The sequence below is a fragment of the Rhinolophus hipposideros genome (assembly GCF_964194185.1).
Source record: "Rhinolophus hipposideros genome assembly, chromosome: 14".
NCBI lineage: Eukaryota > Metazoa > Chordata > Mammalia > Chiroptera > Rhinolophidae > Rhinolophus > Rhinolophus hipposideros.
Window position 1 is genome coordinate 16398545 of NC_138060.1, and position 144179 is coordinate 16542723.

Genomic DNA, 144179 nt, shown 5'->3' on the forward strand with positions numbered 1-144179 from the left:
GCCCAGGTATGGAGTTTACATCCTATGTCCGACCTAGGGCCCAGCTGGAGGGCTTAGCTGAGGTTACTGCCTCAAATGCTGAATATGCTGCTCTCCGTGGGAGAGGTCAGCTGTAGGATGAAGGGAAAGAGCCCACCTCCTGGCTCTTGGGGTCTCTGGTCCGTCCTGAGATTCCCCTGCATCTCCAAAGCCACAGATGCGGCCTTGTCTCCACTCTGCTCCCTTCCCTCTTCCCCTGCTTGCCAATTTGCCCACCTTCGAGTAATCCTTGTATGTGTCTCTTAGCTGTTCTGTGTGATGAGCAGAGTCCTTTGATGGGTTGTAGACGTTCACTTTGTGGTAAGCTATAGAGGAGAACTCAAGAAGCCCACCCCGCTGTCGCCATTCTGTATTAGCTTTTTTTTTAATAGTTTCTTTTCATCTTCTAAATACTACATAAGTGTGCAAAAGTAATTTGATGTCAAAGTGAACTTTCATTTTTCTTTTCTTTTTCTTTTTATTTCATTGGGGACTATTGGGGAACAGTGTGTTTCTCCAGGGCCCCTCAGCTCCAAGTAGTTGTCCTTCAATCTAGTAGTGGAGGGCGCAGCTCAGCTCTAAGTCCAGTTGATGTTTTCAATCTTTAGTTGCATGGGGCGCAGTCCACAATCCCATTGTTTGAACCAGCAACCTTATTGTTGACAGCTCAGCTCTAACTAGCTGAACCATCCGGCCACCCCTCCGAAAGCTCAGCGGCAGCTTGTGGTCTTCAATCTAGTTGTGGAGGGCGCAGCTCACTGGCCCACATGGGAATCGAACCGGCAATACTATCATTGTTAAGAGCTCACGCTCTAACGAACTGAGGCATCTGGCCGCCCATGTATTAGTTTTATCATAATAAGAATATTTCAAGACAACACTGCGTTTTGATGTATAGATTGCCCTGTGATTATTTTCACTTTTTTTCCTATTTGTCTGAATAATAATCTGTCTCCTCAAGCGGACAGAAGCTCTTGGAGTAGAGGCACAATGCCTCCTATCTCATGTGCATAGTTGCCTTTCGTTCAGGTTCTCAGTGTTTATCAGTTTCTGGGTGGACACATTTGCTGCCCAGTCTGCTTTCGCCGAGCAATTGAAGATAAATAGAATCTGAGAGACCAAAAGTTGGGATTAACGTGTAAGGTCATTGAAAATATTGATTGCCAAATTTCACCTCAGAAGTCTATATAATCTTCTGTAACCCCCTTTCCCAATAAGGCCCATAAGATTTGAGACGGGTGTTCATTCCTGACAGATTCCTGCTAACTCTGGACGTGGCAGATCACTTTCCTTCAAGTGAGGCTGATGATTCCAACAAAGGACCTGGGAGCAGACTGAGTTTGCAATGGGTACCAGTTCATTTTCAGAAGTAGAGGATTGGGGTGCACTATTGAATAATGAATAATTTCATAATGGAATACTACGGATCAAAACCAAGTATGGATTCAAAAATATCATGTTGAGCTTTTAGAAAAATATGGTGAGCAAAACAGATAGGTCTTTATTTCATGGAACTCACCCCTTTGATGTAGAGAAAAATCCTCTCAACAAACATATAACTTAGTGGCATTTTTTCCAATTCCATGATGCCTCATTGTTGATAGGTACTGGCTACAGAAATAGATGCCTTCAAGCTTAAAGACACCTCATTTTCTATCTTGCTGCATCCCTCATTCATTCCCTCATTCATTTAATCAGACAGACAAAATTCAGAATCATCTGCAGGCACCTTCAATATAACCATTAAGGCATTGGGGGAATATAGGAAGTGCCATCTCTCACGAAAATCATGACCCAGTAGACATCAGGCTTCTGATCAGCGATGCGTATCACCTGGGTTCCAGAGTTTTTCCTGTCCTATTAGTCCTCAATTTCAAATGGCTAAATTACTTTTTCTTTTGCAATCTTTTAAATAAAAACTGGAGCATAGTTTAGAACACATGGATTTTGAATGTACCAAATGTTAGTATGTAGGATTCTTCCCCATCTCCAAATAACTGAGAAATAAGGCAATAAGATTTCCTTCTGTATATGAAACTTTAAATCAAAGCAGCAAACATCCCCATTTTCTGACCGATGGGGGCTGACCTTGATGGCCACAGCTGGCCTTCTCCAGGTAACGCCCCTGCAGTTGTCATGAGTTAAGTGCTGACAATAGAAATTGCACCATACAGTACCAATTAAAGAATTCAGGAAAGTTAAGAAAACTTAAAAGGCCCAGAAGTGAAAATACATGTATTATTAGGTGAATGAAAAAATTTCCTGGAGATATTGTTTAGAAATACATTTCCTTGGTGACCTCCAGTAACTTTCTCTGCTTTGGTAATATTTAAAAAGAAGTGGACTCTGGCAGAAGGTCTTACATCATTTTTCCTGCCGAGGTGCATTCTAAGACAGGCATTTTTTAGTAAATGTCCTTGCATGCAATAATTGCTTCTCTAGCATTGCAGTATAACGCTGCCATTTTCTTTCATCTAAGTCATATATGTTTCAGCATCTGACCACTCAAGCCATTATAATAAGAGACAGAAAAAGAAATTACTTTGGCCAGTTTCCTGAGATGCTAGAATAGATGCTGTCAATTACAGCCACAGGTTAGGAGAAATCTTTTGAAAGGGCAGGGGGATCGGTCCCTGAAACCTTATCTGTTTTATTGCAACGTGATGGAATATGAACACGATCACATGTTGTGTTTTCATCCACTGATTGACTAGGTCTTTGGTCCTAAGTGATAATGACAAATACAAATACTCAATGACTTACCAACAGGAGAAATAGGGATTTCTTGTCGGGAATCTTACAGGAAGCCCCAAAATGCAATTTGAACCTTGAAAAAGGAATTCAAGCAAAATAGAAATTCCCCATGATGCTCATGGGCCCAGTGATCATAGCTTTACATCTCCATTCAAAGTACCTCTTTCTCTGTACAAGATGAGCAGCTGGCTTATCTACCAAGGTCCTGACTTCACTGAGATTGTGCTTTATCCTCATGCATGGCCTCACGGATTTCCCTATTTTCACAAATATAAATTGTCTAGGAATTATTTGGTGTTTCAATAGGAGATTTACTCCACCGGTATGCTGTGTCCCTAAATGACAAGGTGATTTTCTTTAAAAAGTCAAGTAATGGGTCAGCTCAACAAATAGATCACTTCGGACTGACGTCTGATCCTCGTTTATTTAAATTTTGCACAATCAACAAGGGACATTTCTTTCATTGCTAAATATCTTTCAAGGGCTTAAATTCTATACTAGGTGATGTTCTAGGCCCTGGACTTTTGATGGTGAAAAGGACAGATAAACTTCCTTCTCTCATGGTGTGTATGTTGGGGGAGATCCACAATAAATGAATTAACAAAAAGAAATATGGAGGCAGAGTGGGAGAGTGCTAGAGAGAGGGAGGGAGACAGAAGGGGGAGAAGGTGAAGGCTGAGAAGAAGAGAGGAAGGAAGGAAAAAAAGGATGGAAGGAGGGAGGAAGAGGAGGAAAGAAGGAAGGAAGGAAGGAAGGAAGGAAGGAAGGAGCAGTAAGTACTGAAGAAAACAAACAAAAAGTAGAATATATATATGTAAACCATGACATTTAAATACATCACAACTCTAGTTCAGAGGAACATGCAAATTAGAGCCATATAATTTTAAAGGTCAGACAGAGACCTTTGATAGCCCAGTAGGTCTGAGTTATTTCATTGGTGGGCCGTGGCTATATTGGTCTCTTCAGTGTTGCTAAAATAATATAACATGGAAACAAGACCCCCCCCCCCCACAATAGTAAGGACACTGAGTGGTCATTATGCCTGCCTTCTTTTAGAGTCATAATTTATATTACCATATGAAAGATTCTGGAAAGTCCTGCAATACCTATTCTGTTAAGAAATTCCCTACACTTATTTGGATACGGAAACTTGTTTCCTGTCCCACTTATTAACCTCCCACCTGACTTGTTGTTCTGCTGGTCATCCCATGGGCAGGATGGCTAGTGGAAGAGGCATCATTAAACAGAAAGCTCAGCCTTACTGGAGAGTAGCCAAAAAACAATGAAAAAGCAGTGTCCACATCCTAGGAATTTGTTTATTTATTTAAAATTTATTTTTTACTTTTAACAAGGTTCCATTTATTTAAAAACAAAACCAACCAACAAACAAAAAAACCTGAAGGTATGGAAAATGAATACACACATGAAAGTATTTTCTCAGGGAAGTACTCAGCTAAGCTAGGTATTAATAAGCACAAGGTGGTTATAAAGAACAATTGCTTGTAGATACCTTTTAAATGAGCATTTTACATAATAAGTTACTTTATTATATACTGAAGTAATGCTTCTCAAGGGGCAGCACCATTTCTGGGCTGAGGGAGTGGAAACAAATCATCTTAGGGGCTTTCAAAATGCAGCACTATCCACCCCTGGAAAAACATTCTGATACACCCCCCCCCTTTTTTTTTAAGCATCCTACAGACCTTCAATTCTAATAAAGTAAATATCAGTCTTTAATATGCCACATAAACAAAAAATTCTTTGGGACCCCCCTTTTTTTCAGAGTAAAGGGGTCTTGAAACCCCACACTGAGAAAACCCGTGTAGTTTCTCCTTAGCCATATATGGTCAGTTTCTGGCTCTGACCTCATAAAGCACCAGTGTGAGGGAATGACCCAAAGCTGCTATATAGGGCCCTGGCTGGGCTGAGCTTTCTGTCCGTTATAGCCCAGGAAGCTGATTTGTGGTGACCTGTTGGACTTGGACCTTTTACCGTGGTATTGTTTATTAGCACAGTTTGTAATATTGACAGTTAATACATACCATCAGAGTAGTTACTGTAGTTATTACTGTTTAATAGCACAGTAATATTGTTGATAGTATACTTAGTCATCGCAGTCAGTATACTTATTATTACTTACTAGCTCACTTGGAGGGCACAGTATCATCAGTGAGCTAGTTACCGAGTCACCATGTCACGTGACTTTAGAGACATCCCTGTCGACCAGGAGCCCGTCAGTGCCCATTACGAACTCCAGGAAATCATCGGAGAGGGCTCCTATGGCCAGGTCGTGCTCGGCAAGCACATCCTCACAAAGACGATGGTGGCTGTGAAAGTCCTGGAGCAACGGGTGGCCGACAGAACGCACCTATCTCTCCGGGAAGAAGTCCTCTGCATGGCAGACTTGCACCATCCGAACATCGTCGAGCTATTCCACGTGGTCGCCTCGCCGGAATACCTCTTCATAGTCATGGAGCTGGTGCCCGGAGGGAACATCCTGGACTACATCGAGGAGCATGGCCGCATGTCGGAGGACACAGCCCGTGGAGTGTTCAGGCAGCTCGTGTCAGCGGTGCACTACTGCCATGGCAAGGGGGTTGCTCACAGGGACCTGAAGCCGGAAAACGTGCTGATAGACGCCCACCTGAACGTCAAACTTATAGACTTTGGGCTAGGCGCGTCTTTCAACGTGGGTGAACTCAGCACGTTTTGCGGCACCCTCCCTTATATGGCCCCAGAAGTGTTCCTGGGCAAACCGTACGATGGCTGTGCTGCGGACATCTGGAGCCTGGGAGTGCTACTTTATGAAATGCTTACAGACACCCTGCCTTTCAAGGGAAAGAAGTGGGAAAAGATGAAGAAGAAGGTACTCAGAGGGCGGTATGTTACACCTCGTTATCTATCCATTGAGGTGCAACGCTTAATCAGAAAACTGCTGACTGTCATCCCTCAGCAGAGAGAAAACCTGACGACCATCATGCCAGATCCGTGGCTCAACATGGGTGAAGAAGAACTAAAACCCTACGTCCAGCCACCCAGTGAGGCCCTAGACCCCTGGGTCATACAACAGATGGAGAAGCTGGGCATTCACAGGGAACACATCTACGCCACATGGTCAAGTAAAACCTACAATAATAATACCATCGCCACATACCGCATGCTACAGACCCACAAACCAAAACACCATCCTCCTGAGTTCCAGAGCCGCAGTCCCTCCCCAGCCCAGAAGGTTCAATCACAGTGCTCCATTTTCCATCAGGCAGAACAGCAGCCTATGCGTGAGCCAGGGGAGAAGGCCCAAGAGTGTGCAGGTCTTAGAGCCATCCTGAAGTACAGTACCACCGTTTTGAAATCTAGCACAAACACCTCCCCTTCCAACATGGGATCAAAGACCGCCACCTCAGAGGCCAACTGGGGCTCCAGGAACACCTCTCTTGAGCCCTCCATTCGCAAGCACTGCTGGGGCTCCAGGACCATCACTGCGGAACCCTCCCCTCGCAAGCACAGCCCAGGCCCCAGGAACACCGCTGCCGAGCACAGCCCGGGCCCCAGGAACACCTCCGCCAAGCACAGCCCAGGCCCCAGGAACACCGCCGCCGAGCACAGCCCAGGCCCCAGGAACACCGCTGCCGAGCACAGCCCGGGCCCCAGGAACACCTCCGCCAAGCACAGCCCAGGCCCCAGGAACACCGCCGCCGAGCACAGCCCAGACCCGAGGAACACCACCGCCAAGCACGGCCAGGGCCCCAGGAACACCGCCGCCGAGCACGGCCCAGGCCCGAGGAACACCGCTCCGGAGCACGGCCCAGACCCGAGGAACACCACCGCCGAGCAAGGCCCAGACCCGAGGAACACCACCGCCGAGCACGGCCCAGACCCGAGGAACACCGCCCGGGAGCTCGGCCCAGACCCGAGGAACACCACCGCCGAGCTCGGCCCAGACCCGAGGAACACCGCTCCGGAGCACGGCCCAGACCCGAGGAACACCACCGCCGAGCAAGGCCCAGACCCGAGGAACACCACCGCCGAGCACGGCCCAGACCCGAGGAACACCGCCCGGGAGCTCGGCCCAGACCCGAGGAACACCACCGCCGAGCACGGCCCAGACCCGAGGAACACCACCGCCGAGCACGGCCCAGACCCGAGGAACACCACCGCCGAGCACGGCCCAGACCCGAGGAACACCGCCCGGGAGCTCGGCCCAGACCCGAGGAACACCGCCCCGGAGCTCGGCCCAGACCCGAGGAACACCGCCCCGGAGCACGGCCCAGACCCGAGGAACACCACCGCCGAGCAAGGCCCAGACCCGAGGAACACCGCTCCGGAGCACGGCCCAGACCCGAGGAACACCGCTCCGGAGCACGGCCCAGACCCGAGGAACACCGCTCCGGAGCACGGCCCAGACCCGAGGAACACCACCGCCGAGCAAGGCCCAGACCCGAGGAACACCACCGCCGAGCACGGCCCAGACCCGAGGAACACCGCCCGGGAGCTCGGCCCAGACCCGAGGAACACCGCCCCGGAGCTCGGCCCAGACCCGAGGAACACCGCCCCGGAGCACGGCCCAGACCCGAGGAACACCACCGCCGAGCAAGGCCCAGACCCGAGGAACACCGCTCCGGAGCACGGCCCAGACCCGAGGAACACCCCTCCGGAGCACGGCCCAGACCCGAGGAACACCACCGCCGAGCATGGCCCAGACCCGAGGAACACCACCGCCGAGCACGGCCCAGACCCGAGGAACACCGCCCGGGAGCTCGGCCCAGACCCGAGGAACACCGCCCGGGAGCTCGGCCCAGACCCGAGGAACACCCCTCCGGAGCACGGCCCAGACCCGAGGAACACCGCCCCGGAGCACGGCCCAGACCCGAGGAACACCACCGCCGAGCATGGCCCAGACCCGAGGAACACCACCGCCGAGCACGGCCCAGACCCGAGGAACACCGCCCGGGAGCACGGCCCAGACCCGAGGAACACCGCCCGGGAGCTCGGCCCAGACCCGAGGAACACCGCCCCGGAGCTCGGCCCAGACCCGAGGAACACCGCCCCGGAGCACGGCCCAGACCCGAGGAACACCACCGCCGAGCATGGCCCAGACCCGAGGAACACCACCGCCGAGCACGGCCCAGACCCGAGGAACACCGCCCGGGAGCTCGGCCCAGACCCGAGGAACACCACCGCCGAGCATGGCCCAGACCCGAGGAACACCCCTCCGGAGCACGGCCCAGACCCGAGGAACACCACCGCCGAGCATGGCCCAGACCCGAGGAACACCACCGCCGAGCACGGCCCAGACCCGAGGAACACCGCCCGGGAGCTCGGCCCAGACCCGAGGAACACCGCCCGGGAGCTCGGCCCAGACCCGAGGAACACCCCTCCGGAGCACGGCCCAGACCCGAGGAACACCGCCCCGGAGCACGGCCCAGACCCGAGGAACACCACCGCCGAGCATGGCCCAGACCCGAGGAACACCACCGCCGAGCACGGCCCAGACCCGAGGAACACCGCCCGGGAGCACGGCCCAGACCCGAGGAACACCGCCCGGGAGCTCGGCCCAGACCCGAGGAACACCGCCCCGGAGCTCGGCCCAGACCCGAGGAACACCGCCCCGGAGCTCGGCCCAGACCCGAGGAACACCGCCCCGGAGCACGGCCCAGACCCGAGGAACACCACCGCCGAGCAAGGCCCAGACCCGAGGAACACCGCCCCGGAGCACGGCCCAGACCCGAGGAACACCGCTCCGGAGCACGGCCCAGACCCGAGGAACACCACCGCCGAGCAAGGCCCAGACCCGAGGAACACCACCGCCGAGCACGGCCCAGACCCGAGGAACACCGCCCGGGAGCTCGGCCCAGACCCGAGGAACACCGCCCCGGAGCTCGGCCCAGACCCGAGGAACACCGCCCCGGAGCACGGCCCAGACCCGAGGAACACCACCGCCGAGCAAGGCCCAGACCCGAGGAACACCGCTCCGGAGCACGGCCCAGACCCGAGGAACACCCCTCCGGAGCACGGCCCAGACCCGAGGAACACCACCGCCGAGCATGGCCCAGACCCGAGGAACACCACCGCCGAGCACGGCCCAGACCCGAGGAACACCGCCCGGGAGCTCGGCCCAGACCCGAGGAACACCGCCCCGGAGCACGGCCCAGACCCGAGGAACACCGCCCGGGAGCTCGGCCCAGACCCGAGGAACACCCCTCCGGAGCACGGCCCAGACCCGAGGAACACCACCGCCGAGCTCGGCCCAGACCCGAGGAACACCCCTCCGGAGCACGGCCCAGACCCGAGGAACACCGCCCGGGAGCTCGGCCCAGACCCGAGGAACACCGCCCGCGAGCTCGGCCCAGACCCGAGGAACACCCCTCCGGAGCACGGCCCAGACCCGAGGAACACCACCGCCGAGCACGGCCCAGACCCGAGGAACACCACCGCCGAGCACGGCCCAGACCCGAGGAACACCGCCCGGGAGCACGGCCCAGACCCGAGGAACACCACCGCCGAGCACGGCCCAGACCCGAGGAACACCGCCCCGGAGCACGGCCCAGACCCGAGGAACACCCCTCCGGAGCGCGGCCCAGACCCGAGGAACACCGCCCGCGAGCTCGGCCCAGACCCGAGGAACACCCCTCCGGAGCACGGCCCAGACCCGAGGAACACCCCTCCGGAGCACGGCCCAGACCCGAGGAACACCGCCCCGGAGCACGGCCCAGACCCGAGGAACACCGCCCCGGAGCACGGCCCAGACCCGAGGAACACCACCGCCGAGCACGGCCCAGACCCGAGGAACACCGCCCGGGAGCTCAGCCCAGACCCGAGGAACACCGGCCCCGAGTACAGCCCGGGCCCCAGGAACACCGCCCCGGATCACGGGCCGGGCCCCAGGAACAGCGTCCCAGACCACAGACCATTGTCCAGGACTGCCACTGCCGAACTCATTCCTGCTTCCAGCACCACCATCGTTAACCCGGTCTCCCAACGTCACCCTGGGGACTCTGTCTCCAGCCCCAGCATCACCAGCAGCAGTCCAAAACCGGATAACATCAAGCGGGGCCCGCGGCGGTTTTCTAGGAGGTGCTTGAATTTTTTTCGGAAACTTGTTTGTCTTCCACCAAAGAATTGGAACGGCAAAGGCAGTCAGCAGTACTCCATATAGAATTTGGACAGATAAGGTCCTTTCATGGAGGCCAGCCTCCCCTAGAACATGGACCACTTGGGGAAGGGATGCATATAGCAATAAAATCAGGTATCTGTTTAAAGGAGAAAACGAATGGTAAGATGGTAACTCCATCCCTATAATTCATCCTGACTCATCTATGGAAACTGCCAGAGCCCTCTAACCTTCCTTCCTTGCCTCTTCCTGTAGATTCCTAACTGGAATGCTCTCATGGTTAAGAAACAATATTCACACATTACTTCTCAAGTAGCATCCAGAGTTTTGCTTTCAACCAATGAGCTTTGGTTTCACCCAAAATAGCAAAATGGTTGAAATGTTGGACTGCACAGTGACTTCTGGGTCTAAATCTTAGCCTCACTTTTACAAACTCTGTGACCTAAGGAAAGTTATTTCCCTTCCCTTTGCCACAGTTTCCTCACATATAAAATGAGTCAAGAATAGTATTGACTTTACAGATTGTTCAGTGAACGCATCAGTTAGTAAACATTAGTGAGGTTTTTGTTTGGTTTTGTTTTGTTTTTCCCTATTGAAAGAATTGAAAGATTTTTCCATGGAAGACCATTCAGTACTCATTCAGAGTTTGGAGTGTATTAGTATTGTGTAGTCAGTTGTTGTTGATGAAATACTATTTAGAAATCAAGAAAGCATGTGTCCTCTCAAGAAAGCAAAATAGAGCGTTCCATAGTGAGTCAACAGGGACAGGACACCTAAGCTGTGAGCTTATCAGGTGTTCCGGTGCAGGTGATAGTTCTGTATTTGGTTAGGTCCCTTTCGTGGTTGCTAATGAAAATCTCCTTTAGCTGGGTTAGGCCAAAGGAGAACTTCTACCACATGGGACATGGAGTGCTTCATGAAACTCCAGGGCAGGAATGCAGGGACTCACCCACTGCCTAGAGAGCCACTGGAATGCTTGCTTTTTATCTCTTGAACCTCTCAGAGAGCATCTGCTTCATTCTACTCTTCTCTGAAGGCCATCTTTATCTACTCTTTATCTTCAGGTCATAATTTGGTGTCACCCTTTTGTCCAGGTCATACTTCTGTTCACATTCAGAGAGTAACCTCTTATCTCTAAGTTTCATCTCCAAACTCTGGGAAAAATACTCTGGTCTTGTTTGGACCAGAAGTCTGTCCATCCATGAGGCTAATGCTAACGTACATACCAGGGACCCACCTCTGAAGATTGGGTGCCATTCCCTGAGAAAGGGAGAACTGTATGCTGGGTACACCCTTCATAAAGATCCCAATAATTTATTTGTCCTGTTTAAGAATGGTAATTCCTGCCCAAGCTATAAACCACCCCTGCCCCTATAATTCTTATGCAGAAGGTCTAGAGAGAGATGTGTTCTTTAATGTTTAGAAAGGTCTCCAGATGATTCTAATGATTAACAAATTTAAAAAAAAACTTTTTTTGGGGGACACTCACAATATGGTGAGAAAAAGGAAAACAAGACTTATGGAAAGAGATTAAGACTGGACTTTGGAAAAGAGATTAAGCCTAGATGAAGTAAAATCAAGAATTTTTAAGTGTACAGAAGACTCATCCACACATAACACCTGTTAGACTCATCCACGGAAAACAGCTGTTTTTTTTGTCTCCACAAAGAACAGTACAAAAGCATGAGGTTATATATAAGGAAACATTTCTTAATAGGAAAAGAATTTAAAAAAAAATTAGAACTCTGTGTCTCTGGGGCAGTCTCAACGTACCTGAGGGTGCGTACGTACGCCAGCTGACCTTTCAGAATGCCGTTCAGTAGAGTCTGGGATCCTAGGGCCAGGGTCAGAATCAACAGGCTCAGAAACGGAAAACCAGGTTTCAGGTGGGGATCATGTTACCCAGAGAAAGAAGAGCGAGGGAAACAGCTCCCACTAACCTTCTCTGACCCATGTACTGGGGTCAATCAAACTGCACTCTCAGCTCCTTTAAAGGATGGGAGGCATATCTCCGTGGAGGCATTCAGTGGGCAAGGAAGGGGGCACTGGCCCCCTCTCCTCTCAGCTCCCAGTCTTGGCCCCGAACAGGATGATTTTATGGTCCAGGGCCCCTCCTCCAGGCAGATGGGACCTGGTGAGCAATGTGATGTTGTAGTCACCGTACGGACATGGCTTGCCCTTACTAGGTCTTCCGGTGCTTGCAGGAAAAGGGGAAGCAAAGGGTGGAGTCTGGTCTCCATAAGTCATCCAATCAAGCAGGCTATGTCCAGAGTCAAACATGCTGACTCCTACTTCTCTGCTTCTTCATTACCAGAAGCCCATCTGTGCTATGGTCTGAATATTTGTATCCTCCCCACTCATATGTTGCTATCCTAATGCCCAATGTGATGCTATTAGGAGGAGGGGCCTTTGGAAGGTGATTAGGTCATGAAGGCAGATCTCTCAGAAATAAGATTAATTCCCTTATAAATGAGGCCCAAGAAAGTTGCCTGTTCCTACTACATGTGAGGACACAGCAAGAAGTCAGCAGTCTGTGGCCCAGAAGAGGGTTCTCATGAGATCCTGACCATTCTGGCACCCTGATGTCAGACTTCCAGCACCCAGAATCGTAAGAAATGTTTGCTGTTTAAAGCTATCCAGTGTGTGGTACTGTGTTCTAGGAGCCGACAGGAACTAAGACAATCAGCCTCTTAGTTATTACATCAGATGGGATGGGGCTTGTTCCCAGGGCCTATTTCTTACAGGCTTAATGCTGACCTGTCAGCCTTCTTTCTTACTTTTCCAGCTTCTCCAGGCTGGCAGCTGGTGAGTACACTGAGCCAACCTTAGTTTCCAGCCATCCTACTGCCCACCCCCCACCCAACTTCTTCTGGTGGCTGGACAGTGGTAGATACTGGGATTTAAATCTGTGAAAGAAAACGGAGCTAGAAGTTCCACTTAGACCTCAAGTCTTTACCAGAGCTCAACAGTCAAATAGCTGTAAATACAGTGATAGCATCAAGCACGTTCTTGTTCCTTAGGTACATAACAGTCTCCAGAACCTCTGAGGGAGGGCAGTGAGAAGGTGATTGGCAAGGCAGGTTTCCAGCATTCTTGGATCCCAGGGGACTATCCCATTCAAAGCCCAGCAGATTCAGAGTTATTTCTGGACAAATGCATGGGTCTTAACTACTCTTTTCACAGTGTAAATAGACATTTGGCATTGGTTTTCAAGGGAAAACAGAACTTCAAAGAACATGAGCAAATAAACCAGATATTTTGGAGCTGCAGCTTGTGCATTCTCCTGTCTAATCACCGTGGATTGTTGTCTGAACTTCATGAAGGAGCACCATGAGCAAAGGGGAAAGTAATGGTTCCTCAGGTGCCAGCCCAGGTGTCCAGAGGGCCCTAGACCACTGAGGCTTCGACAGGATCTATGACCCTGTGGGCCACACATTGTCCTGCTCACCACACTTCCCCTCCAATGATGCCCCCAGGACCAAGACAGGAGTCTTTTTAAGGGGAACCCAGAACTCTAATGCCTTGAACTGTTTCTCAGAAACACTTTCCATGTTCCGAAAAGTTTGGGAAGTGTTCTGTGCCATGTTCTCCCTCTGCCCTCGGATATTTTCAAATTAGTTTAGCAAATTTAAACCACTGAGAATTCCTACAATAAGATAACCCTTTGGCTTTGTTCAGCTCAGAGAATCTGAAATTTATCTTACCATAGAGCGCTTCTTATTTATTTTTAACATCATTCCTATTAGGATTCTGTGAAGCAAGCATTCTGCCAAACACAGCTTAGAAACACTGGCTCACACCAATGTCCAGTTCAAATGGGAAGAGTCTACCTTGCATGGATCTCCTGTGCCCCTCCCCAACTCTCATGGGACATCTGTGGGCTTCACTATAATACTGGGGGTATAGGTTTTTTACTGTTGTATAAAGTGCTCTTTACTACCAGCTTTTCATGTCAAATTGACCTCATTATTAGGGGTGTTTGATGGTTTTTCAGGTAGTCTAGAGCTGGCTCAGCTCTAAAGTTAGGGCATTTAATCCAGGCCCCAAGAAAATTTTCATAAAACCATACAAATCTAGAAAGTTAAGGCAACACACTTTTGAAATCCATTTGGAACTACTTGCTGCCTTATTTCAGTTAGTTAAAATACCATGTCTAAAGAAAACACATAATTTTCATTGTCAGTATCAAAAAAATGACAGTAATTGTAATTTCACATCCTTGGTTAAGTTTATTCCTAGGTATTTTATTCTTTTTGCTGCAATTGCAAAAGGAATTTTTAAAATTTCTTTTTCTGAGATTTCCTTGGAGGTATATAAGAATGCAATGGAGTTTTGTACATTGATTTTGTAGCAGGCAACTTTACTGTGTTTGCTGATTGTTCCTAATAGCTTTTCGGTGGAGTCTTAGGGTTTTCTGTATGTAGTATCATGTCATATACAAAGAGTGACAGTTTAACTTCTTCATTCCCAATTTGGATGCCTTTTATTTTTCCTCTTGCCAGATTGCTTTGGGGAGGACTTCCAACACTATGTTGAAAAGCAGAGGTGATAGGGGACAGCCCTGCCGTGTTCCTGAATGTAAAGCAAAGGGCTTCAGTTTTTCATTGTTAATTATGCGATTAGCTGAGGGTTTGTCATATATGGCCTTTATTATGTTCAGGTATTTTCCTTCTATACATGTTTTATTAAATGTTTTAATCATAAATGAATGTTGTATCTTGTCAAATGCTTTTTCTGCATCAATTGATATAATAATATGATTTTTGTGCTTTATTTTGTTTCTGTGATGTATCACATTGATGGATTTGTGTATGTTGAACCATCCTTATGCCCCTGGGATGAACCCCACTTGGTCGTGATGAATAATCTTTTTAATGCATTGTTGCATTCTATTTGCTAGAATTTTAGTTAGGATTTTTGCATCTGTATTCATCAGAGATATTGGTCTGTAGTTTTTTTTGTGTGTATTGTCCTTACCAGTTTTTGGTATCAGGGTAATGTTGGCCTCATAAAATGAGTTAGGGAATATTGTCTCTTCTTCAATTTTTTGGAAGAGTTTGAGCAGGATTGGTATTAGATCCTGTTTGAAGGTTTGGTAGAATTCACTAATGAAATCATTTGTTCCCGGACTTTTGCTTTTGGGAAGGTTTTGGATGACTTGTTTCATTTCCCTATGGGTGATTGGTCTGTTTAGATGTTCCAATTTTTCGTGATTCAGCCTAGGAAGTCTGTGTTTCTAAGAACTTGTCCATTTCTTCTAGGTTGCTGAATTTGGTGGCATATAGTCCTTCATAGTATTCTTGCATGATCCTTTGTATTTCTGTGGCGTCCGTGATAACTTCCCCTTTTTCCTTTCTGATTTTGTTTATTAGTGTCTTTTCTCTTTTATCTTAATGAGTCTAGCCAACGGTTTGTCAATTTTATTGATGTTTTCAAAGAACCAGCTCTTTGTCACTAATTTTTTCTATTGTCTTTTTGTTCTCTATTTCATTTAGTTCTGCTCTGATTCTTATTATTTCCTTTCTTCTGCTGACCTTGGGTTTCATTTGTTCTCCTTTTTCTGGTTTTTTAAGTTGTAACGTGTGGTTATTCATCTGGGATTTTTCTTGTTTCTTGAGATAGGCCTGTAATGGTATTAATTTCCTTCTTAAAACTGCTTTTGCTGCATCCTCCAAATTTTGGTAGGATGTACTTTCATTCTCATTTGTTTCTATGTATCTTTTGATCTCTCCTCTTATTTCTTCTTTGACCAGGTCGTTCTTTAAAATATGTTGTTTAACCTCCACATATTTATGGTTTTCCCTGCTTTCTTTTTGCAGTTGATATCCAATTTCAAAGCCTTGTGATCAGAGAATATGCTTGGTGTGACTTCAATCTTCTTAAATTTGCTGAGGCTGATTTTATGTCTCAATATGTGGCCTATCTTTGAGAATGTTCCACATACTCTAGAAAAAAAAATGTATAGTCTGATGTTCTAGGATGAAGTGCTCTATAAATGTCAATTATGTTCTTTTCATCTAATGTGTCATTTTCAGCTGATATTTCTTTATTTTCTTTATTTTCTGTTTGTTTATTTTCTTCTATTTTCTGTTTGCCCCTTATCAGAGGCACTGTTTGCAAAAATCTTCTCCCATTCAGTTGGTTGCCTCATTATTTTGTCAATAGTTTCTTTTGCTGTGCAGAAGCTTTTCAGTTTCATATAATCCCATTCGTTTATTTTAGTTTTTACTCCCATTGCCTTTGGAGTCAAATTCATACAATGCTCTTTGAACCCAAGGTCCATAAGTTTAGTACCTTTGTTTTCTTCAATGCAGTTTATTGTGTCAGGTCTTATGCTTAAGTCTTTGATCCATTTTGAATTAATTTTGGTACATGGTGACAGAGAGCAGTCCAGTTTCATTCTTTTGCACGTAGCTACTCAATTCTGCCAGCACCATTTATTGAAGAGGCTGTCTTTCCTCCATTGTATGTTTTTAGCTTCTTTTTTTTTTTAATTAAATTTATTGGGGTGACAATTGTTAGTAAATTTACATAGATTTCAGGTGTACAATTCTGTATTACATCGTCTATAAATCCCATTGTGTGTTCACCACCCAGAGTCAGTTCTCCTTCCATCACCATATATTTGATCCCCTTTACCCTCATCACCCATCCCCCACCTCCTTACCCTCTGGTAACCACTAAATTATTGTCTGTGTCTATGACTTTTTGTTTCTCATTTGTTTGTCTTGTTCTTTTTGGTTTATATACCACATATCAGTGAAATCATAGGGTTCTCTGCTTTTTCTGTCTGACTTATTTCACTTAGCATTATACTCTCAAGATCCATCCATGTTGTCACAAATGCTCCTATATCATCTTTCCTTAACGCCGAATAGTATTCCATTGTGTATATGTACCACAACTTCTTTATCCATTCATCTATCGAAGGACATTTTGGTTGTTTCCATGTCTTGGCCACCGTAAACAAAGCTGCAATGAACATTGGAGTACACGTGTCTCTATAGAGAAATGCTTTTATATTTTTGGGGTAGATACCCAGAAGAGCGATTGCTGGGTCATATGGTAATTCTATTCGTAATTTCTTGAGGAACCTCCACACTGCCTTCCATAGCGGCTGCACCAGTCTGCATTCCCACCAACAGTATATGAGAGTTCCTTTTTTTCCACAGCCTCTCCAACACTTGTTACTATTTGTCTTGTTGATGAAAGCCATTCTGACTGGGGTGAGGTGATATCTCATTGTGGTTTTCATTTGCATTTCTCTGATGATTAGCGATGTTGAGCATTTTTTCATATGTCTATTTGCCATTTGTATGTCCTCTTTGGAGAAATGTCTCTTCAGGTCCTCTGTCCATTTTTCAATTGGGTTGTTTGTTTTTTTGTTGTTGAGTTTCATGAGTTCCTTGTATAGTTTGGATATTAGTCCCTTGTCAGAGGAACTGTTTGCGAAAATCTTCTCCCATTCAGTTGGTTGCCTCATTATTTTGTCAATAGTTTCTTTTGCTGTGCAGAAGCTTTTCAGTTTCATATAATCCCATTCGTTTATTTTAGTTTTTACTTCCATTGCCTTTGGAGTCAAATTCATAAAATGCTCTTTGAACCCAAGGTCCATAAGTTTAGTACCTATGTTTTCTTCAATGCAGTTTATTGTGTCAGGTCTTATGCTTAGGTCTTTGATCCATTTTGAATTAATTTTGGTACATGGTGACAGAGAGCAGTCCAGTTTCATTATTTTGCACATAGCTAACCAATTCTGCCAGCACCATTTATTGAAGAGGCTGTCTTTCCTCCATTGTATGTTTTTAGCTTCTGTGTCAAAAATTATCTGTCCATATTTATGTGGTTTTATTTCTGGGTTCTCAATTCTATTCCATTGGTCTATGTGTCTGTTTTTCCGCCAATACCAAGCTGTTTTGTTTATCGTAGCCCTGTAGTACAAGCAAAAATCAGGGAGTGTGATACCTCCAGTATTGTTCTTTTTTTTTTAATATTGCTTTGGCTATTCGGGGTCTTTTGTGGTTCCAAACAAATCTGATGATTTTTTGTTCTATTTCTTTAAAAAAATGCCATTGGGATTTTGATGGGGATTGCATTAAATCTGTATATGGCTTTGGGTAATATGGCCATTTTAACTATGTTGATTCTTCCAATCCATGAGCACGGAATGTCTTTCCATTTCTTTGTGTCTTCTTCAATTTCTTTCAAAAATGTCTTATACTTTTCAGCATATAAATCCTTCCCATCCTTGGTTAAGTTTATTCCTAGGTATTTTATTCTTTTTGCTGCAATTGTAAAAGGAATTGTTTTTTCTATCTCTTTTTCTGAGATTTCATTGTTGGTATATGGGAAAGCAATGGACTTTTGTACGTTGATTTTGTAGCCAGCAACTTTACTGTATTCATTGATTGTTTCTAATAGCTTTTTGGTAGAGTCTTTAGGGTTTTCTATATATAGCATCATGTCATCTGCAAAGAGTGACAATTTAACTTCTTCATTCCCGATTTGGATGCCTTTTATTTCTTTCTCTTGCCTGATAGCTCTGGCGAGGACTTCCACACTATGTTGAAAAGCAGAGGTGATAGGGGACAACCTTGTCATGTTCCTGAACGTAGAGCAAAGGGCTTCAGCTTTTCACCATTAATTATGAGATTAGCTGAAGGCTTGTCGTATATGGCCTTTATTATGTTGAGGTATTTTCCTTCTATACCAATTTTAGTAAGTGTTTTAATCATAAATGGATGTTGTATCTTGTCAAATGCTTTTTCTGCATCAATTGATAGAATCATATGATTTTTGTCCTTTATTTTGTTTATGTGATGTATCACATTGATGGATTTGCGAATGTTGAACCATCCTTGTGCCCCGGGGATGAACCCCACTTGGTCGTGGTGAATAATCTTTTTAATGCATTGTTGTATTCGATTTGCTAGAATTTTGTTTAGGATTTTAGCATCTGTATTCATCAGAGATATAGGTCTGTAGTTTTCTTTTTTTGTGTTGTCCTTACCAGGTTTTGGTATCAGGGTAATGTTGGCCTCATAAAATGAGTTAAGGAGTACTGACTCTTCTTCAATTTTTTGGAAGAGTTTGAGCAGGATTGGTATTAGATCCTCTTTGAAGGTTTGGTAGAATTCATTGGTGAAGCCATCTGGTCCCGGACTTTTGCTTCTGGGAAGGTTTTTGATGACTGATTCAATTTCATTACTGGTGTTCGGCCTGTTAAGATTTTCCAGTTCTTCATGATTCAGCCTTGGAAGGCTATATGTTTCTAAGAACTTGTTCATTTCTTCTAAGTTATTAAATTTGGTGGCATATAGTCCTTCATAGTATTCTTGGATAATCCTTTGTATTTCTGTGGTGTCCGTGATAACTTCCCCTTTTTCATTTCTGATTTTGTTAATTAGTGTCTTCTCTCTTTTTATCTTAGTGAGTCTAGCCAAGGGTTTGTCGATTTTGTTAATCTTTTCAAAGAACCAGCTTTTTGTCACGTTAATTTTTTCTATTGTCTTTTTGTTCTCTATTTCATTTAGTTCTGCTCTGATTTTTGTTATTTCCTTTCTTCTGAAAACCTTGGGTTTCGCTTGTTCTTCTTTTTCTAGTTTTTTAAGGTGTAACATGAGGTTATTTATTTGGGATTTTCCTTGTTTCTTGAGATAGGCCTGTAATGATATAAATTTCCCTCTTAAAACTGCTTTCGCGGCATCCCAAAAATTTTGGTAGGATGTGTTTTCATTGTCATTTGTTTCTATGTATCTTTTGAGCTCTCCTCTAATTTCTTCTTTGACCCAGTCGTTCTTTAAAAGTATGTTGTTTAATCTCCATGTATTTGTGTTTTTTCCTGCTTTCTTTTTGCAGTTGATATCCAATTTCAAAGCTTTGTGATCAGAGAATATGCTTGGTATGATTTCAATCTTCTTAAATTTGCTGAGGCTGATTTTGTATCCCAATATATGGTCTATCCTTGAGAATGTTCCATGTACACTAGAAAAGAATGTATAGTCTGATGTTTTAGGATGAAGTGCTCTATATGTGTCAATTATGTCCAATTTATCTAATGTGTCATTTAGGGCTGCGATTTCGTTATTTATCTTCTGTTTGAATGATCTATCCATAGCTGTCAATGATGTATTTAAGTCCCCTAGTATAATTGTGTTTTGGTCAATTTCTCCCTTTAGTTCTGTTAGTAGTTGCTTGGTATATTTTGGTGCTCCCTGATTGCGGGCATAAGTATTGATGACTGTTATGTCTTCTTGTTGTATAGTCCCCTTTACCATTATGAAATGTCCATCTTTGTCTCTTGTTATCTTTTTCACCGTGAAGTCTGTTTCATCTGATATCATTATGGCTACACCTGATTTTCTCTGGGTACCATTTGCTTGGAGTGTCAATTTCCATCCTTTCACTTTGAGTCTATGCTTGTCCTTGTAGCTGAGATGTGTCTCTTGTAGACAGCATATGGTTGGGTTTAGTTTTTTGATCCAATCTGCTACTCTGTGTCTCTTTATTGGTGAGTTCAGTCCATTTACATTTAGGGTGATTATTGATATGTGAGGATTTCCTGTCATTCTGTCTTTAGTTTTCTAGTAAGGCTGTGTCTCCATTGTTTCTTTGCCTTTTTGTTGTTGTCTGTTATTTCTGTGTGGTGGTATTCTATGATGTTTCCCTCTGTTTCTTCTTTTATTACAGTATATATTTCAGATTTGGATGTTTTTTGAGTGGTTACCCTTGAGTTTATGTAAAAGAAAGTTTGATATTTAGATTATTCCAGTTTCTTCAGTACGCTTACTTTCTCTATTCCCATATTCCAGTTCAGGCCTTTACGCTCCCCCTTTTTATGTTTCGGTTGCCACAAGTTGTCCCTGTTGATGGTGGTCTAATAGCCTCCTTTAGTATTTCTTGTAGTGCAGGTCGTGTATTAGAAAATTCCCTCAGCTTCTGGATGTCTGGAAAGGTCTTTATTCCTCCTTCATATCTAAAGGAGATCTTTGCTGGATATATTATTCTTGGCTCATGATTTCTCTCTTTCAATAGTTTGAATATTTGGTTCCATTCCCTCTTAGCTTGTAGAGTTTCTGCTGAAAAATCTGATGATAATCTATGGGCTTTCCTTTGTAGGTTACCGTCTTCTTTTCCCTGGCTGCCTTGAGGATTCTTTCTTTGTTATTGATTTTAGACAGCTTCAATACAATGTGCCTTGGTGAAGGCCTGTTGGGATTGAGGTAATTAGGTGTTCTATTTGCTTCTTGGATTCGAGGATCCAGTTCTTTCCACAAGTTTGGGAAGTTCTCATCGACGATTTGTTTGAATATATTCTCTGTTCCCTTCCCTCTTTCTTCTCCTTCTGGTATGCCCATTATTCTTATATTGCTCTTTCTGATGGAGTCAGAAAGTTGTTGTAGAGTTCTTTCATTTCTTTTAAGTCTCAAGTCTCTTTCTTCTTCCATCTGTGTAAATTCCAGGTTCCTATCTTCGATGTCACTGATTCTTTCCTCCATCTGGTCAACTCTACTACCTAAGCTGGTTTTTTCATTCTTAATTTCTTCTATTGAGTTCTTAATATCCAGAAATTCCATTTGGTTCTTTTTAAAAATTTCAATCTTTCGTAAAATACTCATGTTGTTCTTTGATTGTGTTTCTGAGTTCATTAAATTGCCTTTCTGTGTTTTCTTGCATCTCGTTGAGTTTTTTCAGAACTGCAGTTTTGAAATCTCTGTCATTTTAGTCACATATTTCCATATCTTTAAGTTTTTTTTCTGGAGACTTTTCACTTTCTTTCTGAGCTGTCTTGTTGCCTTGGTTATTCATGGCAATTACTGATTTATTATTTCTCTTCCTAGACATCTATAAGAGTGGCTTCTGCAACAGGTTGATAGGAAGAGGTCTTTCTTTTGTTTTCCAGTACTTGTTGGTAGAATGTTTTATTTTATCTCTGAATGCAGCCGTTTTTTTTCTCTCTCACACAGTAGTGCTATGTTTTCTCTGCACTATTGCAGCTTCTCTCACAATAGGGGGATTCCCTGGGAGACGGGCTTCTCCTTTGTTAATAGTTCGCCTGGGTCATAGGGTGCCACGTATCTGTGGGGATGCGGAGAGCTTTTGTAGTTTCAAAGCGCTTTCCGCATCAGATTCAGAGCACATACATTTCAGCAGTTCTGTTTACTCCTGCAGGGATCCACCCAGATAGGTGGGGCCAGGAGTGGGGTAAGTTGTGAGAGGTGGCCCAGAGCAATGACGGCGACCATCACCACAGCAGGTCCTGCTTCCACAGCTCCCTCCTCTTTGCCGGAACTAGTTGGGCTGTGAGTCTGTGTCTGCAGTCCACAGTTCTCAGAACAGCAAATATTCTGTTCGTTGGAACTGACACTGCTACTGTTCTGCTTCTAGTACAGGGCAGGTGGGGGAGGGGTGAGCTCTGGGAAGGTAGCGAGGGGGCGGCTAGTCTCAGTGCCTAAGGCTTCCGTTCTCCGCTTGGCAGTGAGGGCTTAAACCACCGATTTCAGCCCTCTTCCCTCAGTCTTTTCTCCAAGGTCTCTGCCGTGAGCGTTGGGTTCAGCTGTGTTATATGCTGCCCTCCCAGCCCTGTGGGCCATAAGTGGAGCCCTAGCAGTCCGAGTCCTTCCTTCTCCCGCAGCTGCGGTATTTCTGGGATGCAGCGAGCTCTGAGCACTGAGGTAGGTCTGCATCCTGCGCCCGCGCAGCTCTATCTCCGCACTTCTCCTTTCCCTCCTCCCCCACTCCTGCGATTCTCCCACCTTTAGGTGAATTCAGTAGTGGGCCTCTTCGTCTTGCCTGTCTGCTGTGCAGGGAGTCCTTTGTGGAGTTATTGTTGTTTGATTAGTTGTAAATTCCAGGGAAGCTTTACAGAGGCTCACCTCACGCCGCCATTTTGATGAAGTCCTGAAGATATATTCTAAAGCATGGAAAACATGACTAGGAGCTGGAAAATAGTTGATAATGATAAGAACATTGGAAGAGAAACTTAGCATTCCTATCATCCAACTCAGGATTTCCAAAAAGAGAGTAAGCAGAGGAAAAGGAAGGGAGGAAGTTATCAAAGAAATATTCAAAAGAACTTCCTAGAATTCAAGGACAAGCGTCTCCAAAGTGAAGGGCCACAATGAATGAAGATTCTCATTCCTGTGAAACTTCAGGACAACAGGGCTAAAAAAGGGCAGCTTAACAGCTGAGAGAGAGAGAGAAAGAGAGAGGCTCTCCAAAGACCAAGAATAAAAATGCCATCAGACTTCTAAACTGCAAATTCCGGAGCGGACAGAGGAACATGTCTTCAACATTCCAGTGGAAAATGACTTTCAACATAGAATTCAATATCCAGTCAAATTATTAATCAACTGTGATGTTTAATAAATATACTTTTCAGACATGGAAGGTCTGACAAAATTTACCTCAAGAAGTTAATAGAGAGGTGGCCTGTTAGCTCAGTTGGTTAGAGCACAGTGCTCATAATACCAAGGTTGCTGGTTCGATCCCTACATGGGCCACTGTGAGCAGCGCCCTCCACAACTAGATTGAAACAACTACTTGACTTGGAGCTGATGGATCCTGGAGAAACACACTTAAAATAAATAAAAGTTTTTTTTTTTTTTAAAAGAAGAAGATATGCCCCACCAAAATGAGTGAGAAAACCCAGAAAAAGACTCAGGATTCAGAAAATAGGATTCCAACACAAGAGAGAAGGAAAGGGAATGACAGCTGGAAAACACACAAGCCTGACTGGGGCAGGAGCATGAGGCCTCTGGGGGAATTATCCTGGAATAAATGGAACTGAGAGAAAGGCTAATGACTCTGACTATGTGGAAAGTTGCATGGGTAGAGTTAACAAGGGAGTTACATTAAAGGAAATGTTTATTAAAAAGGTAAATACTAACTATACACAGACACACATCCCCCAAAAAAGTTGTAAAAAGAAAGGAAATACTATCACCTGCTTGCCTTAAGGGTGAATAATGTTTTACGTGATTATAATAATTAATATAAACACTGAATATTGATTTAACTAAAATTATAACATATTAGTAAGGATCCCAATAAGAAACAACTCTCAAATAGGGTGCTTTGAGGAGAATTTCATAAAAGACTTTGTGGGCAGGATGTAAGCAAACTACAAGGGAAGGAGCAATACCAGTGTGGGGGACCATTACTTGCCTCCCCACCTCAGACCTGAGGAGGCAAGGTGGGGCAGCTCTCAGAAACCGGAGAGAGCTAAATGGAGAGGGGGCCTGACAGCAGAGTCAGGGATCAGCCCCCCACAGCAGCCTGACAGGGAGGTAACTGAGGGCACAAATACCTCTGCTCACTCTCCCTCCCCCACCTGCCTGCCTGTTCCCCACATTGGCCCAACCCACCTGGAAGTGGGGAGGCCCAGGGGTGAGAGAGCCATCCATCCCATCATTGTAGTCTGTGCATGTCAGAGTGATTCCGGCACAAATCTTAGTGGGTGGATAGAGGAAGGGAATGTATAGGGAGCACAATTCTCATGTGGCATAAAGAGTAGGAAGTTAGGAGCCAGTGTCTGAACTGGTCAGTCAAGAAAGGCAAGATCAGTATATGATTTAGAAATATGGCCGCAAATGCCAGAAAACAGCTAAAAGAGTTGAAAGAGGGTGTTCTGGGAGAGTGAGAGTGACAAGGGATGTCATAGGACTGCTGTTTTTTCTATACGTCTATTAATACTAAGATGGTTTAAACTTTGTACACGTATAACTTTTGATTAAAGTAAGATATAACATCCAATCTGATCATGAGAAAAACATCAGACAAATCCTAATATAGGAGCATCCTACAAAATACCTAACCAACGCTCTTCAAAACTGTCAATGTAAGGGAAGTCTGAGAAACTGTCACAGTTAAGAGGACCCTGAGATATAGTAACTAAATGTTATGTGTTATTTGGATGGGGTGCTGGAACAGAAAAAGGACATGGAATGAAAACTAAGGAAATCTAAATGAACTTTGAACTCAGTGAATGATAATTTATCAATATTGGTTCATCAGTTCTAACAAATGTACTATATTAATGTAATATATTAATAATAAAGGGGCAGAGTATATGGGAACTCTATTTTCTAAATTTTTCTGTCTAAAATTGTTCTAAAAATAGTCTATTAAAAATAGTAAAGAACTTTACATTAGAAATAACCTCAAAAGACAACAAGAAAAGTTTATGCATTTTATTTTATTTTATTTTATTATTTTATTTTATTTTATTTGCATGATTTGGAGCTTTGGTAGGGTTGGATGTTTTTCCAGGCTTTTTAATGATTTTTGCATTCAAGACATTAAATCCCCGAATTTCAACAACGATCCTAATCATTCATTCATTAAACAAGTATGTATTGAATGTGACTACATGCAGGGTGGTACCCTGTACTCGGCACTTGGGATATAGGGACCTTTTCAAAATATAGTCCTGTCATTGCCCTTAAACCCCTCAGAAGTTTCCAGGTTCTGTTAGGTACGAAGTTCTGCGGGCCAACGCCTGCAGGTCTCTCCAGCTCACCTCACACCATTCCTCTACACCTGCTCTCCAACCACAGTGGCCTGTTTTCGTTCCTTGAAGATGCCATGTTCCCTACTGCCCAACGGCCTTTGCTTATGCTCTTCTCTGCTCAGAACACTCTTCCTCTCTCTGCTCCCGTTTGCCCAGGTAACTCTTGTGCTTGCAACCTCATCTTGGGTATCACTTCTTTAGAGACAATGCATCTACTTGTAATATCTCCTGGTCATGTAGTTATTTGAGTAATGCCAGTGTCCCCATGGAATGTTTGCTTGTAGGTTCTATGACAGCTGGGACGGTGTCTTGTTGGGGACAGGGTCTGTGTTGTTCACACTGGTCCCCAGCTTCTGGCATGATGCCTGATACGGTACAGGGAGTCCATCTGTATTTGTTGAATGAGTGAGTGAATGCATGAATGATAAACAAGACATAGTCCATAGCTTTCCAGTCTAGCGCAGACCCAAACAGGGCGTTAGCTCCTGAAGGAGATAGAGGTGGCCCCCTCCCCCAGTTACTGTCTGGGTTCCAGCTGCCCCTGGACTTGCCGGCGTCAACTCCTGCTCTACCTCCCGGCGACAGTTACATTCATGCGCCCTCAGAGCCACTGGCTTACTTCAGATGCGCAAAAACCCAGGGAGGTGTGCACCCATGTCATTCCCGTGTTGCTGTGGAGAAAATTGACATCCCGAGAGGTTAAGTGCATTGCTCAAAGCCACGTGGTTACTAAAGCCCATATTGAACCTTCTTTTCTTACCTCTTCCTGGACTCTACTTCCCCCAAACTTAGCACCAGCTCTGGGTAACGGAGAGTATTTGCACCTGCGCTGAGGCCTTTGCCCTAGAATGAGGGGCACTGTCGGCGGCCGGGATTGTTTGGGCGCCTCCTACCCGGACCGCGCGCGCCCCCTTGCGGTTACCGTGGAGACTGGGCGCCCGGTGCTTCATTACCTCCTAGAAAAGGAATGCGGAGTCTCGCCGGTGGATGAGTAAATTCCGTGTAGTGGCGGCGGCGTGCACTGCAGTGGCACTTCGGGGTGCGTGTCCGGGGATTTCGAGACGCGGGGTTGGGTCATCCTCCCCAGGTCTTCTGCCCGCCGCTGGCCCTGCCTATGGGTAATCTAAGTGGCTCCAAGGGTTGTTTGGAAAGGCGGCTGTGCTGGTGCGTGCCCAAGGGAAACTCGGGTGTGTGTGTGTGGGGGGGGGGGATGGAGGGGAGTGGAGGTGGCGGGTGGCGGAGTGGTGGGGAGGGTCAGATGAGACTAGGGCCTCATCCCTGAGTGTCGGCTTCCTCACCTGTGAAAAGGACAGGATGGCAACTAGAACCTGTTCCAGCCAAGACGGGGTGGGGGTGTCTATGGGGGGAGTAGTGGTGGTGGTGGGGTGCTAGTATCCAGGTAGCCTTGGGGGTGCTCGGGACAGAGGCTGGGAGCTCTCAGGAGGGTGCCAGTTCTCCGCATACAGCTTCCCCCAAAGCCCTGGGAAACTTGTACCCTCAGCCTGCTGGAAGATTGGGGGGGAGGGGGCACCCTTTACCTTTAAATCTTGATTAGTACATAAAACACTACTTGATCACAATACCAAAAACAAGTTAGAATTTCGACCCACTGCTTCTAATCACTATTTATTAAAATGATCTTTAGTTATTCTTGGCTAAAAATGATTGAGGATACAAATTATTTCCATGATCACTTTATCCTTTCTTGTGTTTCAGGGGATAATTTGACTCCTAACAAAATCCAATCCCGTGTTAAGGATTTTTCTTATCTGATTAGGTTCTGGGTAAACTGGAGAAATATATTTGCATTTTGTCAACAGCTTATTTTAAGGTGACTTAATCTGTTTAATCCCCGGCTTCATTCCCAACAGGGATGAAGATGACAATAGTTTCTTGCCCGCTGAAGTGGTGCCAGGCAGAGGGCCAGATACTGGAGGCAGAGAGGTGAATCAGACAGGAATGGGGAGGGGTGTGAAATTGAGACTGGGCTGTAGGCAATCCTGGCGTTTGTGGGTGAGACCATGTGTTGTATTTGGGGAGTGCTTCGTTCTCTGGGCACCTACAGAGCTGGGCTCACCTGTGGCCTCAGAGGAAGGTGTGGTCCATGGAGGTTGTGTGGGGCCCTCATTTTAGCTCAGCTCCCAATACAGAGGTTCACTTGCTGGAGCCTCACAAATATTCTGAAGGGTCAGGATAAATAGAGGGAATGAGAGGAAAGAATCAATGGAGAAGATCAGAATCAGGATGATGTTGCCAAATGCCAGCTTATTATCTTTATTTCCTAACCAAATTCAACCCTTTGATATATGTGGTCTCCCACCCCCACCGCACATGAATGTTTATGGCCTCCCTAGAGGGTAAATAGGTGGCCTCTCAGTCCCTGGTCCTGAGGTATGTCATTCTAACCATGTTTTAGAGTGGACACTTAGGCCTTTTCTTTCTTGTGTCCTCCATATTTCTTTAGAGAAGTTGGAGCACTCTGTGAACTCTACAGTATGTTTTCAGAGGCTGGCAGTTGCCAGCATGGCAGTGGGCTGTGGGTGGAGGGAAATACAATGGTGGGTGGGTGTGGAGACTCTAAATGCAGCAGGAACTTTGCTCTGGCCTCTCCAGCACTCCTTCCTATGGTGATGTAAGTAAAACCCAGGGCGAAACTCTCCTCTCCCCAGCTCCCTCCTTAAGTTTCTCCCTCTATCATAAGCTCCAAGTACTGATCCTTTCTCTGGAATCGAACTCCAAAACAAAGGAAGAAATGCAAATGGCCACTAAATACATGGTCTACCTCATTAGCGACCAGAAAATCCAATTAAGATGGCAATGAAATATTGAGCAGTTTGGCAATTTTTAATGTATGTAATCCAGCAGTTCCGATTCTAGGAATGTATCCTAAGAAAATAGTTGAATAAATGTATCAAGATAAATGTGTGAGGATATTTTTGAATCACTGATTATAATAGAAGCCCCTCAGCAGGGTTAATAAATTATGGAGCATATCTAGGCCGGAGTGTCATATAGATTAAGGAACCAAGGGAGTAAGCAGCCTCCTGGCTTCCGTGGTGTTTCTCCAACACCCATGTGGTCCTGGCCTCATCTCAGCCCCTGACATTCATGGCCAAACCCCTGACTTCCCCTGCTGTCGGGGACGGGAATGACCCAATGAAGAGTACCAAGAGTGTCCGGGAGGGTGAGGGGAGCCCTAGAAGCAAGCAAAGCATGGAACCAACAGTCCCCTAGCGGAGGAGGAGGCGGCGGCATAGATGAGAGAGGAGGCGATGGAGAAGGGCCAAATGGTACGTAGGACGTAGGACGCAGACGCACAGATACAAGACAAAGCAAAGAGGAGGACTGTGGTGAACAAGTGCGTGACCTTGGCTTCTCCACTTCTGTGAGCCTCAGCTTTCTCTTCCAAACAGAAATACTACTCACTCCACAAGGGTACGTTTGACAAGTGCAGTGGTTCTTGTCAGATGTGAATTTGAATCTCAGGTCTGGCAGGTACCAGCTCTGTGACCTTATGCAATGATAGTTAAAGATAGAGTGTAGCATTGTAGCGTGGATTTCACCATTAGAATCCTCAACAGGCTAGGATACTCTTATGCTTATTCCAGTTTACAGTTTGAGGGAACAGTGACGTGGCGAGAGCGAACCATTTGTCCGAAGTCCAGCCAGGAGTTTTCTAACCACTACATTACCCATTTTCTGCGCTGAAAACTGGGATAATGATAATAGTGACGTGTCCCTGTGTGGTTGGGAGGATTCGGAGAGAGGCCTGGCAAAGAGTAGGTGCTTATTACATTATTATTAAAATTATTATTATTATAATATTCTTTGTTTTCCCGAGTTTTTGAAGGCAGCAGGCATCACTTGCACAAATCCTTTGGATTAAAAAAAAGGCCTCTCAGGTGAGGGGAAAAAAACAAACCTGCAGCTGCCGGCCTCTCAGCGGCTCCTCGGGGCGTGCCCATAGGGACAGGCTTACAGGTGGGGGCGGGGCTAAGAAGAAGGGGCAGGCTGGAGGGGCGGGGCCAGAGCAACGGAGCCGAGGCTGGGGCGGGGTCCGGAGAGAAGGGGCGGGGCGGGCCCGCGGCGCATGCCCGGTGGTGCGGCCCGCCGGCAGCCGCCACAGCCGCCGCTGGCGCCACCGCCCACTCAGGGCTTGCGTGCTCGGGCTGCCGGGGTGCAGAGTAGGGCCGGGCTGGGCGAGCGCACGGCCATGGCCCCTTGGCTGCAGCTCTGCTCCGTCTTCTTCACGGTCAACGCCTGTCTCAACGGCTCGCAGCTGGCCGTGGCGGCGGGTGGCTCCAGCAGAGCGCGGGGCGCCGACACCTGTGGCTGGAGGGTAAGGAGAGGACGGCGAGTTTCTCGCGGTCCCCAAAAGCGCGGCGGGCGCGGGCGCACAGGTGCTCTCGGGCGGCAGCGCCCGCGCCAACTTGACTGCTCTCTGCGGAGTCCGCGGCCGGGCTGGGACCCCCCGGCTGCAGAGCTGTCTCCCTCCCGGGACGCGCGTCCGCCAGCCCCAGCCGGGATGAAAGGGGCCGCCGGACCCCGGCTTTGTGTTGCTAATGAGGCGCGGCCACCGGCCGGAGTCCGGCTCCGGGAGGACGGGCGACAGGGGCGTCCGGCAGCGAGTGGGAGGAGGGCGCCCCACCTTTGTTCGGGGCCTGGGACCTCCTCCGCCTCAGCGCTGCGCGCCCCGGAGCTGGGATCCTCCGAGGTGTCCGGACCGGGCGCGCTTTGGAGCGCGAGTGGGAGCCTTCCCCCAGACCTCTGGTCTGCAGCTCTGCAGGATCTCGGGACGGCCAGGGAGGGGACCCGGAGCGCCGGGGAGGGATGCGCCCTCCGCTCTGGGCCGCTTTGTTCCTTCTGGTCCGGGCTGACTTAACCCACTGGCACCCCGTCCCCAGGCCGGGTGGTTTTGGTCTCGTCGCCTGTGGCAATGTGTTCCCCTCCCCTAACCCTGCCCTCCCCACTTGCTGGGAAATGTTGGTCTCTGGTTCACACCTTCGTCGACGAACGGTATCACGGATGACCTCCCGTCCCCCGCCCCAGCTAGAGTTGAGATTTTTCATCGCCTCAGAGAGGCAAGAGTTTGTCACCGCCGTCAGGTGCCCGCGACGAGACGGGTGCACAGACTCACGCCGTGTGCCTGGAGCCCTTTCTCCGTAACGGAGCGTTCTTTTGACGCGGTCTGGACGGAGGAGCATGGGGTGGGGGGCCGGGTGCGCCAGGACGCTGCCGGCCCGGGTCCCTACCGGGGTGTCTGGGCTTGGGCGACCCCGGGACCTAGAGACTGCGTGCATGTGTCCCATACCTCCCACGGAAGCCACTCAGTGGCCTTCAGCCTTGTGGAGAGGACACGGGCTTCCCCTGGAAAATGGGAGGGAATGGGGACTTCCTACTTGCCCCAGGACTCCTGCTCTGAGGGCTGGGTCCGCGGTAGCTCCTTAGGGAAACGTCGGCCCACCCCTTCTGGAGCGCCCAGAACAGCCTGTGCGCGGGCAAGGCCGAGGACGAGGCTCGCCGGCAGGGGCCCGGGCTGCTGCCCCCAGCGCACTGGCCCCTCGTTCTGAGGCACCGTGTGGAAAACCGGGTGGGAGCCAGGCTGCTCGGATGTCTTCAAACCCAAGCGCTGCAACATAGACAGCTGTAGCCCACTCTCCCACCAACCCCATAGGGAATATAACCTCCTTCCTATTTGAGTAAAGCGTCACATTTTCTCACTCCCATTTCAGTAAAATATCACTATTCTGGTGTTTTTCTTTTTTAAATAGATACCAGGTTTCCCCCAGTTTTTAGATCAAAAAGTTTTCCTTAAGACTCTCTCATGTTGACTTATCTATCCTCCGCAATTTTGTGGGTCTAGACTGATAGGTAAGCCGGCCTTTGAATAACAGCGTCACAGGCATTTATTCTGGGTTTTCCTATGATGCCATAGGTGGGTCAGTCTAATTTGCTGTTTTCCTGCAATTGCCTAGGTGGCTTCATGCGCTAGTGCACAAAGCTTGTGACATTTTAATGCAGTGGGTGTAGTAGTGCCCCAAAGGGGCCAAGCTGGGTGGTTTTGTTCTCCTTGCCTAGGGGAATGTGTTCTCCTCCTCTAAATTTGCACCCACACAGAATTAATGGTGGCTCCCTCGTGGCCTCACTTCCTGCCGACCTCCTCTCTCTCACCACTACTTCTGGCTGGGGGTGGCCTTCTCTTCAGCCTACCTTGGCTCCACCTATCCTTTCCTTGGGTCATCTTCATCCCCTTTTTGAATAAGCATGGAAGCCTCTGGGCCATCTCCAGGCCCTTCCCAACCTCACACATGGCTCCTTCTCTCTTGGACTTGCCTTTGCTGCATCTCATGGAGCCACCAGCTTTCCCCGAACCAGCTTGCCTACCTGCCTTCATAGCTATCCTTTCAGCGTGAGCCCCTGTTGCTCTCATCCTGCTCCCTCTGCCCTTTATGCCGCTGAACCATGCTTTTCCCTGCTCTTGGGAAGCCTTTTCCTCGCCTGAGAATGCCTGCCTTGGCCTAAGACTCAGCTCAGGTGACCCCTCCTCAGGGGAAGCCATTTCCCTTTCATTGCCTTTTCATGCAGGTCCTGGCACTTTGGTTCTCACCAGACTACATCCTCAGTATTTGTTCACGTCTGTGTCTTCAGACTATTTTCTCTAGGCAGGCACTTAACCTTATATTGGTGGCCTCAGGGCCTGGAGCCCTGTAAATCTTGGCTGAACCCAATTAGACCCTGCAGCCATCCTGCTCAATCCTGTATTAAGTGATCGATTTTTAGGAAGTGGGGGAGAGATCCGAGCACCACGCTCCAGTGTCCTCCCCACAGCAGGCGTATGCACATGCTCTTCCTGCCTGTATTCCCTGCCTTTATATGTCAGCCTCCCCTCGCTGCTCCAGCATCACTTGCTACAGGAAGCCTTCCCTGCTCCTACCTCCCTAGGTTAAGTTCTTCCAGAAGTTGCTCTGTCAGAGGACTGGCCAGGAGGTACTCGTGTACAGTGACTTGGGTATTTGATTCATGTCTGAAGCCCCTATCAGACAGTGGGTGTTCAGCCCACAGATGTTATTCTCAGTTCTGAGGTTGCTTCCAGTCTAGGTGGGGCTATGTGAACATAGAAGAATAAGGGTTGATAATGTAGGATGCAAACAGGAGAGGGCTTCCTGTGGGTCCAGGTCAGAACCTGGGAAGGGGACAGCAGGGTGGAGAGTGAGCCCTGAAGGAGGGGCAAGATCTGGGGGCTGGAGAGGCTGAGCCAGGGACCCCCTTGATCTCCAGGAACTGCTTGCCACCGCAGGAATGTGTATTTTCCCAGGACTTGCAAGGTGACTGCAGCCAGCTACGGGACCCTCTCTCTCCAGCTCTGCTAACACCCTTCAGGGCTGCTCTCAGAGGAGCCGGCCTGGTTTAAGTGGTCAGATTTCACAACCTCCCCATTATTAGCGGCGCAATTAAGGGGCTGATACCATCTTGAACACAGCTCAGTGTTTTAGAAATGAGTTGTGGGCACACTTCCTCGACTACTTAAAAAAAAAATCTCTTAGGGCCCTTGCCAGGTAAAGTTGCTCTCTGAATAATAAATAGAGTTTCCCCAAAGAAGAAACAATTTGTAAAACTTCCAGAGGAGAATTTTGTATCCTCATTGACACTAGGTCTTAAGACTTGCTTTTTGATCGCAAAACATATCTGTTTGTGATGGGTAACTTTATGTCAGTCACTTATGCTGAGCTTTCCCCTCCTCTTGTCTTTCTGGTTGTTTGAGAAGCCTATGTATTTATGGAACAAAGAATTAGGAATCTACTCACACAGGATTTTTAGTAGCTTTTCCTGAGGTGGTGGAGGAGAAACATTTCTTGCTTTCCTACCTAAATGGGGTACACCTTCTCTGGTCTGTTATCCCTGAAACACAGTTTCTACCCCCAAAATGTCTGCTCCGTCAGGAATTCAGGAAGTTAGAAAGCTGGCATCATCTTTACAGTGAAGTGCAAGTTTCCCATTTAAGGCAAATACTTCATCTCCAAAGGTAGGAAGGAATAGGGTGGTACTTGGAAAAGAAGAAGTTCCAGCTGGTTAAAATTTAGGTCCCTGATAAAAGTCCAATCCAAGAACTCTCCTTGGCTGTGGGCCCAGGCGTGTTTATTTTATTCTGAATTGGATGCGTTTTCATTCACTTGTAGCTCATGGCTCCCAAGCCTGCATCTGGTCTGCCTGTCTTATGGCCATGTCGTCTGTGTTATACATGCTTTTGTGTCCTTTACAGAATTCTTGGCTAAAAATGACTCAGCCCTGGTTGACACGTTTTTCACAGAGATGTTTTTGTAAGAAGTGCAATGCTTCTTCCAACCTGTTTTGCAGAGTTCATTGGGAATCTTCCTGGCCCAGGTCCATCTCTCTTGAGCAGCCCTCCCTTCTCTCCCCACCTGACCCTGGAGCCCCTGCAGTGCCTGGGGATATTGGCTAGTTATTAACTCAAGGATACAGCTGGGCAAATGTGACCAGCCACTAAGTATGGCTGTGGCACCATTTCCTTCCAAACAAGATTTCTCAATGTGAATCCAAGGGCTTCCAATATCAGAATAGCCTTGGGAGCTTGTGAAAATGCAGACTCAAGGCTTCTGGGACCAGAATGAGAGTCAGGTAGGGCTCGAGCATTGGCATTTTTAACAAGTTCCTCTGCTGTTCTCTCAAGGATGAGAGCCCTTGCTTTAGGAGACGGGCTTCCATGATGGGGAGAAACGGGAAGAGAAGCCACATTGTAAACACTTAAAATCAGAGTTTGACCTCAAATTACTTCACTGGGTTGAGAGTGAAAAGTGGAGACTATGTCAGAGCCCTGGCCAGTGAAAGGGGTCAGGCTGGCTGAGGGGGGCCTGGGGAGCCAGCTGGGCAGGGCACCCCCAGTTTGGATGTGTGCCTCTGGCTTGGGGTTGAAGAGGAGGCCTGGACGGAAGGGGACTTGATGCTTCCACTGGGTTCCTCCCCAGAACAGCTGGGCTTGTCTGGAAAACAGTCTCAGGAAAGAGTAGGGTAGGATCCAAATCATATTCACAGCGGTTCAAACCTTACAGACAGCTTCCCTACAAAGGAAAGAACTGCTAATGCTTTTTTAAGTCTTTATTTTAGGTTGAGTATTTTTCATGCTTCATTTGGCCTAAAATGTATTGGGTCTGGGGGTTTTGTTTTTTTTAGCTTGCAAACCCTCTTTTCCCTCATCGGTCCCTAAACTTGAAACATACTGTGCCCCAGCAGATGTCTGCTGTTGCTGGGGCCCCCCCATCAACAAATAAATGTCCCTTTCCCCCTCACCGCCTCTTGTGTCTGCCTCTGATGGATGGGTTTTCAGGCTTCTGGAAGCTTGGGCCCTCCAGCCCCAATTTGTAAGAGTATGGCCTGAAGGGGGGCTCAGGGTCCCCAGAAGCTTCACAAAAAGGGCACAGTGCCCTTGGAGCAGACCTCTGTCCTGCAGCTGAGACCTTTTCCATTTTGCATCTCCCCCAGGTTTGGAGGGTCTCCTGCCTTTAGCAGGCCAGGAGGGCTGTCTGGGCCCCATCTCCAGGCAGCCTGATTTGCCTGGCCAGTGGGAGGCAATGTCCTCCTGGGCAGTGTTTGTGTTGGCTGCTGGGTTGTTCTGAACGGGTCTGACACACGATTAGGTGACTGATGGCCCCGCAACACATTGTCTCCTCCAGGGCCCGGGGGCCTTTGAAGCTCTTCCCGGTGGGAAGTAAAGAGACTATTTGCTCTATTAAAATGCCTTGGTATTTCCTCTGTTTAACCACAGGCCACTTCCTCTCTGCCACTCTAAACCCGGTAGGGCCACTGGGTGATTGAAAAGACACAAGCCCGCAGTGATTGCATCCTATTGAAACAGATAGTCTTACTGCAGATTAAAGCTGGGACAGGTCTCTTAGAAGAAAGCAAATCTAAGGGGGAATCCTTGAAGTGGCTCCTTATCTTGCTCAAAATTTAGCCTGTTGACATAATTCACACTTGAAGTTCTGAATACACGAATGGGTACTTCTTCTTCTTCTTTTTTTTTTAAAAGAAGAGAAGCCTAAATTGTAACCAGAGTAGTGTGTGTTTTATTTGCATATGGCAGATTAAAACGATTTGATCAACTGAATTTCTCATTGTGTGAGCTGGAAACTTTTCAGTGTCTGGGACAAGCATGATGTCTGTTCAGAAAAAACCATACTCAGCTTATTCTCTACCTGCAGACTTGGTCTGCTTGGTCTCGTGTGCACAGGAGTCCAAGTTAGAATTTGGTAGCTTAAATAATACCCAGAATATCTCCGGGGAGACTGGTCCTCATCCTTTCCCAGCCAGTATCTTAGAAGAAGGTTTAATTAATAACAGCAGGCAGGAAACTGAAAATTGAATAATTAAAAAATTACTTAAGTAACGAAGATTGAAAATTTAAACGCCATCTGTATCTTGTTTTTGTGAAGGGGCCTAAAAAAGGAATAACTAGTTAGTCTCTAATGGAGACTATTATTTTAATATTTATAACTCCATTGTTCAAAGTATTCATGATAAAAACGGCTTCCTTTTTCTTTGGTTCCTTGTTTGAAAATGTTGGGGGAAGGTGGATGTAGCTAATTAAGGCTACAACATTTAAAGGGGGGACTTAATAGGTACCAGCTGTCCTCAACAAATCACTGGGTGGATGACAAAATAAAGATGTGATGTGAACACACATGTAATTCTCTTCTAAAACGGAAGTTGGTCTATAAATTGTCTGATTTAATAGTGTAAATGAAAACTACCTCTACCGTGCACTTTCAAGAAGCATTTGTTTTATAGTTAACCTAACAGTAATATGTCTTATTTGCATAACGCTGGCAACTCAAGAGTTGAAAGGACAGTGGAGGGCAACTATTGCTGGAAGTTGAACAAATTGTAATTTTATTGCACGTTTTTTCATTCCAAACCTGACCTAATAGACATTAATCACGAGGCTTTTCATGAAAATTACTACATTGTAGGAAATCTTGCTTGAACTTTTCAGAAATGCCATATAAAATTGAAGCAGCAACTTTGAAAAGGGAATGGAAATTGATAGTATTAATTAAAATGTTCAGATGGATATTTACATTTCACACATTAAATGAATACTTCAAATGAATCCTTTTGAAATCATAAGGGATTAGGCTTTAAAAAAAACTTTTTTTTAAGATTTAAAAAATACTTTATTCTCTTAAAAACTAGGAGTTTTTCCAACTGTTCTGTTTTGTCAGTTTTGTAGATCCCCCTCCCCCACTGAATGGTAAACCTTTAAAAAATGCTGGCTATGGCCCCAGATTTCTGTTCTGAGATGGACACTTTTACTCAAGAGTGGGAGGGTTGATGGGGCTAGAGGGAGGGTTTCCTTGGAACGAAGAGGTACATTTTCCTGAGACAGGCCATATGGTTTAGAAATTTCTCTGTGATTGTATTCTGTCCAGGTGATTTCTGGTTTCTCCTCTCCTGAATTGGCCCTCCTTTTATCTGAGGAAAGTGCAGTGCAGTCCAGGCCAAATGCAGGAGCAGTGAGCCAGCACCTCATCCCTGATGAGTGACAGTTTCTCACCTCCTTCCTCTGCAGTGGGCCCGTTTGCTCTGGGTGGGGCACAGGCGCTCCCACGGGGAGGATTTATGGTAACTGCTCAATATCTGAAGTTCAAAAAGACTTATTTGGAGGCGGCAAGTGATGGTTTTTTGAGCAGCTTTTCTGTGTCAAGCCATGGTGTCATTCTGTGGTACTGGCCAGCCAGTGTCTGGGGTGCTGCGTGGAGCCCGGCTTTGGAACTCTGGCTTTGTAGTCTGTTCCTCAGTTGGTTCCCAGTAACTTTGCCTGCTTGCCCTGCCTCAGTTTCCCCTGCTTTGGTGGAAGCCCACCTTTCTCTGGGAGGCTTCTCCATACCACCCCTTGGCCTTCCCATGTGAATTTCACCTGTGCCCCTCAAAGTCCGAATTTAGTAAAGTCAGAACGCCTATCATGTTCCCAAATTTAGTGAGAGTGCATTTGCAGTGATGCAGTGGAGAAGCAGAAACCTAATTTGGGTGGTTTAGAGGAAGGGACCGGGATGTCTGAAGAAGGCCGGTCTCACTGAGGGGACATTGAGCAGGGCCTCTCGGTGAGGGGAACCAGGAGGTGGGGTGACAGTTTGGGCAAAAAGAAAGATGTGCGCAAAGCTGGAGGAGGGTGGCTCACTAGAGGGGGTGGGGACAGGAAGGCTGCAGCTGTAGGTGGGTACCAGACACGTAACAGTAAAGTCAGACTGCCCCATCATGCTTCCAAATTGTCTGTCCGTTTGTCTCCCCCACTGCAGTGTCAGCTGTATGAGGCAGGGCTTCTATTTTGTTCCCTGCTGCATCATGCCATCAGTAGCAAGCACCTAGTAGCTTCTCCCTGCACGTTTCTTGAATGACTGAGTGCTCGGCAGGAAATTAAAATGAGGTGATGAGAGCGATGGCTGTACCCGTGGATGATCTCGGGTTGTCCCTCCGAGGAGGTGACACGTAAGTCCAGCAATAGCAGTAAAAAGTTCCTCTAAAGTTCTGTACTTACGTTGTCTTGACATTGGCACATGATGTGGCGTTAGGGGCTGAGAGTAGCATAAAAATATGCTCCACTTATTCACACCACAGATTATTGGCACTGTGTGCCCCATGCCGTCCAACTGCTGGGCTGCAGGATGGGCTCCCAGGGAATGACAAGGCCATGACTGGGGCTGGTATTAGATGGGAATCACACTGTGCGACGTGTCGGTTGCTTGAGGAGGGTATATTTGGATTGTCCGGGTTCCACAGCACTGTGGATGGGCAAAAATGTGGAAGTTACTGCTAAGTGCTCACCAAGCATCCTGGTTTTGGACCTGACGAAACGACGGGAATGAAATGAACCTTCCTCCCTGGCAGCGGCCCTCAGTTGGTGTGACCACTCTGTCCCTCGAACAGACGTACTGGTCTCGTTTTGTTTCATTTCCCTCTGGTTGTGAATGTGTTTCATTTTCTGAAGTTGCTAGACGGTCCATCCAGAATCAAAGATGCTCTTTGATTCTTTCCGGGGCTGTGGGTTTGCTGGCCAGCTGTGGTAATGAGTTTTTGCCCGGCTTTGATTTTCATGCCTTGCCTCCCTGTGGGAGGAACTAGATATTTCTGATCTTACCTCTGCTCATATTCAGATCCAGCCAAGCAATCAGTGACTTCCCGGGCTTTTTTGTGGGAGACTGTGGGAAAAGTCCTGGTTGGCTGGCTATGAATTAATGAAATCCTTAGAAGGCTTCACTAAAGATAGCTCCTGTGGTTTAAAAAAATAGCATTGCCTTTTTAATTTGAGAAAGAGGTCATGGAGTTTTACCGAAATCAAGCGGAGAAAATGTAACATCTGGTTGTGCTGCCTGAAGACAGCTTCAGGGCAGCCAGAGTTGTGGGTTCCCAGTGTCCTGTGTGCCCAAGGTGACTGTCACCAGGTCCCTCCTAAGGCTGCTCATTGTTCTCCTCCCTTGGTTTTGAAGTCCTGGAGAGACAGAAATTCTACCCGACATCTTTTCACTTGAGCAAATTTCCCATCTCCTGAACTTTCTTCCTTTTACTTAAAAGGGCCATGCATTTCTTTTGTTGGAGCCATTCTAAAAAGTTTTTATGTTAGTAGGAATTCTGATAAGAGGGGAAAGAATGATAACCTCAGAAGAGTTTTAGGCAAAGGCATAAAGGGGATTTTTAAAGGGACTTAGGACTTTTTTAAAAGCAGGAAAACATGAATTTCTTACATGTCTGCTGGGTGTGCCTCTCGCCCCTGCCGCCTGGTTAAGTGAGTAAGTCATGCTATCATGGTTTCTTTTTTTTTTTTAAACCTTTATTTATTTTAAGTGTGTTTTTCCAGGACCCATCAGCTCCAAGTCAAGTCGTTGTTTTCAATGTAGTTGTGGAGGGCGCAGCTCACAGTGGCCCATGTGAGGATCGAACCGGCAAACCTTGTTGTTAAGAGCACCGCACTCTAACCAACTGAGCTAACTGACCGTCCTATAATGGTTTTTTAATATTTATTTTTATCCTGGATCTATTCTATATTAAGACTTGATATAATTTTACTGAAAAATATTAGTAATATTTTTGGGCATACATTTTCTGAAACCAAACAGTAAGATGAAGTCGATGTTTTCCATCCCCCACACAGACCATCAGGCAGCCATTCACCTGTACCTGGCGCTTCTCTCCACTGTCTCTCTCGTAGTGTGTGTTCTGAAAAATTTAAACCTATAGCAAAGTTGAAAGAACAATGAAATGAACACCTGTTTCCCCTTGCCGAGCGCCACCGGTTCTTAACATTTTGCCACATGCACCTCTGTTGTCCTCCTAATGTCTGTCCTACGTGCTTTCTTTCTGAATCCCAACCCAGGATTCAGACAAGGATCACTCATTCCTTTTAGGTGCCCTGTCTCTTTAGTCTTCGTTAGTCTAGAATATTTCCTTCAGCGGTTTTATTGGTCCTTTATAGTATACGTATTCTGGAGTGTCCAGGTCACTTGTGTAGACAGCTCCATCATTTGGATTTCTGATTTGTTTCCTCAAGATAAATAGTTTGGCAAGATCCCTTTACAGGTGATATTGTGACCTTGTCGTATTTTGGGTATTGATAGATTAAAAATATAGATGCAGTTTTAAGCAAAATTTGAATTTTCAACTTGAAATTGTTGCACACAGAGACCTTTCTAATGGTTTAACCCAATGGTTGGATTTAACACAAGTTTTGTCTTGTGTTGTCTTTTAAAAAAAAATCACGATGCTTTACATTACGGCTTCCCTTTTCCTTTACTGAGGGTCCAACGGAAGTGCACACAACCTATACCGTGTTTCCCGAAAACAAGACCTAGCCGGACAATCAGCTCTAATGCATCTTTTGGAGCAAAAATTAATATAAGAGTTGGTCTTATTTTACTACAATGTAAGACTTGGTCTTATATAAGGGTATAATATAATATAAGACCAGGTCTTATATTAATTTTTGCTCCAAAAGACGCATTAGAGCTGATTGTCTGGCTAGGTCTTATTTTCGGGAAACACGGTAATACGATCTTTCTTTAAAGACTATTTGAAATCAAGTGTTGCACTCTTGAAATTAGGAGTGCTGTGTGTCAAGAATGCCCAAGGCTTTGCTATTCACTCAGGCTTGTTGCAAACAGTGGTAGATGTCGCCCTGAGCAACTGGAATGAGTTCCTGTTAAAACCTCTATTTGGCTGGGGCAGGTTTACGGCTGAGTGCTTCCTCACACCAAAATTCAGCCATTCCTTTCCTTTGTGCTAAGAAAACATTGAACTTTATTTCCAGTAAAGGCCACTTCACTCAAAACATATCCTCAAAGTCAGTTTCCAGCCTTTAAGTTCTGTGATTGCGTATTGCCTAAATTATTTTATTAGAGTCCTTTACAGACAGTTTCATTAGTTTAACTTGAATTGCTATCTTCTACCTAATTACATGGCCTTTTTTTCTTTTATTTGTCCCTACCCCAGATTTTAGGGCCAAGACATGTAAAGTTAATATTGATTATTTTTCAAAGTAAGTTAAAACGTCAAAAAGCGACACGTTGTTATTCTTACAGGGTACCAGGGAAACGACAGAGACAAAACCTCCATCTTTTATTCATAAGTCCAGGGAGACTGTGAGGGCACAGGCCTGTTCGCCCACGTTTGTTCAGCTTTTAGGACCTGGCCTCCTCCCCTGCTGGCCGTGAAATGTCATGCCGAGATATAATAGTAGGACATTCAGCATCCAGAGAATGGACCACAGAGGTTCAACTTTGCTTTTTCTTTTCTTTTCTGGCACCGAGTCCCTGTCCCCTCTGTGGCCTGACAGTAAAAGGCCCGAAAGCAGTGCTGTGGTACAGCCCAGCCCAGTGGGCCGGGCTCCTGTGCTGGAATGCACGGCCGACACAAAGGCTGGGCCTTGGGAGGGGGTTCGAGTTGCCTTTGCTTCATCTAGTTTGCTCTGGTCACAGGAGAGAAAGTTCTTTTTTCCATGTCCCCCCTTTCTTGGCCTCCCCCCCCCCCTGCCGTTTTGGTGGAAGTGCAGAGTGCCTTTGATTTTAGAAATCACTGGGGGCTAAGCATTTCTTTATAGGGTAGGTGCTATAGAGGCAGAGAGCCGAGGCTGGGAGACCCCTCCGGTTCTGACATTGTCGTTGGAGAAGGAGAAATCAGGCAGAATTTGCTAAACGGGTCTGAAATTGGACTTAGAGCAATAGTTCTCAACTGGGGGTGACTTGGGGAATTTCTGGAGACATTTTTGGTTGTCACAACCAGGAGTGGGAGATGCTACTGCCATTTAGTGGGTAGGGGCCAGGTGTGCTGCTCAACATCCTCCAGTGCACAAGTTGGCCCTCCCCAATGAAGAATTATCTGGCCCATTATGTCAGTGGGGCTGAGGTGAGAATCCCTGACTTAGAGTCTCATTTTAGTATTTGAGTTTCTCAGCTCACGTAGCCTCGTAACACTTTTCAATTTCCTTTCTGTTTAACAGAAGCTGCTGGTTCTGTAAATCTGCACTCAGGATGAATTTCCATTAAAGTCTCCAAGACATATGATTAAACTATTGTGGTGCTCCTAGAAGATATGCCCCGAATGCAACTACTATTTTAAATGCAAAAGACGATTTTTTTTTTGGCCATAATTTGATCAAAGTAGCATAACCTGTGCCTCTGTTTTTGTTACTCACTGATGGTCTGTGGGTAACATTACATTTTTTCAGCATGAAACCCAACACTTCAAATCCCTAAAGCAGTCTCAAATTTATGGTTAATAAAAGCATTTATTGTACTGGATGTCATCTGTTATATCACTCTGGGGCTAGAAACTGGCAAGCAGTGGACAGGAAATATTTTCATTTCAAATCGCTTCAATCTTATGGTCTAGGGGCAAAAGTGTCTGATTTCAGGAAAGCCAAGTTGAATAGCATAGTAATGAATGCATTTTTACTTGATTAAGCAGGCATTCTCTCCCTTTCAAACAATCTTCTCTCTTTGGCTTGGTGGGGCTAAATAAACATGTGATGTTAAATGATAGCATTTCTTGTGTTGGCCATACTTTTCCTTTGATCATCTTAAACTTTTCAGTGTTTTCCAGGAATCCTGAGCAGAGCAGGAGGAAGGGGGGAGGTGGAGAATGGCTAAACTCAAGTGTAGACCCTCTTTGTAATTGTTTACTCGCTGAGCAGAGGAGACTGTCTGAGATGATGCCGATTCTTCTGAATTCCCCTTTAAAACTGGCATTTCGTCCCTTGCCTGTGGGATCGTGAATTGAGGAGGAAAAAACGTTTTTGTTTTTTAAGGCTACAGTATTACTGTAATTTGAGTCCAGATCTCCTACATCAGTCAAGCAAACAGTCAGTGTGAGGGGTGTTCCATCCAGAGGCAACTCGGTGTGGTGATGATGTGCTCAGGACAGGATACCTGCTGCCCAGTGCCTTTGAGCATGTTATCTAAACCCAGTGAGCCTTCGAGGCAGGCAGTTATTTCTGATGTGGTTCCTTTTTTTCCAGATGAGGAATCCATGGCACAAAGAGCCAGGAAGGGATTAGGATGGGAGGCCATGTGACTCACAGGCCTCTCTCTCCTCCAGAAACCAGAGCCCCAGAGTTCTTACCCTGCCCATGCCCCCAGCGGTCGGGCTTGCCCTGCCTTCCGAGCCCCCAGCCTGAGATGGATGTGTGCCATGTGCAACAGAGCAACCCATGGCGGTGGGAAGACTACAAGACTAGATACCAGAGTGTGTTTTGCAGATAATTAAACTACAATTCCACGTTTCCCCCAGAGGTTCCCAAACCTGGCTGAATACCAGAATCACCTGAGGAGCATTCTTAGGTGGGGGGAGATTCCGGGCCTCTCCCCAGACCTGCTTAAGTGGGATTTCCAGGGGAAGGCCAGGAATCAGTTTTTTTAAAAGCTGCCAGATTAGTGGTTGCCAGGGTTTGGGGAGGTAGAGGGAGGGTTTGACTACAAATGGGCAGTGCTAGGGAATTTTTCAGGATGATGGAACTGTTCCTTATGCTGATGGTGATGGTGGATACACGAATGTATATATTTAATTGTACACTTATACGTGTATAAACCCGTGGAGTTGTACACCAAAAGCATCTGTTTTACTATGTGTAAATAAAAAATGCTGCCCCGGTGAAACTGAGCTATCAGTTAGGTGTCAGATGAGGTGACAGATAACACCTGGTGACAGCTGTGAGAGAATGTCACCTGGAATTGTGAAGGCAGGTGGGCAGGTGCTGAGCTCTCCTAGCCCAGTACTGTTCAGTAGAACTTCCTGTGACGATGGATGTGTTTTTGCCTGCACAGTCCAGGTAACTGTTAGTCACTTGTGACTGAAATGTGGCTACTGCAATTGAGGGACTGAATTTGTTTTATTTAAAATTTTTTATTGGGGGATATTGGGGAACAGTGTGTTTTTCCAGGACCCATCAGCTCCGAGTCAAGTCGTTGTCCTTCAGTCTAGCTGTGGAGGGCGCAGCTCAGCTCCAAGTCCAGTCTCCGTTTTCAATCTTAGTTGCAGGGGGCGCCGCTCACCATCCCATGCGGGAATCGAACCGGCAACCTTGTTTGTTGTTCAGAGCTCACACTCTAACCAACTGAGCCATCTGGCCAACCCCGAGAGACTGAATTTTAAACTGTATTCAATCTAAGTTTAAATATCTACATGTGGCTGGAGGCCGCAATGTTGGATAGCTTGTCCTTGGAGGCAGGTATGTTCATATTGGGGGTTTGGCTCGCTGCCAGGTACAAACCAAGCCCCAGTGGTCCTTTATGCTTGAGGGACAATAGTAAGTCATCCCAAGTATTAGGCAAAATGGGAGCATGGACAGGATGTGTGGGTTGGTAAGGAAAGAGAAAAAGGAAGCTTGGAATGAAGACTGATGCGGGGCCTGCCCAGGCAGAGGACAGTCTTGCTGAGCGGAGGAATCTGCTTGTCTTCCCCTCGTGCGGAAGTCAGAGTGCTGACTTTGGCCCAGTTCCTTGCCCAGCTTCCCAACCTCGTTCATCTTAAAAGATGCAGCAGTTAGTTTGGACGCTCTTTAATTGTGCTCTTGTTCCCTTGAGGTGACAGGGTTTGCAGGGAGCTATTGAATGGTGGAGGGGAGTGATGACAGGGTTGGCGGGTATCTGTGGTAGGGCTGAGGGTGCCGTCGGGCCCACCTGCCTTCCTGGGCAGAATAGGATGAAGTACCTGCGTGGGCATAGCCTGCTCCTTGCTGGGGAGTGAGATCCTGTGAAAACGGCAGTTGGGCATAAACCTCCCACTTTGTGCACCGAGCACATGGACCTACATTTTGGCTTGTGTTCAGATACTCTTAAACCTTTCCCAACCCCCATGGATTTACGTTATCTTCAGTAGTGTTACTTTTCCAAATGTATTATAAAAGAGTGAGATTCTGAGAGTGTGGCCTTTTATTATTAGTGCAAACCAAATGGTGACAGAAATAATGTTCCAATTTGTAAACTTACTTGTTCTTAAAATAAATTTGCTAAATGTTTAACAAAATTTCATGAGCTATGGGCTTATAACTAAGGAGGTTTTGTTAATCTGAATCTAAGGGGGGAAGCTTTCAAATTAGTACAGCTGTTCCTTTATTTTTATCTGAAAACTTCACTTTTTGGATCAGGGAAAGAAGGACATTTCTGAATTATAGCGTCTTTAAAGCAGGGTTTCCTTGTGTTGCCTTTACAAATAGGTAACTTCAACCTAATGGAAAACAAACAAACAAACAAAACAAATGAAACACCTTAATGAGCATTAAATGCTGATTCTCCCACTCAGGAACACACAGACACATCTTGCTGTAGAGTTGTAATCACTGTATTTTTTGATGGTTATTTTTTGCTTAAATTTGTTTTCCAAGGATATTTCCATGTATTGACATGTCACTTTTAGTGGCCACATGATATTTTCATGTTGTGTCCCCTTCCGCCACTCCTTTGCCAGCCCTTTCCCCACATTAATGACACATTTGGGATATTGCCAAGTTATTGCTGTTACAAAGCTGCTGTGAAATCATACAGATTGGTTTCCTGCCCGACCCCCACCATTTTGGTTTGTTTCCTTGGCATGTATTCCCCAAAGTGGAGTTACTGGGGCAAAGGTTTGTAGCTCTTACTACATGTTTACCAGCTTGCTTTAAATAATGATGGCTAGTACTGGGAAGAATTGCATTTTGGAAAGAAGGCAAATACGGTTCATAGTTCCTGACTCTGCTATTTGCTACCATTTTCTGTGACCTGGGCAATTTCTTCATCTGTAAAATGAGTTAATAATAGTTTATCTTCCCAGGATTGTTTTGAGACCTAAGTGAGATAATGTCTTTAAAACATTTAACTTTGTTTCTGGCCATGTAGTAGCTAATTAGTGATTAGTGGTCCTCTGTTCTCAGAGGAATAAGTGTGCTCGTTTTCCCACATCCTAAAATAATTAACATTGATAATTTTTATTTCCTCTTTGTTATTTTGGTGGTATCTCATACTTGTTTTATTTTGGGTTTTTTGAGAAAGACTGAATCTTTCCACTTGGTGATTTATCTTCTGAGTAAGTTTTAGTGCTTTTAAGTCTGGTAGTAATAAAGTGAGGTATGGATGAAAGGTTGCTTAGTAGAGAGTTTTAGGGCAGATGTTTAAGTGAATAAATGAGGGTTTTAAAATAAGAGTATTGACTGAGTGGATTTTTTGGATTTAATAGCATATTTTGAAAACAGTTAAATCTAAGTATTATCAGGGGAATTCTTTTTGTACCAGCAATTTGGCTAGCAAACCATCATTATATATATATTTTCCAAGGTTGGTTTTAGATTGATCAGACATTTCCCATAAGTAGAATATGTATTTTTCATGTCTTACTGAAGTTTTTATGAATCTGGATTTTGGGGTAGAAGCCATTATATTAGACTGTCTCGTTTATGTCATTTCCACATGTGAGATGATGGCAGCCCAGGACAGCTGAGGGTGGCTGCGTACAGTGCAGTGACCCTTCCGACTCAGTTTCTTCACCTGTAAAATGGGAAAGTCCGATGAGCGTTATTCTTCAGAATTTAGCAATTATTTTTATTGAGATAATTCAGAGGCTGTAATATTTCTGTCCTACCCACTCCATCTCTTTATTGAGCTGGTCATGTCTATTTCCACCTAGATAGACTCTTGCCTCATATACCTACCGTGTTTCCCCAAAAATAAGACTGGGTCTTATACCGTATTTCCCCGAAAATAAGATTGGTCTTATATTAAGTTTTGCTCCAAAAGACGCCTTAGGGTGTATTTTCAGGGGATGTCTTATTTTTTCATGTACAACAATCTACGTTTATTCAAATACAGTCATGTCATCTTCTTCTGGAACTTCGTCATAACGTACTAAATGCGTCCATCTGACTGACGATCTTAACTGGGGCTTATTTTCGGAGTAGGTCTTATTTTCGAGGAAACACGGTACCTGGCTGTCTGCTTTTGATCCCTCTCGAGAAAAGACACCTGTGGCCATTTTTGCTGATTTCTTTCTAATAAAAATAAGATTTTTGTCCCCCATATAAGTTTTGAATTAAAAAAAAAAACACGTTCATACACAGATTGCTTTAGTTTTCCAAAGTGAGTCCATTAGCTCTGCTGGTCACTGTTGATTTGCCTGTTTGCTTGGAGCTGCTCGGCCTGTCCATCTGCCTCCATCCTCTGTCGCATTTCCTATGCATTTGTTTACCTGGCTACGGGCCCCCTCCCATCTCTTGTTTTTTAACATGATGCTACTGCTAATGATTGCTTTCAACCCATTTAGTCTTCTGGGCCAGGAGCTTTTAGGGCCCAATCAATCACCGAATCCATAAAAAAGGGCACTGCCTCAGACTCCCCAAGAGCTCTGAATTCCATCACGGTGTTGACAGTCCTGGAGGCCTGGACTCCTCTGTCAGCGACTGTCTGGGGAGGAGACGATTCAGGGTATGTGCTGGGTGGTGGTGGGGGCAGGAGAAAGGCAGCCGCAGATAAAACTTGACCAGAGATAGGAAATTGTTTCTTTGGCAGATAATCTGCATGTGGGTAATTGCTGAGCCAAGAGATTAATTTTGTGTTTCCCTCCCACCCCCACGTGTACCATGCTTCTTATTAGGAAAGCTAAAGAGGTTAGAATAGTGTTACACACACACACACACACACACACACGCACTGCCACACCTGACCCAGGGATTGCTCTCACTTCTCCCTCTGGGTTCAGGAGCTGTCATCCCGAGTGATTGTCACCTGCCCAGGTGCAAGTGGTATTGCTTAAGTGGGTCTTGGGTGAAGGTCCCTTGGATATGATTCCAGCATTTATGGAAGAGCCCCGTAAAAGCAGCCCCTTCCTCTCCACAAAGGGGAGTCGGCACCACCCTCAACAGACAAGCGTGAAGGACTTGGACTTACAATACTTGGGTAGGTGGCCCTACAGGGGCTGGGTAGAGAGAGAAGATAAAAGCAGAGACATGCTTTAAGAAGATAAGGTGAAGGCTTGCCTGGTGTGCTGGTGCGCGTCCTTTAATGGGCGGGAGAGGAAAGAATGTCAGGAAGATGGTCACTTCCAGAGGGGTCTGTGACACAGGCCAGAGGCGGAAGAGACAGTGAGAAGCAGGAGAAGAGGTCACCCATTCAGAGGCCAGAGGGCCTGCAGCTTGAGGGCACTGAGAAGGCTGACTTGATGAAGAAGAGCCTTATCTCCAGGGGTCGTGCCCTCAGGATGCTCCGAGCTTCCACCGGAGTGATGACAGGTTGCCCTGGGAAGGCCCTGGGTGGTTTTAAACCAGTGCCTCCACCTGCAGCAGTAGCAGAGCAAACAGTGTCTTAATCCCCCGCATAAAGGAAGCGATGTGCATGGGATGTGCAGCTTCTACCTCGAAATACCCTCACCCCAACAAAGGTGGGTTGTGAACATCTTCCCTGAACCTTCCCCAATACCCCATGATTTGGCAGCCCATCTTCTGTGGCCTGTGGCTCCTGGGGCTCTGCCAAAAGAACACTGGGCGTGACGGCTAGTCCTTTATACTTGCAAGAGCCTTTGAAGTCTCCCGAGTGTCACCAGCTGGTCACTCACTGAATGCATTCATGTGCTTCATGAGCCAGACTGCTGTGCTGAGGCTGGCAGGGGGGAGGGGGTGGGAGGCGTCCTCCTTGGAGGCCACTCCTGCCTGGGAGCTCTGGCCCCTTGTTCTGTCCTGGGTTAGCAGAAGCTTCAACCTTTGCAGAAAGGTCTTGGCTGGGTAAAAACATCTTGAAATGGGCTTCACATTTATGGACATTGAAAAAGGAGATAAATGCCTGGGACAGTTTCTCCTGTTCTGATGTGTCTCCTGCCCCCGTAGGTACAGAAGTGTATAGTTCCAAATAAGTGGATTGAGATGTAACACTGTTTTAATCTGGAAATATGAAGCTGGCCCCTCCCCCAATCATCACTCAAGTAACACATGCGTGTCATGTCCACCTGAATGTAACTTCCAGAGCCCTTCACTCCTGTCTTAGTCACTCTTAAACTCTCCCATGGCCTACAGGCCCTGCACACCACACATCCTGGGGCTGTATGATTAAGGGCTGAATTACAGATACGCGTCAGGGCTTTTGGTTAAAGGGGTTTGTGTGGGGGCGGCGTTTTCAGCAGCATGGGGTGCAGCCTTGCAGTCCTGGCTGACTTCCCACAGGGTTCCTGGTCGCCTCCGGGGAGGAAGACTGTTCACCATGGACACGTCCCTCGAACTCCTGGGAGGCAGAAAGAGGGTGACCCCAGGGTGCTTCCCTGATGGGGTCACCATTTTCAGGGGACGGATGAGGGTGACTTGGACTTCCTCAGGATTTTCCCAGAACAGTGGAGATGAGACAGTTCCCTGCTTTGCAAACAAAACCCTTCCAAAAGGGTACCGCCCCTGCCCCCATCCCAGTGTCAGGTGGCGGAAGGATGCGGTGGCTGACAGTGGAGTTAAACAAACTTGAAGGCAGGTCACATTTTTGACATACCGTGTTCCTCTGCCTACCAGCAGCTGCCCTGTACTTTGAAAGGGGGCTTAGCTGCATATAAACTTTGGTTCGTGATAATGTAAACTATTATTAGGATTATCTTTTTATTCATAATATATGCCTCACTCTCTGTCTCCCGTATTTATGCTCCGTTTGAAACACTCATTTGCTTTAGTACCCAGAGCCAGCATCAACCCCTCTGAAAATGAAGGAGTACTTGATAACAGACTATCTATTTAAATCTCTCTGTGGTTGAAAAGGACTCTGGGAATTAAATCATTGGGTTGAGGAAGCTTCAGATCTCAGCAAAGCTTCCAGGTTAAAACTGGGATGTGATGTTGACAAAACATTTCATTTGAAAAAGAATTTTTTTAAGAAGGAAGTTTTGTCCCAAGGGTAGTTGTTTTCACGCAAAAATTCTTGAATCTTATTGAGCATCTTTGGCTTTCAAAGTCTCTCCCCTCATTTCATCACCACCTGGTGGAACCATTTGCCACTCAGAACATTCTGGAAGTTAGGGGAGGCCCCGATGCTCAGGCTGGCAGCACTGGCCCCTGCAGCCTTCGAGGGAAGGATTCCGAGGGAAGGACTCCGTCCGCCTGCTCACCTGCCCTCTGGTTTGTCAGCAGAGCACAGGTGAGCGTGTGAGCCAAGAAAAACCAATAACCTTTTCAATTTTTAATAAAATGTCTCTCTCACCCATTGTTTCTCCCTCCACTTCTCCCCCAAAGAAAGAATGGACTGAATTTTTAAGCACATCTGGACACTGTTTTTGTAAAGCTCTTACCCTGATTCCCAGAAGGAATGTATTGGCTCCCATTTTTCCAAGCAAAAACTGAAATGACTCCTTTGTTTATAAGTACTGTGCTTGCATATTTTAATAAAACTGTAAAGAAAGAAATCACACTGATTTGAAGGTCCTTGGGTAGGCCAACACATTCTCCTTTATGCCTCTCTTGAAGTCTTTGAGAGGTGATAAATTTTTATGGTTGTTTTGGTGGGGGTGGGGAAGGGAGGACTAAGGGCTCCATATGTCCCTTTAGAAATGACTCTTTCTGCTTTCTTGGTTGTAAGAGTGTTGGGGCAGAGTTGCTCACAGCCCTGGTCTGTCTGTTCTGCTCTTACCAGCATGCAGTGCCCTCTTAGTAGATACAAGCAGATTATAATGTTCCAGATCTGAGCGCCCAAAGATCTGTAATGGAATCATTCTTTCTCTTATCACACAGTGTTTGTTTCCTTCTTAGAGAGGCAAATCTAGAAGTTTATTGTGGCTAAGAAAATGAGGTTAATCTTTCATTGCTATCAACCCACTAGGCTGTTGGCCTGGGGTTCTTCTGTTATGGGGAGAATTTCAAAAGAGTGTCAAACTTTGAAAGATGAGATAAAAAGGCATTTCCTACGGGAAACTTGTTAGGTGACATGGTTCTTTTCAAATTTTCAAACTGGTGATCACAGAAGTTCTTTTTTTATGCGCTTAGAAATTATGTTTAAGAATTGAAGTTGTGCCTTCAGGAGACATGCGTGTAGTGTGGTTAAGTTATGAGGGTTGTAGCTCTGTTTCTACCCAGTAAATGTTCATTAGTGATAAGCATTTAACCAGCGTAATAGAATATGCCTTTCTGCCAGAGCTGTTCTGGGTGTCTGGAAATAAACTCAAGAGGTATAATATTCCTGTAGGCCTCGTCTCCCAGATTAATCACATTTCAGAGATGATCACACTTCAGCTTTATTTATTCCCCTACTTTGGGGGAAGAAGGTTGTTAGCTACAAAGCCAAAACGGATCCATGAAACCTGTCAGAGCTAGGGGTGTTCATCTGTCAAATGCCCACAAGTGTTGAATAACAAAGCAGGGTGGTCTGAAAATTAATATTTGTGTTTGTGCCTTGGGCAAATACTCACCATTTTCCTGAGCTTCGGACAAAAAGGGTTTGTCTGAACTGAAATTTAACTTGATAATTTGAATCCTACCAGTAATGTTCTGGCTTATCTTTTGAACGTTTCTCTTTGAGCTCTGGGAAATGGTTGGTTATTTTGAATGGAAACTATTTGGTTAGGAGTATTTGGTTTAAGAAAATTGACCTGGTCGAGAACTAGTAGTTCACCATTGGTTGCCTCTACATTTTTCAGATAGCATTGTTTCAAAAACTGCCAAAAGGGTCTTACTAATTTAACAGTGGTTCACACTGTCCAGCACTGAGCACAAATTGGGGAACATGGTGCATTGGAGTCGTCGTGTTGGAGATGGAGGGCTGTTCTGGCAGGTCATGAGCTCTGAGTGTAGCTTTGCCTCCAAATCGTGGGGGATGGTACCTGCGCACAAAAGCCTGACCGTGGACCAAAACTCTTTCCAGTTCTAATGTCACTTGTTTTGTTTTTAAGTTTTCAAACATACTAAAAGATTTTTACTTAGATGCTCCTTATAATATGCTTCCTACTTTTATTGGAAACCAGGGGATGGGTTTGAACAGTAGCCAAGGACTTGGGAATTTATATGGAGGAGCTATTTTAAATGATCCATCAATATAATTATTGGCTCAGGGATTTGAATAATCAGAAAGGTGGTTTTCATGTTGAAAATATCCATCTTGACATTCTTTTACATGTAACCTATTTGATGTTCTTTATTTTAATTTACTTCATTCTCCTTTGCCTAGTGGCCTTTCCTGGTCCCTCTTCTTCTACTTTGTCAACCTTACTTTTTCTACCTTCTTTTCCTCCTCACATGCTCTAACTGTGGGTTATCCCACAACCCCCAATTCCTGGTCCTTTGTCCTTTTTTATATTTCCTATTAATTACCCCATCTGTCCTTAAGGTTCTGTAACATGACTCCATGCATGACTTCCTGCTTTTCAAAACTACGTTTTTTTTCAAAAAAGGAGAGAGGGTATTAAAAGATACCCCTTTGTCATTTTTTTTTAAATATACCTCTTAAAACAGAACAGATTCTCCTCCAGTTTTCTCTTTATTGCTGTAAAACCACTGATCTTCCAGGTTCCCGAAATAGGAGCCCTCAAGTTACTTTTGAATATTCGATCATCACCTCTCTATCACATTTGTCATGAAGTCCTGCTATTTTTTTCTCAAAAATGTCTCTCAGACCTGTCCTTTCATCATTTTCTCTCCACTGCCACCTTTGTCACCTCTCCTCTGGACCCCTGTAGTTGCCACTTCTCAGGGCTCTCCTGTTGTTCACCTTCCTAGTTTGTCCTGCACAATGGCTACAATACTGTTTTATTATTGTTACTTTTCTGCTTAAAATTTGTTTTTTTTCCAAATTGTGGTAAAATATGCATAAAAGTTAACATTTTAACCCTTTTAAGCGTTTAGTTCAGTGCCATTAAGTACATTCATTCATGTTGTTTTGCAGCCATCGCCACCATCCATCTCCAGAACTTTTATCTTCCTAAACTGAAACTCTGTCTCCACAAAACAATAACTCCCAATTCTCCCCTCCCCAGGCCCCTGGCAACCCCAATTCCGCTTTCTGTCTATGAATTCAGCTACGCTTATAAAGAGGAATCATATCGTATCTGTCCTTTGGTGCCAATGTCGGAGTTTTAAAGACTGTACTTAGTGATTCTGATCTTGAGGAATTTTGATGAAGAGTTGGTAAAAGCTAACAAAGGGCCTTTGTTTCCGAGTCTTCTTTCTCTCGTGGGTCTTTAGTGAGCCCCACCTGAGAGCATAGCCCTGGTTCAGCCCAAGTCTAGACAGGAAAGTCAAGGTGTGCAGGAGTGATGGGGGAAGATTAGAGAGATGCCGATGGAGACACCCACCTGGGGCCTTCGTGGCCTAATACCAAAAGTTACTGACATTTTTTTGTCATGGAGGGAAGATAAGGGGAAAATTGGAAGTAGATGGTGACCGGGACTCCCCTTCCTCTGCCTCAAATGCCTTCCATCTGTATTAGGGGCAGGGAATCAGGCCCATGTTGAAAGTAAGAGGATGTGTGTAATGAGACCCGAGCTCCAGTCTTTTCCGTTTTGTCAGTGGCACCTCCAGTCTGCAGGCCCTGAGGTCTGACTCATTCCTTTGATTCAACTCTCTGGTCCTTTTGGTTCATCCTTTGAAGCTGCTGTTTTATTGCCTCTTTCTTCTCTCTTCTACCCCCAGCCTAGCGCATTGCTCCCTTGGATCAGAGACCCTTGCCACGAACTCCTGACTGCCTAATCAGGCTGGAGCTCACAGCTGGAAGGACCACTCTGCTCAGGTCTTGCCCAACTCCAAGAGATGCCATATATAAAATTCAGCGCACTTGTCCATCCCAGCCCTGTGGGGCCCGTCCTTTCAGACCAGGTGGGCGACCGAAGGGATGAGGGTACTGGGTCAGTTACTCCAGGAAGCATTTGTTCTGGCTAATAAGGAAGGCTCAAGGAGGAGCAGCACATTACCGTGTGTGGTGTAGTTGTTACAGGTTCTTGTGAGTTGGCATCTGCTTGAAATGGCCTGCCCTGCTTCCCACCTCAGTGCTCGACATGCCTGGGGTCCAGTTAGAGACTGCCTCCTGAGGAGCTTTCTTCTGCTCTTGCCCCTTCTCTGAAATCCTATTCTACTTGGAGCTTAACTGCATAACATAGCACATTTATTCTATAAGGTATAACAATATGGACCCTCACTACATGTCTTTTCACTTCACTTTCCAAAATGAATTGTAAACTCCTGGAGGAGACTTACTCTCAGTCACTCAAAATGGCCTTGCCAGTATAAAGCATATTTCAAACCCTTGAGACATCTGTTGATAAATTGTGGGGCACGCTAGCTGAGGTTTGTCATGAACAAGTGAGGAGGCGAGAACCTCAAAGTACAGTTAAATATTATTTTTAGATCAGGCTGGTTTTTGTTGTTGTTGTTGTTTGTTTTTTAAAGAAGGGTGCAGCTTACAGTGGTGCATGCAGGGATCGAACCGGCAACCTTGGTATTATTAGCACCACGCTCTAACCAACTGAGCTAACCGGCCACCCAGGCTAAGTTTTTGAGGAGAGATCGTTCTTTCTCCTTCAATACCCAGGCAGTATGTGTATTGTGATTCTAGTCACAAAATGGAATTTACAACTTTGGGCAAGTTGTTTTATCTCGCCGGCATGTTCTGTAGAATCTGTCCATACTGGTGTTCCCCCATCCACCCCAACTCTGCAGAGCTGGAGCTCTGAGGTTTCCTGAGGCAGTAACATGATCACCATGCAGGGGGAAGATGTTGTCAGTCTGCTTCCTGCATTTGCCAGAGCTTCCCTTTTCATTTTGCACAATTCTGTGATTCACATGAGACCAGCCAACAAATCATAAAATCCCCTAAATTTGTGTAATTTTTTTAAAACGTAGGATAAGTTATAGTAATTTGGTTACCCTACTGAGCAGCGTTCAGGATACCCATATCAGAGGCAGCCCCCTGAAATATCAGCACATGTGTACTGCGCAGCCAGAAGCCTTCTTGGTACATCTGTCCTGTTGCCTTTTTCATGTGTACAGCCAGCTTTAGAGCAGGTGAAAGGGCCTGCTTTACTACTTCTTAATAATGGAAATGATGGCTAATTAGAGCTGGCTAGACCCTTAGAAAGAATTTGGCCCAAGGATCCTGATTCTCACTTCGTTAGGATCTTTTTGCTATTTAGCCTGTTGGTCCCACATGGTCCCAAGCGGAACTGCATTAGTTGGCAGAGATCTCCCAGAACAAATGTTCTGTGTATGAGGACCTAAATTATGTCAAGTCATAGTCCTTATGTTCCATGCCCTAACGACAGTCTGAAAGAATCTTCAAAATGATGGGGAGGAGGGAAGGCTTGGGAAGGGTTTTCTTTTCATTTTTTAAATTGAGATATAACTGACATATAACATTGTATAGATTTAAGTACAACACATGTACAATGTGTTGATTTGATCCATTTATATATTGCAATATGATTACCACGATAGCTTTAGTTAGCACCTCCATCACGCCACATATTTATGATTTCTTTTTTGTGGTGAGAACATTTAAGATCGAGTCTCAGCAATTTTGAAATAAAGAATCCAGTGTTGTTGACGAGGGAAGATTTTCATTTTCTTCTTTGTATCATACTTAAATCTCCTTTGCCTTGAATTTGTTATATTTATGCAAAATGATGAAGCCCTCTTCAAAAGGGAAGCCTCAAATTTCCCTAGAAACTTGAAAACCCAGTCTTAGTGTTCTCTCTTTGAGAATCACACCCCTCGTGGGCGTTTGGGGAAGTGTCCAACGCCCACCGTGCCCTCTGGCCTTCCCGCCTCAGTGCCCCTGGGAACGTGCCACCTCTGTGCCCCACAAAGCAGGGCTGCTACTCTCACGTTTGGCCTGTCGTCGTCCTACCTCCTCATTCTTAGTTTGAAATCATGTTAGCCAGACCCTTTGGACCTCCCTTGTTTTGTTTTTAAAAATACTTAATCACTGCTTTTAATCTTTTCTGGTAAGTCTCTGTTTCACCCTCACTTCGTGACAACACCTTACAGGCTTCTAATTTATTTCCGCCATATTGCTTTGATTTTGTAAACATTTTTCTACAGGAAGCCTAATGAAGGGAACAGGGTGCAGTGACTTCCTCCTGTTGCCTGGCCTAGAAGGTGACCATTAGTTTGCCTCAGCCCCACTGGAAAGGAGCAGCACCCACTGGGGCCAGTTCATCGGGCAGGAAGTGTGGCCCTACCTGCCGTTCCATTGCCTTATCTGCTGCTGCACATGAATTTGCTTTCTAATTGACTTCTATGCCAGTCATGCCAGCAGTTCTGGGAGAGGGAGCACAGGGGGGCCTTCCTTCCCAGGAGCCCTGCACTGCCTCCTTCACCCACAAGGAACATTTGTCTAAATCTGAAATTGACCAAGACAGTGATAACTTCATTTTTTACATCATTCTTTGCCCTCCTTCTCAGAATGACATTTTAGCTGTTCAAGGAAATTAAAATAAAGCCGAATACTTCTTGGCAAACACAGTTATTTCCTGGCCTGAATCACACAGTGATTTAATTGGTATGTCATTGTGTGTGTGTTTGCATGTATGTGCTTTAATGGGAATTCCATGTGGTATCATTGGGAAATTAGGAAAAAGAGTCTTCTAGATTTATTGCTTATGGTTTAAGGGCAGACTTCTGGCTTCCATCCAAGAAGTGGGGAGACCGAAAGTTGCAGGAATCATTACTGCTTGAATATATCCTTCCGATTGCCTACGATTTTAAAACCAGTTTGGCAAATGGCAAAAATCGGAACTAATAGTGAAATGATTTACCCTTTGAAACTTGTAAGGTTAATCACAATAAACTTGTGGGGTACTTGACATCTTGGAAGTGATGGTATCGTTTCTGTGCTGTCTACCAAAATTTTATTTTTGAAGCTTGAATGAGTTTTGGTATGTCTGGAGTAAAAGTCAAAGCCATAGATTATTTTTCATTTTGGAAAGTTGGAGTTTTAGATTATCCTCCATAGTGGCTCTTGAGCAGATATTCTAAACTGTATCCAAAACCTAACCCAATTTTGTGTGTTGACCACAAACACCATAGACTTCAAAGGCAGTTAGTTGAGCAGAAGTGGGAAAATCAGCTGTTCTCTCCTTCTGGATACTATGAGTATGTTCCTTCCCATTCATGGATGGGAAAAGAAGCAATGAGAATTAGCCACACTGTAGTTTTTTATCTTGATTCCGTGCAACTGACTTGACTGCAGAGATGACAGTTCTCACTGATGATCTGAGAAGTGATAGATGTTTCTCTCTTAATGGGCTAGTGTACTTAATAGCAGAAATAGTTGCCTTTGACGTTGCTACTTTGTAAAGTTCATGAGTCCCAACATCTTGGACAAAATGTTCAATTATGGAGTTGTAACAAATACTAACTGTAAAGTATTACAATCAAGGCATTAGTTCCCAGTTCTATTTAAAACAGATCTTACTTCCAATCACCTCCCTCCACCCTTTGAATTTTGTTTGTAACTGCCAAGTTTCCTTCTACAGACCTGCTGTGAAGCTACCTACTCTTAATATTAGTAAGTCAGGCAGATGAGGGGCTGGATGGATTTCAGGGGTCCAGAACCTTCTAAAATGCTGTGTGCACGTCTGTGTACGTGCTTATATGTCCCAGCCCTCACCAAATTCTCAAAGACATCTGTGTCCCCCAAATAAAAAGCTGAGACTCTCTGTTGGGATAGCTGAGGGGTAAATGAGAGGGTTTTAATGGTTTGGCCCTGGTGGGCATAGTACGGCAGTGATAGGACTGGCGATAGGGGGGTTGCAGCTACGTCACAGCGCACACTACCTCCCACCGTTTTCAGATGTGATCAGTGTTCGAAAGCCTCAGGATATTACTCAAATCTTCAGCATGTCCGTACATCTGGAGGCCATCTTGCACTGCAGTTCATGAGCACACATGAATGGAACACCTGTGCTTCCGAGGGCACTGACCTGGGTTTTACACAGCCTGGGACTCGTGTTGTCTGAGCGCCTTCACCTTTGTTCATTTTCACCTTCGTTCATGGCCCTGGTAAGCAGCGGGTACTCAGTAAATGGGAGTGGCATTTTGTAGGGGAATGACCCTTGGAAGTTGACTTGGAGACTTGCTATTTCTCTCAAGCAACTCAGATTCCCACGATTCCAGGAACAGCAAAACTTGAGAATTGCACCTCAAGTGTTTGGTGGGCTGGAGGAGTGGCCGAGGTGGGGAGCAGGGGAGGAGAGGCCTGTTCACATGCTTGTTAACATTTGAGGCTCTTTGACAAAGGAAGTCTAGTGCCTTGCCCCGGTCAGCCAGCGATTGCCCCCTGGGAGGCCCCGTGTGCACAGGAAGTCAGACACTAATGATGTTACTAAGGGGACAAAGGCGCCCGGCCCCAAGAAGGGCCTAATTGCTGTGTCCGGCTCCCAGGCGGCCAGCCTCAAGCTGGAGGGGGCTGGGCAGGATGCGCTAAGTGTTAACACCTGGAGCCGGAGCTGCTGACTTCCTGGGGCTTTTTTTCCCTTTTTTTCCCCATGTGGCGGCGTGCACACATAGTTTGATACACTTTCGCAAACCCTGGCTATATTTCAGGGGGACATTTTGGGATGGGATGTGGTATCTAAGAGACTAGATAGGAATTGTTCAATCAGGAGGTCACACTGAGCTGGGCCAGGGGCCAAGAGCCTGGAGGCCTGAGCCCCCTCCATCTGGCCCTGGGGCTTGGTGACTGCCACTTCACCTCTGGGTGGGCTGATTCCCTCCCTCCCCAGGAAATCTTCTGGGAAAGGCTGGATCTTGCAGAGAGGCAGACACATATCAGAAGGGTCCCTGTAGCTTTGGCTTGGAACATTTGAGTCAGAATTGGTGGGAGAATGGTCCTGGGGGAAAGACGCATGAGGGTCTTGGTAACTATTTTGAGCCAGCTGGGAGCTTAGGGAGGTAGGACTCTGGCAGGATGAGGAGTGATGGGGGCACTTACCAGCACCAAGAGGGGTTGTATTGTGTATGTGTATATCTGTACCCACACCTGGGAGGGGTCTGTTAGAGAGGTTGCCTCTTATGGAAGCCCAGACGCACCCCCTCATTTCTAAGTGGGGTCTCTAGATTCCTCTTGTCTAAACATGGCTTTGGACCTGGGGCCTGTGTAGCCCTCAGTGGTCTTGGGGAGCTCTGAGAATGCCCCCAAATTATGTAAGAGATGTTTCTGGGGGAACTTGGATAGCAAATGTTTCTCACATGATTCCCCTGTGGGTTCTAGAAACCCTTTCCCCTTCTCAACAATTAAAAGTAGGGCCGTCAACAATTAAAAGTGAAGCCCCTCACCCTTGGCCAGTAGCCCCGGGGGCTGGGCAGCAGGGGCTCATGTCTGGCGGCCATGCAGCCTGAGCCCGGGGTCCCTCCTGTAGGCGGGCAGTGGGAGGCAGCTTTGCACACAGGTGGACTCGCTTGGAGATTTTGCAGCCTGAGAACAAGAGAGTTTAAAAGGGGTGCTTGGAAGCCCATCTCCCTCCTAGAGAAAGGGGGGTTAGCCACAAATAACTTTTGAAAAGGGGTCTAATGTTGACTTGCTGCTTCCCACTGTTATTTTAAGGAGATTTTTCTGTACAAGACCACCGTGTGGACAGAAATAATAGGTTGACAGAAGGAGTCGCCTTGCTTTCTAGCACAGCCTGTGATGTTTCGATTAGCACTAAAACTAAAAGGGCGGCCTTCCATAATTTCCAAATATGCGAAATCCACCTTGAAGGAAGCACATGTGTGGGGCACACTGGGGACCTGCCTGTCTGGAGGAGGTGGGTCCCCATGGCAACATCACAATCCCCCATTTCTGCAGACAGTTGTGCTGCAAAAGCAGAATTCCAGATGTGATACAGTATTTGGAGGCTCTGTCCCCGGGCCTCGGAAACAGTATTTGAAGTCTGCACAAGTCGGTGCATACTCCCTGTGTGGTCCTAAGGCTTTTTATTAGTAATTTTATTTTGATCCGGACATTTCCTCTGAGCTTAGGCATAACAATCATGTTTATAGCTTTAAGTTTTCCTCTATTGTCTAATCACTATTTTGCTCTCACAGGAAAATGCTTTCTTGGGCTCCTGGAGCAAAGTCTTTGTAACTGCCTTGAACAGCTAAGCGAGAGGAGCAAGTAGCTGATTTGCTGGTGGGTGGGGGTGGGTGTTTGGGTGGTTGGTTGTTCTTCTTTTCCTACCTGGTATTTACAGAAAGCTGGTTAATCTGTGTCTGTGAGTTGTCTGTGTGTGCTTTTGAAACTGCAGATGAGTTGACTGTTACCTTTGAGATGCCAGTTCTCGAACATGCGGTTCTCATTTGAGTGGATGGGAGTGGTGTGCGCAGCGGAGAGGAAAGGTCTGGCTCTCCATCCAGAGGCATGTTTTATAGCTTGCTTTTAACGTTTTGAGAATTGGAAAAGTGGAACAATCCTATCTATTTGTGAGTATCAGCCACGAGAGAACACACAACCCAGATCCTTCACAGACTAATTGGACAAAGTACTTGGGCTTTTGCTCTGAAAACCAAGGAGGCTGCAGAGCTTTGTTTTGGTTTTAAACACAGGGGAAAAGTCAGTGCGCGCACACATGCGTGCGAGAGTGTGTGTGTGTGTATCTGGGCTTTAACTGCATGTGCACGTTCCCGTGGCAAAGCAATAAGAAAATCAAAGTCTGGAGCAGGTAAGGACATTTTAAAAAACACCACATCCCATTTAGGCCACTACCATTTAGAAAAGTTGCCATCACGTTGCAATATATAAATGTATCAAACATCATACACATCTTAAACTTACACAACGTTATGTATCAATTAGATCTCAATTTAAAAAAAGAAAAAAGTTGCTGAGAAACAGCTCAAACGTTAATACATCTTTCTCTTCAGCGAATGAATTTCCTTGGTGGGATAAGGGTGGAGGGTGGAACAGTGAAAAGAAGCTTCGATGAAAACTTGAGCTCTCAGTTTGATAAGCAGGACACATGGTAACTTGGCATAGGTTGGCTCCATGTTAGAGCTCAGAAACAATTGTCCCTTCAGCTTTCCTTTGGGGAGCGTGAAATTAGGAACATGTGTGTGCTGATTAGCAGCATGTCAGAGATGAATCATGATTATGGCTTTGGTCTGCTGCACAGGCGATGCTTTGGAACCGTGATTTCCTACCTCCTTGAGCAAATCTCTCTAATTAGCTTAAGATCTCCGGGTCCCTTTCGGGCCGATGTGGTAATTGCTAGTGGAAACCCACTGGCACTCCCCCAGAGCCTGTGTGTTCCCCACTAGACATCCAAGACCTCACCTCCCCATCAGACAGCTGGCTGGCACCCTACGTTTCTGAAGCTGGTTGCACCTAGATGGAAAGTGCGAGAATGGCTCCCGGGAATGTGGAGCAAATATCTTGAATAGATCCAGGCGCAAGCTGGCTTTGTGATTTATTTTCCTTGTGTATTGGGTTTGCCAGCACTCTCCTCGGCTTACATCACCTGGGGCTTCTCTGCCTTTGCTGACTTTTTTTTTTTAAGTTAAAGGTTTGAATTGAAGTAAGTGGGATCTGTCTCCGTTTATGAAACCATCTGAACATGCATGGAGTAAATTGACCCCACAGTCTGCTGCTTGCCCTCACCATGTCCGCAGGTCCTAGACAAAAGCGCCTGTCCCACTGAGCATTTTAAGCCTCGCAGAACTACTGCCTTTTTAATCTCATTGACACTTGGGAAACCCAAGATGGAAGACATGTGATGGAAAATAGAGAGTTGGCCTTAGTTTTAAGTAGTTACTCAGCATACCTGTAAAAAAACCCATCCTCCCAGTTCTTTCTGATGAATGCCCTTATTTGAATTTCACCCAAACTCAGTTCACTAAAACATTACCAGCTTTCTGATAGTTCCTTGATTGATTTGAAAGCAATCTTGTTTAAGTCTTACTGTTTGTCCTGCCTTCCACAGGAAAAGGGGGCACTATAATTACCACAGTCCCTTTTCAAAATGCATTTTTCCAAAATGGCAGTTAAGCTATTTTGGAGCTAGATTGGAAATATGGCCCTGGGAAGTTGATGTCTTCAAATGGCCCAGAATTCCCCAGGGCCCCTCAGGAAATTGGCCGTCTGATGGCCCCTGGTGGTGACTCTGGCTGCTCTGTGTGGGATGCAGCCCATGGCCATCTTTGTGTCCAGGTCTTTCCTTCTTTGCCATATGGGTGGAATCTGGTGTGGGTTTTTGCCTTTTGAATTTTATTCCTTTAAAGCACTTAAGGGGTATCCTTTTTTCCCCCTCCTTCCTGAGTAAAAGATGTTTTCTCCATTATGTTCCCATTTGCGGCTTCCAACCCTGCTTACCATAGAGTGTTCATAGCCGGGCTACAGGCACCTGGGGCTTGCTTCTTAGCTCACATTGGAGCCAATTAAATACTGCCCATCAGTGCAGCAAATGGGGGTGGTTAATGAACTAAGAATGTGACACCCTGAGGCCACAGCGTTGGCGTGATGTGTCGTTTTTAAGTAACAAGCAACAAACAAGTATTCTTAATTGTCAGCTTATTAAATATCAAAATTGGTATAGTAGCTAAAAGCTTGGAATAGATTCCTGAAAAACAGCTTCCAGAGCTGTTGACCTGCTTTGTGAGTTACCTGGTCTGTGTTGTTAGTGTGGGCCTTTAGTCTAACCCCAGAAATCACCCTGTCATACTAAGCTAGGTCCTTCTGGCTTTGTATGTATTACCTGGCTCTGTCATGCATTCATTAATAAAGACAGAAAACTAATGTTAAGGGCTGACTACGTGCCAGGGCTAGGGCTGTGGGGCAAGCTTTGGTGAGTTGTAGGGGGGCTGCCCTGGTCGCTTTGCCTTCTGCCTTCAGTCTCCTTCCATCTGGTCTAACCTGAACACTTATCAGAGATGTGTCTCTGTGTTGCCCAGTTCCTTCCAAGACCGTGAGCAGAATACATTTCTTAGTGGTTGGTGCCTTCTGCCATCTTGCCCTGACCTGTCCATCTGCCTCTTCTCCCATCATACTCCCAACGACTGACTGGATCCTGGAAACAGGTGATACCTGAAGATGCCACTTCCTGTGAGCGAGTGTTCCCCTGTCTGTCTCATGTATCCCCTTGTAGTACAGCTCTCACCTTGTTTATTAGGGCAGGAATCTTCTCAGGAATGGTGACAGAACTATGTCTGGCTGTGAAATCACCATGTCAGTGTGTGTCAGATGCTGTGCAGAGCACTGGATGGATGGATGTCATCTCACGTAGTCCCCACACCAATCCTTTCCCAGAAGTTTTATTCAAAAACTCTATACTTAGTTTAGGGAAGTGAGGTTCAGGAAGGTTTCGAAGCTTTCCCGAGGTCACACAGCTGCAAAGTGGGAGATTTGAGCACGTGTCAACTCCCAAAGCCTATTCTGTTCACCCCTCTCCTGCCCCAGACGAGCCCCGGGCTGGCCCATGGAAACTGTATCTAGGATGGCAAAGTCTCAGGCACAGCTCTGATGCGTCAGTGTTCCGTGTCTGCCCGAAATCAGCGCGGGAGACAAGTGACCAGTTTGCTGTGGGAGCAGAGAGTGACGACACAGGCCCCGCGTGTGATGTCGAGATCCGTGTCATCCATATTGCTGCTGAAATGACGTGTGTGAGCTGTCAATTGCTACTGTAATAAGTTACTACAAATTTAGTGGCTTAAACAGCATACATTTATTATCTTATGATTCTTGAAGTCAGAATTCCAAAATGAGTTTTCTGCGGCTAAAATGAAGGTGTGGCAGGACTGGCTCCTTCTGGAAGCTCTAGGGGAGAATCTATTCCTTGCCTTTTCCAGCTTCTGCCTGCATTCCTTGGCTTATTAGCCCCTCTTCCTCCATCTTCAAAACCAGTAGCATAGCATCTTTAATTTTTTCTTATTTTTTATTTTTTTAAAGATTTTATTGGGGAAGGGGAGCAGGATTTTATTGGGGAGCAGTGTGTACTTCCAGCACTTTTCCCAAGTCAAGTTGTTGTCCTTTCAGTCTTAGTTGTGGAGGGTGTAGCTCAGCTCCAGGTCCAGTTGCCATTGTTAGTTGCAGGGGGCACAGCCCACCATCCCTTGCGGGAGTCGAACCGGCACCTTGTGGTTGAGAGGACAGGCTGCAACCAACTGAGCCATCTGACCACCCAGGAGCTGAGTGGCAGCTCATTTGACTTCATTCTAGTTGTGGAGGGCACAGCTCTTTGGCTGATGTGGGAATCGAACAGGCATCCCTGTTGCCCAGAGCTCGTGCTCTAACCAACTGAGCCACCCATCCGCCCCGGCATAGTACCTTTAAATCAATGTCTGTCTGTCTGTCTGTCTGCCCTCTGCTTCCATTGTCACATCTCCTTCTCCTGACTCTGACCGTCCCGTCTCCCTGTTATAGGAACCCTTGTGATTAGCTTGAGCCCACCTGGATATTCCAGAATAATCTGTCTCAGGATCCTTAAACTTAATCACATTGGCACAGTTCATTTTCCTGTGTAAAGTCACATTCTCAGGTTCTGGAGAGTATGATGTGGCCATGTTTTAGGGAGCTGTTATTCTGTCTACCACAGAGTGTCAAGAAAACAGTAGTGTGTCTGGGCTAGGCTGGGCACTGTTTCTCAGGTGGCTTTTGAGGGCTCTCGCGCATGATTTGGGCCTGAGCCAAGGGTAGCCTGCTGGACCATCTGTCTGATGTGTGCGCTGAGAAGCTATGCGCTCTGTGACTTCCTAGCGTGAAAGGTCTTTGTGGTGCCTGCAAAAGCTGGCACTGGCGATGGTATTTCTTGCTTCCGATGGCTTGGATGGACCAGGCTTGGATGGTCACAGGGTCTTTTGGTCTCTGATTGTCTGTGGGATTAGAATGACCATCTTGCATCCACATAGGCAGACGTGCCGTGCCAGTCACACTGTGGGGACGCCTTGCGGTACTCCCATCAAGTGAGGATACAGGCCGCTGATGTGCCAGGAACCCAGTGTGCTAGGGGGCAGACGAAGGCAGGAGGCCCACAGGAGCAGGGCATTCCGGGAATATGAGAGTGCTTGAGAACGTGCCCAGCTGCAGCGCCGTGCTCAGAGGGCTTGGGGAGAAGGCAGGCAAGGGTGCCATGGCATGAATGGCCCAGGAGACATGGAGCCAGTGGTGGGCTTGGAGCAGAGGAATGAAGGCAGAGTTGCAAATTAGATCATCTTGGTGGCCAAAGCGCCTTGAGGTCAGGACCCAGACATGGTTCCGGGCCAAGTTCAGGGACTGGGTCAAGGTGGAATGCGCGGTGGGTAGGGAATGGATGCTGCATGCAAGCCTTACTGTTTTTTGAGGCCAGTTCACTGGGCCCCCCTGAAACAGCTCCACACATATCACAGAGACCTTATTTAGAGGATTTAGGGTTTTGTATGCACCATACAAAACTCACTGTTTTGGCCTCCTTTCCACAATGTGTGGTTCCTTACAAGTGCCTAATACATATCTGTCAAAACAGGTTACAGTAGAAACACAGGGAGGACAAAAACAAAAAGAAAAGCTAACAAAGTCCTACAAATAAGGTGATTGGTCACCAGAGCCCTACGGACCTTAGAGCATGCTGTTAAATGGAAGTCCCCTTTTGGAAAGGTGCTTCCTGTGTGTGTCTTCACGTGGGCCGCCTTACTCCCTTCCCAGGTGAAAGTCATGCAAATTGTTTTTTAAAAAAAACATTGAGGAGACTCGGACCCTAGGGAGGAAAGTGGTTTGTCCTTGGCAGCCTGCAGGATGGTGGAAGGATTAAGGTATTGACCTTGGCCTCTAGGTTGTATTTTGGCTTCCCTCCCATGATGCTCTCTTGTTCTCTCCATTCTAGCCCACTTATCCTTTCCTCTTTTAAGCTTCTGGTACAGGTCTTCCTTACCCGTGGTTCACCCTTACTGAGGGGCTGCCTGTGGTAGTTCTATACTGTCTGCTTATTTATGGCTGGCTCTTTCACCCTAGCTACATATACCTGGGTGCCATGTACACTCTTGGAGGGCCGGTGTGATTTGAGATTTGTCCGAATGCCCTGCATGTGAACATAGTTGGTTGGGTGTCCTCTAGTTGCAGAGACTGTGGCCTCATCCCTAAGGAGTTATGGCAGAGTTTATTTAGGCTTATAATAAGGTAACAATACTTTGCAAAGTGTTTCAGTTCAGGTGAGAAATTCTGGAATCTTGTGTATGTGGGGAAGGGAGAAGGAAAGCTGGAGAAGGAAACTGAACCAGGAAGAAGGGGAGCCCAAGCAGATCATGGGCTGGTGTGCCATGTTGATTTAGATTTTGTGTTACTCCTTATTCCTCACTTTAATTAGACTGGGGTGTGTATGTGTGTGTGTGTGTGTGTGTGTGTGTGTGTGTCCGTCCGTGTGTTCGTGTCTGTCCGTCCGTCCTTTTTTGCACAGCTGTGCTTTCCCAAGGTCCACATTTATCTGAGCTCAGGTATCCAGTTTCACCGAGCGTGCCTGGCTTCAGGAAAAGCAGTGTGAACAGGCCTGTAGCATATGGAAGTGCTGGGGCTATGGTTTGAGACCCTGAGCCCCATCACAAGGGCTCTCCACAGTGTGTCTCAGTGTAACAATTGCCCATTAAATCCCGGGCTGCCAGCATATGGTTTTGCCCAGCATCCCTCTTATTGAATGGAAACTTTAGCTGTGTGGTTAGAATATTTTCCCATCATTTAGTATTTCGGAATTAACATTTTGGAGAATTCTACAATTAATGCTGAATGGCATATTTGCAGATTATTACAGAGACAGTTAAACCAGAGTCAGATCTGTAGCTGCTCTTTCTCATGATGGATAAGTGGTGGGTTAGGCAAAAGTAAGATTCCCGGGGCTCCCTCTGCGGATGCTGTAATTAAAGGGGGAAGTCTGGCGGAGTTGTTATCCCTGCTGTTAAGAGTGCAGATGGCTGTCAGCCACATCACCAAGAGTTAGAGTTAGACCTTTTAAAGTCTTTTTTCTTTTTCTTTTATGACCCACCCTATGTGTTCCAAGCATAGGGATAGATGCAGTGAAGAATTTTCTCATTAAAAGTAACAGCTTATTCCCACACTTATTCCCGGTTTTGGAATGAGAAACCTGTTTCCTTAGACTTGAGGAATTGCCTATCTGTTGTGGCTTAATAGAGCTTTTGGACGAGAGTGTCTGGTAGGCGAATTTTATAACCAATCAGTGCTCCAAGCGGATCCAACTGGTAGGGCTCCAGCTGGCAACGCATGTCTCTCTCCCAATTTTACTCTTAATGAATTATTATTTAAGCCCCAAACACAGAACAGCCTGCTTCTATTGTCTTAGAGGAAGTGAGTGCTCCTTCTCCCTGTAGCCTGGCATTTAGGAATCTCCTGGGCTGGAGGGATTTTGGCAGCCCGGGGGGCACAAAGTGGGTAGGAAGAGGGAGGACATTGCTCAGTGACTGGCATGACCCTGGGTGTCTGCAGTCATGAGCGCATTTCGACTCCATGGGGAATCTGTGCTGGAAAAGCAAATTGGCTTCTCTCCTCATCATGTTTTCTTGTTTTCCCACAGGGAGTGGGGCCGGCCAGCAGAAACAGCGGGCTGCACAACATCACCTTCAGATATGACAGTAAGTAACTGCCTTGACCTCTGAAGAATGGAGCCCTTTCTGTGATCTAAAGCTTACACAGCCCTGCTTAATCAAGGACGCTGCAGGTCCCGGGGCTGAGGAATTTTCTGAACCTGCTCAGGTCTGTCAACAGAGCTAAAACGGTTCAGTCTCAATTAAGCCACTCAAGAATTTGGGACAGGTCAAGTGTCCTCCATAGTGTGCAGAGAAGTTGTATATGGAGACCTTCCCTGATTTCCTCAGGACGGAGCCACGTTCTTAAGAATAAACACAGATGTCGGGCCCAGCAGGGGACGCAGGAGTAAAGCCCCCCCAAATGTAGGATGCGGAGGAGAGGTGGGGGCTGTGGCAAATCGGCTAGCCCATGTCTGGTCAGAAAGGAGCACCGCCTCCTCCATTCCAGCTGCTGTGGCCTTCAGGAATTTCCCAGCGTAGCCAGATGTGAGTTCCAAGAAGAGTGGCAAATTTGCATTTTTTTGTATAAACATTTTTAATATTGGCATTTATTAAAATTTTTTTTCACAAACACAGAGTGGGCCAAGTGAATCTGTGTCCCAGTTTGGACCAGGGGTCTCCAGCTGTTCATGTGGGACGTAGGCCTGGGTTCCAGCCTGGGTCCAGAGCTATCAGCTGTGAACTATAGCAGGTGACCTGACTTCTCCAAGCCTCAGTTTTCTCAGGATGGAAAACAAACGTTAGTTTCTTTCTCAGCATCATTTTGAGGCTTCAACAGGGCAATGCTTATAACTGCTCACCTCGGTAGCTAGCCTACACTCATTAATTGATATCCGTTAAAATTAGAAGTCATTTCAACTGGAGTTGAAATACAAGGACCTTTTTGGCCCTTTCTCTCAAGACTCTGTGACTTTTTCTGGCTGAATTGTTCTCTAAGGGCAGGGTGGGGTGCTTTTTCTGATTAAGCATATAGAACCCCCTGCAAGCATCTGCTTTCATGCCCAAGAAGGTAATTATATAGAATGGTGAGCATTTTAACCTTATGAGCTGTAATTTACAAGGAAAAATGTTGACAAAAAGATGCTTGACTTATACTTAATGGCATTTGATTCATCTCTTGGAGAGGGTCATGAATCCATGTAAGGGGTGTAGGTGACAAGAGACCCCTCGAATGAGCACTGCTAAAACAGGGTTTTCAGCGTTATGGATACAATCTAAACAATTTTAAGATACAAATATGTTAGTCAAATTCACACCCACAGTTGCTGAGTGGGGACTTTAAATTAACTCGTGAGGGCTTACATATGAGACTCAGACATTTCGTGTTAGTGGTATATGCATGTTCAGGGTAAATGCTGTGATGCTAATGAAGGATTTGCAAGTCCATGATACTTAATTCTGCTAAGTAAAGACATGTGTAAGGGATCTTTGAGTTAGAAAGCTAATTTTTAATGTATGTTCTTGGTCCTGGCAGACCTTGTATTACATTCAAGAGTTCAAAATTTTCCGGTCAGCTGCAAACAAGTATTTGCTTCTCTAATTTAATATGGGGTTTTGTGAAAGAGGATCTGTACCTGGAAGGCTTTAAAAAATCTTGTTTTCTTCATGGGACTAGATATTTGGCCCACGTGCCAATGTCTGTCTCTTAGTCATTAATATTCTTTCTAATTCTTCTTCATTTAATTAGAATTTAATTCACAACTTGAATTGACTCCTGAGGCATCTGAAGTTCAGTTGCATTTTGGCAAAATGTCATTTGGGCATTTTTTTGTAACCAAAATCCAAAACGTTAGAGTTGCTAATAATTGGATCCAGGCTGTGTAAAATACTTATTCATTGTTTTCCATCGAGAAAGATATTTCTCTCTTCCACAAGAAAGTTCTTGTTATTGCTCAGTTGAGCAGTTACTAGTTCTGTTTGAAATAGCTAAGAACCAATTACCAAGTTTTCTCCAAAAGTATCAAACTACAAAATCTTATTTTTCTATTCCTTTGCCATTTAATGTTGCAAAGAAAGAAAATATCTCTCCATTGGGTCAAAACCAAATTTCACAGGTCTCCTTGCCTGCTTTCAGGCTGCATTTCCCATTTCTTCCTTAGCTCTGAGGGGGTAATGCCTGAGTAGGTTGTAATACATTTTCTTAATTCTTAGGCTTTTTATTTGCATAATTGTATTTACAGAAACTCAGAGAGTGCTAATTTTGGCATCAGGAATGAACAAAGGGAAAAAGAACCCATGATTTGCGCTTGATCATGCATCTTCTCCTAATGCTATTTAAATCAGAGGTTTCTTTTTCAGTATAGACTTCAATAAGTGAAAATGTTTGAACTTTACAAGTGTGATAGAATCTTTTTAAAAATTTTTTCTTTTTTTAATATATTGAGAAGCGGGTCTCAGCCAGGATTTTTGCAGGCTGAATACCTCTGATTTAGAATTTATTTTACTAATAAGCTATGTGCTAAGAATGGAAAGGTGAGAACCCTGCCTGAATACCTGAGGTTGCTTTCTGTCCTGACCCTGAGCTGCGGATTCCACCCTCAGCAGTGGAATCCTAAGCTGCCCAGCTGATCTCTCCAGCTGCAGTTTCCTCATTTGTACAATGTGGATAGTAAACCAGATGTTTTATAAAAAGATTTTCCGTATTCTAAAATTCTCTTCTGCACCCAGAGAACACAAGCTGAATGGTTTCAGAGTGTATTTTCATCAGAGCTAGAATTCAGTTTTATTAATTATTAACATCTTTTCAAGAGAAGTAATATTGAAATTAGAGGTGGCTGGTTTTGAAGCAGAGGGAGTTTACAGAAGGGAGAAGGCCAAGGGAGACAGCAGACACGAAGCAGTGTGGAGAGCAGAGTTTTAAAAGAGAGGGCTGCATGTTAGTGCATGTGTGTTGTCCTTTATTAAGACATTTAAAAAGGTGGAATATTATGCACGTGTTAAAAGGCTTTGAAGGCTATCCATTAGATGTTATTTAGCAATTACTTCTGTGTGGTGGAGGTTATGGATGACTTCCACATTTTTCTTATTTTCTTTTGTAATTTTCAAATACCCAGTGAACATTTTCAGTCATAAAAATGGCAGCTGTGTGGTACAGTTTCAGGGGGAAAATGTAGCAGACTCACTGAGCTTCTTAGAAAAGGCCTCTGAATGCTTCACCGCAAAGAAAAACACCCAGACTTCAGAGGGGTGATGGGTGAGTTGATGGAATTGAAGACCTTTTGCAGCAGAGACTAAAGATGGTTTTCAAGTTTAATCATTGAAAAAGAAACGGAGATGAAACAGCGTGAGAATTACGAGTTCGTGTCTACCAGGGATGCTGCGTCCGTGGCCAGAAGGGCCTGTGGCCATTCTCAGAAATCCCAGCCTGAGTCTGGCTAGAAGCTTCTGGCAGCTTTTTAGGATCTTGCAGACTTTGAAGGTGTATTTAGCAATACCAGGTGGCACAGCTGCTCACATGGTCGTGGCTGTGTTGACAGGTGGCAGTGAATAATGTTCTCAGACAAAATCAAAGAATCAGGGGGTTTTGTTTTTTGAGCAGGGTGGGACTCTGGATTTGGTGGGTGTCTTTGATGACACACGGTGTTTGGGAACAAAAGTTTTACCTTTGAGGACGCTAGTTAACATTGAAGGTGCTTTGCTTATCACTAAGTCAGTCGGTATCCTTTGTAGCTACTAATTGAATTGTTTAACAGTCTTGCTGTGACTCTCAGGAGTTCACATCCTCATTTTAGTTCCTTTTCTCCAGTCACCTTGACCTCTAGGTTTCTTCTGCAAACCCCAGATTATTTAGCCATTGTTTTGTTTCAGTCACTCTCTAAGGCTGAAAACTGATTGAATCGATTTCATAATTATTGATTTGGGTAAAATGCCATAACAGTAAAAAAGTTCATGCCAGATCCACACACAAACTCTTCCTGACACTGTCCTGGAATTTAACTCAAGTGGTGGTAGTGCTATAAATAAATCCCACTGCAACATTTTACAGTCAACCTTTGATGTCATGTTTGGGCTTTTGAGGCACATGTCTTTAAACAGAATGGATTTGGCCACCTGCAAATGTGCTTTGTGTAATTCGAGACTATGAACTTGGAAATAAAAAAGTAAATGTTTAAATGTGACTGTTCTTGTTCCCCCAACTCTGTAGACTGTACCACGTACTTGAACCTGGTGGGGAAACATGTGATTGCCGATGCCCAGAATATCACCATCAGTCAGTATGCATGCCACGATCAAGTGGCGGTCACCATTCTTTGGTCCCCAGGGGCCCTCGGTAAGTGGTCAAAGTGGAGTCCACCGGGTGGCCTGGGTGGGTAGTGCCCAGTGCAAAGGTTCTAAACGTGACGGCCTCCAGGTGCCAGGCAGATGTTGACATGGGAGTGACGCGGGTTGGCTTGGGCGCAGACACTTTCCTGCTTTGTTGCATACAGGGCGCTGGCCATGCGCATGGCGTGATGCTGTGCCCTGTGGCTCGTCATTTGTTCCCTTGGCTATTATTGAGAGAGACATGAGTTTGAAAACTACTAGCGAGTGGGTGAAAAATGTCACTGAGGTTGTGGCTTCTGTGTCCCAGCCGTAGTAGGAGGACAGGTGGCCCCTTCAAGGACATGATGGCTTTGGCATCCGGCATTAGTGGTCTCTGGCCACGGAGATGTGCGGGCCCAGCATTGGCACATTTTGTGAGTTTTCAGGAAAATCCCAGTTTTCATGAGAAACCATAAAATCAACCATTTTCTAATGTTGGCAGCAAATTGAATTTTTATTTAAACTGTGTGGGCTGAAAAAACCAAACTAAAACAAAGAAATGGGAGAAAGCAAACCCACATTATCTGGCCAGATTCAGGTTAGGACCGAGTCCGCTTGTCCTCTTCAATGCTTTGACAGAAGAGGAGGTAATGGTTGCGTGTGGGGTGTGGGAAGGGCCCATTTGTTCAGATGGGCTTGGGTTTGAACCCAGAATCACGAGAGGCATTCCAACCTCACTGAGCCCCAGCTTTTCCCCCTGTGAAGTGTAGATGACTGACTGCCTCTTGCTTTGTTGTAAGAATGAAGAGACACACAGAGCACGTTTCTAGAGAGAACTCTTTTTTAAAAGAAACAGTGACTATTGCTCTCATCATCAGAACCTGGTCCTTTGACGTTGCTCCCCAATCTCAGAATTGTAAAAAATTCTGAGCAAAGGCAAAAAGTAAAATAAAATCTGAATTTCTCAATCAAAGAACCAGAATGCAGGAGAGGTGAGTGCAGACAGAGGGCAGACGAGTCAAACTCATGGGCCTGACTCCCTTATCCCTGTAAATACTGCTGGGTCTGAACACAATGGATTTTCCAAGAATAAGATCTTAACATTTAAAGATAAAAACATTCTCTGTGGATAAAAGGAAAGTGGTTGTTCCACGTAAGACTAAATGGCTAAGGGGTTGGCCTAACAATCTGTAGGCTCCCTCTTTCGAATGAAAGTAATAGATGTGAGCTGGTGGTAGGAAAACCAGCATGTGGAACAGTGAGACAGAAGGTTGTGCTTTTCCTGCATGATGGTTGTGGGTGGGGATGGCTGGACAGGTTCTGTCCATTTCTGGGAGGGTCTCTCAAGGAAACTCCCTGGGAGACAGAAAAGCGTATGAGTTAAGAGCATTCTGGGTTTGAATCCTACCTCTGCCAGTTAATTCCTGTATGACCCTCAGCAAGTCATTTATTATCTCTACACCTCAGTTTGCTCATCTATAAAATGGGGATAATAATACCTTCTTTCTATTGTTGTTGGGAGGATATAATGAGTTAAGTGATGGCAATGAGTTAATAAGTTCCTTTATGGGAAGCTGCCCTATAAAATTGCTAAACATTATGTTACTACAAGCTGTTAATAGTATTGTGATAAAGGCGTTCCTGTGATTTAAGATTCACATTTGCTACCGCTCCCCATACTCCCAGACTTGGTGTAGTGATTTTTTTAGGCAGGTCTTTTAAAATGAAAGGCTAGAACCACCCACTCTCACCCCAGCTGATGAGTTTTTATGTAATTGTGAGATGTATAGTCTTTAATCATATTAATCACCTGGCTTTTGCTAAAACAGTAGTTCTGGGGACATTGCATGAATTAAATCTTAGCATAAATAATGATTTGTTCAAATATCTTTTTTCTTTGGATCTCAAAAGGCAAGTTTCTGTGAGATCTACTCAATAGTTGCTGGTCAAAGACCTGTCGGGCTGTTGGTCAGCTGGCTCTCACCCACAGGAAGCTGTGCACTTGAACTAGAACATGGCAGAGTCAGTACCTGCATGCTGTATGCTCTGAGCCCCCGAAACATGAAGCTCTGCTTGCTGCTCCTTTACCCTCTATCGTAAAATGTGTGCTCTTTATCAAATAAGTACAGGACTGGAGAACCTATTCGAAAGAGAAAAAGGTTTCCCTGGCCTTTGCCATCCATAATTTTCCCACCTGGTTAATTGCATCCTGTGTAATTACTTTGGCCCTGGGAGGGGAAAGGTTGAAAATGTCTCCTCGTCTAGTGTTCAGAAAGAATGCGAAATCGATACCGTGCCAATTGAGGCCGGCTTGGGGGATCTCCAGCTGCAGTTGGACCGTTCCAGTCTCCATGGGATACAGAGCCCTGGTACCGGCTCTTGTGGCCATCAGAGCTTAATCCTTTTGAAAGCATCTAGTCGGACGTGCAGCGGGGGAAGCTCAGGTGGCAGGAGGCTGGGCCGGCGTCTTTCAGCAGCGCTGTGGGCGTCTCGGTGCCTCTGAGTGCTGGATGAAGAGCACACACTGAGCAGCTCTTGGGTGTCTGCCTTTCAGGCATGATTAGAGCAAGAACCGCTTTGTAAATCACATAGGCATTCTCCTAGGCTATTTAATCTCAAGCCTAGGAACCCCTTGGGTGCAGACACACACTTTGTTGGGAATTTTGTATGTTGCTTATTGAAACATGCCCGCAAATAGAGTACTAAAACTTAAAGTGGAAACATGGTTTGGTGGGATTCGTTAGTCAGCATGGGGAATTATCAACTGAATACAACCTGTTTAATGACCTAGAAATTATGTATTGCACTGCAGACATCTATGATCAACTGTGACTTGAGTCTAAATATTTGAACCTTAATGCCGCAGAAGAAATGGGTATTTGTAAAATGGCTGGCTGGATTAGAGATTAATTAATTAGTAATGGTACGACAGAGAAAATCACCTGGCCCGTACCAGAGGAATGCAGGGCATGTGGTTTTCCTTTCTGTAAACTCAGAGATTCTGGCCAGAGTAAGAATTCCTTTAACTCTGTTGTGTAGGTGGAGAGGGTGATAATCTTGGAGGAAGGAAAGTGTGCTCAAAAGTAATTAGGTCCACTTTTTAATAAAAGCATTCTGCTTTGCTTAGGCATCGAATTCCTGAAAGGATTTCGGGTAATACTGGAGGAGCTGAAGTCGGAGGGGAGACAGTGCCAGCAACTGATTCTAAAGGACCCGAAGCAGCTCAACAGTAGCTTCAAAAGAACTGTAAGTCACACACAGGGTATGTGCTCCTGAAGACACACTATTGTTCGGGGGGATCTGAATGGTCTATTGAAAGGCTGTGAAACCGGAGAAGGAGGGGCTGTGGGGCCCTCCCCGCCTGCCAAGGTGGGCGAGAATGGCGGGCAACGTCGTGAGGCTGCGCCAGCACCTGTCGCTGGTAAACACACCTCCTGGGTTGCTCGCTGTACCATGTGCTGCAAGGTAGCTTCGCGCTCTCGGGCGCACACGTGGGCTCCTCCCCACCGTCTTCAAGGCTCGGTGTTAACAAGCTCTGGCTTCCTTGGCAAAGAACAGACAGCGTTGTTGCTCATCATTTTCAGTGAGGGACCCAAACCGAAACAGGTCCAGAAAATAGACCTGACTTCCTCCGTACCCGGGACACGTCCCCCAGCTCTGGAACTGTGTCTGGGTTACGCCTGAAGCTCTCCTGGGTAGGTGGAGGGGTGGGTCATCTCTCCATAACGTCACCTGTGTTTTTGTTTCCTTTTAGGGAATGGAATCTCAACCTTTCCTGAATATGAAGTTTGAGACAGATTACTTTGTGAAGATTGTCCCTTTTCCTTCCATTAAAAATGAAAGCAATTATCACCCTTTCTTCTTCAGAACACGAGGTGAGTGTAGTCTTTCCTTCCTGGTTCCCATGGGGAGACTTGTGCTTTTAATGACAGAGAGGTATTCAAGAGCCTACCAAATAGTGATATGAAACCGGTGTGGTGAGGAGAAAAGCATCCAGAAAAAGCATCCAGAAAAGGAACTTTCAGAATTAAGATTTGGCCCAGGAAGTATTAATCTAACCAGAGACATCGATTCCTGGTTTGTTCTAGAGTAGACATGATGGTTGATTTTTTTTTTTTTTTTGTAAGAGGGTGCTGTTAGATAATCATATATGAAAACCATTTGATTGAAAAAATAAGAATAAAAAAGTGTAAGTTGATTTTGGGGTGAAGAGTAGAACCTGGAGTGATTCCTTCTTTGACCTGTCATCAGGAGGGTAGCGTTTGTGAGTGACTGTTGTTTTCAAGATTCCATTGAGAAAATTCAGCAGTATTCCTGAGATCACCTCTTTCTAGAAGTGTATTTATTCTTTCTACTTATTTATTTGACATGTATATGCCAGGAGCTGTTCTAAATGCTTTCCAAATATTAACTCAGTTTACCCCCATGACAACCCTACAAAGAATTGAGTCTTACCATCTCAGTCATTACATGTAGAATCACACACACACAGAGATCAAGGGGCTTTCTAGGGGCTGGGATTTGAACCCCAGAAGTCTGACTCCGGAGTCCACACCACCAACCATGCTGGATTCCCTTTTCTGTCTGGCTCGCCTTTGCCATCTGTCCTGCATATGGTGTCCCTTTCATCTCCCGGAATTGTTGCTTTCAGACTTGGTGCCCAGGTACTGTGAAACATACAGCAGTTCCCTTGTCCCTTTCTGGTCAGTCTTTCTGTCTGGCGTTCCAGGCCTTGGATGGTCTTCATTCAGGCCAATCCGACATCCCCTCCTATGTGTCTGATTGCGGTCCTCATCCTCTGTGATGTTGTTATTCTCAACGCTGGCCTACGCCAGTGTTTCTCTTTTGTAGAATTCTCACTCTGCTTCTTTTCTTGTCTTTTTTGCCCCCTAAGCTGTAGTTTTTTTCTATGCATCAGTTATTTTATAACAATTGGTCTCATTTTCTTAATTAAAATAAAATTCTAAAGGGCAAAGACCATGCGCATTTTACAACACCTCTTGATGCCTTACAGACCACAACCAGACAGAGGATTCAAAGAATGTGTTCATGACAAGCTTGCTTACATCAAACCTAGCATAAGTTAACACTAATTTTTCCTGTCGGAATCAGCGTGTCTGTCTGGACACGAGGCAGGGGCAGACGGTCGTTTATCACCATGTCAGTGCACAGGGACCTCGATGCTGCCTTCGGTTTTCTTGGCATTGTATGGACATTTCCAGAGGGTTCTCCCTGGGTTAGCAACATGGCAGACTCGACTAGCTGTTGGGCCTCTCTCATTGTGTTGCAGAGCTACTGGCCTTGCTGTCTGGTTTCCAGCGCTGGTGCTACTCCTTAGAAGATGCCTGGACGTCAGTTTTAGACTCTGTCTAAAGGATTTTACATTAGAATGCTAGCGAAGGTTACAATAACCCCAAGACAGTTAACAGGCTTGCTCCGAGGTTCTCCTGTGCCTCCAGCGCGCCACAGTGGGACAGGGGCCAGTGTCGTTTCTGTTTACGGCTCAAACCGATCTCCATGTGGCGATAGCGTGAACACAGTCCCGCTGCCCTTGGCCGCTGGCCTTCATACTATGTAATGGTTGACAACCTTTTAAAATCTGGTTGACTTTATACTGTTTTCATTTATTTGGCATAAAATAAACTGCATGAATATTAGGTTGGTGCAAAAGTAATTGCGATTTAAAAGGTTAAAAATAATGGCAAACACCACAACGACTTTTGCCCCAACCTAATATTTTCATATTGTGCAAGTTAAATTTTCACAAGATACCACTGCACAGTACTGAAGATCATTGTTGATATTGATGGATTTTATACTCTTCCCAGAAGCACCCATTACTATGTATTTATATTTTATGGACTTGTTGGACAAGGAAAATGCCGAACTTCCCTGTAACTAAAAAAATGCATCTCTCTTAACAGCCTGTGACCTGTTGTTACAGCCTGACAACCTGGCCTGTAAACCGTGTAAGTATTTCTGTCCTTGTCTCAAAGTGTCCCCACGCTTGTAGAGTTGGGTGGACTGTGGGTACTCACTTCGGGTCCTTTCTCCTCCCAGTCTGGAAGCCTCGAAATCTGAATATCACCCAGCACGGTTCAGACATGCAGGTATCCTTCGACCATGCACCACACACCTTTGGCTTCCGTTTCTTCTATCTTCATTATAAGCTCAAGCATGAAGGACCATTCAAGCGAAAGACCTGTAAACAGGTGAGCCGCTAGGTGTATATAAAGGAACCCTACGTTTTAAAGTGACCCCCGTGTCTCTGGAATTAGGATGGTTCAATGTGAGCATTAGATGATGTAGTCTGGTAAAAATATTACCAAGAACCCAAAATAATTAAGTATTTCTAGTTTGTTGTTCTGCATTTCAAACATTACTCAAGTGCTCACTGTGTACCAATCAACAAGCTTTATGCTCACCTTATAACCCTGTGAAACAGAGGCTGCTGTCGTCCTCACTTTACAGATAGGGAACCTGAGGCTTAAGGAGGACACCTGGCTTGCTCAAGGTCACACAACTAGTAAGTGGAAAAACCACATCTAGGAGCCACTCCACTAGCATTTCAGTGGCTGCTGATGTTACACATAGGCCAAGGTTAAGTAGAATCGTAGTAACCAAGTTCTTAAACTGGAGGTGGTGAGAGGACGTGTAAAACATTCTGTGGAAGTTTACAGGTCTGCTAGATCACCCCCTAGAAGCACAAGAGAGGTTTTTAGTGGTGATGGAAGACTCCAGTGCCTTCCTGGGCAGGTTCCTGTGGGTGCTGAGCTTTGCTTTCCTGCTGGTTCTCCTCTATCATTGACTTTCTGCTCAAGTTAAAATTATGGCAAATAAAATACGTACCAACACAGATAGGTAATTTCTTTCTCCACCCTTTTATTAAGTAAAGGGTATTCTAAATACATAGTTTCTTTGTCTTCAAATCAAATGTTCCTGCTGAGGGCGCCACCATCAGCTAAGTATACAATATGGACTCCCCTGGGCCTTCTGTAAAAGTGAAGTTCAGATAACATGGCAGATAAATACAGTTGCTTTCTGCTCTGGGGAAAGAGAGGGGTCCTGATTACCTTATCCAAGAAGCAAGTTTTAAAAGTTGTTTGTTTCTTTGCAGGAGCAAAATACAGAGACAACCAGCTGCCTCCTTCAAAATGTATCTCCAGGGGACTATGTAATTGAGGTATGTATAACTCAAGAAAGCCCTGTTAGTAATTCTACAGAATGAATCCAGTTCATTTATAATTCCAGCTGTTTACAACATTTAAATTTCAGGCCATTGAAGGTGTGTACACTTATATTTTTACATGGTCTTTAACATGCTTTTAAAAAAGTTTATATAAAATTCATCTTTGATTTTTCTTCATTAATATCTCAAATAAATATTTTTATGTGACCATAAAGCCCCTATAACCATGATTTAAAATTTCTATATAGTATTCCTTCATACTTACAAAGATATATTGAAAAAATTTTAGTTTCTAAAAAGTTTTTAGTAATAAAACAGTGAAGCAAAAGTTATACCCATTATATATGCCTACGCTTCTCTAGGTTTCTGCTGACATTCTTTTGTATAAATGTACGTGAGTCCTAAGTACCACTTAAAAAGCATGTACATGATATATTTTTTCTTTCTGTAGATTTCTTTCCCAGTATCCAAACTACTACAAAATTAGGAGTAAAAGAAAACTAGAAAGGGAAATTAAAAATCTGTCCATAGCCTTCCTATTTGAAGACAACCAACCTGTCTTAACATTTTGGTAGAAACATCTAGTTCTTGCATTACTCGGTAGCAATATGTGGTTTTGAACAGACACACCCTCTGAAAGCATTACGAGGCTGAGTACAATCAGTGCTAAGATGCCATGTCTACTGAAAATTGTTAGAACGTGGAACTCACTAGCAGATTTCATCATCGAATGAAAAACCTTTGATTCATGAAAGGAAACGTGATGAAGCTGAGAGTTTAGAGCTGGTAAAGCAGAGATGTATCTGACTATTAATGTCTGGTCTCAGCTTGGAAATGATGACAGGCAGCAGCTCTGTTTTCCCATTCTCCGTCGTCCTGTCCCACACTGCCCACAGATGGAAAAAGAATGAACTCCGTTGCCATACCATCACTTGAAAAAAAATAATAATACAGCATCCTCTGTTTTGCAGCTGGTGGATGACACTAATACAACAAGAAAAGTGATGCATTATGCCTTAAAGCCAGGTAAGAATTTTTTTCATTTGTTTGACATGTTGGCTGTGGACTACAGTTGACCAGGGTATCATGGTTTACACAAACAAAACACAGCAAAATGAGCTCCTCTCTCTAGGATGTTCCATCAGCTCTGACTTTTCTTCCACCCTAACGTTGATACTTGGGAGATCAAAGCCAGTGTGGAGTGTGTGTAACTAGAGCTAAACAGTCAGTTGTCCTTGTAAGAGAAGTGGTGGTGGGAGGGGGCGTCTCCTTAGGCAAAATTCTCATTTAAAGGTATTTACTGTCCCAGCAGACTGTTAAATTGTTTCTTCAAAATAAATCCTTTTATAGTCACCAAACCAGCACTAGAGAAGGTGTCCTAGAACCCGTTATGTGGCTTATGTTGAAAAAGAAAATTATTTCTCTTTGAATTGTTATGCTACTTAAGTTTAAAAGCCTTCCCTTTGAAATTTCCCAGTGCATTCCCCGTGGGCTGGGCCCATCCGAGCTGTTGCCATCACGGTGCCCTTGGTGGTCATATCGGCATTCGCTACGCTCTTCACTGTGATGTGCCGGAAGAAGCAACAAGGTATATCTGTGTGGTGTGTCCCCCCCCCCCCCCCGTGGGCAGAGCTGGGGTCTTCTACAGAGGCAGACTGGGGTGCTTGACCCCTCTAGGGGGGTGTCTAGGAAGCCACATAGCTTCTGTAGTCAGTTCCCAGCTATTGTACGTCACAGAATTAAATAAAATACTTTTAACCCCAGGAGCCACTAAAAGAACAGCCATAATTCTATTCTCAAACTTGGGATAGTAAATTCAAGAGCGCCAAGGATGTCGGAAGGTATGAATAAGGATGAACGTAGGGCATGATCACTTATAAAGGTCGGGTCAGGAGGGAACCTTCCGGGGAGCTGGAAGTGTTCCGTATCTTGATCTGAGTGGCGATTACATAGGTGTATACTTAGATAAAAATCTGAGATGGGTGCAGAAGATCCCTGCACTTTACCTTTGTAAATCATACCTCAATAAAAAAGGTGGCTTTTATGTTTAAAGGCCTGCTCTGCCAACGCTGATTGGTCTATTTGGTGCACGTGGTTGCAGGAACTGGTCTGGGTGCTTTCTGCTGACTAGGGTGTTCCCTACAGTGTGCTTGGCTGGCCCAAGGTCAATTTTAGGTGAAGAACAAATTTTGGCCACTTGTTGCTCCGCTGGAGAAATCAGCTGTCCCATTCTCAGTGATAGGTGGAGTTGAGAAACTGGATATGTCACCTGCTGTTTCTCAAAGATAGCATTAGGTCCCGAGTCTTAGGGAACAGGATAAAGCATTACTCATAGGTATCAATCCTATCTTTTTTTCCAATTTAGAAAATATATATTCACATTTAGATGAAGAGAGTTCTGAATCCTCCACCTACACCACAGCACTGCCCAGAGAGAGGCTCCGGCCGCGGCCGAAGGTCTTCCTCTGCTATTCCAGTAAAGATGGCCAGAATCACATGAATGTCGTCCAGTGTTTTGCCTACTTCCTCCAGGACTTCTGTGGCTGCGAGGTGAGGAATCCAGTCTCCTCTCTTACCTTGGGTGGGACACATAGTCTGCCCTCTGTCCTCGCTGCCTTGTGCTTGCCTCCGGGCCTCCTTCCGTGACACCTGGCCTCCAGCCATTTCTGGCTTCCAAACGGGTCAGCCTTGCACTCTTCTTTCAGTCTTTCCTACCCAGCAGCGGCACTAAGTGTTTCTTGATACTCAGTTCTAAACCTGACTCACTCCTGCTCAAAAGCCTGGAGTCACTCCCACCTGGTAGGAAGTTGCATGGGGGAAATGGCAGCGGCCCTGGGAGCCTGTAGTGGGGGTGAGGGAAGGTGGGCACTCAGCATATCCTGGTGAGCACTGGAGAGTCAAAGAAAGAATGGCCAGGAAAGCAGTGGGTTTGACAGTTCTTTGGGGGAAATCTTTGCTGTTAGGTTGGTGCAAAAGTAATTGCAGTTTAAAAGGTTAAAAATAATTGCAAAAACCACAATTACTTTTGCACCAACCTAATAAAAAAGGAAAATAATGTGTCAAGTGCTCACATGATCTCTCTGGGTTTCTAACCTGTTCTCGAGTTAAGCTATTAATATGTAGCTTTTCTATAATATTGTGGTGTTAATTTTACAATGAATTCCGAAGCTCTCATTGAGGGCACACTTTTTCTTACAAATGCAAGAATTGTGCAATAATTGTGTAGTTGGGTTGTTTGTGCTTTGAAGCTGCCTGCTGGTGGATTTCTCAGAATCTCTCCGCGTGGTGAGGCTGCTCTCTAGTGTCCATAATACGTATTTACATGGCTGGCCTGGTTCCCCAGTGTTTGAAGGTGGAGAGGTTGGCCTATCAGCACAGACACTGAAAAACAACTGCAAACTCCAGCGGGGGCCACACGCTGTCTTCAGATACAGACAACCCAGTTCGCTCTGCTTGTAGGTAGCCTCAGGGGGAAAAAGTCTTCCAATTGTGTGTGTAACACTGTAGGAAATTTGGAAACTAGAAAAGGATGACAAAAATTGGCCTGTAATCTCAACCTAGAGAAAAGAGGAACCATGGTTACTATTTGGTATATTTTCTTCCAGTCTTTTTCTACATAGATGAACTCATGCATACAGCTTTTCATTTTGGGTGGATTGGAATTACTTTTTCTGTCTCTTTAGTAACTTTTTACACAATTAGCAGTTTTATTTAAACTGTAATTTTGAATAGCCACCTGATCCCTAATGTTATTTCGAATTGGTAAATGTGTTAGTAGTTCAGCTTTGCCTCATTTCTGATGATTTTTCCAAAGACAGGTGCCTAGAAATGGAATTGCTGGATCAAAGATAGGAACATTTTAAAACAATGCTTGGTATATAATCCCAATTAATTTTTAGGATGTATAGTGTTAGGAAGAATGAGGGCAAGTGTAAGACAATTCAGGATTATTTTCAGCAAGTGGATGGATGTTGGGTCTTTCTTCCCTTTGGTAATACTTTGGAGCAGAAGACGTAGACAGTCATTTGAGACCCCTTTTCCCCTTAATGGACCGCGGCTTCCATGTTTGGGCATGCCCATTGGGAATTAGTTTCTGAACTACAGAAGGGAACAAGCCGATATAATTGCCAAGAGATGATTTCAGCAGAATCAGATGAAAATGTTCTGGAAGATGCAGCCATCTGAGGGGGCCTTTTTTTCTTCCCTTGCCCCTTACCCCCAAACTCCCTATCAGACCCCCCTGGCGTTTAGTTAAAGCCCTTTAGGGATGTAACCCTGTCGACCTCGGTGAAGTCATGGTGGAAGGTGCTGGTCATTCCAAGGAAGTTGGCTTACTCGGATGTTACTGCAGGTTACTACCCTCTTCTCCAGCCACTGACCGGCTGATAAACAGCATGGCTGAACCGGGGCTTTCAGAGTGGCTGGGGAGCTCCTCTTTGTCAGTCACACTTTCTGGACATGAGTCAGCCAGCATTGTGGGCGACTCTGGCACCCAGACCTGAGCCCAATTTCCCAACCCGCGTTGTGGTCCCTCACTCATGTTCTTCTATCGTCACCTCCCAGCTTTGTCTCCGAGACCTGTCCCTCCATCCAGGCAGCCTTACTCATCAGACAGACCAACCTCAGTGCCTCCATTTTCTGTGCTCTGCACAAGTACCTTCAGGGCCTCGGGTGTGATGTGTGACTTAGGCAGGTTGCTACAGTGCTGTGCATCTCTCTTCACTTGTAGGATGGGAGTGGTAATGATCCCACGTTATGCTGAAATGAGGGCATGATGCAGAGGGCCTCGTGTGTGACCCCTGTCACCCATGGACTGTTAGCTGTCCCTCAGAGCCGGGAACCTGGAGCTCCCCGTAGCTGTGCTAATAATGATTACGGGAGAGATGATATGCCCGTTTTGTAACATTCTCGTTCTTGTTACTCAACCCTCCAGGCTTGGAAAGGTGAGTGAGGGTCCGTGTTCTCTTTCCAGGTGGCTCTGGACCTGTGGGAAGACTTCAGCCTCTGCAGAGAAGGGCAGAGAGAATGGGTCATCCAGAAGATCCACGAGTCCCAGTTCATCATCGTGGTGTGTTCCAAAGGCATGAAGTACTTTGTGGACAAGAAGAACTGCAAGCACAAAGGAGGCGGCCGAGGCTCGGGGAAAGGGGAGCTCTTCCTGGTGGCTGTGTCAGCCATCGCCGAAAAGCTCCGCCAGGCCAAGCAGAGCTCATCGACGGCACTCAGCAAGTTCATCGCCGTCTACTTCGATTATTCCTGCGAGGGAGATGTTCCTGGCATCCTGGACCTGAGCACCAAGTACAAACTCATGGACAACCTTCCACAGCTGTGCTCCCACCTGCATTCCCGAGACCACGGCCTCCCAGAGCCTGGGCCGCACCTTGGACACATCAGCAGGAGGAACTACTTCCGGAGCAAGTCGGGCCGGTCCCTGTACGTCGCCATTTGCAATATGCACCAGTTTATCGACGAGGAGCCCGACTGGTTTGAGAAGCAGTTCGTTCCCTTCCATCCTCCCTCACTCCACTACCAGGAGCCAGTCCTGGAGAAGTTTGACTCAGGCTTGGTTTTGAATGATGTCATGTGCAAACCAGGGCCTGAGAGTGATTTCTGCCTCAAGGCCGAGGCAGCCGTCCCGGGGGCAGCGGCCGACTCACACTTGGAGAGTCAGCAGCTCGGCTTGGATGAAGACATGGAAGCCGGGCCCAGCCCGGGAGGCAGCTCGGTCCTGCAGCCCCTGCTGCACGCGGGGAAAGCTGTCAGCCCCTTGGGCATGCCACGGGACTCCGGCATCTACGACTCATCCGTGCCCTCCTCCGAGCTGTCTCTGCCCCTGATGGAAGGGCTCGCAGTGGACCAAACAGAAACGTCCTCGCTAACAGAGAGCGTGTCGTCCTCCTCAGGCCTGGGTAAGGCGGGTTGCCCAGAGTGCCGGTGGGTGGGTTCCATTGCAGGCCACAGCCTTTCTTCATAATTCTGAAATCTGTGCAGACTTATTTGGCAGTGAAACCTGATGGGAGGTCACAACGCCCTTGCTAATCTCAGTTTATCCACGTAATGGGAGTGTTCACATGTGTGAGCTGATGCTAAAGGATAGTGAGCTGCCCAGGTCCATGTTGTGTAATATACAGTGTGTGCGTTATGGCACCTTCCTTAACTCCAACAACATCTGAATACCAAAATGCTTTGGGTCCCAAGGCATTGGGTCTATGGACCTGTATCTTTGTTGGGATGTGCAATGTTCTCTATCCCTGACCCTGCCAATGTCTTTAAAGCGGCATCTAGTGAACCTGGGGTTCACAGGTGCAGTATTCTCTCCATAATAGCTCAGCTCAGGCTCCAGGTAGGGCTCTGTAGGAGGCCCTGCTTCCCAGGGAACCCATGGAGGACATTGTGTCAGGATGTCCTTACTGTGCTTGTGACTAGTTGGAGTTTTGCATGCAAACCCCTGACCTTCAGCTCAGGGAACTAAAACCTGATAACAGCACGAGAGGGCCCCATCTCGAGCTGGTTGGGGTGTCTGCCTCACTTGGGCAAAGCCCGTAGTCTAAACCCAGCTCCTGCCATGTTCTGGCCTGAGTGCCGGCCTAGTGAGTCGCAATGACCTGTGGCTCCGTCCTCTTTTCTTTCCTTAGGTGAGGAAGACCCTCCTGCCCTCCCGTCCAAGCTCCTCACCTCTGGGGCGTGTAAAGCAGAACCTGGTTGCTGCAGCTACACTGGTGAACTCCACACGGTCGTCCCTTTGTAACGAAACGGAAGAGTCTAAGCATTGCCACTTTAGCTGCCTCCTCTCTCTGGTTCCCCAGCTCATCTCTCTGGTTGCGTGGCCCACTTGCAGCTGAGGTCTCCTACAAGGATATTCTGAGTGAAATTCGTGCCAGTACTTCCTCTCCTCGTCCCTACCCTCTACCAGATATCTTGGCAAGTCTCCAGTTTTCTAAAACCATATGGAGCTCTGAAAGGCATGTCCATAAGATCTGACAAAAGCTTGCCGTGTTAGGTCAGACCTTGGATTAGTGCCAGTTCTGGGAGGTAGGGAGAAAACATGTAAAGAAATAGAAAAATACCTGCACTGATCCTTCAGACTTAATTTATCTCCGTAAACTTTGCCTCTTCACTGTTGGCTACTTTGATTTGAAATGCTTCATAGAGAAAGCACTTTTAATACTATTGCAGCCACAGAAATCAAGTGCCAGTCTATGTGGAATCCATGTTGTTCCAGACGCTGAGAAACATCCTGAGGAGAGGTGGGAAGTGGGAGATGGGAGGGGGCAGGGCTTCTCCTTCCAGATGACGTTCCTTTCGGGTGTGCAACTTAGGATGGTCGTGGGTGCGAAAAAATCTCTAAGTCAAGGTCAAGAAGGTGACTGAATATACAATCATCGCTCACAGAACGAGTCTTTATGTATTGGGGGAAAGCATGGCTGGATGAAGTGGGGGCTACAGGGCCAGGCTGACTGTCTAGACCATTTTTTCCGAGATGGGTCAATATGCAAAGGCACCAGAGCTCAGCACCCAGGGCCTCCTGTTGGTGTAAGTAGACATCATGCGAGAGCCAGCTCTGCCTGCCAAGCTTCCCTGGGTTACACTTACTGAGCTGTATCTTGGATGTTGGTGCCTGGAAGTTTGAGAGACTGGTACACAGCTGGACTGTAGTGTTGGAATTTGCAGGTCACGCCTTGGTTGGCCTCTGGTCGGACGCTGTGTCCAGAATGTGAGGGACCAGAACCCACTGAAATACGGCAGTGTGTGGAGGTGGTGGCCGGTTAATCTGCTGGACTGGTTTAGACTGATGACAAACCTCTTTTTAAGAAGGTGAAAACAAGGGGACTGTCACAAAGATGAATGTGCTCTCCGAATAGTGTCTAAAGAAGACGTGGGACCGGAAATCATTAAATCCTGAGTTGTAAAGCACTCCCCCACAGCCCAGCCTGTGAATCATGTTTCATTTTGTGTTTCTGTTGTTCTGTCCCAACGAAAGGTTTGTCTTTTGTGTTCCATTGTATCACACACAGGTATTTAGACGTTAGGAGGAAAGAAGTTGCTTTAAAAGGAAAAGTAAATGTTCTGTTTTTACGAATGACTTCCCCACAGAATTTCTGTTTCCAAAGGGAAAATGGTTGTTCCCTTCTCTCCCCCATACCCATGAGGGGATGTGGGCATCTTCTCCTACCTTTTTTATATGTGCTGTTGAATTTGGCACTCACACCGGGGACCGTGGTTTGACTCCTCCCGCAAATAGGACCAATGTTACGGGGGACACTGAGAAACATCCCGAGGAGAGGTGGGAAGTGGGAGCTGGGAGGGGGCAGGGCTTCTCCTTCCAGGCACATGCTGGGCAGGTGGGGAAGGGAATGTTTACACCCCTCCTGGAAAGAAGAGGTTTGTGTGTATTTTTGATGCAAATGCCACACTCCCTGCTCTGTAAAGGCAGCTGGCAGCTTCTTGGGAGAAGAACGTGCTCGTCTGTTCTCTGGCATCGAGTTTCCTGCAGCTGCTCTGAGGGAAAGACAAGTGAGCAGCAAAGCTGCCTCCTCTGTAAAACCAGGCATCTTGTTGGAAAAGAGACGTTCCATGTTGTCACTGTGGATTACGGACGAGCAGAGTCCCTGCTCATAGTGACTGTCCTGTCATTCCATCCTCGACATACATTCTGGGAAGGAGACTGAGCCACTCCAAACTTGCCAATATATGCAAATTCACTTTGGAACATTATCAGAGAGATTTCTTATCAAGGCCAAGAAATGGTGCATGCCCCAAAGGAACCATTACATTAGGAGCCACTTTTAGGATAGATATTCATCTTTGCGTGTGAAATGAGGCATCTCTGGGAAAGTGGCCCCAGGAAGGGCATGGAGGACTGGGGCGGGGGAACATCAACTGGACTTCGTGAGCTTGGGCAGAGAGCTTGATAAATGAACTCACTTACTATGAAAATGGAAGGGAAGAAAGGCGCTAGTCCACAAATCAGGTAATTTTTTAGCTTGGTATGAGGGTTTGGATACTTATTTTGAAATACTAATGTTTATGGTGTTCAACAAAATCCAACTGTTGTACCAAGTAATGAAACGACAGCGTGAATGCCTAACTCAGAATAAGCTGAGAAGGCCAGCTTCCTGGTTTTGCCTTATTAGTTTCACCTTTTCCCCCCCCCCACCTTTCCCATCTCCTGTTGGAAATGGGAATAGCTGCCTTGTAGATTAAAGCAAAACATCTGTTTTAAGAAAATCTCGTTTTGTTTTTTTTTTTTGTTTACTTATACATTGTTCCAGGCAGTGGAAATGATAAGACAGAATTTAGATAAAGGTTCTGTAAGTCACAGGCTTTTAGACATTGGGGAAAAAGAAGTAGAATATATGGATGCTCTCAATAAGTCTATGATCCTGAGAGTCAAAGGCTTGTGTAGCTAAGTTAGATGGTGTCCTCTAGACACAAGAACAGGGATAAGTCCCAGGTTCCAGGTAACCAGGTAACCTGCAGGTAGGTAAAGGTAGGGAGCTAGTTGTTTATCCTAACTCACCAATGCCCTACAGAAAAAGGACTGAGCATCTGACACAGTCATCTATGCCAGGAGAGTGATCAGGGAGGTGAAAGCCCAGGTCAAGGTGTGCTCTTCTCTCAGGTCAGCTAAAAGCGAAAGGAACTACCTGGATGGGCCCAGCCCAGCCACACAGTGGGGAAGGTACTCGAGAGGGCCAAGTCCTGGGCCTTTGAGCCACACTGATCTCTGAAAGAATCAGGAGTCATTCAGGTCCAGGCCCAGGTACTCAGGTGGGTGACCCAGCCAGGTAGTAGTATTTTGAGCCAAAAATGAGATGGGTCCATAAAGTCATGAGACAGAGTTTTTGGTTGATCCATTAGAACCGGTAGTAGCTGAAGATAGTTCCAGATCAGAAGTTCAAAAAAATGTCCTTAGCAACAATGACATCATTGAAATCAATGTGCAGTAATGTAAGTTCACGTATGTTTCTCAAAGTTTAGTTTTACTACTTCATAGCCACAAATGCCTTGTTGTTGTTTTTTAACTGACCCGGGTCTCATGTTCCCTGACTTAAGCACAAATAAACAGGAAACCCATCCCTCTAAAAATGTGGGCTTATATGATTTTCAGAGCTTTTCCCCCTCCAGCGTTGAGCATCTGTTCCTTTAAAAGAAACGAGGAAGAAAAATGAAAGCTGTTTTCTTCCTGGAAAAGACATGACACACCCTCCTCCCCAAAGAGAGAAAACCCTGCAGTCTCCAACCACCTAAACACTAATTTGGCTCTCTTAAAGAGGTAGGAATTACTCTTCGTGTGTTTATTGGAGAGAGGCGGCAAGGCCAATGTGAAAGTTGTTAGCCTTCTCTATTTCATATTGTTGGTGAAAATGGCTACTCTTTTTAACAGATGGTATGTCTGCAGGGGGCACCAGTGTGGCTGGCCAGGTATAATGATAAGTAGGTGTGATTATCCATTATCCTTTCAGTGTCAGGGAGACAGTGGGCCTGTGGCAAACTGAAGTGGTCCGTCCTACGTGCAGGGGGCTGCTACTCCAGCCAGCTGTGGCCTCACACAGTGTTCCCTCATCTTCCCATCTTTCCAGAGAAGCTGAGAACCTGGAGTTTTACATGAAAAATTCTGACTTGGTTAGTATTGTCAACTAAATTAAAAAAAAAAAAAATTCAGTGCATTCAGGCCCAACAGAACACATGGGTGGACCTGATTTGGCCTCCTGGCTTCCAGTTTGCCACCTCTGCTTTACAAGATTTGAAATGAAAGGCGTCCATGGTAAATACAGATGCCCGGTGCCACCAGAAAATGCTCTTGCTCAGTGCAGCCAGTAGCTGAACTGCTGCTTTCTCTCTCCCATTGTTCCCCCAGAGAAATCTGATATGATTGTGAATGTATTTGAAATGTTTTGATTGCTTCTTTACATTTCATGGTGTCTTAAGAGAAAGGCAAGCCAGTTGTTAATTTTAAAATCAGATTTCTGTTCTCCCCAGTTTAAAAAAAAATAAGACACTTGGGACAATTTCCACTTATACTCCACAACCTGAAGGACTTTATTTATAGTTTTAGCTCTTGGCTTAAACCTTTTTAGATCATGTGTGATTCTGAGCATAGGCCAAGACTTAATAAGGAAAAGCAGGCTTTGTGGGGATAGGGCAAGGAATCCTTGAGTGTCCCCTAGGGCCAGGTCTTTGCATTGTCTTCTGTTTTAAATGGATCTGTGAATGGAATCTGTTTTGAAGGTGTGAAATCATATGCTGGAGAAAAACTTTTCCTCATACTGAGATATCAGGAGTCCTCACACCCTTGCTATACCACCTCCTTTCCAGGCTCAGGGTGAAAATAAACAAAAGGAAGTCTGACTGTAAGCCAATAGCTCTGATTCCGATTTCAGAGTTTTGGGGGTGGGAGAAAGTTTGGATTATCTAGCATGTTCCCCCAGTGTCAGGGCTGCGCCTGAATTATTTCAGACATATGGCTGTAGATGGGATGCTGGATTTTCAGCGAAGGAGATTCTGTAACCTATCCTGCTGATCAGATAGTTCTTTGTATGTCTTCCTTATAGAAATTCAAACCGGCCTTCTTTTGTTCGTTGTGTAGTGGGGAAAGAACAGCTGGTCACCTTCCCTGTATTTGAAAACCACGGTGAAGTCATCTCCCTGGTGTTTTTATTTCAGTGATAATAATCCCACCTACTTAAACCATTCTCCATAGCTCTTGGTTTCCAAGGGCTTAATAATTTTCACTGCTATTCTGTTTCTCAGTTTCACACTCAGCTTAGATGCCCAAGTAGAATGTGGTGCCTTATTCACGTTGGTGCTTTGTGCAGGCCACGCTCAGGATGGGGATTACAGGGAAATTCTCATGTGCCCTGCTTCTCTTGCTACTTAAAAATAGAATGGCACTTTGGAAAAATGACATCTCACCTATGTTCATTTTGAGGATTTTTTGATTGCCACATGATTTTCTTGGCAATAGTCCTCTATCGTGCATGGCTTCCCCCACCTCGTGACCAACACTCGGTGCTTATTCCTGATGTGTTTAATGTCATTCCTGAGTTTCTTCAAGATGCTCTTCAGGACCAGCTCTGACCTCCTGAGTGGCAGCTATCCCTTCCAATTTTGCATGCTATTTTTATATCTCGAGATACCATCTTTAATTCATCACTCAGTATTATTAAATGGTGCGGGCTTCAGTTTAACCACTCGTGAGATAAGACAGCAGTTGCCAAGGGCTAATTTGCAAAGAGCTCTTGGGAATTTTGTCAGTTGTCTTCCCTCCTGCTCTTTGGTTCCCCTGCAAAACTCAGCTGGGACCACAGACTCCTCAGGGAGCTTTCTCCTGTTCTAAAGGGCTGCAGCCGTGGCTCTGAATTGACCAAGCTCTATGTTTCACACAATCAGAAGTCTGACAAAAGCAAACCATTACACTGTATGTCTGATGTTTATGTCAAATGAAATTTCAGTTGAGAAGATTCAAAGAAGCAATCTTTTGATTGTATGTGCTGTAGACAACGCTGGTTGCTCCATTCATCAGACAAAAGAAAAAACAACAACAAACCTTTGGATTCTACAAATGTGTAATTGTCTGTTATTTTTTAAAAAGTTACTTTTTTTCTATTTTTTGTCTCAAGAAAAAAACATAGTCTGGACAGAGCAAAAACTTTTGTAAAACCCAAATGTGTTCATTTAGAGATTAGGTAACTTCTATTTTCACTGTTTTTCCCCCACCATAGAAGCTCCCTGTTGTCATGTTCTGGAGGGGAAAGCCTGGGGGACACGGTGGTTATTGCCACGGTCTTTGTTTCATCTTTAAGTTTGTCCTTTGTGGGCTTTGGTGGAATAGTGAGCACTGACAGACTGTAGCAGTGTGCTGTATTTTTACATTGAAAAATGTCTTTTTCGATTTGTACATAACTCTAAATAGGTGACAGTAGATCACAGCTGACATTTGCAAAATGTTGTTTTTGTACCTTAGAATTTCTGCCTCAAATAAAATGTTTTGTTTTAAGAGTGTGGTGGTTCATTATTCTAGATGATCTTTCCTGTTGCGTGCACAGTTTTCTGAGGGCTCTCCCTTTAAGAAGGAGAGAATATCCAGGGTGAGGAGGGAGCATCGCCAGGAAGCATGTCTTGCACTATTTAGAAAAAAGGAACCTGCTGACCGTGACCATTAGCCTCGCCCTCCGGGGGCCGGTACTGGCTCCTCCGTGGCTTGCATGGTGCCTGGAGCAGGATCAGGGATACCTGCCTCAAGAGGATTTGACTCTCAGAACAAATGGACTTTTTGCAGAAATTTGAAAAGAGCCATTAGAATTTGGATGCCACTAGCACATTTCCTGTCATTCAAACAGGAAAAGAGGCACCTGCTCCTTCTTCCCACAGACATTTTCCCGCCTCCTGTGTGCTCTGTGCTCTGAATTAACTTCTTGGTGCCCGTCGACTTCAGGGTCAGCTCCCAGCTCTGTTAGTGTCATCGTGACCCTGTGACTGCATCTCTGGGCCTCAGGTTCTCATCCATAGGATGGACCAGCCAAAGGCCCTACCGCACAGGGAGGCGATTCAGAACGGGCTGATGAATGTGAAATACTTACTGGCGACCATTGAACAACACGAGTTTGAAATTCACAGGTGCATTTATCCATGCATTTTTTTCAATAAATATAGTTGGCCCTCCGTATCCGTGGCTTTCGCATCTGCAGATTCAACCAACCACAGATGGAGAAGGCTAACCAAAATCTTATGTGGATTTTCTACTGTGTGTGGGTCAGCACCCCAATCCCCACATTGTTTAAGGATCAACGGTACTTGGAAAATGAGAGCTATCCAGGAGAGGACAGTGAGCGGTGAGCAGGAGCAAGGCACTGAATACAAGCCTTCTGGCCACGACCTGAAAAGGATACGGTGGAGGTTTCAGTCTTGGGAGCACAGGATTTGAAAAATTGGGTTTTCCTTGTTTGCTTGTTCCTTCTCCCTCCCCAAGGGAGGAATGATAAAACAGCTCTGAGCGAAGCACTGCTGGCTGCTGAGAGGAGCACTCTCTGTCAGGTTCTTGCCTCCTAACCTCAGTAGACCCTTCGTTTTTCCTGTTGATTCCCCCAGGATATTGCGTGTCATGTTGCCCATGGATTTCTTCTATCCCACGCTCTCTGCAGTTTCTCCTTATTTCTAAGAGCCTGTGTATGAGTGCTGAGTGCCATCGTCTCTATCTTCACAGCTACTCTTCGAGGTGGCTTATCTTACATCCCCATTTTATAGACCTGGGAACAGATTCAGAGAGGCTGCCACTGCCTCCTGCTGTCACAGCTGATATGAGCTACTTTGTGTCCCCTCAGTAAAAGTCTAGCCACCCAACTAGGGTTGGACTCAAAAGTGTCTGTATGATCAGAGGCAGCAGAGACCTTTCCCATCATGGTGGCAGAGAGGAAGTGATGACAGACAACCTGTGAATGTTAGCATGGCTGATTGCTACTGAGTGCCTCTTGTCACCCAGCCCAATGCGGAAAGTACTAGTTACCATCCTTATTTTTGAGATTCTCAGGCTTGGAAATCAGGTAGTTTGGCTGAGGGCACAACGAGGAATCGGCAGCTCTGGGATTCAGATGTCTAAAGCATCCTTACTCCTCACCAGTAGGCTATACTCTCCCTTAATATAGTTTATAGGGGGCAGAAGGAACTTGGAGTCGTAAGTTATGGCGACTTGGTTCCCTTCTCAATCCAAATACTGAGAGTAAATCTGGTTCAGATTTTAAGCAAATAGATCTGAAAGGACTCGACTGGAAGATTCTCATTAAGCAGACGCTGCAGTAAGGGAATTCCTCTTTCCTTTGCTTACATTAAAATACAAGATCAGCTAGTACTTTCTATTAGTGGACATAAGATTCCTCTCTGGACAGCAAGAGAAGCCCTACTTTTTACCTTGCTATTATTAGAAAGCAGAGCCCGCTTTTACAGCTGGTTAGGGTGGTGACAGTAGCCTGCATCTGTGGGGCCTGACCACTGGTTTTATTTAGAATGTTTCAGAAATGCAAACTTTAGTGGTAGCAAAGACCACCTTCCACCTGCAAGCTTAATTAGAAAAAAACAATTTTGCGTTAGTTGAGTAAGAAACTATAGGCAGTAAGCTACGCACAGGTGGAAAATGGAGGGAATAGAAAATACATCTTTGCTGTGCTGGGTATAGTGGGTCCTCAATCAATGTTTGTTTTCTACCCCAACGCCCACCATACCCTGTGCTCATTGTCCACTGGAATAAAATCAGAAGTGGTCCAAGAACAGAACAGGTAGAGAATGCAATGGAGGGATGGGTGGACACAAACGTGGAGCAAGGCCTTTTGCAATGAGACCAACTTCAAAGGGGGTCTTTGGGAGTCAGGGAAGGTAATGCAAGTTCAGTGAGTTGGTGCCCCAGCCTCTTTCTAGAGGCGATATTACATCATCTATCACATCTATAAATGATACAACCTTTTCACAACATGTATTTGAGCCTAAAGGGTGTACTGGGGACACAGTAATGGGTTCAATGCACACAGGATCTCTGCCCTCCTGACGTGTGGGACTGTAGGTAAATCACCTAATTACTCCGAGCCTCAGTTTTTTCGTCTTCACGATAGGACTAATATCACTGCATTGAATTACTGTAAGGATTAAATGTGATGGGGTCCATAAAGCACCCAAAGCCATGCTTCGCTAGTGCTAGGCACTTGGTAAACAGTGGCTATTAGTTATTCTGTGGAAGAGAAGGTCTTGGGTTCTTTGGGGATTATATGGAGATGGTTGGGAGACACTTCCCTGCTCACAGGAGCTTCAGGCCAGGGACTTTGTCAGGTGCTAAGTTGAAGCATGCCTATCCCCTGAGAAGAGTATGAGGCCATGCCTGGCTGCTTCAGTAGTGGTCCAGGAAGGAAGGGGTGGCCGTTGGGATGGGAAGGTACTCATAGCTAATTAAGACAGTAACTCAGGGCTTATTAATAGTTGACTTGTGACAGTTGGCCATGAACTCTTGAGATCTGCTGATGTTCTATTTACCACGTTCTTCCTGCCCTGGTTGCCTTCTAGCCCTGATAGAGACGCATTTATCTGGGCTTGCTGCCCCTATGCCAGATGGATGACCACGCCCCACTCTGGATGTGAACAAAAGCAGGGATTGTTTCTGTAATGCACTGTCAGTACAGGGTCGGGAATTTTCTGATTTTTAGAAGTTGCAAGGGGGCAGAGATCCAATAATGGTCCTTCAGAATGAGACACCTCTGCCTGGTCTTTTCCACTCTTCTCATCAGAAACCTTTAAGGGAGTGGGCAGGTGTCAGCTTTTGGACAAGATATAGATGTTTCCCACAGGGCTGGGCAAGGCCAGGCTATGGAGTACTTGCAGCAAAGGCCAGAACACACGTGGTGGCAGAATGCAAACTAGTCAGGTCCTACCTTTGGTTTGTGTACCTGAAATTAGATGTACTTAAAGGTCCTGCACATGGTGTGTATAATTGTGCATTCTTACGGGTGGGATTATTTGACGATATTACTTTTAGCATTGTGATTAAAGAAGGGCTGTGGTCTAAGGTGTTCAGTCGGCTGAGTGCCAGTAGGCAGGTGACTTTGACCTAGTGAGGACTGACTTGGTTTCCCCATCTGGAAAATGAGTCATAGTTCTATAGCTAACAGGGCTGTTGCGGGGACTGAATGTGAGGCCAGGTGCAGTTCTGGGCACAGAGCCTGGCACAGAGTGAGCCCCTGCCTATGGGGATGTGGCCACCTGGGCCAGGGTAAGGGGTGTGTAGTTTATACAGTGGGATTCCCCCAGATGTCGCCTTCCGTCCTGGCCTGGGGAGCTGATGGGCTGAACAGCTAAACTGGAATTTGTGTCTGCTGGAGGTCTCAACTCCCCAGGGCCGGGGATGGCTACTTGATCAGATGTCACTCCCTGGTTGAAAATGCCCATAACCCCGGAGGGGAACACCAAAGTTCTGGCCTGAGCCCTTGCAAGCGTCTGCATCCCTTCTCCACGGCTGTACCAGACTTTTAAGATGCCTCACTCATTTGTGCCTGCCCTGGGGCCTCTGCATGTGCTGTTTCTTCCGACTGAAGCATCCACGCTCTGTCTCCACTCCGCCTTTGCCATCAGACCTTCCTGACCACTGTCTGACCCGGTCTGAGTCCTGAGCTGCGCGTCAGGATCACTCAGCTCAGCGTGTGTGACTAAGGAACATCCCACCCCCAGGGCAGGGCCCAGGTAGATCTGAACCCAGGCAGTTCCCACTCCAAAGCCTGCCTTTCTTCACCACTCAGCCTTGCTGCTCAGGCGTTCCTCTAGCCCAGATTATGGGAGCAGAAAGGCCTTGCTTTCAAAGAAGCCTTTCATTAGCACCTTGCGGAGCATTGCTTCGGCCCCAACAGTGAGACCAACACTTTCATCCTTGCACAGGCGTCAGCATCCAATGGGTGAGGGCTGCACCAGGTGAGTGTTGCTTCATCAGCTGGACACTCCACACCTTTCCAAAGCCAAAGGGTGTGGGGGCGGGGAGGGTACATCCTACCATGCGACCGGCAGAAAAGCTGAATGTCCCTTCTAGTAATTCTACTTCTAGGGTTTTCTCTTTACACTATACCTAGAAATAGGAGTCAAGAGTTTACTGTGCAAGTGTTTTCATGGCCAAGCACTATGTCTGATACTGAGAAACGAGGAACAAACCAAGTGCCAGTTGGACTTGACTACAAGCGGGTGCATTCATACAGTGGACCAACATGGGGCCCTTAACGATCACGTTGTAAAAGAACATTTCATGACACTCACTGTGTGTTAAATGAAAACTAAAGGCTACAAATTAACAGTAGTGAGTTATCTCTGCCTCGTGGGATGGTGGTGGCTTTTCTCTTACTCGCAGTATTTTCTACGTTGTGTTACATTGAGTGGCATATCACCAGCGGATTTTAAATGTCTGGTCACACATAAGAGCAAGTGTTCATTGTGCCGGGCGAGGAGGTCTCAGCGCCTTGCCCCGGCCTCGATCGTGCCTCGCATGCGGCTGCTTCCTCTGGCTGTGCTGTCTGGTCCCCTGTTCCCAGGCCCTCCCCATGCTTTCCCACCTGGCATTAGTCTTAGTGAATCATCCTGTATCCCCACAGGCCATGCGGGGACCTCCTGCAGATACCCCGGCTTTCCCAATTGGTGATTTAGTGAGGTGACTGCCCTGGTCCCCTCTATCCTTGCAGACTTTGGGGAGATGCAGCTGAATTCAAGAATAAACCTTTACGAACTGTTTCAAGGAGAAAAGGTGGCTGATCATGAATATTTTCTGGCCTCTTCACCAGTTTCCAAACTCTGTGGATAGTAACTCATATTTCCTGCCAATCCCCTCTCCACCCCCTAAAGGACTCCCTTTGGGTGTATCATCTTTCCCAGACAGATTCCCCACCTCAGTCCAGGACCAAGTCCTCTCCCCGCCTTCGCACCCCAGGGCTGAGCATGGCATGGATGGGCACTGTGTATAAACCCTGTGGACTTAAATTGATTTGTTTGCATTTACATATCCTACTTGCAGATCTGTTCTGATTCCTGGAAACCCTGAATTATAAAATAGGGGAAGTCAAGGAATTTGCCTTTAGTAATAATAAAAATGCACACTGCCTTGCTGTGTACAGGGGCCTTTCAGCCACAGCATTTGTTCCTCGCTCAGCAGCCAGTGGGATCCCGTCACCTCTGCCCAAATCTTTCAATGGTGGAAGTCTGGTGTCGCACCTTGGCTGCACCTTGGCCGTCAAGGCTCCTCCGGTCCCTTTCGTCCCCCACCTGCCCTTCCCTGGGGACTTCCAGAAGCGTGCCCTGTGCTCTCTCACCTCCCGGCCTCCACGCCTCCTGTGCTCTCCACCTTTCCCCTGCCTGTCAGGGCTCAGCCAAGCCCCACTTCCCACAGGAAGTCTCTCGGTGTGTCTGAATCTGGGCCACGCTTCCCTCAGTCTGACTCTTAACCACATCTGCCTCCCTGACTGCCTCGTGGTGAGGGGTCTGTTTCCTCATCAGCTGTGAGCTCATGAAATCAGGGACTGCGTCTGTTTTGGAGACAGTTCAGTGCAGGTAGCAGCAGTTCAAATCATAGTTAAATGGAATCTACTGGAAATAAAACTTTTATCTTTGACCAGGCTGCGTGTGTGGCTCTGAGGTGCCTGCTGAGCTCTGGGTTAAGGAGGGAGTGGAAGCTCTTTATTAGTAAACAATATGGTTGGCTGTAATTAGGATCCTCCACAGTGTGGAGCAGGGAGAATAACAAAAGAAAACTGGGGGGAAAGGTTGAGGACTGGGGCTCTGGATATTTTGCCCTTGGAAATGTGGTGGGAGGATGTGTGTTCCTTGAACAGGAAATGGATGGGTCAAGAGGCACTGAGTCGGGGGTCAAGGAGCCCCTTGAAGCTGTAGTGTAATGAAGTTGCAGCTGTTGGAATGAAAGTCAGTTTGCTCAAGATGCTCGGTTTTTGGCCCCAAAGGTGGGCTGTGGGCCAGGAAGAGGCCACCCAGCACTTGGAGGCTGAGTGCCTGCAGGGAGAGGCAAGAGGAGCCCTCCGCAGCACCCCCTCCCAGGAGGTAGAACGGGGGTGGGGGGGGGCTGTCAGAGCTCACGCCCTGGAGAGAGAGAGGAGGGCCACTGGAGTCCCGGCCCTGCCGCTTATGGCGGGCGGTGGGGGTGGGGGTCCGCCCGGCCAGAGCCTTGGTCCCTGAGCTGATGCCGGCTGCTCTGACCTGGGGACTGGCCTCACTTCTCTGAGCTTCAGTTTGTACATCTGAGAAGTGGGCCTGCACACCCCTATACCTCACTGGGCTGTTGTGAATATTCAAGTCAAGTCAAACACCTGGCACATGAAAACAACTAATGAAGTTTGGAACCTACAGTATGGGGCATTCTTTATTCCTGTTCTTATGAGGTCCTGAGGACAGTAGGCATTTATCTGTCGAATGAACGAATTAATGCAAAAAAAAAAAAAAAGTTTTATTTAGAGTCCCACGTTTACTTCCGCACGGCTGACCGAGGCCACTGCGGGCCGCTGCTCTTTCAGGCTCAGCGTCCGCCCACAACCCGGCGATTCCCCACAACCTGCTGGGCGCGCGGGGATTCGCGCAGCTGGTGGCTCTGCCTCATTCTCACCCCCACAATCAAGGAAAGCGAGGCTCGGGCAAGACTCGACATGCTCAAGGTCAGCCCAGCGGCGGGGGTGAGGCTCCCCGCGTAGGCCCCCCCTTCGCCCGCCAGGGCAGCCCCTGCTCCCCCTGGCGTGGGCGTCGCCACAGTCCCGTCCCGCTCCCATACCTGTCCGGCGAGCCGCCCCCGTGGTGTGCGCGGCGCCCTCTAGTCCAGGGGAGCGGGAGCCGTGGCGACTGCGTATCCCTTTCCCGACCGGGTAAATTCTCTCCACTGGAGTCTGGCCTGGGGGGCGGGGGATGCCCCGGGGGCCAGCTGCCCATCCGCTCTCCTCCGTCCTACTCCTCCCTGTGAGCCTAGCAGGAAGCGGGAGCAGGGAGCGCCCTGCGGCGACCGGTGCGACCGCGTCTGGGTCCCGCACCACCGACTTCTGGCGCCCGTGGGGGTCCCGGGTCCGCCTCCCGCCCACGTGGCCAGCGCGGCCTCCCGGCCCCGCCCCCGGCCCCGCCCCTGCCCCGCCCCCGGCCCCGCCCCGGGTGCCGCCCCCGCAGCCGCCGCCGGCAGCCGCCGGGCCGTGCGCTCTCCAGCCCCGCTGCGCCGAGGCTGCGCCGGGCGGCGAGGTGAGTGCGGGCGGCTGGCCGGGCACCCGCCCCTCGGCTACTCCGTCCCTGGCTGGACCCCCCGCTGGACCCCCCGCAGCGGGACGCCGTCTGGGGTTGGCTCCTCCGCTGCCTTCACCCACCGTCCGGGCGGTGGACCCCACTCGGGTCGCCCACGCCGGGTCGCGGTGCCCGCAGCGGCCTCAGAGCGCCTTCTGGCCCGGGGCACTTGGAGGGCTCTGGGGCGCCCGCGGCGCGGGCAGGTGGGCAGCGCGGGCAGGTGGGCAGCGCGGGCAGGTGGGCAGCGCCGACGCCAGCCCCGGCGGCCGCCGCGCGCGCGCGGGACACCCTCACTTCGGTCCATTGGTAGCTCTCGGACGCAGGTTCCCGGAGCAACTTCCGGGGAGCGAGGCGCCACCTGTCTGGGGACGCAGCCCCTTTCTCCGGGTGTGTTCCCCAGCCCTGGAGGGTCGCCCTCGGCTCGGACGCGCGTGGGGCGCCGCTGGTCGTGGCTCGCCAGGCCGTCGGTCCCTTGGCCGCGGGTAACCCGGTTGTGGGCGCGCGGGGCGGTGGCCGGGGTTCCCGGCCCGTGTGCTGGGGCTGCGTCTTTTAAACTGCGCGGCCCGAGGATCCTGAGACCGAAGCAAGGGAGGCGGACACCAAGGGGTTAATGTGAACCTCGAGCCTCGCAGCCAGAGACGGGTGAGCGTTTTCTGAGTGTGGAAGTTGACCGAGCCGGGTGGAAATGGGTTCCCTTGGGCTTTGCCACGAGAAAGAGCCGCCCTTGTCAGCGGCTTCGTCGCGGGCTTGAATGAACGTCGCTGAAACAGAGCGGCTTGTTCTGAGAGGGCTCTTGCTTCACTAATTGCCTGAAAGGAAGCACCGGCAGCTGCTTAAGCCTTTTATGGACGACCCAGGTATAACCGCTTTCTTCTTTGGGGTGTGGAAGAGAAGAGCTTTGCTGTGTCTTTGTCTTAACTGTGTAGTCTTGGACAAGTTACTTCACCTATCTATGCCTCAGTTTTCTCATCTGCAAAATGGGGGTGATGATAATACAAGACTTAAAGGGTTGTGTAAGATAAAAGCTCTTAAAATTGTGCCTGGTACAAGGCAAGTTCTACATGTGTTAGCTGCACTTTATTATGGCTGACACCTGTCTAACTAGTCATGCTCATTCCTAGCTCCCCAGCGAGGTGGGTGAGCAGGCTCTTGCTCCTTCCCCTTCTCCTACTGAGAGCTGCATTATTCAGACAATTGCTGTGGTGTCCCCTTCACCCCAACTGGTGCCCCAAAACACCCTAACTTTGCGGTAACAGTTACTATAGTTAACCAGCCTTGTGTAAAATGTATTTCAGAATGTGAGGTTAGAGATGACCTTTGTCAAGGACACTCATGGGAGATGGAGTCTCAGACCTCCTCTGGAAGCTCTGGGGTGTACGTGGATGTTTGCTTCTCTGGGGTGGAGAGGGTAAGGTTTCACTTAAATTCCTTCAGGCCTTGGGTCCCCTGGCAGTCTGACATTCTCTAGTTTCTGTGAGTGTGGCAGTCTATTTAGGGACCCAAAGGCCTGATCTTGTCCCCTCCCCTCTATTCATTCACCTCTAGCAGATTGTCCCTTCCCTCAGTTTTCCTGGGAGCAACAGTTTCTTCTGGCAGTGGTATCCGCAGACTGGAGTTCAGAACCTCGGGCTCCAGGAACCACCTGAAATGTACATGAGATGTTTGGAGCATGGCTATATATTTTTCCAGAGTGGTCCCTTTTCATCATATTCTGCAAAAGGCCCGCACTCCACAAAAGTGGACCCTGAACAGCTGGTGGGGAGATGTGGGTTCTCACCCCCTGGACAGGGCAGGCCCATAATTTTGGGGAGTTGAGATGTCACTGTTACCCCTGCCTCCTAGAGGTGGAAGTGCACACGTGTTCCTCTGTGCCCTCGCTCAGAGGAATTTCCCAGTGGAAAATTCAGGTCTGTCTTGACTTGGTAAAATCTGATGAAGAAGTCAGTTGGGGGAAGAGGAAGGAAGGCTGTGGGGGTAGGGAATGTTGGCCTGTGATGGAGCTTTTAGGATGGGATACAGTTCATGAACTTTTGAGCTCAGGTTGTCTAGACTTCTCAGGGCCTTTGCACATGCTCTTCCCTCTCCTAAGTGCAGCTTTCCACCACTGCTTCTCGTGTCTGGCACTTTCTCGCCCTTTAGCTCAGATGTGTCTTCTGTAGAGAAGGTTTCCCTGACTACTTTGTTGAAAGCAGCCCCTTCCCTCATCAGTTTCTGTCACATTCTCCCATTGTATTTTTTTCATGGAGCTTAACTTAAACGATCTTACTCGCGTATCTACTTGTGGGTTTACTGTCTGCATCCACTCAGGAGAATGTAGAATCCAAGAGTGCAGAAGTGATGCCCTGTTCATTGCTGAACTCTGGTCCCTGGCACAGAGAGAATGCTTAGTAAATGTCCCTGTGTGACAGAATGAATGAGCATCCACTGAATAAAGTGAGGTGAGGCTGGAGTGCTTTTAAGAGTAGTGAAATGTAAAGGGACTGGCCACTGGTCAGGAGGGCCCGGTTAAAGGTGACCTATATGGGCACACCGTTCCACCTGCAGTTTAAATCACCTTCACCACCTCTCTTCCTAGTCGTTACTTAACCTGAGCTTGAATCCTCCAGTGACAAGGAACTCTGCCTTCCGAGACAACCCATTCCATTGGAGGAAAGATGAGGGATGCAGAGAACCAGACATAGTCCCTGCACCCACTCTGATGAGGACGAGATGTGGCGTCCAGGCTGCTGCGTGCTACCATTCCGGTTGTGCTGGCCTACTCTGCGTCCTCATCACCATTCACCCATCACTGTCCATCCCAGTGTGCTGTCCCTCTTTCTGTGCCATCACCAAGCTTCCCAAGCCCCTGACCAGAACTCAGTGTACTCCTGGGTCGTCTATCATTAGAGGGGGCCCGAGGCAAAGAGGCGTCAAGAGACAACTGCTGTAGAGAGCCTCAAGGCCGAGTTCCCTGCTGTTCAGGACCCTGTAACTACATTGGGCAGCGGGGATGAGTGGGGGGAGTGGGAGCGTGGGGGTGGGCCTCTGTTTCTTTCACTCTTGTTCTTTCCCTGAGTTTTTTGAATCATTCTTTAATCAATCTATTAATCGTGGCCATAGGTGTATTTAAAAAATTAATTCTTGGACCCATTATCTTACTGGTTTGTACAAGTGTTATCTGATTCATATCACCTGCATGTACCGGTCAAAACTCAAGTGAAAGTGAAATGTTTTTATATATGATTGATTCTGATTTATTGAGTCAATTCTGTTTTCTGCGTGGGAGAGCGTCAGTGTGGTGGGCGGAGTGGGGTCTGCTATGGAGAGATTTGAAGATAAGCTTTTCTTTGTCACTTTCGTGAAAACTGTTCATTTGGTTACTTGTATGGAAATGGATATAGTTTTTATTTTTTTAAAAACACAAGACTGAGGGAGGCTGTAGTTAAGTGAAGCCATATCTCTACATGTGCTTTAGCCATTTTCAGCTCGTTTACTTCATTTATTCAAGAATCATTTATGGAGAGAGGGCCCTGGCACTGGGCCACACAGCAGTCGAGGAACCTGACCATGTTCCTCCCTTGTGGAGTGCACCTCCCGGTGGGGGAGATGGGCAGTAGACAACAGATCTATAATATATCGGGGTGCGATCAGTGTAATGAAAAAGCTGAAGCTGGGTAAAGGGATCCAGCGTGATTGGCGTGGAGGCAGAGTTGGTCAAGTAAGGGAGGATCTTGGCGCGGCGTTTGAGCAGAGAGCAACCATGTGGGCATGTGGGGAAGACCGTTCCATTCATATGGAGCCCTAGGTTGTGGTTGAATCCCTGGTGTGACCAGTCAGCTGTTGTGCCCTGGACATGATCTATCTCACTGGGGAAGGGAAAGGGAAATAGGCTGTGTGGGCAGAACCGCTCCCGTCCCCTCCCCAAATCCTAGCAAGTGGCTGGAGTAAGATTTTGGCATTGTGTGCTCTCTGGTTGACCAGAAGGCTTCTTTTCCACAGGGTGGGACCCAGAGTGATGATGTTTCCTAAAATTGCCACCTGGACTAAGAGCATGAGACAAAGGGGCACTGCTGGAATTATAATTCTACACATAGTAAGACTTGCCGTACCCCACCTGCCGGCCATGGTGTCATTTGGCCACATCCCCTTCATCACCTAGAGGGAACCACCTAGAGTTACTTAGCAAGGCTTTGATGGATGAATGAAAAAATCAAAACGTATAGGATTGTGGACCACGAGATTCATGCTTCCCATTCTCTCCATCGATTGGTTGATTGATTGATCAATTGATGTTATTTAACACAGTGTAAGATTCTGGGGGCTTAAGACGTAAGACGTAAGATGTAAGACCTTGCTTGTATGACCTTGAAGTACTAACTTAGCCTTTCTGAGTCTTGGTTTCTTTATCTGTAATATTGTAATATTGGGAAGGAGGTGTGACAGGGAGGCTTCTTGGAAAAAGTGACATCTAAGAAGATAAAAAGGGATGGCTATAAGTCACCCTTAGTGGAGGGTGGGGTGGGATGGAAGGAAGAGGGAACAGCATGTGTGAAGGTGCAAATAAAGCGTTACGAAGGTGCAAATAAAGCGTTACCAGCTTTATTTGCACAAGATTCTCATCGATTCAGATGACACAAGATTCTCATCGATTATAGCTCTATGTGTGTGTGTGTGTGAGTACGCTATGGGAAGGAGCTGACACATTCAGGAAATGCCAGTTGGTCTGACTGGCTATGCCCTGTGCTCTGAGCTCTGCCCTGACGTCCTCAGATATACTCACAACTATCCTGTGGCCCAGGGCCCTCTTACTGTCCCCATCCTTTGCACCAGGACATCGGGGTGTAGAGTGACGAATAACTTGCCAACTGTGTGTCTCCCTGGGGCTCTGCTCACTTGTAGCAAGAGATGTAGCTGGAGGTGATGAGGATCTTCCTAGAAGATTTATTTAGTGATGGAAAGAGAGGTGGGTGTTTCAAAATACCTCTGATAGGCCTCGCTTTGGTGCATGGCCCCCTGGAGTCAGCTCTAGGAGGGCGGAGACCGTTCCCAGACAACGCTCAGTCTCTGTCGCAGGGTTTGTTGGAATTGTCAGATGGCTGCCTCAAGGTCACTGATAGCCACAAAACAACAAAGCTGGAGGAAGATATGGCCTTCATTTCCCAGGTGTTTCCTGACTTTTCCAAGGTGGACCCACTATTCAGGGCAGAGCTGAACATGGGGCCCAGGTCAAAACCAAACTGCTTCAGAAAGAGGCTGGGAACTATGGCTGGAGTTGGAGAAGGACAGAGGAGGCATTTTGGTGTGTCTTGCCTGGGTCAGCTAGCTAGAGACCAAGATAATTATTTAACAGTCCATCTTGGTTCCTTGCCCCCAAACCCCACTTCCAGCCAGCATATGGTAGCTTTATGAGCCTGGATTTGCTGTTCCTGCTGATAGAACCCCAAGCCCTGAATTCATCTCCAATTCTGAGCTTCGTAATATTTTCCTGGAAACCAGAGCAGTTTACTGGCTGGCTTGAAGGCGAATTGCAAGCTTGAAGGCTATAGAGACCGGAACACAGTTAGGGGCCTGTGTTCCACTGTTCGCTCCAGGACTCCTAGTGGAATGACCTTGGACAAGCTCGTCTGTAAGTGGGGACAGTTCTTGTCTATACCTCACAGGTTTGCTGTGAGCATTAAATGAGGAACTATTTGCCAAGTGCTTATTCCTACCATAGCTGGCATGCAGGAAGGGATGGCTGTGGTCGTCCTCTGGTGACTAAGACTGGCCCAGGTCACTCCATCACGGCTTTGTGCTCCTGTAGGAATGTTGTACTCATACAATGGAAGTTCATCATTCAGATTTGGAGACTTGACCAAATGCAGGCACTATCGTTTCAGAGATGATTTTATTAGGAGCCAAATCTGGATAATGGGGGTGGGGGGTCTGTTTATTGTGAGACAGAGGCCAGGTGTGAAAGGCCGCTGAGACTTTCTGCCCAGCCACGTCCACCTTCTTCCCCCACGGAGCTCTCACACCAGTCCCCCCAGCCTACAAGGGTCCCCCTCCTTTACCCTTGGCCCCCGAAGGGCATACAACACCCTTGCAACCTGGCTGCTTCAACTCCCTGTTCTGATGACTTATCTTCAGCACACCACACCCCAAGCCACCCGACAGCCCCCTAGAGGCCCAGAGGCATTCCCACTTGTACATCTTTGCTCTTGCTCTTCCCACCTGAGCTCTTCTGCTCTTGTCCCCTTTCAGAACTTCCCACATGGCCCAACTCCAGTGGCCTCTTCCTCCTTTCCTTCCCTTTTGGCTGGAAAAAAATGCTGTTTCTGCATGAGAAACCCTAGTTATACTCTTAGTATACACAAATGCAAACAAATTGGAAGTTGTAGAGTAAATGTTGAAATCACACCTCCCCCATTTCAAGCTTGCTTCGGAGAGAACATTTATGGTCAGCTGGCTTTATGTTTTTACAATAGGTGTGTGTACCTGTGAATACCTTTAAAAACCAACATAATGGGCTCATTTTATAGGTATTGTTCCCCAACTAATTTTTTTCCATTTAACTGTATGTCCAAGAGCACTTTCTCTGTCCATAAGCATCTCTCCTTTTTTTTTTTCAAATTTTCCCTAACTCTCCACATCCTCAGGGAAAAGTATACAAGTTTGTGTGGAAATATGTTTTCAGTTCTCTTGGACATATACCTGGCCATGGAATTGCAGGTCATGGGGTAATTCTATGTTTACCATTTTGAGGACCTTGCCGCTGGTGGCTGCACCATTCTGCAGTCCCCCCAGCAGTGTGTGAGGCTCCCCGTGACCGCACATCCTCGCCAACCCGGTATTGTCCATCTTCTTGATTATTACCGTCCTAGGGCATGTGAAGTGGTATCTGTCGTTTTGATTTTCATTTCCCTGATGACTAGTGGTGTCATATCTTCTTTTTAACTATTTTTTGAGTAGTTTGAGTTTATAATAAAATTGAGAGGAAGGTACAGAGATTTCCTCGCTACCCTCTGCTCCCACACAGGCACAGCCTCCACCGTGACCAACACCACTCACCAGAGTGACACGTTTGTTACCAAGGGTGAACCTACATTCACACGTCGTAATCATTCCAAGTCAGTAGTTTACCTGAGGGTTCACTTTTGGTGCTGTACTTTCCGTGGGTTTGGAGAAATGTGTAATGGCATTTACTCATCATTATAATATCATACAGAATATTTTCACTGCCCTGAAAATCCTCTGTCCCCCGTCTATTCATTCCCATGTCCCCTCCCCCTGCCGCCACCACTGATCTTTTTATTGTCTCCATAGTTTTTATTTTCCAGAATATCATATAGTTGGAATCATATAATATGTAGCCTTCTCAGATGGGCTTCTTTCACTTAGTAATGTGCATTTGAGGTTCCTTCACGTCTTTTCATGGCTTGAAAGCTCATTTCTTTTCAGCACTGAATAATATTTTATTGTCTGGATGGACCACCGTTTAGCCATTCACTTATTGAAGGACATATTGGTTGCTTCCAAGTTTTGGCAACTATGGATAAAGCTGCTGTAACTATCCATGTGCAGGTTTTGTGTGGACATGTTTTCAACTCCTTTGGACAAATACCAAGGAGAGTGATTGCGGCATCTTGTAAGAGTATGTTTAGTTTTGTAGGAAGTCACCGAACTGTCTTCTGAAGGGGCTGGAGCATTCTGTATCCCACCGGCAATGGATGAGAGTGCCTGATGCTCCACATCCTGTCGGCAATTCATGTTGTCGCTGTTCCAAATTATGACCATTTTAATAGGTGTGTAGTGCTATCTCAATGTTGTTTTGATCTGCATCTTCCTGATGATGTATGATGCGGAGCATCTTTTCATGTCCTTATTTACCATCTGTGTATCTTCTTATGTGAGGTCACTGTTAAGGTCTTTGACACTTTTTTTTTCAGGTTGTTAGTTTTCTTATTGTGGAGTTTTAAGAATTCTTTGTATAGTTTAGATAACTCCTTTATCACATGTGTCTTTTGAAAATATTTTCTCCAAGTCTGTGACTTGTCTTCTAATTTTGTTGGTATTGTCTATTGCAGAGAAGACATTTTTAATTTTAATGAAGTCCAGTTTATCAGTTATTTCTTTCATGAATCATGTTTTCAGTGTCTAAAAAGGCAGCACCATACCCAAAGTCATCTAGGTTTTTCTTCTAGGAGTTTTATACTTTTGTATTTCACCATGAAGTCTGTTATCTATTTTGAATTAATTTTTGTGAAAGATGTAAGGTCTGTGTCTAGGTTCACCTCTTTCATGTGGATATCCAGTTGCTCCAGTGCCATTTGTTAAAAAGATTGTCTTTGCTGCACTGCCTTTGCTCCTTTGGGAAAGATCAGTTGACTATATTTATGGGCGTCTAGTTCTGGCCTCTCTCATCTGTTTGATTATCGATCTATTTGTCTGTTCTTTTGCCAGTACACACTGTCTTGATTACTGTAGCTTTATAGTAAATTTTGATGTCAGGTAGTGTCAGTTCTCCAACTTTGTTCTCCTTCATCGTTGTGTTGGCTGAATATCTTTTCATGTGTATTAGCCAATTGTATATCTTCTTTAGAGAAATATCTATTCAGACCTTTTGCCTATTTTAAAAATGTGCTTATTTGTTTTTTTATTATTGAGTTATCAGGGTTATTAATGTATTGTAGGTTTAGTCCCTTATCAGATATATGATTTTCAAATATTTTCTCCCATTCTGTGGGATGTCTTTTCACTTTTTTGATGGTGTCCTTTGAAGCACAAGGTTTTAATTTTGATGGCGTCCAGTTTATTTATTTTTCATGTATTGCTTGTGCTTCTGGTATCATACTTAAGAAACCTTTGCCTTTTCCAAGGTCAAGAAGATTTATGCCTAAGTTTTCTTCTAAGTGTTTTATAGTTTTAGCTCTTAGATTTAGGCCGTTGGTCCATTTCGAGTTAATTTTTGTGTGTTGAGTAGGGTAGAGGTCCAACTTTATTCTTTTGCATGTGGATATCCTGTTGTGCCAGAAGGATTTGTTGGAAAGGTAATTCTTCCCGTTGAATTGTCTTGACATCCTTGTCCAAAATGAACTGACCATAAATGTGTCTATTTTTGCTCGCTCCGTTCTATCCCGTTGATCTATATGGGTAGCCTTATGCCAGCCACTGTCTTTACTGTCCTGCTTACTGTAGTGTTGTAGCAAGTTTTGAAATCAAGAAATGTGAGGCCTCCAACTTTTCCCTTTTTCTTGAGTGTTCTGGCTATTCTGTGTCCCCATCAGCTTGTCACCTTCTGCAAAACAGGCAGCTGAGATTTTGATAGGGCGTGTACTGAGTCTGTAGGTCAGTGGGGAGCATTTCCATCTGAAAACATTAAATCTGGATCCTGAAGTACTTTTTCTTGGGTGCGTCACTCACTCAGCTCCCCAAGTCATTGAGTCTTCTGAGGAGACAGAGGCCCATCCTTCAGGCTACACAGACGAAAACCGAGGGACATCAGCGTCTCTTTTTGGGGAAACACGGTATGTGGCCTGGATTCGCTCCATGAACTTTTAAAAGGAGTCAGGCTTTCTGGGTTCAATTCCAGCTCCACTATTCACAGTGTGACCCTAGGCAAGTTATCTTTCTGTGCCTCAGTTCCCCCATCCATAAAATGGGGATAATAACATCCTTCCATGAGGTTGTTGTGAGGATTAAATGGAACAGTACACGTAAAACACACAGTAAGTTGTGTAGCACAGTGTTTTCAAACAGCAGGTTTTGACCCATTAGTGAAATAAATTTAGTGGGTCTCATGACCATCATTTTTTAAAAAAGCATACATTTGCTAATGTAGAAGAGTATTCAGAGGACATTCGACTTCATAGGGTAAGGACTGTTTCAACAAACTTCTGTTTCAGATCTGTGCACGCACACATTGCAGTCTAGATTAATTTCTTACAATGAGTCACAGTAAAAACTGTGTGAAAAGCCAGCCCCCACCACATGTAAGTGCTCAATAAAACTTGGTAGCATCATTGTTATCTCTCTAATAGGTAATATAACTTTCTTTATTAGTATAATGAAACAGTCAACTGTCAATGCTGTCAACATTGGTATCAATTCGGCCGTTCATTTACTGCAATGCTGTTTAACAGTCACTCCACCTCACAAAATTAGCTTGCCAACTCTCCTTCAGAGGACTCAGGCGGTCATACAAATATTTTCTGACTCACAATGCTGGCCAAGGATTAGTGAGGCCCTAGAACGCATGAAATGTAAGTGATTTGTTAAGAAAAACACTTGAGTTTGCAAGACCGCACAGGGCTTTTGTGAAATTAAAGCCATGCTGGAGAGAAGAAGTCCCCCCACCCCACTGGGAGCTGTCGCACAGGCAGAGGTCACACAAGGTCAGCTGAGCTGCACCTTCTGAGACTGGAAACTCAGTTCTGTAACATGCTTCCTTGTTTGGGGGTTGGGTCATATCATTGTGTTTTTCCCCTAACTTTCCATGTGCACACTCATGTGCACACACGCTCCACTAAAGAATGGAATATAAAATCCCTACAAACTGCCTTCTGTAACAGCTTATGTGAAGGGAACCTGCTAAAACCAAAGGAGCTTAGATTTTGGAGATCTCAGAATCATTTCTATTGCATATAATGTATTCCCCTCCAGAAACGAACTAAAAACTCAGCCCAAATTAATGCTTTTTTAATTGCTTTTTTGAAACAACAGTAATAAACAACTCCAGCTCACACCCACACATGAGCACGGTTTTGTTTAAAATGGGACTACTCACCCCAGCTGAGAGTAAGCTGAGGTGTGAGTGGATTTGCAACTTCCAATGGAGTTCCCAGGTTGCTTCTTATGTTTGGAAAACCAGGTTCCTATTGATACACATGTAGGCTCTTTTTATTCTTTCATGAGGATACTGTCTTGGACGTGTGCCGAAGCATTATATCTGGAATACATGAGTGTGTGCAGGGGTGTCAACTAATCTTTTAATATGTGATAGTATTCCTTTCTTATTTTTATTCCATTCTTCAAGCTATGATGCCAGTGAATTGGGGCGGGCAGGACGCAAAAATTGCTTTAGTAGCAGACCCCTTTCCTTAAATGAAATGTTAAACCTCTTTGTCCAATACGTAAGACAACTTAAAATGTGGCCTCACCCCATACTGTCCACCACTCCCTGGTGCCTGCAGGGCTGTAGGGGTTCTCACCATGCTTCTCCAGCCGTGGAAGCAGGGGAGAATGGGAGGATCTTTAGGGGTCACCATCACGCCCTTAGGATAAAGAGAAGCCAGGTGTGCCATAGGCTAAATCAGTGCCAGCTGCACTCCCATGTCACAAATTCAGGAGTTAAATGTTTTATCCAAGGTCTCCAGACTTAAATTCAACAATACACCACACTGTGTCACTTTATTCAACAAGAAAAAGAGATGCTGATGTCCCTAGATTTTTCTCTCTCATAATGTACAACCTTAGACAGTTATACCGACTTACTTATAGGATGTGTGGAAGAATAAAACATTGAACTAATGTGTCAGTGGATGGTAAAATATTTAAATTTTACATGGAATAAAGACGAATGTACTTCAGAGGTGGAGTTAATATTTGTGGTGGTAATCCTCAAGAATGGTCATTCCAGGGTCAAGAAATAAGGTCTCTTTTCTCAATCTAAGGGGACTCAATGTCATAATCTTTTTTGTTGTTTTTTAAAGTTTATTGGGGTGACAATTGTTAACAAAGTTATATAGATTTCAGGTGTACAATTCTGTAATATCATCTATGTCTTGCATTGTGTGTTCACCACCCAGAGTCAGTTCTCTTTCCGTCACCATATGTTAGGCCCCATTAACCCTCTTCTAGAGCCCCCTTTCCCCTTACTCTCCGGTAACCCCTAAAGTATCGTCTATGTCTATGAGTTTTTGTTCCTTCATTTGTTTGTCTTGTTCTTTTGTTGTTTTCAGTTTTATATACCACATATCAGTGAAATCATATGGTTCTCTACTTTTTCTGACTGTCAATCTTATTAATTAAATGCTCTTTGTTTCTCATTCAGCATTTGAACTTATTAGAGTCAATATCAAAAAATGAATTATGTAATAAATTAGATGCTAGTACTAAGAATATTTGCATGCCTTAGAATTTGTAGTGGTTTTAAATTTGTTTATGTGTCATATTACTAATCTGTAGCAAGTAGATTTTCTGCAAGTGTAACTGTTGCTAATGATAGCAAATGTTCTGAAGACTAGCTAAAACACAGAATAACTTTTTTACTTTGAATATTGAAGTATGAAATACTGTGTTTCCCCGAAAATAAGACCTAGCCGGACCATCAACTCTGATGCGTCTTTTGGAGCAACAATTAATATAAGACCCGCTATTATTTTAATATAAGACCGTCTTATAGAAGACCGGGTCTTATATAATATGATATGATATAATATGATATATAATATAATACCAGGTCTTATATTAAATTTTGTTCCAAAAGACGCATTAGAGCTGATGGTCTGTCTAGGTCTTATTTTCGGGAAAACCTGGTACCTATCTCCTGTAGCAATTAAGAAATAGGATACACTTTAGTATCCTAATGAGTTGTTATGCATTGCAAAAGTAGCCACAAATGGATACAAAATTAATACCACTTGTTTGACCTAAAGTTGCATATAAAAACAAATGTATCCACTATGATGGTTTTGATCAGTATATAGACATGTTATTCTTCCTTGGAATTTTAAGGAATTGGTGATTCTTCTATGTGATTATGGAGGTTGGGTGGCGGGGGCATTCAAAATCTGCAGGGTAGTGGCAGTTTGAAGATTCAGGGAAGAGTTGACGTTTGAATGCAAAGGCAGTCTGCCAGCAGAATCCTTCTTGATACGGGAGGTCAGTCAGTGTTCTACTAAGGCCTTCGACTGATTGGACAAGTCCCACCCACATTATGAAGACTACTCTGTTTTACTCAATGTCTACTGATTTAAATGGGTAATTTCATCTAAAAAACACCTGCACCTTCATAGAAACATCTAGAATAATGTTCGACCAAATATCTGGGCACTATAGTCTAGCTAAGTTGACACATAAAATTAAGCATCACAGGGTTAAAATACTGTTTGAAGTTGTTCCGAAGACAGAAAAAGGCATTGGGAAGCAGGAGTGTGATATTGTTATAAATAGGAGGGCATTTCAGAAAGAACTGCCTCTTCCTTGATGGATTGCAAAATAAGCCCGTCCCTCATTCCTATGTAATTACAAGGGGGCAGCATGGGCTGGCAGATGGAGGTGAAGAGGGGGTGGCAGGGCGCGGAGCCGATTTTCTTGCTTTGAGTTGAATGGATTTTTCTTATATTTCACTTTTAGATCAGAAACCTAAGAGTTCATGGCCCCAAGTAAACAGAGCCATTATCTGCAGCTAGTGAGTGCTCGCTCAGTGCATTTATTTGCAGGGGACTCATGTATCATTTGTGTCTCCGCCTAAACTTGGAAGACTTTGCAAACCCTGTCGCTGTGCCACAAGCTACCACACGGTTGTGGTGACATGTGGGTCACTGGCCATAGTAACTGTTGGATCTGGAGTTGTCTAGTGAGAACTCAGGCTGTATATGAGAGCATGGTATCCAGACAACATTAAATTTACTATAGTTTTTATGTTATCTCATTTTTATTGAGATATAATTCACATATCATAAAACCAACCTTTTAAAGTATACGATTTAGTATACGAAACAAAGTTGAGCAGCCATTACAACTATCTAATTCCAGAACATTTTCATCACCCCACAATATCGCTTTTATTTTGAAAGTAATGTAAACATTCAATAACGCCGTCTACTGTATCAGCCCTATCAGCAGACAAATATGCTGTTATTTTTCCCAACTTAGGAAAACCCACAACCAAAACCCTCTTTTCACCCCATTTCTTCCTCCAGTTATGCCCCCATTTCTCTTCAGTTTGTAGTCAAATTTTTTTGGAAGAATTGTCTGGACTTGCTGACTCCATTTCTTTGCCTCCCATTCTCTCTCACTTAAAAAAATATTGTGATAAAATGCACATACCATAAAATTTGCCATCATAACCGTTTTAAGTGTCTGGTGCTGTAGCATTAAACATACTCACATTTTTGTGCAACAATCTCCAGAACTTTCTCATTTTGAGAAACTGAAACTCTATCCATTAAACAATTTCCCATTTCTCCCTCTCCTCAGTCCCTGGTGACCATTCTACTTTCTGTCTCTATGAATTTATTAATAACTGCTCCAATTATAAGTAGAATCAATACAAATCAGACTCTATTTGTCTTTTTTTGTGACTGGCTCCTTTCACTTAGCATAGTGTGTTTAAGGTTCATCTTGTCACATGTGTCAGAAATTCCTTTTTAAGGCTGAATAATATTCCATTGTATGTATAGACCCCATTTTGTGTATTCATTCATCTGTTGGGGGACTCTTGGGCTGCTTCCCCCTTTTGGCTGTTAATGCTGTTCTCCCATTCTCTCTAGACCCCATCGTTCCAAGCAGGCTTGGGGTCCCCTCACGAACATCTCTTGACCGAGTCTGCAGTGGCGGCTGTGCTGTTTATCCCAATGGCCCATTCTCTGGCCCCATCTTGCCTGGCTATCAGCAGTGTTTGATGCAGTTGGTCACTTTCTCTTCCTTGAAGCCCTTTCTTTACCAGGACACCTCCCTCTCCTGGGCCTCTACCCACATCTCAGTTATTGGCAACTCCAAACTTCTGATGCTCAGATCCAAAACTTGGGGTCTCATCTTTGACTCTTGTATCTCTCACCCCACACTTATCAGAAGATCCCACTGTGTGTACTTTAAAAATGTACCTAGGCTGTGGCACTGCTTACTGCCCTCGCTGCTCCTATCCTTGCTCTAGCCACACTCCCCTCTCCCCTGAATGGTTATGGCAGTCTCTTTGCTGGTCTCCCAGCCTCTGTCCTGACCTTCTTCCAGCTTATTCTCAATTCAAAGCCAGAGGGATCCTTCTAACGGGGGTGGGAGAGGCAGATCACCACTTGTCTGCTCAAAGCCCTCGAAAGGCTCTCATTTTGCAGCAGAAGCTCAAGTCCTTCCAGTGGCGTACAACTCTCATGATTTGGCGCGTTTCCTCTCGCGTTCCAGCCACATAGCCTCAGTGCTCTCCTCTAACTGGACGCCTCAGGACCTGTGACTCACTGTCCCCCTGACTGGAATCTCTTCTCCCCCTCGTCGGTATAACTTGGTCCCTCACTCTCTTCAGCCGTTACTCAGCTATCACTTTCTTTGTTGATCATATCTAAACTGTCACCACGACTCTCTGCCTTCCTCGATTATTTTTTCTCCTTATTTCTGTCACTATCCAATATACGGTGTATTTTCCTTATTCATCTTGTTTGTTGTCTGCCTCTCCCCCCCCCCACACTGGAATGTAAATTCTACCAGGGCAAGGACTTTTTTTTAATGTTTTGTTCTCTGCCATATCCCCAGGATCTTGCCTGGCACCAAATAGACACTTGATAAATATTTGTCGAACCAATACATGAAAGTTTGGAAAACAGATAAAGAGCCATTTATAATTTCTCCATTATGATTCAACTCTTGCCTGCATTTTTCTTACCTGTGAATTGTTACTTGTAAGAGTGTGTATGTCCTTTGTCTTTTCCCACCACACATTTCTGCAAAAGCCTTTTTTGTTTTTAAAGTTGCTACATAACCTTCTTTGATTATGACTTGTTAAACAGCTGAATAATGTTGCACCAAGTAGATGTAGCAAGTTGTTGTTTTGGTCAGCGCTGTTGGGCAGCTTCCAACGTAGATTACACCACAGTGAGTGTCAGTATTGGGCACTGGCCCAGTCCCCCTCCCTGTCCTCTGGAAGGCGTCCCTGTTCTCCTGAGCCCTGGTGGGGGCCGTGGCCCAGGCTGGGCTCATTGTGGTTCCCTATCCTCCTGGCTGTGGTGACTGGTCCAGGGCTGCAAATAGGCACAGCCAGGCTACGTCATGCCTTCCTCAGGGTCATCCTAACTCACTCAGAAGCAGCAGGAAAGATGCTTGGAGCCACCTGGGTACAGAGCAGTAAGGAGGGGCCCCAGAGTCTGAAGTGGCAACAGCATGAGGAGAGGGTTGGGCACATCACCTTTGGGTCCAGTCACTTGACTGTTTGAGCTGCTCCAATTTTCTTCCAACAAATTCCCCTTTTCACTGATCTAGATGGAGATGGATCTCTCACTGTAAGGAATGAGTCTAGACTAATCCAACCCAGTGGATCATCTGCCCCATTCCTTTTTATTTATTTATTTTTCAGTCCTTTGTCTCAGAGCAAAGAAAAATGTTAAAGATCTAAGTAAGGCATCGTTCAGGGTGGGAAATGCATGTAGGCAGAGCAAGTCGATTTCTTTTTCAGAACTGGAGAAACAATGTAAAAGCAATGTAAAAGCATCTGCCTGGGTTCAGATGCTGGCCCCTCAGTTTCTTTGTCTGTAAAATGGGGATGGAATAATCACACCCCCACTTCAGGGGTGGGGAGTTTGAGAAGGAAGTGAGTTTTGAGAAGGAACTGTTTTGAGGAGGAAGTGAGTTAATGCACAAAAAGTCCTTAGAGTGGTGTGTAACACAGAATGAGGGAGCTTCACAGGGCATTAGCTGTGGCAGCTGCTGTGTTTGATGCCAGACTCTTAAAAGTGTAAGACGAATTAAACATAGAATTAAACATATGAGCCATTAGTTCCACCCCTGGGTACATACCCAAAAGAATTGAAAGCAGGAACTCAAACAGATACTTGTACAGCCATGTTCACAGCAGCATTACTTACAGTAGCTCGCTGGCAAATGAACAGATAGACAAAATATGACATATACATACAATGGAATATTACTCAGCCGTAGAAAAGAGGGAAATTCTATAACATGGGTGAGCCTTGAAAACATTATGCTAAATGAAGTAAGCCAGACACAAAAGAATAAATATTACCGTGTTTCCCCGAAAATAAGACCTAGCCGGACAATCAGCTCTAATGCGTCTTTTGGAGAAAAAATTAGTGTAAAACCTGGTCTTATATAAGACCCTGTCTTATAGTAAAATAAGACCGGGTCTTATAATGTTTGCTCCAAAAGACACGTTAGAGCTGATTGTCTGGCTAGATCTTATTTTTGGGGAAACATAGTATATAATTCTGCTTATATAATTCTACCTAAAGTAGCAAATGCATAAACACAGAAAGTAGAATGGAGGTTTCCAGAGGCTGGGGGAGGGGCGAATGGGGAGTGTTTGTTTACTGGGCACAACAAGCTTCTGTTTGAGATGATGAAAAAGTTTTTATAATGGGTAGTGGTGACGGTTGTACAACATTGTGAATGCACTTAATGTCACTGAATTGTAGACGTAAAAATGGTTAAAACGGTAAATTGCATGTTATATATATTTTACTACAATGAAAAAAAAACATAAGAGGAGTTAGAGGTGTGAATACTACAGCGAGTCTCCTGGACTTTTCTTTACAGGTTGAAGCTAAATCAAAATGGAACAGTGAATAAACAGGCACAAACCAAGAAGGACGTGGTGGTGGGGTAAACCACCCATGCGAGCCCAGTGGGTCCTGCTAAGATCTGACACTGCAGGCTGGCATCTGTCAGGCCACCAGGCCAGGGGGTGAAAGATGACAGACAAGGAGGGTGCCAGCAGAGTGTACTAAGTGACTCAGATCCCCAGGTCAGATTGGCCCAGCCCAGGACAGGAGCCCATGTGAGTCACAGCTCACCCCCCAGGGGACAGAAGGCTGTGGCAGGAAAGGGCTGGGCTATGACTCCCGGCCACTGCCCTGTGAGCTTCCTCCAGGCACACCCCCTCCCGCCCCCTCAATTCCTCGATTCTGCTTCTCCTTGTGGGGGTGGAGGCAGGTGTAACCACTTCCTGTGCAGGGCATTGGGAGGGCTCCCCAACAGCCTAGGAGTTTGTTGTCCAGAGGTCTTGAGCAACTCCTTTTTGGAAACATACGTAGCAGCTGCATTGTTCGAGCACTTGCTGTGTACTGGCTCTGGGCTCAGGGCTCTGCATGCTCAGCTCCTTTAAGCTTCACTGTCACTGTCAGCTGGTCTCGTCAGTCCCGCTTTACGGAAGAGGGAATGGGCTGATAGGGGTGAGGCGAGCTGCCTACGACTGCACAGGTCGCAAATGGGAGGGCTGGATTCGATTCAGGGGCCTGGACCTGGAGCCGTGCACACACACACACACGTTGTGACAGGATAGACTCCAAAAGGTGACTTATCTCTGTGTCGTAGGTTTAAAGAATGTTGGACAATACGGATAATAAGTGTATTTTACAACAAAAAAGACATTAAATGATGATTGCCTTTTAGCATTTCAGGTCTTAAAGAGTGGATGACATTAAACAAACCCACTGAGGACTGAGTGTCACTCGCTGAGCTGGACATGAGGCCTACACAGTCTTGACAGTTCTGCTAATATTTGTGAAACTGTAATGACATTTCAAAAAGACCAGGCTCATTTGGAACAAGTTGCCATCAATGTTACAGTAGATAAATTAGATGTCGTGTAGATTGCCCCTTGAGGGAGCAAACTGTAATACTCGTTTCCAAGGCTTTCTTTGTTTTTCTGTGTGTAAAAGGCTACGTGTCTTGTTTTGTGGAAAGAAACTTGCTCTTTCAAGATTTTTATTTGAAAGAGATTGTGGGAAATATGTAACCTTTCCTCGTTTTACAGTCACTTCTTGGTGAATGTAGCAATGATAAGGACAGGCCCAAAAAGTTGAAGTCCGATAAATAAGGGGAAAAGGAAAGTCATTTTAGCCAATAGTTTAAATTTTGGCTCCTGGAATTTGATCAGAGTTGCTAAGTTGGTGGCAAAACTGACTCATTTAGGTGGCCTCTCCTTAACTTTTACCCATGTGGCTAATACCAACAGCAAAGTCAGTGAGAGCAAAAAGGAAACACCTGCTTTTTGTCCATTATATTGGTAAGAGGCATTCATTCATTCATTCATTCATTTATTCTTTGAAAAAGTGTGCATTGAGTGGTATGATGGCTGGGGCTTCCTTCACTGGGAGGGATATAGAAGAAATAAGATTAGAAATGAGTTGACTCTTGAAGTTGTATGATGGGCACATTCTTTCCACGTTTGTATGTATTTGAACTTCCACTTTCAAAAAAGTTAAAATATGTAAAGTGAAGCACTTACCTTAGGCCAGGCCACGTGCTAGGTGCTGGGGAGGCTTTGGTGGTCCAGACAGGCTCAGACTCTGCCTTTCTGGAGTCAACAGACTAACTCCGGAAACAGATACTAATCAAATAGTCACATGAATGCAAGTAAAATTACAGCTATGATAGTGCTGACAAATCACGAGCAGAGATGCAAAAATCTGCAGTGTAGACCCCATTCCACCCAGGACCGGAGGAGGAACTAAGTAAGAGTCCTCAGCTTGAGGTAACACCAAGGGGTCATGTGTGTGTGTGTGTGTGTGTGTGTGTGTGTGCGTGCGCGCGCGCGTGCGCGCACACCCGGCGCACGGTCAAGGCCCAAAGGGGTCTTTATGTTCCTTTGCCTGCTTGAACCATGGTGTAACAGAAGCATTTCAAGGCATACCAGTTCAGGGACTGCTCTATAGCCTCAAGATCTAGCATAATCCCCTAATGGCTTCTGATTCTTTCTGCTTAGAGAAAAACCCAAACTTCTTCTTACCTTCACCTATGTGCCCTGCCAGTCCTTGTCATGCTTTCTGGGCTCATGAATGCTCCAGCAAGATTCCAGTCGCTCGCCTTTCTCCGCTTTTGAGTATGCTGTTTCTCCCATCCAGGATGCTTTTGCCCTTCTCTTCTCAGGGCCAGCTCCTTTCCATGTATAGGTCTTGGCCTCCTGAGCGCTTCTCTCTGTTTACTTTCTCTTCCCTCATTTTAAAAACGGAACTCTTCCCCAGCTGTGAGCATGGTGACATGTCTGGTTGTATCTTGTGGCCTCCCTAACTCCCAGCCTGTAGATGCAGATAGTGGGCACACAGCAGATCTGACAGCCGGGTGCCATCTTATATTGTCCCTATACATATTCCTACTTAGTCGTTTTGCATTTTAAGAGGATTTGACACATGTGCAATTGTCAAAATGGACTTATGGGAAGTTGTGGAAGCTTCATCTGAGATAAGAGTGCTTTGTATACGGTTCATGTCCAGAAATTCTCTCAAACAATAGGGACATTTACCTGCGAATTCTCTTGGGCTGCAGGAGGTGACGTGGAATTACATTCCTCTGCAGGATCTAGGTAGAGGGTTGGGGTGTCTAGGCAGCTGCATCTTCCTCTGGCGGTGACAAAGATTGATGATTGATCCTTGTTGGGTATATGGTTTATGGTCACAGATCACAGAATGTTAACGGCAAAAGTACACCCAACCCACCCCTACCTTATACCATACACAACACAAACGAAACCCTCCCGATGAGTTGACCTAAATGTGGAAGGTAAATCAATGGAACTTTTAGAAGGTAATAGAGAAAAATAAATGCATGAAATTAGGCTAGGCACAGGTTTCTTAAATGAAATATAAATAGCGTTACCATAAAGGAAAAAGTTTATAAATTGGACTTGATTAAAATTAAGAACTTTTTTCAAAAGACACCATTAAGAAAGTGAAAAGCAGTCTGGGAGAAGATATTTGAAATACATATGTCCAACAAAGAATTCATATCCAGAATATATAAAGAACTATAAACCAATAAGAAACAGACAACCCAGTTTAAATAAGACACAAGACTTGAGCATCAAGTCACCAAAGAGGATTGGTGACCAATTAGCACATAGGAAGGTACTTAACCTGAGTAGTCCAACTGGATGACCAATTAGCACATAGGAAGGTACTTAACCTGAGTAGTCATTAGAGAAATGCAAATTTTAACCTCAATGAGATATCACTATATATCTACCTAGAACGGCTAAAATGAAAAACACTGATTATAGATGTGTTAGTGAAGAAGCACCTGGAACTCTCACGCACTGCCAGTAGGATATGAAGTGGTACAACCGCTTTGGAAAAACGTTGTGGCCGTGTCTACCAAAACGAAACATATGCCTGCTTATGCTGCAGCCATTCTACTCCTAGGTTTATACCCAAGAGAAATGAGTGCACATGAGCACTCAAGGACCTGTACATGAATAATCATAGTAGCTTTATTCATAATTATGGAAAAAAAAAAGGAAGGAATCTAAATGCCCGCCAATAGCCGTATAGATAAGCAAATTGTGGTATATCCACCCAATGGAATATACACTCATCAATGAAAAAGACCCTTTGGGCAGGGCATGAATTGGGAGGGGCATGAGGAAATCTAAAGGGCTAGAAATGTTTTATATTTTGATTTGGTTGGTGATTACATGGGGTATAAATGTCTGAAACCATTATTGAATTGTACACTTAAGATTTGTGTATACTTTACGTATGTTGCAAACTCTTTTATCGATGTATACATTGAGGAAAAATAGATGGTAGCCTTTTTCTAGAGTCCTTGGGGGAAGGATGGGGAAATGAGACCACGTCAGAAGGCAGGGCAGGCTGGAGGGGAGTGAGAAGGGAGCCTGCGAGAGGCCTGAGTTTCCCTGCAGGAAGCTCCTCCCGACTCCAAGTGCTGGCAGCAGCTATGGCTCCTATGGGTTTCTCCTCATCCTCACCCATCTCTCCTTCACATCCTGCAGGGTAAGAGTAGAGTGATAGCTGCCATTCATCCCTGGCAAGATTCTTACCTTGCAGCAAGGGTTGGTACTTGGGAGGGAGGGTGGCCTCCCCTAATTCTGTGCTGTGTCAAGGAAAGGTGCGTCTAGCTGGTGCTTGCAGAGTTTGCTCTCATTGGACTCCCTGTAACGTTCCAAGCTGGCAGGGGACAGAGCCCGCCTGTTGGCTAGCTTTACATGTAGCCGAGGATTAAATGGTGGTTGTTGGCGGGGACCCAGTGGGGAGGTGGAACCTGCCTCCGTCTGCCCAGGCACATCACTCCGCACCCACACCCTGGGCTGGTCCTTAGCAAATTAAAGCCTGTTCTGTGGAAGGCCCAGGGCAGCCTGAGGTCTGCTGGGGCAGAACTGCAAGCTGAATGGGCCGTGCTGCCCTGGGGCATGGTCTGGGCTCCAGATGGCTGCGCTCTGTGCTCCGGTGCTCTTGCCGGCGTCTTTGTGACGGGAGAAGGACACGCTTCGTTTCCAGGCCTACAGGCTGGCAGCTGGGACAGTGTGAGAATCCTGCTTGGGGATCTGAGTGCCAGTGTGGTTTGGATTTTATTTATGTCTTTGTGGACTGTCATGTTCTGTGACAGTTTTAAGCCACTTTACATGAGAAAATGAGAAAAGTGTAGGGGCTAGGAGTGGAGGCCAAAATGCTTGGGTGCTCAGGTGTGACGTTGTACCAGGGACAGGCGGCAGCTCGTGCTCAGGCACCACAGAATGCGAGTTTGAGAGGCACGAGAACGAGGCCCGCACATTGGCCGATGGCGTTGGGCAAGCCTCTCTGCCCCTCCGTGCTCCAATTTCTTCATTAGATGATAGAGGATAAATTGGGGGCAAATCTGGACAACATGAGCATAGTAACAGTACCACCCTTTGCGCCGTTATGTGGATCCAGTGAGGTCATTAACGTAGAGCACTTAGAAGAGTGCTCGGCACACAGTGCTCAGTTGATGTTAGCAGTGGTGGGGCTGGTGGGGCTGGTGGAGAGCGTGCAGACATGTATCAGTGCCCACGTGGGCCCAGTGAGTCAGTGTGTGGAAAGCACATGTCAGGGCTCAGCAAATGTTCATTGGCTTTATTGTTTTTATGATTCAATCACCCTTCCACAGGCCCTCAATCCCTTACCCATAGTTGCAGAGTCAAGACATGGCATTTACAAAAAAGTTTGATGCAAACTCATTTGATGACTAAACCTGACCTGATTTAACAGGAGGCTATTTGTAGTATGTAGCAGAAATAGTCACGTGCTCAGCTGCAGAAATATTTATGTATTTGACTGGATGCTGGCCTGACCCTGCTGGGGTTTTACATAACATACTGTACATACGCCATAATTACCTTTCTAAAATGCAAACATGAATTCTGAGACATGCCGAGCTCCGAGGGTTGGGAAGAGGGATCGTGGACCTGGCGGCTGTAGTTGATTCTCCAGCTGGCCAGTTTGGCCGTTTTCTCTTTATCAGGTAATAGAATATGATGCCGCAAGGCGTATCTTTGATAAGACTTGGCATTCCTGGGTCACCGGACATGCAGATTTAAAATTTTGGTAGCTATTGGCAGATTGCCTTCCAAAGAGATGGGATAAAGGACACTTCCACCCATAGTGTGTGAATGTGAATTTGGTCGAGTTACGCCCCTGCTTCCGAGAGCCTCTCTGGCTGCTCGCTGCGGCCATGGCTCACAGGCTCATGGCCTCGCTCCTTTCTATGGTGTTCACAACCTTCTCTTCCCAGTTCTGACTCCCTGGCCTTTCTGCTGCCACCATGCTTGAGCCTCAGACCAGTTGCAAAGCGCCATGGTCAGTCAGCGACCATCGTTCCACCCCCTACTGTGTGCCCCAGGGCTCAGCCCCGCTCTGTGGCCTTGCCTTTGGGAGTAGCTGGGGACCTAACTGAGTTCTGCTAGTCCTGTTAGGTTCCTAAAGGCCTCAGAGATGAGTGGAAACAGAGGGGACACTGGGGGAAGTTCCCAGGGCAAATTTAGGAGGAAGGTTTGTATCTTCAGGCCTGTGGGAAGCCCTTACAGAGCCGGAGCCGGAGCCAGGGGAGTGAGCTGGCTGATTGGACTTGTGTTTAAATACTGCAGGTGATAATGGAGGTGGTAAGAGGTGTTAGCAGTTGAGTTGGCGAGAAGGAGGTGGAGGGAGAAGGGTGAGGCCTTAGTTGCTGATTGTACATAAGAGGTGAGAAGGGTCAAGGACACCTCCCAGGTCTTGGATTCACAGAGTGGATGGATAGAGGTGTCCGGCGTCAGGAGGAGGAAGGGATGATAGTGCGAAGAACAAGTGCTCCGAGGGTTCAAATATCAGCCCCAGTACTTGTTGGCATTGGGTCCTCAGGACGTGTCGCTGCACCCCGAGCCTCCCTGCTGCCGTCTGCAGGATGGGATTTGCGTAGCCCCCTTGCAGGGTGGTGGTGATACTAACTGTAGTCCAGGGCTGGCACACAGTGCGTGCTGGCTAAGTGCAGGTCTGCCCTCCCTTGTGCCACAAAGCCACCCCTCAGTCTCCCCAGACCTCGCTTCTCTTCTGGAATTGCCTGCCTAGTCATCCGTGTCTGGATTCCTCTTCTTGTCAGGCCTTGCTTTTGTTTTCCTGCTGGATTTTGAGTCCCTCAGAACCCGAATCACTGGCGGTAGAGCCTGGACATCTGCTGAGGAGCTCCCAGGTGAACCCTGCTGCTCCCTGTAGGGCAGAAGCCACATCTTCTCAGAGCTGGTTACATGGGTGACCCCGGGTAAATGCCCCTGGAATGAATGAACTATCAACAGCGGTATGGCCTTGACCTGCCACAGATAAATCAGCAGGCTGAGCTCGCTGCCTCATTCACCTCAGAGGGGTCTTTAAAGTGGAAATTCTCAGGCCCGGTCTTGACAATTGATTCAGAAGGTGTGAGCTGGGGGCTGAGCATGATTCTGTGCTTGATGGCTCTGTGCCCCTTCCCATCAGGACACCTCTGGGTCTGAGGACAGTGGGTCCTCCTGGCTCCACCATCCTATGACACTGTCATGGAAATGCAAGGCCCTTATCCTCAGCCACACGCCCTGACACGTTCCTCCCTGCTGGGTGAGGTTGGTTTTCTTGGTGCCAGGTCACCAGTGGGGTTTCTGGGTAGTGGCAGCAGCTGCTCCCCTCCTGCAGTCAGCAGGAATGACAATGCCTGGCTCTTTTGAACTTGAATGTCCCTCTTCTGCCTCCAGTGATTACACAGGACAAGTGTAATCTTGCCCCATCTGATGCCCCATCAACTTGGGGGCCCATGCCCCCAGATTCACTTTGCTTTGTGGTCTCATTCACTCTGCTGGTCTCTTGGGAGGCAGGTAATGGGGACCAGCTGCTCTGACCCCAGCAGAGAACAGGGCTCAAGTGCCAGACTTTGCCTTCAGAAGCATCTGCCCCTTTCCATTGTCCGTTCCTCCCTGGACACAGAAGAATGATTATAACCAAATGAAGGGGTCCTCCTTCACTCCTGCCTCCTTGCTCCCTGCAAATTTCTGGATGGGTTTTGTAGAAGGTACAGTCTTGCTCTTGACATGTTAAGTCTCCTGAGTTAGCTAGAGGGCCCATTACAGTGTCAGAAGTGCCTCCCTGCTTAATTCTCCGATGCTTGAGCAGTGGGTGAAGGTTCAGCAGCTGGCAGAGGGAGGCCACTCCTTGACACGTGACTTGGCTGGCCAGACTCCAGGTTGCTCACTGCTCATTGTCATTTCTGTGTGCCTTGTGGGTGTGTGCCTCTCGGAGAGGAGGGGAGGGTCTGGAATCCTGGAGGGCCTCTGTGCCAGGGTCCCGGAGACGGGGCTGAGGGCTCACAGCCCCTGCGTGTCTGGGCGAGCAGACGGGTGGAGGCTCAGGCTCCTCTAGGGTGACCGTCACTCCCACACTTTCTTTGTCACTGTGGCTGTGGCTGCCACTTGACTGCCTCTTGAGATCGCTGTGCCTGTACAGTCTTGCCTTCTGGGTGGGTCTGGACTGGTTCTTCACTGGGTATTTTCACGTTCTCTGGAAGTGCTCCCCCCTTCTTTTCTCCTCCCAATTGCTCAGCATCCCAGCCCCTGAAGCTTCAAATCGGAGTCCCAGTAATCTTACTGCAGACCCCAAGGCTTCAGTGGTTCTGTATTGTAAATGTTTTTATAATTTACAATGCAGATTTTTTTTTAGTAGCTACGGAAAATCATGTTATTGTGGAATTATGGTATCGTGGAATCACATCTCTCTTGCGTTTACTAAACTTGTGTAAACTAAACTAGAAGGTCTTAGGAAAAAGAAACAACTATGTAATCCTGCTGTTCCATGTGAGTGTATGTTCTGGAGAGAGTGGGAGATCGGGGGTGGTGAATCTGTGCTTCCCCGCATCCCCCCCCCCCGTTGGCCCCACAGCCCACGTGCCCCAGCTGGCGTCGCGCAGTCCTGTGTGGGAGTCAGAGTTAGAGGTCTGTATGTGCCATCTGCCGCCACCCCTGTCTTTACCTGGAGTGCAGTTGAACACACCCCCCACCTCCTCTAGCACGGGGCGGCATTGGGCTCCTCAAGGGAGGTGGGGGCCCCTCTAAGGATGCACGTTCCTGACGGGCTTTCCAAGGAAATTTTGGACTCTGCAGGATTTTCCCACCAACTTTAAAATTCACCCTCCCAGGTCAGAAGGCTGCAGTTGGTCCTCCCCTTTGCAGGGTGTTTGTCAGCTGACATTTGGTGTCAGAGCACAGAGATGGAGCTAAGATCTAGCTAGAGAGTTTCGTGGGGGGTGTCGGGGTGTATATTGAGTACTCAGGTACCAGAGCCTCCGGGACATTGGAAGTTTGGAGGCCTGGACCCAGAGGTCACATGGCTCTCAGTGCCCATTGTCCACTTCCAGCTGCTGGAACGTGGCTAAGCTGCTTCTGCTGGAGTTCGTTTCTTTCTCTGTAAGGGGTAGATAACAATATGCATCTCATGGGGGTCTTGTGTGACTTAATGTGGGAGTAGAGTAGGTTCTTGACATGTCTTGGTCGTCATTCCATTCACTAGGGCCCCACAGAGTCCAGTGCATTTCAAATTGTCTCCTAGTGGCTAGCTACATACAGTTGCATGAACCATTATATATACGGTAGTTCAGCTGCTAAGAGAGCTCACCTTTTTGCAGGTGTTTTGAAGCACCTTTTGGATGCTGTCCTTTAGCATTTGGCCTGAATGATGACGAGGCAAATTGGACTGCCGTCCTCGAGCTGAATGAGTGAATGTGATGTGTGTCAGTTCTATGAGGTCGTTTTAGTAAATGCACTGGTTGGTGAATGATCAGGTCAGAAAAACTTACCCTGTCCAAGGAAACTGGTTTTATCTCCAATTGGGAAAATTGGTATGAGGCCTTTTCTAGGGCCATATTACATGCCTTGGACTTCTGTTTGAGAGAGGGGACAAGCATCATTGTTTTTTTTTTTTGTTGTTGTTGTTGTTGTTTTATGCTTATGCCCTGGTTCTTCCATTCTCTAGCTCTATGAGCCTGGGCAAGTAATTTGAACTCCTCTGTGCCTCAGTTTCCTCATCTGTGAGGAGTAAGAGTCCCTGCCTTATTAGATTGCTGAGAGGGTTACCTGGTATCCAGCATGTGAAGCCCTCTGCAGGGTGCATGGCACGTAGGAAGGCTGCCGTCACTGTTGCCTGTGGTAAAGGAGAGGAGGACAGTGGTGACAGTGGTAACCATGATGGCATGGTTCCCAGACTTCTGGGCAGCCTGCATGCCCTCCCTCAGATGGACTCTCCTTGGGCAGCGTCCGCCTATGTCAGGCAACACCGACGGGAGACTCCCCACTGCTCTGACCTGTGTGTCTTACTCCCTCCTACCTTGGGGCCCTTCACAAATGGATACGCATGTTCTCTGTCTATCAACAAAAATGAACCGGGTAACCACTGAAGACATTATTGGAGAGCCCTAGAGAGAGGCAGGCAGGTGGTAGTGCTTTTGTGTAAAGTAAGATTTTTAAAAAAATTTTGTTGCATTGGTGCTATTTTGTACATGAGAAGTTACCCAAGAATCCCAGCATATGAGTCACAGGAGAGGAGATGCCCTGGTTGCAATCAGAACACCCTTTGGCCTAAGGACAGACAGCCTCAAGGTGGTATCCCCACTGAACCCTTGTTGTAAAACAGGGATACGATCTTCCCCTGGGAAGACCGGAGACTTGTGACGGGGCTCCTGCCCTCCCCAGATGAGCACACGATGGAGGCCGTGCCCCGACCACCAGCCTTGACACACGCAGTGAGAACTGGACCGTTACTGGCCACTTGGCTTCGTGTCATTAAGCCGTGTGGAGAGCCAAATGGCAAACCCGCAGGCCGCCTGGTGGGAGTGGGGTTCACACTACTTTTTGGAGCAAGTGTGACAGTGGCGTGAGCCTGTTGCATCATCTCATTGTGGGACATCTTGACACCGTGTCTAGAACTATAGTACCAGTGCCCAGCGCACACCTTCCTTTGACGGAGCGACAGAAAGGCTTGGGTGGGCACTGTGGGGTGTTGTTTCTTGGAGCCTCGTTTTTCCGTGAGTTTGGGTGGCCAGCGCCCCGTGAGGGCCGCTTTGTTTCTTCAGGTGATGGCCTCCGCGGTGTCCTGATTCTGTAGCAGGTTTGTGTCGTCCTTCATTAGAGCGGAAATGCAGTTAGCTGCATTTGTTCCTTTGTTCAACAAGTACTGTATGTGTCATTGTGCTCACCGCGGGGCTTTCACACGTGCACACAGCTGGGATCGAGGTGATGGAGGAGTGTGGCGGGGGCCCTGGGAAAGCCCTGTGGCTGTGAGCGGTTGAGTTGACAAAATATCCCTCAGAGGGTGGGCCTCATTTCCAAATTCTTTTCCCAGCGAGCACCCAAGACCTCCACAGGACCTGGCCTCTGGGAAGGATGGAGTAGAAATACAAATAAAAATAGATAGCACTCACCACTGACTGAGTACGGCTGCTTGTGTAAACACTCGGTGTACATTATCTCATTTAACCCAGAGGCACACAACCCACTGAGATGAGAGCCGTCCCTGGTCCCCTCAGGCGGGGACCTGTAAGTGCTGCTCCCCTTGTAACTGCATCTCTCTATGACCTGTCATCTCACTGTACTGTAATGAATGGTGGTGTTTCTTAAACTTGGACACAATTTTAGTAACCCCAAAATATATACACGCATTTTTTTGTTCTTATAACACTGCCAGTGGTACCGATGTAACTGAAGGCTGCCTTGACCTCCAGCCAGCCCACGTTTGTCCTCAACGGCAGCCATTTCAGAAGAATGTCTCCTTAATAGTCTGCACGCTCCTGGGGCTCCGGCACTGCCTTCTGTACCCATGTAGATACTGCAAGCAGATCTGTGGGAAGATGAGAATGAGCACAGATGGGCAGCTGTGTCCACTCTGGCCAGACCACTGTGTGGTAACTGACCTCGAGCCAGGCCTGCAGGGGAGGGAGTGTCCAGGCTTGACTGGCCACCTGCATCATGGCCCACCACCTGATATCCCCGCGATGGTGGCCATGCCAGTGTCGTTATCTCTCGTTCAGTTTCATGGCCACAGCAGCCGTCAGGGGCAGTAGCCTTGTTTTTCATCAAGGTCTGTGGGTCATGTTTCTTGGCTGTTGTGAAGGTGAGGTCATCTGGGCAGATGGCTTGGGACTTTGTGGTCACAGCCCCAGTTGTGCAGTCAGCCTTCAACTCTGACTTTGGCTTTGGCCCTGAGATTGGCAGACAAAAAATATGTGTCCAGCTGTCTCCCTATTCTGACAGAAGCCTGGAGGACAAACCTGGCAATTGCTCACTGATGCAGGTCTCTAAAGCCTGCTGAAGGCCAAGTGTGATGCAGAGTAAGGGACAAGCGGAGCTTTTGCAAATCTCTCCGGAGAGTGTGTTCTTTTTTGAGATCTGACGCTGCAAAGATCTCATTTGATGAAAAGCCTGATTTGTTGTTTGTGTACTTGTGGAGGGTTTTTGGATTTTTTGGGTGTGATCAGGCATGTCACACCCAAAAAAGTGTTTATTAATTACCAATGACATGCCTCACCCCCAATTTGGATGGGGCCTTATAAGGAAGAGTGGGGTCTGGGTCAAGAGCACAGGCTCTGGAATCATGGGTTCAAATTCCATCTTTCGTGTGATGAACTTTGGGACCTTGGGCCAGTTAACTAGCCATTCTATGCCTCAATTTTCTCCTATTCAAAGGCGGGATCTTGATAGCACCCACCGCATTGGGTGGGAGAAGAGGAAATGAAATAGCACACGAGGAACCCTGACCCTGCTGCACTATTGGTGCTCAGCAAAAGCTGTTGTTATTAGTAGTTATCTGACTGCATTAGAAGTTCATATGCCGTCAGAATTAGGAGCAGGAGAATTGAATGTACACGAGCTGATTTCTGTTCTTGAGAGTTTGCCGTCTGTTTGGGGAATTACACTAAGGCTCTTGGTACTATTAGCAATTAATACATGACAGCAGTTAAATCCAAGTGATGTGGTTTGTATTGCAAGTCCTACAAAAGTTTGGGGGAAACTCCTGGGAGGAGATGGGGTTCACCCTGGGCATGTCAGGGGGGTGAAAGGAGTGAAGGCGAGACAGAGGAAGAACCGTGTGGTAGATGTCAGGGGGACATTCCAGGTCTGTCTGGTGGGCAGGGGCTGGCAGCGTGTGGGGTGCTGCAGGGGTCAGCTGGGATCTGCTTCATCCAGAAGCGAAACGACGCATGCTCCTGGGGTGGAAATGGGATCAGAGCTGCAGAGAAGCAGCAGCTCCTTCGGCTTCCTCTTCCTCCCCTTCCTCTTCCTCTTCTTTCTCCCTCCTCCTCCTCCTCCTCTTAAGTTCTACGTAAATGCATGTATTGTACTTTCGTAACTATTGACCTCAAATAGTAGGATGCGAAGCTGGGAGAGTTAGCATGGCTGTATTGATTTATAGAAAACAAATACACAGCAACCTTATTTTCTGAGAGGATTACTGAAAACTTGGTTGGAGTATGGGGACACGTTTGAAGAGTCAAAATAGTTGTTCTGAAAGTCTTCAAGCTTCTCGTTGAAGCATAACTTGCCCGTAGGAAAGGGCATATGTGGCTGTCCAGATCGATGGAGTGCCGCAGCCTGAACTCACCTGGGGAAGCAGCACCCAGGTAAAGGAACAGAACCTTGCCTGAACCCCAGCGGACCCCACGTGCGCTCTTCCAGCTTCTGCTCCCCCGCGATGGCCGCCATCCTGACAGCTAACAGCGTGGGGTGGTTTTGCTCGGTGCTGCCCTTCCCGCGGGCAGACTCCTACGTGTGTAGCAGCACTCTTGTGTTTGCTGTTTTTGGCTCAGCCTCGTCTTGTGCAAGTCGTCCATAGTTCTAGACCATCTGTTCTCATTGCTTTGAATTACCACCGTTTATTTAATTCATTCTACTGTTGGAACATTTGGGTCACTTCTGGTTTGGGGCTGGAGGGGGGGGGTGAAAGAATGACCCCCCCAAAAGATATCCACGACCTAATCCCTGGTCACGGGTACCATTCACTGGTAATGCCTGTGACTGTGTTACCTTACATGCAAAGTTAAGGATCTTGGCGTGGAGAGGTGACCCTGAATTACCTGGGGGGGCCCAAGGAAGTCGCAGAATCCTTATAAGAGGAATGCAGGAGGGTCTGGTTCAGAGAATGAGACGTAACAGTAGAAACAAAGATGAGAGAAGGGAGAGATTTGAAGATGTGACATTGTTGGCTCTGAAACGGAGGAAGGGGCCAGAGCCAAGAAGTGCCAGTGAGCTCTAGAAGCTGGAAAAGGCAAGCACATGGATTCTCCTGTAGAGCGTCCAGAAGAAAACCAGCCCTGCTGACCCGTTGTAGACCCCCTTCTGACTTTTAGACCTATAAGATGATAAATGTGTGCTGTTTTAGGCCACTAAGTTTGTGGCAATTTGTTATGACAGCAGTAGGAAACTAACACAGGGCTGTTATGCACAGTACTACTGAGAACATTCTAGAAAATGTCTCTTGGTGCACTGTGTACCTAGGAGCAAATGCTAGTTGAGTAGTTACTGCCAGTCTTCCAAGGTGGTTCGACCAATGCCTGTTCCTCCCAGCAGAAGGATGTGAGGGCTCTGCTTGCTTCACGTCCTCACCGACACTTGGTGCTGCCTGAGGAGTGATTTTTCAGTGAACACTTGGCTGGATTTGGTGTCCAACAGACACCTTGCAGGAGGTTGGTGCTCAGCAGATGCTGGTCAGTGCTGATGTCGCCAGCTGAGGACAGGAATGAGGAGGTGCTGGTGCCAGGGTTTTTAGCTGGGGAGCATTCGTGGAAGTGACTGGGATGGAAATACTGATGAACTTGACTACAGAAATTTCTGGCTGAAGAGTTAGAGCAGCACTTACCTTTGTAACTTTCTGATTAACCAGAATGAGTGGTGGGCATTGTGAGGTGGGGGGAAGCCTGTGCTGTTCGCTCAGCTCCGCGGAGTTTGAAAATTGCCCTCACCTGAGTGCTGTGACCCTAAGCTCATCACAGCCTCTTGGTGCTCTGGGGATGCCATCTATAAAATGGGGGTGATCCCTCCTGCCCTGTGGCGCTGTGGGTGGATGAGTGGAGTCTCTGTGTGAGAGCCTCGAGTTTATTGCCCACAGATAGGCAGTGCTGAGTCAGGTTACTGACAATGGTATTATGCACATAATTCCTTTTATGGAAGTTGGCAGTTCCAGATTCAGTGTTCAGGGGGCCGAGTGGCTGCCTTGAGAGGGATCTGAGAATGTCACCCATTTGGTTGGCATCCAGGGTGGGTAAGGTCAGGCTCATGGGCCACCCCTCCAGGGCTTTACAGAGACACTGTCTCCCCACAGCCCTGAAACTGTTTTTGAAAGTGTTTGTTCATTCATTCGTTCATTCATTCCTTTGTTCATGCGTTCATTCAACTGTTGCTGTGATTTATCATGCACGTTATAATACAATGCTTAGGAACACACGTGCCCTGAACAAAGGCCTGGTTCGTCTCGGCTTTACAGTGTGCTGTCTGTATGGCCTTTGATAAACCGTCACCTCTTTGTGCCCAGTTTCTTGATTCCTTCAGTGAGCCAGTGTCTGCCTCCTACGACGGATGTGAGAATTGGATGAGCTAATCCATGTCCGTGCTGGATCCCTGGGCATCCCTCAGTGCTGGGGTACATGGAGAGGTGCCCCAAATCCCTGCCCCTGGCCACAGGCTGAAAGGCAGTGATTTATTGATGGCTGTCTATAGAATACCTTCTCCAGTACCTGGAAGGAAAATCTTAAAACCTTGACCCAGAACTAGGGGATAAGCCATTGGAGGGCGGGCTCTGGCTTCTCACAGTTTCTCAGGAAACGTGGCTTTGAGGAGAGTCCTGTTGTTGGCATTCTTTGGGATGTAGGTATCAGATCCCCTTGCAGCAGTTACTGGGCTGCGGAAGAGTTTGGTGCACTGAGCAAACCTGGCTTCCAGGCTCGTGGCTGAGGTGTTCACAGCTGCAGAAGCAACCATGGTGTGGGCTGCTTGCTTTTTGCGCTCTCCCTTCATGGTGGGAATGCAGTGGCACCTCTGGGGTTCTGAGCTCAAGTCCCACTACCCTTCCGTCTGTCTTCGTTCCGGATCCACATCTTCCCTCTTGCCCTGTTCTAGTCCTCCGTAATGCACATACCTCAGCTGATGAAGCTCAGCTCTGAGGGAATTCAGAGCTGTGGCCCCAGACAGGGATCCAGATGCTAAAAATATCTCATGGTGTGCTCTTTGCAAGTTAAAAGAGCAGCCTTGGAGGCTGTGGCTGATGATTCTCCTCAACCCTGAGTCTTTCCAGTGCCTTGTGGTGCAGGGTTCCCAGGTATCTGGTCCTGCTCACCTGGACCTGAGAGTTAATCCAAATGGTGTTTTGGTGTGGGAGCCCGCCAGACCCACGGTGGAGCAGGTGGAGGAGGAGATTTGGCTCAGCAGGGCTGTCATTCTCAACAGTCAAAAGAGCTGATGCACTGGAGCTGGGCTGTAAAGATCACCCCAGCATGGGAGATCACAGGTCTCAAAATTACCCTTTTTTTAAAAAAATTACTCCCTTTTGCCTCAGAGGCACCAGGTTGGAGACCAGCACACCATCCCTCAATATGGTCTGCCAAACCAGTTCTTCTAGATGCATTGAAACTAATGACTGTTTTGTGGTTGATACCAAATGAAGTAGCTGGTTTGTGTTTGGAGCCATATTGTAGAAAGAAAATCTGTCTTTTAATGCTAAAACCACATCCTGGTGGTGAGGAATGCAGTACCTGAGACTGAAGAGGGAAGCTCAGGGTTATATCTCAGACTCACCCTGGGCAAAGGCTCAGTAGTGACTAGTGGGCGGAACCCTCCAGCCATCGGAATGCTCGCTCTCCAGCTCGGTCGCTATCCGTGTGTCTCTCTCTTAATCTTTATCATTCCTAAGGACATAGACTTGTATCCTTAAATGTGAGGTATCATGGACGCTTGTATGACATTTTACCATTCCACATAGTCATCTTTGAAGTGAGACTCACCACTCGTACTTGTGGATTCCGGTGTTCCTTACTTTGTGCCAGGTGCCCTGCTCTTGAGAGTCTTCACACCAAAAGATACATCCTTTTCATCCATCAAACACTGATTGTGCGCCCACTTGAAATTGCATGTTATTTTTACCAAAATTGTGACCAAGAATAGTTTAGCCTCACGTGTCTCCATGTCCCAAGCTCCAAATAACCAAACCGACCCTCAGAAGGGCCCCAGTGAGATAGAGTGGTACCTCAGTTTTCGAACATCTCCATTGACGAACATTTTGGTTTATGAATGCTGTAAACCCAGAAGTAAATTCTTCAGTTTTCGAACACGACTCAGAAGTCGAACATGTCGCACAGCTTCCGCTGAGTGCAAGATCCTGAGGCCTAGCTGTCGGCTGTTTTCAGAATGTTTCAGAACTCGTGGATTACGTTAGAAAACCGAGGTACCACTGTATTTAATCACAATGCCAACTGGGATGGGAGTTAACTAGCCATAAAAACAGGACCCTCTAAAACAGTGACTTAAAGAGTGAAAAAGTTTCTCTCTATGGTAGTATTGGTGCCAGGTGTGAAGGTGGCCATGTTCCAAGCAGTCAATCACAGGCCCTGGTGCCTTCTATCTTGTCCTGTTACAGTCGTACCTCAGTTTTCAAACATCTCCGTTGACAAATATTTTGGTTTATGAACACTAAATTTTATGCATCTGTGGTATAATTAGATAGTAAAATTCATGCTACCGTATTTGCCGGTGTATAAGACGACTGGGCATATAAGACGACCCCCTAACATTTCCACTCAAAATACAGAGTTTGTTATATACTCGCCGTATAAGACTACCCCCTCTTCTGCACACCTTCCACACACCAAATAACTTTCAGTTTAAAATTTGCATCATACTTCTTTCTTTTGGCTGGTGCCATGATAGGGATGATAGGGGTTTGACTGGTCGACATTTTCTGTGCTGTGCTGTACAATGGTGCAGTATTGTGGTTGGCTGTTGGCTGTATACAAAGCCTGATTTGATTGGTCCCTGCTCCCTGTTTGCCCACCCTGTCACTATAGCAGTCTGGTCTACCCTTGCATCAGCATCTCCCTGGGACCTCACTAGTGCGCAAGTGCGAGCTCTTCAACATTCTAACAGGCACCATGATAGCGCAAAATCGCGAATCTTCAATGCATATGTAAAGAAATATACGGTAACCCGAATTTACCACACTCACAAAATCGCACACAGCCGAGCATACACCCAGTATGGTATCGCGATTCGCGATTTTGCGCTATCATACTGGGTGTATGCTCGGCTGTGTGCGATTTTGCGAGTGTGGTAAAATCGCATAACAGCAAAATCGCATAACAGCCGAGCATACACCCAGCAGCGCTGCTGATGCCTGAACGGTATGTGGAATGAAGTGGGCGGGCATCGGGAGGCCACTATGGCACGGGGCAAGCACTATGGGCAGTCTATCTGAAGTGTACCTGGCGTATAAGACGACCCCCCCACTTGGAGGCATATTTTTCGGGGCCAAAAAATCGTCTTATACGCCGGCAAATACGGTAAATTTGCAGTTTTAGGGGTTGATTTTAAAGGTCTGGAACGGATTAATCCATTTTGCATTACTTTCTATGGGGAAACTGTGCCTCAGTTTTCGAACATTTCAGAACTCAAATGGACTTCTGGAACGTATTACATTTGAAAACCGAGATACCACTGTATTTCCAAAAGCATTGTCATCATCTGCATGAGTTCCATTGGGAATTAGTTGGAAAGGTGGACGAGGTATGCCCATGTCTTAAGACCTAGATAGAGAAGTGGCACATATCACTTCCTCTCACATTCCTTTGGGAACTCCAATATTTGACTGCACCTAACTAACTGCAAGGATGCCTGGGAAATGAAGTCCCTGATAAGACTTGAATAACTGTGGAAGAAGGGGAGAACGAACTTTGTTGGACACTAGGCAGCCTTTGACATATTGCCCTTGTATGTATTTAATGTAGCTCATTGTGTGTTTATAACATAAATGCACCCAGGTTATAAATATTGGTTGTTTTTCTTTTTCAGAAAGAAGATCTGAGCCTGCCATGCTGTGTCTATGGATAATTCCACAGTAATGAATCATTGTGTCTTCAGAAGAATGGAAGAAAACAAGGACAGGTAAAAATATCATTAAAATTAAAATAAAATTTTTTTATGTGCAACAGTTAAATGGCGAACTTCGTCTAAGCCTGTGTAAGTCAGTGGGGGCTATCAAGAATTTGGAGAGAACCAAATTTCATGTGTCCCCTTTTAATATCTCTAATTTCTGACACCAGAAGAGGGATACCTTTGTTTAGTCTGAGGGAATTTTTCTAGGATTTAGAAAGAAGAATTGGTATAACTAGAACAGATGTGGGATATAATTAAATATTTGATTCCAAAAACGACGGATACTCATTCGAAGAAACTATGGACACATGCTCAAATATGTTGTGTCTAGACTTGTGGGTAGCCAGTTCCCTAAAAGGAAGCCAAGGCAGACCCTTAACTCTTGGCAGCTACATTTACACTTCAAATCATCATTTCTTCCTCTTCCTTCCATCTCCTTTTTCCCCCCTTAAAAATAAATTATTAATTTTAATGCCCAAGAAATGCACAGTTACATTTTCCTAATTAAAAATAAAAGGGAAGTCCCCATTGACTCTCTGTCCCAATTTTATTTCCAGCTCCTCACCCCACCCCTGCTTTTCCCAGAAGTAACTACTGGGATCTACTTTTGTGCATTTCCTTCCAGAACTTTTTCTACGTGCCTATATACATAGAGAAAAAGTCATTCTTTCCTTCCTTCCTTTTTTCTTTCTTTCTGTTCTTTAAATACAGGCTGTCATATTATGATCGTCAGTCTATTTTGTAACCTTTTAAAATAATTTAATAAGGTCTTACAATATTTTCAAGACAGTAATGTGAATCTAGTTTTTATGCTGCAGTGAAGTAAATAGTGTATCCATAGTATGGGAATCCAGCTGTTTTCCTGTTGGTGGTGGGTAGATAGGTTCCGTTTTGTGCCCTTATTACACTGTTGAGATGCACTTTCTAGTATATGCCTCCCGAGTATATGGGCAGACAGTTGTCTTAGGTGGTTACTGAGGAGTGGAGCTGTTGGGTCATCCTGTGTGTGCATTTGAAATCTTAGTAAATATTTTCAAATTGTTCTCGAAAGAACACTACTTGTCAACTGGCTACCAGATTTCCTGTTTGCCGACCCTTCTTCCGCCCCTCCATTCTTGCTTTTTCATTTTTGCCGGTCTGTTGGTGAACAACGGTATCTCTCTGTGGCCGTAATTTCCTCCTCCTTCTCTTTACTCTGTGGAAGTTCTCAGGTCTCTCTGTTACCTGGTTTCATCTCCCAGTGGCCCTGGCAGCCTCTGTCCTTACAAAGACCCCGTGATCTATCCTGAGGCCCAGAGCATCTGCGCAGCCCGGGTCCTTCCCAGGAGTGGGTGCCACTTCATTTTTCCTTCTGAAAAGAATTCCAGTATGCTCTTCCAGGAGAGGTTGTCACAGGATTATCTGCTTCTCTCTTCATCCCCGAGGCGGTTGTGAAGAGCCTTTGGTTGGATTTCCCTACTTCAGGTTGTTTTATCCACCACCACCACCACCACCACCACCACCACCCTCAAGGCACCAATGTGAGTATCAGGCTCTGTGTGGGTCACTTAGCTTACTCATCTCATTTAATTCTCACAATGGCCCGATGAGGTAGGAAGTTGTGTTGTTCCCCCCGTTATGGGCATTAGGTGATGTTAGGACAGAAATTCTTTCAACACTGACTCAAACAACAAAAAGAATAACAACAAAAACTCTGTCTTGCTGTGGAGCCCAGCTCCTAGCCATCGTTCTCACTTTAAATGACAGACAGACAGACCCACACTTGCCGAATGATGAGTCCTCCTTGCGGACATAGCTGTGGAGCCATCATGCCATGTTTGCAGTTGCCTTAACCACACTCAACTGTTATTCTGCGTCTGTGGTCTTCCCAGAGGACGGGGTCGGAGTTGAGAGTGGTGGGTTTTGTCCCCACCCAGCATGTGAATGTGGACTCTTGCATAACACCAGCTCCTCTATTCTGGTGTCCATTTGGGAGTGGCAGCCTCACCCGCATTCACCCAAAATACTTCTCTGGAAAAGAGGTGTTTGGGTTGACATATTTATCATGGGGAGGAAATCTACTTTGTTAGGATGAATACACAAACTGAGCTATGGAGGGAGAGGAAATTCTTCACTCGGCCCCGATAGACCTGAGGTGCATCGTACCCTAAAACGGTTAACTTTGGAGCTCATTCTAAAAGCAGGCAGAGTGCAGTTTCCAAGGCCTTCCTGGGCACCTCCCTCTCTGTTATGTTTCAGAGACATAAAAGTCTAGAGCTGGAAGAGATCCTAGGCTCATTCAATCATTTCTTCATTATTATAGTTTTAAGCAGTCAGGCCTAGAGTGATGAAATGATAGTTCAAATACACACTGAGACAAGCCTCGGTCTCCAGGCTCTGGGGTCTGGCTCTGGCTCTTTGTACAACATCATAGATACCTCTCATGTGATTTTCAGGAGACCAATCAGCTCTCATTCCAAAACTAGAGCTTATTAGCAGGTAGTGCCTTGAGGGAAACTAGTCTATTGCTCAATCAATTGATTTTTCAGTGGGCACTTATTGAATACTACTGTGTGCACCAGTGATAAAAAGATGGGTAAGATACGAATTCTTAGGAAATTCAGAGTCTTGGGAGGTTGAGGAGGAAGTTGTACATACTATAATATGAGCAATGGTTAAGTGGAAAACTTCAATTCTTCATTGGTTAATGGGGCAATAATAGTATCTCCTGCAACGGTCTGTTGGGGCATGTTCTGAGTTAATTACAGTAAAGCACCTGGCATATAGTAAGCACTTAATAAAGGCAGGTGTTTTTGTACCTGTTTATTTTTATTCCTACATAGATTTAGGAACCTAGCAAATATTTTGTATCAGGAGATTGATAGGAGCAGATTTGTGTTTCAGAAATGGTAATCAGTTGACCCAGTTTCTCATCCTATATGTTTTTATCTTTTTAGTTTCTACTTCACCTACTGGACTGTGAATTCCACGGGGCCAGCTCTTGCCTGTTTTGTTCACTGTCATTTACCCAGTATCTGACACACAGTAGGTGCTCACTAAGATTTCTGGATTGATGAGTAGAGGGGGTGGAGTAAAGAAAAAGGTTGGGGCCCTGGATTCCTGAGGTGAGATGATGTGACGAAGCCTGCCCATGAGAAGGACCTCAGCTCACCTGAGGCCAACTACTTTCCCGAGGAGAGGGGTTCCCGGGAAACCCTGCCCACAGACCTCACTTCCCTCTGTGGGAACACAGTTTTGCTCCAGTGATTTATAGACATTTTGTCTTTTACCCAAGAGACTTTATTGTGAGGAGACCGTTCCCATAGCATTTGCTGACTGAGCCGCCATTACTTGTCACTTCTACTTCTGGTTGCTAACTCACAAGAACACAGGATTTCTAGACGATTAACCCGCCGGGGAGTACAGTTTTCTGTTGCCGTCAGTGACCATGGGCGAATAACATCACTTCTCTGTGTCTCCGTTTCCTCAGCTGTGCAGCAGTGGAGGTAGGCAAGCAAATTTCTAGTGTTCAAAAGACAGAGGTTTGAGGGGAAAACTCCTTGCCCTTCTTGTAAATCCTTCTTATAAATGGATTTGTGGTGAAAGGGGTAGATAGTTAGGACTCAGCCCATGCTGGAGAAGTGGAAAGGTTTAAGTTCTTTCTTTCTTTTGGTAATTCATTAATTCATTAATTCATTCAGTCGGTCGGTCGGTCAGTCAATTAATATCCCATCATTGCTCAGCAGCCCAAAACAACTGAGAAAAATGCTCAAAGAAGGGATTAGGCTTTTCTGGCAGGGCCTTTCACTCTCAGATTGTACAAATGTGTGTGTCTCTTTTATGAAAATAAAGACCTTCTCTGGCTCACTCATTTATTCCAGTGTGTTTTGAGCCCCTCCTCTGTGCCACCTCTGCTAGACTTTACCGGTAAGGTGTGGCCTTGTCTGGTGTAGTGACACCCCACCTCTGGCCCAGGACCCAGCACACAGTAGGCTTTCAGCCTGTGAGCAGCTTTGGCGGATTGAATTGGCTGGAAAAACAGAGTGATTTTTAGATGGCAACATGAAGGGCTGTATCCAAACCTGAGGTTTGCTATAGGGTCCTGTTCTGTTTTCATGCTCCAGGGGTAGGGGATTTGTACCACCTTCAGACCCGCCAGTTTCCCTGCTTGTCCTTTATTGTTCTCTTCTTGATTTGCTTATCAGCTTCGATCTCGGCCTTCGGCCAGAGCTGTTTCAGTTACTGATTTTTCATTAGCTCTCGATAGGGCTGTGTGGGACCTGCTCCACTTCCTCTACCCTCCAGAAGTTCAGCTGCTGACCTTGAGAAGCTGGAAACCCAAAGAAAGGGAGAGTATAACCTCTCCTGACCTGAGGCTGTAACCTTAACTCTGGGATTCACCACCCCTGTGACCTGGGGCAAGGCATTTCCCCTTTCAAAGGTGACTTCTTGGGGATTCCACCAGCATTTCCCACAGTCTGCTCCTTAGAGCATGGTTTTCTCCAAACACCAGCAGGCATTACAGGGAAAAAATGGGGCCGGTCGCCAAACTTATTTGGGCATTGCTGACTTAAGCTCAGTTAAACATGGCCTTTTTTACTGGACTCAACAGAGCCTCTAAAAGGCCAGTATCCATGGAGGGGGTCTCTCAAGAGAAGGTAGAGTGTACAGCACCCACATCTGCTGTTGCACAGATCACACTTGGGACGTGCGGGACTGGGAGAACTTGAAGCTTCCTCCCCGTGCTTGGTGATGGGCCTAGGACAGAAAGGCAAAGTAGCCATAGCCACAGATGTTGGAGTTTTTAATCCAACGTTAGCATTTTTTTTTAATTTTTTTTTTTTTAGTAAGAACATAAAAATGTTACAGTAGGTGAAAGATGGAAGAGGTCATCCAATTCCTGTCATACGCCTCCTGGTGAGTGAGTTGAGAACAGTGGGAGTGTCAGGTATCTTCATAAAGGTTTTTATTCGAGCATAAACCGTCCTGTGCAAAGAGCACTGGACTACAAATTGAAAAACCGCTGTGCATATTCTGTCCTCGTCTCTTCCTGGCCGTGTGACCCGTGTGTGTGTGTGTGTGTGTGTGTGTATCTACTTTGCCCTCAGATTCCTCATTGGCTTAAAAGAAAGGGATTGGGTGATTGATGAGTTTCCTTTCAATCCTCAATGTTAGGTATGTTGTTTCAAACAACTGTAAGCCCCAGGAGGTCTGACAGGGTCTGTGTGTCTTCTCATTGATTCTTCAGGACTTTGCCAGGGATATAGTAGTTACTCACTAAACATTTGTTGAATGAATATGGAAACAGAATAGGCCCCTTATTATATCCATTGGCATAACCCCATAGACAGCTTATTATTAAATTACTGTTAAAGTAATTTAATGAGTGCACAAGATCTTATTTGAGACACATGAAGATCCCATGAGGGAAGTGGTACTATTTTGTAGACGGGAAACGGAGATTTTGAGAGGCAGAGGTCTGGATGGTGGTCCTGTAGCAAGGAATAAAGAACCCAGACCAAGACCCAGTTTCCTGAACCCCATGTTCTGCTTTGTTGTGTTGTTTTCCACCAAACCAAGTCTCTACCCATCCGTATACTGGCCAAATGTGTGAATTAGGACAGTGTCTTAGACGATCTGCCGTGAAGCCACTGAGAAAAGACCTTCAGTGAGCCTGGCTAATTTCTCTACACAGCAAATTTAATAGTATCTACTCATTCTGGGCAACTCCTGAAGGGTGTTTAATATACATTGGCTCCAAACGTCACAGCAACCGAGTAGAATATCCACTGTTGACCTCCATTTTGCAGATGGAGAAACGGTTGAAGTACCTGCCCAATGTCACAGATCATTGTAGGGTTTAGACTTAAACCTGTGTCTTTGACGCTTTCATGGGAGAAAGCCCCTGGCCTTCTCACCACCCCCCCCCTGCTTCTCACCTGATTGGGACCCTCATCTTACCTTCTCCCTGAAGAAGCCCCTCTGCAGAATGGGGAGGAGTGCTGAGGCTGCCCCTGGGCTTCAGCCAGTGTGATCCCGGTGACGTGCAGAGGGTGGGCATTTTAGTCTCATTGGGAACCCATCAGCAGGTTCCTAATTCCAGGCAGCCTCCTCATAGGGTGGCCCTAGTGATAAGGGGAACTGCCAGGAAGGTGCTAGAGGATGTGGTGAGGATCTTGGCCCACTGGTTGCAGTTTTCCAAGTTTCAATTTGCCATCTGTGAAGGTGGAAAACAGTGGTGCTTAGGCCGTAAAGTTGATGGGAATATGTTCAGTGTAGTAAGAATTGCTGTAGCTTGTGGTCGCTGGGCTGGCTAATACCCAGCACATGGCATTCGTCTGTTATTAGCCTGAAAATCATTCTCCCTCCAGCCACAGAACCAAAGAGGAGCTGTCAGAACGTGTGCCCTCTGCTTTCCGAGGACCATCTCTAAGGAATGATGACCACTTTGAAAAAGTCCTTCAGCTATTGTTTAGCTATGTGCTGAGCACGTATCAGCACCCTGGGGGGACACAGTCATCATGGCCCCTGCTTCCAGTCTAGAAGGGGAGATGAATATATGTCATGGGAGACAATCAGGGCTTAAAGAAGGGCCTAGCAGGGTCTGGCACACAGTGTGTACCTGGGAAATGTCTAAAAACACACAAACTGGAGGGACTCAAGGACACAGCGCTCCGAGGTGGCACCAGGAAACAACGCACAGACACAGCAGGTAGGAGATGAGTGTCTCGGAGGGTTTTGTCTCTGGCCCACTGTCGTCGGGCAGAGGAGGCTCACCGAGCCACTGCCCTGTACAGATGGTAGTGTGGGAAAGGCAGCACCTGTCATAATGCTGAGCTCTGCTGGGTCCACACCATGTGCGTCAGTCTCCCTCCTGGGGAATCTGATAGAAAATTCCTGCCATGCAAGAGCGTGGCACTTTGCCTGGAGGTAAATCAACCTTTTCAACTCCGAGGGCCAAGAATCAGACTTGGAGAGCTGCACGCAGCTGGGGGTAGGGGCGTGTGAACCTTGATGGTTGATGTGCTCACTGGGCCCGCATAGCTACAGAATTAGCAAGATGCATTCGTGAAGCTCTGGTTTTGTCTGGGATGTTCTGCTAGGGTGTAGATGGGGAGAGTGTTGAGGTGTTTGTTCTCTAGGTGGGAGAAGAGCATGGGCATGGGGTTAAGGCTTTCCCCGGGATCCCTGCTGGTACTCGAGCTGAACGTGGCTCTTCTCCCAGCCCTGTGCAGTGCTGTAGGCAGGGTTGCACCGTCGGAGCAGGAGCCAGCATCTTTGAGGATGAGTGCTGGCCGAGGACCTCCTGTGTGCCAGGCCCGGTGATGGGCTCAGGGATTGATCTGAGACTAGGACAGGCAGGGCCTGAGAACAGTCTGACAGGGCCCTTTCCCTGGAGAGCTTGGCAGTCAGCTTAGGTTTTACAAGGCAGGGAACTAAACAAGAAGCGGAAACAGGGTGAAAGGAACCCTGAATGGGCAGGGTTCACCCAGTCTTGGTTTGGGGTGAGTATAAGGATGAGGGTAAACTGGCTTCTGGGGGGGGATTCAAATTTGTAGTGTTTGCCTATTTCCGTGGTGTAAGTGCTCTCCCCGTGGTCAGCTTCAGCCTGCTAATGCGAAGTGACCAAGAGGTGACCCATCGGCTCTCCCAGGGTGAGATGGCTTCAGCACACCACTGTGTTAGCCACTCCTCTGGCTGCAGTTTCCTCGTCTCTGAAGTGAGTGGGTGGGACTGGACAACATGAAATTCCTTGGTGAACTCCAGAGCATGACGTGAATGTAAAATAGTGAGGATCTCTCGTAGCTTTGAAGTTGTATGACTAACACTGTTTCCCAACTCTTCTACTCAGGATCCACGGCCAAGAGTGGGATGGGATGTTTACAAACTTTTCTTTTTTTTTTAATACCGTTTTAATAAAATCTAAATCATTTCTTTATGTCAAAAAGGAATAGCAAATTACTTGTAGAAACCTAAGAAATCACAAGCAATTGAACGAAGGAAACAGCGATTTATTTGGTCTTTTGAATAGAATCATTGGATGTGATCTTTCTTTTTATTGGATAAATTTGACATGTCATAATGTGCATATTCAAGGTGTACAGCATGTTACTTTGATACATTTCTGTGTTGTGATATGGTTGCCGTTGTAATGATACCACATTGCATACCGATAGAACAACCTTATTGTCTACATTCAATATACTGAACTTCAGATCTCTGTGGTTTTAGGATTCATTTGGTGGGATCTGTTGCTCCTTTAGACCCACGCTCTCATTTTGCCGGTGAGGAAACTGCCCAGAGGAGTGCTGTGCCTGGGGGTTACACACGGAGTTAATAGCAGAGGTGGAGTTAGAACCTGGGTGTCCTGTAGCCTTG

The 144179-nt window shown here is 46.3% G+C and overlaps 1 protein-coding gene across 2 annotated transcripts; it reads left to right on the top strand.

Annotated features, from left to right (window-relative positions):
* The first annotated feature begins 29472 nt into the window (after window positions 1–29472).
* On the top strand, window positions 29473–89419 carry IL17RD (interleukin 17 receptor D). 2 transcript variants are annotated; one of them, XM_081072815.1, is made up of 13 exons: window positions 29473–29733; window positions 67329–67386; window positions 71486–71611; window positions 74711–74829; window positions 75338–75458; window positions 77508–77552; window positions 77644–77795; window positions 78701–78766; window positions 79744–79798; window positions 80250–80360; window positions 81138–81322; window positions 83745–84681; window positions 85408–89419. In XM_081072815.1, exons 1-13 carry the CDS (start codon window positions 29485–29487, stop codon window positions 85518–85520), a joined length of 2337 nt encoding a protein of 778 aa, XP_080928941.1. In that variant the 5' UTR covers window positions 29473–29484; the 3' UTR covers window positions 85521–89419. The 2 variants fall into 2 exon arrangements, with proteins under 2 accessions (XP_080928941.1, XP_080928942.1); XM_081072816.1 differs by having other exon boundaries at window positions 29548–29733; window positions 81159–81322.
* The last annotated feature ends 54760 nt before the right edge of the window (window positions 89420–144179 follow it).

Coding starts and splice junctions, on each gene's coding strand:
- IL17RD (XM_081072815.1), top strand. CDS start 29,485: ATGCCCGGTGGTGCGGCCCGCCGGCAGCCGCCACAGCCGCCGCTGGCG. Junction 29,734..67,328: donor CCGACACCTGTGGCTGGAGG/GTAAGGAGAGGA, acceptor GTTTTCCCACAG/GGAGTGGGGCCGGCCAGCAG. Junction 79,799..80,249: donor GCATTATGCCTTAAAGCCAG/GTAAGAATTTTT, acceptor GAAATTTCCCAG/TGCATTCCCCGTGGGCTGGG.